Source organism: Phocoena sinus, chromosome 10 (genome assembly GCF_008692025.1).
Source record: "Phocoena sinus isolate mPhoSin1 chromosome 10, mPhoSin1.pri, whole genome shotgun sequence".
Lineage (NCBI taxonomy): Eukaryota > Metazoa > Chordata > Mammalia > Artiodactyla > Phocoenidae > Phocoena > Phocoena sinus.
This window is the reverse complement of record NC_045772.1, coordinates 73,474,607-73,618,785: the sequence shown is the minus strand read 5'-3', so window position 1 is coordinate 73,618,785 and position 144,179 is coordinate 73,474,607. Positions and strand designations below refer to the sequence as shown.

The 144,179-nt window shown below is 35.0% G+C and overlaps 1 protein-coding gene across 2 annotated transcripts; it reads right to left on the bottom strand.

Moving 5' to 3' along the window:
- Nucleotides 1-40,214: 40,214 nt before the first annotated feature.
- Nucleotides 40,215-117,954, bottom strand: ABCD2 (ATP binding cassette subfamily D member 2). Of its 2 annotated transcripts, none has more exons than XM_032646251.1 (10): nt 116,781-117,954; nt 115,098-115,278; nt 101,934-102,055; nt 99,034-99,202; nt 98,207-98,301; nt 94,582-94,727; nt 69,598-69,743; nt 59,471-59,555; nt 51,313-51,438; nt 40,215-40,636 (listed from the first exon to the last, which is right to left on the bottom strand). In XM_032646251.1, the coding sequence occupies exons 1-10, from the start codon at nt 117,714-117,716 to the stop codon at nt 40,417-40,419; spliced, it is 2,226 nt and encodes a 741-aa protein (XP_032502142.1). In that variant the 5' UTR covers nt 117,717-117,954; the 3' UTR covers nt 40,215-40,416. The 2 variants fall into 2 exon arrangements, with proteins under 2 accessions (XP_032502142.1, XP_032502143.1); XM_032646252.1 differs by having other exon boundaries at nt 101,934-102,049.
- Nucleotides 117,955-144,179: the final 26,225 nt, after the last annotated feature.

The following is a 144,179-nucleotide window of genomic DNA, read 5'->3' as shown; positions in this document are numbered from 1 at the left end:
TTTGAGTTTTGAGAACACTTATTTTATTTAGTTTGATTTCTGTAGTCAAAAAGAAAAGGAAAAGAGAGCAACATTAAGGAATTACCTGCCCAAATATACAGGTATTAACTGCTGGAGTTGGATCTTTAGTTTCAATGCTCTATTGACTAAATGATGTTCATGACTTCAAGTCCAATATTTGCATTGTAAAAAGTTTATATGAACATGGTTTGTATGTAGTAAAGAAATACTAGCTTATCAACTTTGGGTGTTGATTCTAAAATTAAGTATGATAGTTCCTTTACAGAGGTTTTACTAATTGGGTCAAGGAGCTAACTTACTGAATCCTCAACTAGGAGATAACTTCGTATCACAATTCATAGTGTTTCATAATATCCTCTGTGTCCACATAGAAATTTCACTGGCTTCAACAATTCTTTCTCAACAGGTAGTTAGAAAAAGAAAGCTACCATATTAAGCACACAGATATATTGCAGAGATTCTTGTATGAGGAATAAAATTCTAAAATTAAAAGGGTAATAATAAAATTCTCATTGAATTAATTACATAGAATGAGACTCAGATCCAATAATAATTACATAGTGTTTTAATAACACTCTATAATCACTAACTAGATAATTCAAACATCTTCCCTACAAAGTAGTGTGAATATTGTCTTTGTGGTTTAGAATTATCATTTCTGATTAAATGTTTTTATAAAAATCATGCCACTTCATTGTATTTATAGCTTGTTTCTTCTCACTAATTTAAAGAACTTAACTTAGACATTAATTAAGCCATCTGTCATGATTCTGTAGCCATGTGTTAATTTTCTGATAGGTATGGAGGGGAATAAAGGAGAGGCATAGATTTACACTATAGGATATGTATACATATACAAATGTGTGTGTGTACACCTATGCTAGATTGTGAAAACACACATATACACACATATACATACCCTGTGTAATTCATAAAGTCTCTCAGAATGTACTACTAACCATTTTAAATGGAAATCATTGGGAGCTGAAAGGGTGGCATGAAAAAATATTTGTAGAAATGAACTAAAGAAGAGGTAGCAACTTTCTTAACCTGAATTAGATACAACAGCAAATCATTTTTGGTTTTGTTCTATTGTTAGCATACTCCTTTAGCTCCAGCAAACTTTTCTGATAATGATATCTAACCAAAGAAGGCAGCATATATTTTAAGAGCACTGGTTTTGGAGTTCAAAGACCTGGTAACGTTAGGGAAACACCTTGACCATCATTTTCCTCATATGTAAAATGAAACTAATTATCTAATTAGTGATTATAGAGCATTAGGTGAAATGGTATGAAGTAAATCAAAACTGAAAGGGACACAAAATCATGCTTATGACAGTTGATTAGAAAATAGTAAGCAATCACTGCAATTCCCTTGGATTTTTAATGGAGCATATATTTCAACTAAACTTGAATGTAATTTAACTGTAATATTGTTTAAGTCTATAGTAGAAATGTGCATTTTCTAGATTCAGGACACAAATTCTTTTCCTTAATTAAAAAAAAATTATGCCTTGTTTAAAATCTCCAACAATACAGTGCAAAACACACTATTGAGTGCTTGTCTGTTCCCACAGAATATCCTCTCAGAGAATTTAACTTCTGTCTTCAATTTTCAGAATGGGTGGAGAAAATTTAACTTTATATGACATTTCCTTTCCTTTTATTTTTCAAATTATGAGAGATTTCAAACTTACGAAAAGTAATAATAGTAGCAAATAGTGGCACCAGGTTTGGTTCTCAAGCATTTTACATGTATTGAGTCATTAGATTTTCACAGTAACACTTTGAGGCAAATACATCAATTCTCTTCATTTTACAAGTGAAAAAAGTGAGGTTTGATGTAAGGTAACTAATAAACAGCAGAACTGGGATGTGAATGCAGGTCACTTGACTCTGCAGTCTGGGTCTTAACCATGTCACAATACTATCTACTTTGTAAAAAGGGAAAGTAAGCCTCAAAATATGATAAATGTTAAATTTTGCCATGTTTTCTCCAGATTACTTTCTTCTTTGGGTGGCAGTAAGAAGATGATAAACAGAACAGAGGTAGTTGACCCCCATCTTGTGCCCCTTTCCAAATTCAGTGTCCTCCACAGAGCATTTCTACAGAGGCAACATTAGTCAGGAAACTAGTAGTTTCTTCATCAGTGGCACAGTGTGTCTTTGAAAATTTAAGCCTGAAAATGCCATAAGTATATTAGAAAATTTGGTTTAAAAAGTTTAATTACTAGTTAGATGTTAAAAAAATCATTCAGGTGTTTTACAAGTTTTGGTGGACAATTTGTTCTTCATTAGAAACATTTACCTTCCATTATACTAGAAGAAAATAGAAAGAACTGTATAAAATTCAGAACCAATTCAGCCTGATTTTATCACAATTCAGTCATTATAATAAACTCCTTATACAACATTCTTCTTTCCAAAGTATGCATTCTTTATGGGTTTTACTGTGGTACTCAATAGCAAGACTTTTATTATCAGTGTTTCTGCATAATTTAGATAGTGAATTTAAGAGTTAAGATTTAAGAATTTCCACAGGGAGAAACTAAGATGGTGGGGTAAAAGGATATGGAGGTCACCTCCTCCCATGAACACACCAAAAATACATCTGCATGTGGAACAATTCTCGTTGAAAACTAACTGGAAACTGGCAGAAGGACTCTTATACAACAAAGGCTGAAAGAAAGATACACATGTAATTGGAATGAGAAGACCTGTGCCCCTGGAAGGAGACTCAGAGTAATAGGTAGATTGCATGAGTGAACACCTGCTCTGGAGAGTGAAAGGGCTGAGCCACAGACTGGGCATCCCAGTCCTGAGGCCCTATGCATAGTAGACAAACCCCTTTGGCTGGTTGGAGAACTTCTGGAACAGATAGAAATGTTGGAGAATCAGGGACTCCACTAGAGAGGAGTGTGCAGGTGCTGGATGCCTTCAAGCAAGGCAGAGAGGGATCTGCCCTAGAAGCTGCTAGGTTTCCCAAGAAACTGCTTCACGATGCTCCCCAGCCCGAGGTGAGTGAATGCCCAGACCCCACTCGCTCCATGCCACAGTGCAACACTGGATCTAGGGTGACTGGGACCTGGGAAAAGACATGACCTTGGGACACAGAGGTAACCTGGTCCTCAGGCACAGCCCAAGTGGGGCAGCAGTGGTGTTGGCATTTACTCAAGTGGTACACTAGAAGCAGCCCAGACTTCTGATGATGAAAAGCTGAAAACTTTCCTGCTAAATTCAGGAACAAGACAAGGATGCCCACTCTCACCACTTCTATTTGACAAAGTATTGGAAGTACTAGCCACAGCAGTCAGACAAGAAAAAGAAATGAAATGTATCCAAATTGGAAGAGAAGAATCAAAACTGTCACTATTTGCACTACACTACACACTACACAGTGAACCCTAGAGTCTCTACACAAAAACTACTAGAACTAATAAATGATTTCAACAAGGTAGCAGGATACGAGTAACATACAGAAATCAGTTGTGTTTCTATACATTAATAATGAGATATCAGAAAGAGAAAGTAAAAAAAAAAAACCCAATCCAGTTTCATCAGAAGAAAGAAAGAAAGAAAGAAGGAAAGAAACCTAGGAATTAACTGAACCAAGAAAGTGAAAGACCTATACTCTGAAAACTATAAAACATTGATGAATGAAATTGAAGATAATACAAAGAAATGGAAAGATAACCTGTGCTCTGGGATTGAAAGGATTAATATTGTTAAAATGGCAATACTACCTAAAGCAATCTACAAATTTAACAAGATTCCTATCGAAATACCCATTATATTTTTCACAGAATTAGAACAAACAATCCTAAAATTCATTCCAAGACCCCCGTTGATTTCCCAAGTGATTTTGTGAAAAAATTAGAGGTTATCACTCTCCCAGACTTTACACTACATAGCAACAGTAAACAGAACAGCAAGGTACTGGCTCAATAACAGACATATAAATCAATAGAACAAAATAGAGAGCCCTGAAATAAACCCATGCTCCTGTGGTAAATTAATCTATGACAGAGGAGGGAAGAATATACAGTGGAGAAAAGAGAGTCTCTTCAATAAGTGGTGCTGGGAAAACTGGAAAGCTATGTGTAAAACAATGAGATTTGAATATTCCCTCACATTAAATACAAAAATAAACTCAAAATGGTTTAAAGACCAAATGTAAGACATGAAAATATTAAACTCCTAGAAGAGAACACAGGGAGAACTATATTTGAAACAAATAGTAGCAAAGGACAAAATGACAAAGATAAACTATGGAATGGGAGAAAAGATTTGCAAATGATGTGACTGACAAGGGTTAATATCCAGAATATGCAAATAGCTCATACAATTCAGTATCAAAGAGGAAACAATACAATAAAAAAATGGGCAGAAGATTTGACTAAACTCTTTTGCAAAGAAGGCATACAGATGGCCAACAGGCACATGAAATGATGTTCATTGCTAATTTTTAGAGAAATACAAATCAAAACCACAATGAAATGTCACCTCACACCTGTCAGAATGACTATTATCCAAAAGACCACAATAACAAATGTTGCAGAGGATGTAGATAAAAGGGAACACTTGTACACTGTTTGTGAGAATGTAAATTTGTGCAGCCACTATGGAAAACAGTATGGAGATTCCTCCAAAAGCTAAAGATAGAATTATCATATGATTCAGCAATTCTTCTCATGGATATATATCTGAAGAAGGCAAAAACACTAATTCAAAAAGATACATACACCACAATTTTCATATCTGCACTGTTTACAATAACCAAGACATGGGAGCAAACCAAGTGCTCATCAACAGAGGAATGGATAGAGAAAATGTGGTGTTTATATACTATGAAATACTACTCAGCCATAAAAAAAGAATGAAATACTACCATTTGCAACAATGTCAATGGATGTAGAGAATATTTTGCTTAGTCAGATAAGTCAGACAGAGAAAGACAAATACTGTGTGTTTTGACTTATATGTGGAATCTAAAAAATAATACAAATGAATGTTATGAAAAACAGAAACAGACACACAGATATAGAAAACAAACTTATGGTTACCAAAGGGGATAAGGGGATAAGGAAGGGGGGGAGGGACAAATTAGGGGTATGAGATCAACAGATACAAACTACTCTGTATAAGTAGTATAGATAAGTAATAAGGATATATTGTATAGCACAGGGAATTATAGCCATTATCTTGTAATAACTTGTGATGGAGTATAATCTGACAAAATACTGAATCACTATACTGTACACCTAAAACTAATATACTATTATAAATCAACTATACTTCAAAAAAATAAATAAAACATAATAAAATACACAAAGAGAATTTAATATCTCATATTTTTATATAGCAAACTGTTTTCCTACATTAGGAAAAATTCATATTTTTCTTACTGCCCAGCTCCTCCTTTAGAATAGGATTTTTATGATTTGTTGAGGTCTAATTGTCCATTTTTCTTTGTGCTTTCAAAAGTCTTGGCAATGTATTTTTAGCACTTTGGAAAGTTAAGGCAAAGTTTTATCTGGCTATTTAATGGTTAGTATAATATCTACAATCCAGTGATTTCTGAATGTGAGCTAAAGATTTCCCTTTTTGGCAAGATATATTCAAGCTCCATTTAAAGCACATATTTAAGTCATTTAACAAACATCTAACAAGCTCCAGTTCCAGGCATTCCATTCTAGTGGGAGATTTTATATTTTATTGGATTTGTCATCTCTGTCTTAAGTGTCCATAAAAATGCATTATTTTCATACATTAAAATGAAGCTACTGACCTTGTTTAGGAGAGTGTGCTCATGAAATGGCATTTGAATACCAAGGATGTGCTTGCCTGAGCTATCAGTACTCTTTAATCTGTTATAAATCAGTTTTTCTCTCATGAAAAATGCTTCATTTAGGGATCCAACAAAAAGGTAATGAAGTCAGATAAATTTATCAGCCACTATTAAAGCTCCAACTCAGGTCTTTAATATTTTAAAACAGATGTCCTGTTATCTTATTAAGAAAGCAATCTAATTTCTATACATTTTGATATGAAATAAAAACAAAATAAAAGACCTTCTACTTATATATTCCTTTCTTGAGGTCTTAGAATAATTAAGATATTTTATAGAAAGATTCTTGTATAATTACTACTGTCAAATTAGTATTTTATATCAAATGTGAGACTGACAAAGATGCGCATTTTAAAATGGGTTGTTCAGTCTAGCCACAGTACATACTTTTACAACAATGTGAGTAAATATGATTATTTTATACTAAATGTAATGCATGCTGAAATAAAGAATGATAATAAAAGCCAATGCTTTGGGACACTATAATGAACTGAATGCTTTGGTCTCATCTAAAATTCATATGTTGAAATTACAACCCACCCCACACCCCCCAGTGTGATGGTATTAGGAAGTGAGGCCTCTGGGAGGTGATTAGGTCATAAGGGAAAGGGAACAGTACCATTATAAAAGAGTTCTCAGAGAACTCCCTTGTCCCTTATGCCATGTGAGGGCACAGAAAGAAGACAGCTGTCTATGAAATGAAAAGTGAGTTCTCACCAGACACCGAATCTGGGGGGAACTAAACCTTGAACTTCTCAGCCTAGAGAATTGTCAGAAACAAATTTCCATTGTTTCTAAGCCACTCAGTCTATGATATTTTTGTTATAGCAGCCCAAACAGAATAAGACAGGATTTACAGTAAAATTAAACAAATAAATTGACTTAAACTATTGCTCTACTCAATAGCATTTATGAGGATATGTGTGACCTGATGCAGTTATATAAATCTTTTGTTTCAACTAGTGAGGAAAACACTCCACAAATTAATCTAAATATTAATTTATGTCAAAAGTAATTTTTAAGTATGAAGCTATTATAGTAAATATTAATGTGACTATCAGTGAAGAATATAACAATTTTCTGGATAATGAATGCAAACCACTTTGAGGTGAATTGGTTATTAGTCTTTTCTTTTAGGTCAATAGAAGTCACAAAATTATTTAGCATATCTCATACAACTTTGCCTATAGAAGCCTAATTAAAAATTATTTTTTTCAATTCTAATATTTTTAGGTATAGTTGATTTAAATATTATTTACAATATTATATTAGTTTCAGGTGTTTTATAGTGATTCCAAATTTTTATTTATTATACTCCATCATAAGTTATCACAAGATAATGGCTATAATTTCCTGTGCTATGCAATATATCCATGTTGCTTATCTGTTTCTTTTTTTTTTTTTTTTTGCGGTGTGTGGGCCTCTCACTGTTGTGGCCTCTCCCTTTGCGGAGCACAGGCTCCAGATGCGCAGGCTCAGCGGCCATGGCTCACAGGCCCAGCCGCTCTGCGGCATGTGGGATCTTCCCGGACTGGGGCACGAACCCATGTCCCTGCATCGGCAGGCGGACTCTCAACCACTGCGCCACCAGGGAAGGCCACTTATCTGTTTTATACATAGTAGTTTGTACCCCTATCTTGCCTGTCTCCGTTTTCCTCTCCCCAATGGTAACCATTAGTTTTTTTTTTTCTCTATATCTGTGAGTATTTCTGTTTTGTTATATTCATTCATTTGTTTTATTTTTTAGATTCCACATCTAAGTGATAATATACAGTATTTGTCACTCTATGTCTGACATTCCACTAAGCATAATACCTTGTGTGTCCATCCATGTTGTTGCAAATAGCAAAATTTCATTCCTTTTTATAGCTAATAGCCCATTGTTATATATACCAGATCTTTTTATCCATTCAGCTCTTAATGAACACTTAGTTTGCGTCCATATATCTTGTTTATTATAAATAATTCTGCTATGAACATTGGGGTGCATGTATCTTTTCGAATTAGTGTTTTCATTTTCTTCAGATGTATTATATATGGTGGTACTAATTTATAATACCACCAACAGTGCACTTGTTCCTTTCTCTCTACATTTTTGCCAACACTTTTTATTTGTTGTATTTTTGATAATAGCCATTCTGACAGGTGTGAGGTAACATCTCACTGTGATTTTGATTTGCATTCCCCTGATGATTAGTGATGCTGAGCATCATTACACATGTCTGTTGGCCATCACTATGTATTCTTTGGAAAAATGTCTATTCAGATTCTCAGCCCTTTTTTTTTTTTTTCCGGTATGCGGGCCTCTCACCGCTGTGGCCTCTCCCGTTGCAGAGCACAGGCTCCGGATGCGCAGGCTCAGCAGCCATGGCCCACGGGACCAGCCACTCCGCGGCACGTGGGATCCTCCCAGACTGGGGCACAAACCCCTGCCTCCTGCACCGGCAGGCGGACCCTCAACCACTGCACCACCAGGGAAGCCCTCAGCCCGTTTTTAAATCAAGTTTTCTTTTTAGGTTTTTTTTGATGTTGAGTTGTATGAGTTCTTTGTATATTTTGGATTTTAATCCCTTATCAGATAAATCATTTGAAAATATCTTCTCCCATTCAGTAGGCAGCCTTTTCATTCCATTTGTGGTTTCTTTCACTGTGCAAAAGCTATTTTTTTAATGAAGTTCCATTTGTTTATTTTTGCTTTTTTTACGTTGCCTGAGAAAACATATCCAAAAAAATATTGCTAAGACCGATGTCAAAGGCTGTACTGCTTATGTTTTCTTCTAGGAGTTTTATAGTATCTGGTCTTACATTTAAGTCTTTAATCCATTTTGAGGTGGCTTTTGTTGTTGTTTTTATATATTGTGTGAGAAAGTAGTCCAGTTTGATTCTTTTGCATTTAACTTTCCAGTTTTTCCAAAACCATTTATTAAAGAAGCTGTCTTTTCCCCATTGTATAGCCTTGCCTCTTCTGTCACAGATTAACTGTCTGTATAAGCATGGCTATATTCTCTTTCTGTTCCATTGATCTATGTGTCTGTTTTCATGCCAGTTCCATACTGCTATGATTATTTTAGCTTTGTAATATACTTTAAAATCAGAGAGCATGATATCTCTAGCTTTTTTCTTCTTTCTCAAAATTGCTTTGGCTCTGGGGTCTTTTGTGGTACCATACAAATTTTAGGATTATTTGTTCTAGTTCTGTAAAAATGCCATTTTTTTTCGGTAGAGATTTCATTGAATCTGTAGATTGCTTTGGGTAGTATGGTTATTTTAACAATATTAATTCTCCTAATCCATGACCATGGTATGCCTTTCCATTTGTTTGTGTCATCTTTGATTTCTTTCCTCAAAGTTTTATGCTTTGCAGAGTTAAACTCTTTAATATCCTTTGTTAGGTTTGTCCTTAGGTATTATTCTTTTTGATGCAGTTGTAAATGGGATTGTTTTCTTAATTTCTTAAATAGTTTGTTAGTAGTATATAGAAGTGCAACAGATTTCTGTATATTAATTTTGTATCCTGAATTGTCCTTGATTTCATTTATAGGTTCTAATAGCTTTTTGGTAGCAACTTTATGGTTTTTATATATAGTATCATGTCATCTGCAACAATGACACTTCCTTTTTCCTTTCTAATTTGGATACCTTTAATTTCTTTTTCTTGTTTGATTGCTGTGGCTTAGACTTCCAATAATACGTAGAATAAAAGTGGCAAGAGTGGGCACCCTTGTTCCTGATCTTAGAGGAAATGCTTATAGCTTTTCAACATTAAGTATGATTTTGGCTGCAGGTTGGTCATATATAGTCTTTATAATATTGAGGTATATTCTTTCTCTACCCACTTTGTAGAGAGGTTTTCTCATAAATGGGTGTTGAATTTTTAAAAAAACTTTCTCTGCATCTATTGTGATGGTCATATTAGTTTTATGCATCAAGTTGTTAAAGTGGGGTATCACACTGTTTCATTTGTAGGTATTAAACCATCCTGTATCCCCAGGATAAATCCCATGGCGTATGATTCTTTTAACCTACCGTTTAACTGGTTTGCTAATATTTTGTTGAGGATTTTTCCATCTATGCTCATCAGTGTTATTGGCCTGTAATTTTCTTTTTTTAAATTGTCATTGTCTGGTTTTGGTATTAGGGTGATTCTGCCTTGTAGGATGAGTTTAGAAGCATTATTTCCTCTTCAATTTTTTGAAATAGTTTGAGAAGAATAGTGTTTCTTCTTTAAATGTTTAGTAAAATTCACTTGTGAAGTTGTCTCATCCTGGACTTTTCTTTGTTGGGACTTTTTTTTTTTACTGACTCAATTTCATTACTAGTAATTGGTCTGTTCATATTTTCTATTTCTTCCTCATTCGGTCTTGGGAGATGATACATTTCTAGGAATTTTTCCATTTCTTCCATGTTGTCCATTTTATTGGTGTATAACTCTTCATAGTAATCTTTTATGATCCTTTGTATTTCAATGATGTCAGTTTCATTTCTGATTTTATTAATTTGTACCCTTTCCTTTTTTCTTCATGAATATGGTTAAAAGTTTACCAATTTTGTTTATCTTTCCAAAGAACTACATCTTAGTTTCATTGATGTTTTCTATTTTTAGTCTCTATTTTATTTATACTTGCTTTGATATTCATTATTTCTTTCCTTCTACTAACTTTGGGTTTGTTTGTTCTTTTTATAATTCATTTAGCTGTAAAGTTTAGATTGTTTATTTAAGATTTTGTATTGTTTCCTGAGGTAGTTTTGCATTGCTATGACCTTCCCTGTTAGAACTGCTTTTGCTGTATGCCATAGATTTTGGAACATTGTGTTTCAATTTTCATGTCTCCAAGTATTTTTTTATTTCCTCTTTTGTTTCTTCATTGACCATTGGTTGTGTAGAAGAATGTTGAGTAGCCTCCAAGTGTTTCTGTTTTTTACAGATTTTTTTTTCATGTGGGTAATTTCTAGTCTCATACTTTGTGGTTGGAAAAGATGCCTGATATGATTTCAATCTTCTTAAATGTATTGAGACTTCTTTTGTGTCCTAGTGTGAGATCGATGCTGAAGAATATTCCATGTGTATTTGAAAAGAATGTGTATTCTGCTGTTTTGGGTGAAATATTTTGTATGTATCTATTAATTCCATCTGGCCAAATGTGTCATTTAAGGCCAATATTTCCTTATTGATTTTCTGTCTGAAAAATCTGTCCATTGATGTAACTGAGGTTTTAAAGTGCCCTACTATTATTGTATTACTGTAAATCTTTCTCATTATGTTTGTTAATATTTGTTTTATTTATTTAGGTGTGCCCATGTTGGATGCATACATATTTATAATTGTTATGTCTTTCTGTTGGGTCAATCTCTTTATCATTATGTAATGCCCTTCTTTGTCTCTAGGTAGTCTGTTTTAAAGTTTGTTTTATCTGATATAAGTATTGCTACTCCAGTTTTCTTTTCATTTCCATTTGCATTCGATATATTTTTCTGTCTCCTCATTTTCAGCTTACGTGTGTCTTTAGGTCAGTCTCTTGTAGGTAGCATATATATTGTTCTTTTTTTTCTTAAATCCATTCAGCCAGGCTACATCTTTTGATTGGAGCATTTAATCCATTTACATTTAAATTAATTATTGATGGGTATGTACTATGGCCATTTTTTGGTTTTCTGGTTTTTTTTTTTTTTGCGTTACGTGGACCTCTCACTGTTGTGGCCTCTCCCATTGCAGAGCACAGGCTCCATACACGCAGGCTCAGCAGCCATGGCTCACAGGCCTAGCCACTCCACGGCATGTGGGATCTTCCATGACTGGGGCACGAACCCGTGTCCACTGCATTGGCAGGCAGACTCTCAACCACTGCGCCACCAGGGAAGCCCTGTAGTTATTTTTTTATCCTTTCTTCTATTTTTCTTTTGCTTTCTTGTGATTTGATTATTATTCTTTATTGTTATGTTTGTTATATATTTTAAATTGATGATCTCATTTTGAACACATTCAAGCCACTCTACATTTTTGCATCTTTGTTTTGTGTATCCCTTAACTACTTATTGTGAATATAGTTGCTTGCTTTTTAACTCTCCCACTAGTTTTATAAGTGGTTGATCTGCTACCTTAACTATATGTTTTTCTTTATCAATGAGATTTTTTCCTTTCATAATTTTTATGTTTGTAATTGTGGTCTTTTTTAGACTGCTTAGAGGAATTCCTTTAACATTTCTTTTAAAGCTTGTTTACTGGTGCTAAACTCTTCTACATTTTGCTTGTCTGTGAAAAAAATTTTTCCCCTTCAAATCTGAATGATAAACATGCCCGGTAGAGTATTCTTCGTCGTAGTGTTTTTTCCTTTCATTACTTTGAATATTATGCCACTTCCTTCTGGTCTGCAGAGTTTCACCTGAAAAGTTAGCTGATGTTCTTATGAGCATTCTTTGGGCTTCTTTAAAAATTCTTTTTCCCTTGCTGCCTTTAAGATTTTCTTTTTCTTTTTAGTTTTTGCTATTTTTATTGTAATGTGTCTTGATGTGGACCTCTTTTTGTTCATCTAGTTTAGTACTCTCTCTGTTTCCTAGATTTGGCTTGGACCCTTTGCTTCTTGGGGAGATCCTCTGCAATTTGTGATTCTTCTTCTGTTTGTGCACTGCCTACCCAGGGGTGTGGGTCTTGACTCTAGTGTGTCTTCACCCCACATACCTGTCTCATTGTGGTTCTTGTCTATATCTTTAGTTGTAGAAAATCTTTTCTTCTAGTCTCAGGTTACTCTTATAGCTAGTTGCTCTGTAAGTAGCCATAATTTGGGATTTTTTGTTTTTGTTTTGGGGATTTTTTTGGGGGGGTAAATAGTTGTAATTTTGGTGTGTCCATGGGAGGGACAGAGTTCAGTGTCTTCCTACTCCACCATATTGACCACCTCCTCTCTCCATGTATGGTTTTAACTAGCATTTACTTACTACACATTAGGGAATAATCTGAAGATAAATTGTACATTAGTCCATAACTTCAAGATGTTGACAATCTAGAGGCTAAATTTATGGAAAAACAAGCAGTTATTGATTAACTCCTTTTTCATCTGGAGAAACAATGGTAACTAGGATAGGCATAGTCCCTTTCCTCATGGACTTTACATTCTATTGAAAGATTCAGGCAGTAAATGTATATGTAAATAAAGAAAATAATTACATCTTGTGATAATTGCTGAAAGGGAAATGAATAGTATGTTGTTAAAGAAATAAAAAGGGAGATATTTTAGATGTAGTCAAGGCATGGTGTTGTGTCCTGTGCGACATGGACCCAAATATGAAAAAGGGATAGCTCTGATCTCCAAGAGTTTACTGTCTACTGAAAGGCATACATTAAATATACAATAAACTACATGTGACATAATCAAATAAAACCATAAAAGAGATAAAATTATTTATCTCTTTTGAAAAATCACTAAATAATTCTAAATCACTAAATAATTCTGATTGTAGTTAATCAGGAAAAGAATTTATAGACAAAATAATGCTGAGTTGGGTTTTGAAGGATGACTATGCTTCCGCTGATAGAATAATGAGTAAAAAAAAAAGGTTTGACAAAAAGCAGAGAAGGGTGAAATACACTCCAAATCTAGGAGTTGGTGACCAGTTAAATATGATAGAAGCAAAGGGAGTGAAGGTATGTGGAGAGATAAAAAAGAGATGACATAGTAAATGGAACTTAAACCATATTAGAACGAACAGCAATTTTTATATATCTAATTAAGGAAAGAAGAAACAACTCTACCCAATTGTGAGGAGAAGAAAATTTAGTATACTTGTTGATGCTTTACTCTATGTGAATATGTTCCTTGTGAAGATTAAGAACCTCCTTAAAGTGTACAATTTATCTAGATTGTCCAGGGCACTGTGAGTCCTAACTAATCCCTTTTCAAGGAACAGAAGGAATATAAATTTTCTTAGTAATACATTCTTTAGGCAGAGTAGGAAATAGAAGAGGGCATTTATAATTAAGAGTAATATTGTTACACAAAATCTGTGCATTTTATAGTGTTTTGAAAATTATTCTTAGAGTGGTGAAGTTCTTTGTGAAAATTATAACATTTCAGCCATTGTATGGAAAAAATATTGAAGGGGTTATTGTATTCATGCTTAACTAGACTTTCCTAAAAGACAGAAAAGGAAGAGCAGTTTATTCTGTGGGGTTCAAGCATGACAGGAAGATCAACATGAGGAAGCTTTGCAAGAGTTGAATACTGCCAATTGTATTTTTAAATACTACCTAATTCATGCAGGAATTTTGAAATCTGGGCTCCATTAATGGGCATCAAGGGTCAGTAGAACCGCTTAAATCATAAAACAATGTATTTACATCTGCATTCCTCTTTTTAATCAGTTTATTAAGGGGGGGTGGAAAGACTCATTCACTAGAGGGCAGACAGCAGAAGCAAGAAGAACTACAATCCTGCAGCCTGTGGAACAAAAAACACATTCACAGAAAGACAGACAAGATAAAAAGGCAGAGGGCTATATACCAGATGAAGGAACAAGACAAAACCCGTGAAAAACAACAAAATGAAGTGGAGATAGACAACCTTCCAGAAAAAGAATTCAGAATAATGATAGTGAGGATGATCCAGGACTTCAGAAAAAGAATGGAGGCAAAGATTGAGAAGACGCAAGAAATGTTTAACAAAGACGTAGAAGAATTAAAGAACAAACAAACAGAGATGAACAATACAATAACTGAAATGAAAACTACACTAGAAGGAAACAATAGCAGAATAACTGAAGCAGAAGAACAGATAAGTGACCTGGAAGACAGAATGGTGGAATTCACTGCTGTGGAAAAAAATAAAGAAAAAAGAATGAAAGAAATGAAGACAGGCTAAGACACCTCTGGGACAACATCAAATGCAACAACATTTGATTTATAGGGGTTCCAGAAGGAGAAGAGAGAAAGGACCAGAGAAAATATTTGAAGAGATTAGAGTCGAAAAGTTCCCTAACATGGGAAAGGAAACAGCCACCCAAGTCCAGGAAGCGCAGCAACTCCCATACAGGATAAACCCAAGGAGAAACACACCATTGGAAAAAAGTAAAGCTGTCACTGTTTGCAGATGACATGATACTATACATAGAGAATCCTAAAGATGCCACCAGAAAACTACTAGAGCTAACCAATGAATTTGGTAATGTTGCAGGATACAAAATTAATGCACAGAAATCTCTTGCATTCCTATACACTAATGATGAAAAATTTGAAAGACAAATTATGGAAACACTCCCATTTACCATTGCAACAAAAAGAATAAAATACCTAGGAATAAACCTACCTAGGGAAACAAACGACCTGTATGCAGAAAACTATAAGACACTGATGAAAGAAATTAAAGATGATACCAACAGATGGAGAGATATACCATGTTTTTGGACTGGAAGAATAAATATTGTGAAAGTGACTATACTACCCAAAGCAGTCTACAGATTCAATGCAAACCCTATCAAATTACCAATGATATTTTTATGGAACTAGAACAAATCATCTTAAAATTTGTTTGGAGGCACAAAAGACCCTGAATAGCTAACGCAGTCTTGAGTGAAAGAAACGGAGCTGGAGGAATCAGATTCCCTGACTTCAGACTATACTACAAAGCTACAATAATCAAGACAATATGGTACTGGCACAAAAACAGAAAAATAGATCAACTGAACAAGATAGAGAGCCCAGAAATAAACCCACACACCTATGGTCAACTAATATATGACAAAGAGGCAAAGATATACAATGGAGAAAAGACAGTCTCTTCAATAAGTGGTGCTGGGAAAACTGGACAGCTACATGTAAAAGAATGAAATTAGGACATTCCCTAACACCATACACAAAAATAAACTCAAAATAGCTTAGAGACCTTAATGTAAGACTGGACACTATAAAACTCTTAGAGGAAAACATAGGAAGAACACTCTTTGACATAAATCACAGCAACATCTTTTTTGATCCACCTCCTAGAGTAATAGAAATAAAAACAAAAATAAACAAATGGGACCTAATGAAACTACAAAGCTTTTGCACAGCAAAGGAAACTGTATATAAGACAAAAAGACAATCCTCAGAATGGGAGAAAATATTCGCAAATGAATCAGTGGACAAAGGATTAACTCCAAAATATATAAACAGCTTATGCAGCGCAATATTAAAGAAACACACAACCCAATCCAAAAATGGGCAGAAGACCTAAATAGACATTTCTCCAAAGAAGACATATAGATGACCAAGAAGCACACGAAAAGCTGCTCAACATCAATAATTATTAGAGAAATGCAAATCAAAACTACAATGAAGCATCACCTCACTCCTGTTAGAGTGGGCATCATTAGAAAATCTACAAACAACAAATGCTGGAGAGGGTGTGAAAAAAGGGAACCCTCTTGCACTGTTGGTGGGAATGTAAATTGATACAGCCATTATGGAGAACAGTATGGAGGTTCCTTAAAAAACTAAAAATAGAATTACCATATGATCCAACAATCCCACTACTGTGCATATACCCAGAGAAAACCATAATTCATAAAGACACATGCACTCCAATATTCATTGCAGCACTATTTACAATAGCTAGGTCATGGAAGCAACTTAAATGCCCATTGACAGACGAATGGATAAAGAAGTAGTGGTACATATATACCATGGAATATTACTCAACCATAAAAAGGAATGAAATTGAGTCATTTTTTGAGCGTGGATGGATCTGGAGACTGTCATACAGAGTGAAGTAAGTCAGAAAGAGAAAAACAAATATCATATATTAACGCCTGTATGTGGAACCTAGAAAAATGGTACAGATGAACTGGTTTGCAAGGCAGAAGTTGAGACACAGATGTAGGGAACAAACGTGTGGACACCCAGGGGGGAATACCATGGTGGTGTGGGGATGGTGGTGTTGAATTGAGTGGTGATTTGATTGACATGTATACTCTGATGTTTATAAAATTGATGTCTAATAAGAACCTGCAGTATAAAAATACAAGGAAACAAAACAAAAAAAAACCAACTTATACTTACTTTCTTTGATTATTTGTATGTAAATATGCTAATATTAAATGTTTCAGTCATTACATGAAATTTCTAAAAATCTTATACGTTCTGGTATAATGTTATAAGTCATAATTCTAGTTATTACTTTAAAATGTATATCTCAGAAATAACTAAATTTCCTTGTCAATTGTATTAGTATGAACTTTCATCAAATCCTCAACCATGGTCATTTTTAAGTCTTTGGTCATTTACAGACAGTTCTGTGTGTACTCTGATGCTTTTGCAAAAATGTTCCTATAAAATGGTTTCATCTTCAAGTAATTTATGGAAAAGACTCTGACGCGTACAGGTTTCTGGTAAATGATTATACTGCTGAACTGAATGAATAAGCATTTTCAGAGCTCTAATGGAAAACTAATGAATTCATAAAAGTGCTAACAAAAGATCAAGATGAAAAAATATTAATTGCATGGGACTGAGTGAACTGATGGGGATGATTAGAATTTTTGTGACTTTCTGTTTGAATAAAAAAAGAAAATCCCACAAGGACTCAGAGGGAAAAAATATACAAATCAATTTTCACTGCAAAGTAGAGGAGCTGTTACAGTGGAGGATTACTGGACTGAATGTCAATATTATGACATAGTATGAGTGTGTTTCATGTTTGGTAATTGCAATCATTGTTGCTTTTGTTGTGGTCATCCTTCTACAATGCTTGGTGTCAGTTTATTTGTCTCTGTGTGTGTGAAAAAAAAATCTTGTATCCTACAGATTTGCTGAATTAACAACAAAAAAAAGGGAGGTGGTGTTTCCTAACAATGTCCATTGTTAGTATGTTGGATGGGATAATCTTTGTGTGGAATAGTTCCAAGTTTTGAAGGACATATACCATTCTCCTAGAAGCCTGTCACATATATCAGTAGTGAACCCTTAGTATTTGTGACAACCCGAAACAATCCCAATATTTCTAAACACTCCCTACAGCTCCTCATATTGAAAATCATGGATATTATATTATCCCAACGAAGATATTATATTATCCCAACGAAGAGTAAGAAGCATTGCTTTCCAAAGCTTTGATTGCTTCATTTTTTGAAGAGCAGAGCGTTCTTGCTTATGAGATGATCTTTTTACAGAAAACAAAGAGATGGGATTGGAAGTCTCAATTAGGTGGATTAACAGCTATTGTGGGAGTATCTGAGAAAGGGAAGGAGAATAGCTGAAAGAATGTGGTATTCTGAATAATATATCTAAGTTTAGTTTAGAAGTTCAAGTAGTTCCAGATGATGACAAGTTCATCTGTAGCCACGGAAGTGGATGGCTTATGCAGGTGGAGGTGAATATCATTAGAGATGAAGATGCCAAGGAAAAAAATGGCCATGTTTTTGGGTGATTAATTCACATGTACATTGAAAAGATTCAGAATGATGGCAGGACTTGGGACAAAGAAGAAACTATGTGAGGTAATAGAGATTTAAAAAGGGACATGTGAAAAGATATTTGTCACCTCCAGTAGTCAGGAAGAAGCAAATTAGAAAATAATAGGGTATTATTTTTCACCAGTTTGGTAAACATTAAAAGATTGATAATGTTCTGTACTGGGAGCTGAGCAGGCAAACAGGTATTCTTATGTATCCCTGAAGGGAGTGCTACTATCTTTTTGATTAGACATTTGAAAATATCTATTAATTCTCCCAGTCCATTTTTGAGAAGTTATTCTGCAGGAACTTAGTTACAAATCTGCTTTTTTAGTTACAATTAACATAAAATATTATATTATTTTCAGGTGTACAACGTAATGAATCAATATATTTATGCACTATGAAATGATCACTGCAATAAAGTTCTGTTACCATCTACCACCATACAAAGTTGTTACAGGTTATTGACTATATTACCTGTGTGTACATTACATCCTCATGAATTATTTATTTTTATAGCTGGAAATTTGTATGCCTTAATCCTCTTTACCTATTTCATCCATCCTCCCATCACTCTCCCCTCTGGCAACCACCAGTTTATTCTCTGTATCTATGAGTCTCTTTTCCATTTTGTTCTGTTTATTCATTTGTTTTTTAGACTTCATATATAAGTGAAATCATACAATGTTTTTCTCTTATTTCACTTAGCATAATACCCTCCAGATCCATCCATGTTGCCTCAAGTGCAAGATTTTATTATTTTTTATGGCTGAATAATATTCCACTGTGGTATGTGTGTGTGTGTGTGTGTGTGTGTGTATATATAGCTATCACATCTTTCTTATCCATTTATCTATTGATGGATACTTAGGTTGCTTCAATATCTTGGCTATCATAAATAATGCTGCAGTGAATATAGTGATGTATGTATATTTCCAAATTAGTGGGGGTTTTGTTTTGTTTTCTTCAGGTAAATTCCCCAAAGTGGAATTGCTGGATCATATGATAATACATCTTTAGTCTTTTTGAGGAATCTCCATACTGTTTCCATAGTGGTTGCACCAATTTACAATCCCACTAACACTCACAAGGATTTCCTTTTCTCTACATCCTCTTTAGCACTTGTTTTATGTCTTTGTGATAGTAGCCATCCTGACAGTTGTGGGATGGTGTCTCATTGTGGTTTTGATTTGCATTTTCCTGATGACTAGTGATGTTGAGCACATTTCCATGGGCTTGTTGACCATCTATATGTATTCTTTGGTGACTATTCAGATCCTTATCCCATTTTTCCTTGGTTTTTTTTTTTTTTTTTTTGATGTTGAGCCATATGTATTTATTTATATATTTTGGATATCATCCTCCTATCAGATATATCATTTGCAAATATCTTTCTCCATTCTATAGGTTGCCTTTTCATTTTGTTGGTAGTTTCCTCTGACGTGCAAAAGGTTTTTAGTTTGATGTAGCCCTTTTAGTTTACTTTTGCTTTTTGTTGACCTTGCCCCAGGAGACAAATTTTTTTAAATGTTGCCAAGATTGATGTCAAAGATGTTACTGCCTATATTTTCTTCTAGTTTTACGGTTTCATTTAAATCTCTCATCCATTTTTGAGTTTATGTTTTATATGATGTGAGAAAGTGGTCCAGTTTTATTGTTTGCATGTAGCTGTCCAGTTTTTTCAACAACATGTATTGAACAGACTGTCTTTTCCTCATGGTGTATGCTTGCCTCCCTTGATGTAGATTAATTGACCATATGAGCATAAGTTTATTTCTGGGCTTTCTATTCTGTTCCATTGGTTTATGTGTCTGTGTTTGTGTCAATACCATACTGTTTTGATGACTGTAGCTTTGTAGTATAATTTGAAGTCAGGGAGTGTGATACCTCCAGCTCTGTTCTTCTTTCTCAAGATTGCTTTGGATATTCGAGGTCTTTTGTTGTTCCATTACATATTTTAGGCTTGTTTGTTCTAGTTCTGTGAAAAATATCATGGGCATTTTGATAGGAGTTACACTGAATCTGTAGTTTGCTTTGGGTAGTATGGGCTTTTTAACAGTATTAATTCTTCCAACCCAAGAACACAGGCTATTGTTCCATTTATTTGTGTCATCTTCAACTTCCTTCTTATAGTTTTCAGAGTACAGGTCTTTCACCTCCTTGGTTAAATTTATTTCTAGGTATTGTATTCTTTCTGATGCATTATAAATGATATTTTCCTCTTGATTTCTTTCTGATAGTTTGCTATAAGTGTGTAGAAATGCAACAGATTTCTGTAAATTAAATTTATATCCTGCAACTTCACCAAATTCATTTATTAGTTCTAAGAGCTTTTCGGTTGGGTACAAATCTTCTTATAGCAGTGTTAAAAAATTGGTAACAAAATATTTATCAATAGTGGGACAGTGCATTGACAGTATAGAATAATATGCTCCTACTAAAATGAACATTAGAAATAAGTGATTTAAGAGCAAATATCTATAATAAGTAAGAATTTTTTGCAGTTACAGAATTATATGTGGAGTAAGCAATAAAAAGGAAATAAATCTTGTATATATTGGTATGAAAGTAGAGAAAGGTTTGGAGATTACCCACCAATTTGATCACATGGGATATATAATGGGATAAGGATTAAATGGAAAAGATAGAAATTATGAATGCTTTCCTTATACACTTTGATTTTTTTGACTTGTCAGTACTACATTTACTTTTAAAAATAAAATTAACATAATAAATAAAACATTTTCTTCAAAGGAAATTAAAATCTTATAAAAGGATAAAAGAAGTATACAGGGCTTCCCTGGTGGTGCAGTGGTTGAGAGTCCACCTGCTGTTGCAGGGGACATGGGTTCCTGCCCCAGTCTGGGAAGATCCCATATGCCGCGGAGTGGCTGAGCCTGTGAGCCATGGCTGCTGAGCCTGTGCATCCGGAGCCTGTGCTCCGCAACAGGAGAGGCCACAACAGTGAGAGGCCTGCATACTGCAAAAAAAAAAAAAAGTTAAAATACAGTATTGTGTTAAATAATAATAATAATAAGAAGAAGTATACAAATAGCATCAAGAAGCAGAACAATTGATGGGCCTTGAAAGATCAATAAATGATCTATTGAGGGCATAGTCTAAGGAAAGACGTCCATGAATTTTTTCTCATTCCTAATAGCTTTAAACAAAAAATAAACATGGGCTTCCCTGGTGGTGCAGTGGTTGAGAGTCTGCCTGCCGATGCAGGGGACACGGGTTCGTTCCCTGGTCTGGGAAGAACCCACGTGCCATGGAGCAGCTGGGCCCGTGAGCCATGGCCACTGATCCTGTGCGTCCAGAGCCTGTGCTCCACAACGGGAGAGGCCACAGCAGTGAGAGGCCCACGTACCGCAAAATAAATAAATAAATAAACATATTCAAAATTCTAAGTTAGATAGTCAAGTAGGCAATATACAAGTGCGATCTACCTTACAGGAATTTTTTTTCTTTATATGTGTTAGGAGTTCCTTCAAACATTAAGAAAAAAATGCTTCAGAAAGCAATAAGCTCTAGATTTTGACAAGCAGTATTTAGAATTTAACAGGCACTCCTTGGTACATGTTTCATTGCCTGAGACATACCCTTAAAACTATTCACTATGTCTAGATATTGCCTAGAACCAGTGTATTGTTTTACTACATACAGCCCATCCCTAGCCTTTGTTTATAGGTACAGTATTTTCATGACAGTATTACATGTCATGAAAATGATAAAGAAAAATAAGAAATAACAGGCATATGTGAGAGATGAAGGCTATTATCTCTCTTAACCCAAGGTCATGAAGAATTCCTGCATATGAATACTATGTTTTTTTTGTTTTTTTTTTTTTGCGGTACGCGGGCCTCTCACCGTTGTGGCCTCTCCCGTTGCGGAGCACAGGCTCCGGACGCACAGGCTCAGTGGCCATGGCTCAGGGGCCCTAGCCATTACCGCGGCATGTGGGATCTTCCCAGACCGGGGCACGAACCCGTGTCCCCATCATCGGCAGGCGAACTCTCAACCACTGCACCACCAGGGAAGCCCACAAACTACTTCTTTAGCCTAAATTGTCATGGTGTTGCTGGGTTGTTGGTTTTTTTTTTTTTTTTTCCTTCATCTATTTAAACTAATGCATCATGTTTGGAGCTACGAACCTGGATGTCATCAATGAACTCCACCCCTCATTTCCAGTTCCACAAGAACCATAAGTAGGTGGATAGGTGTGTTTTAGGGTGGTAGCCCTGTCACATCCATCTATCATATCCTTGCTCATCCAGTTGTTGAGACAACAGGAAATTGCAACCCTATAAGGAATAAAGGAAAACATCCACTTAATCGTCAATGTTTCCAACTTCACTGGATATTAAGGGAATCAAATTCCAATTCTACAGCTTCTAATTGTATGATTTGAACACGTTGTTTTATCCTCTAAGCTTCAACTTCTTTGCCTATGAAATAGTGATTGTATCCTCTTTGCAGAGCTTTTGTGAACATTAAGTGAGAAAATACATGTTAAGTTCCTGGTGCAATGTCTGCTAGAAAATATTGACTCATCTCCTCATCTACCTATTTTACCTACCTGACTTCTTATCTAAGTTTTCTCTCACTCTCTAGTTCACTTACTTTTTGTTCTTCCTGACCCTTTTCCTTCTCTAAATGCATATTCTTTCTCTGGAACAATTGTGATTCTTTTTCTCCCTTAATATTGCACTCCTTTAAAATTTTAGCCACTAGAGGGATATATAATAAGATATAATTCCACTCATCCTGATCACACTAGGATCAGAGGATAAAATCAAAGAATCAAAGAAGAATCAAATAACTACAGAATATTGAAGAGATATTAGAAAACATCTAATAAAACACATAATATTAAATATGAAAGAATTAGGTATTTAAACAAATATGAACAGGTAAATGTTATATTTTTTAAATCATTCCCTCTACAATATATGTAGTTAAAAAAATAAATTTTATTTTTCCTTGAAATTTTCCTCTAAACCATTTTCTGAAAAAAAAAAAAAGACAAAAGACAAATGTGAGGGCAGAAAGCTTTTAGCAGCAAAGCCAGTTTGCAGGTTGTTCAATTCAAATAATTTAAAATCCAAAATACATCCATACATTCAATTACAAATGTATAATTTCTATTGCACAGCAAAGGAAACCATAAAAAAAAACAAAAGACAACACTAAAAATTGGAGAAAATATTTGCAAATGAAGCAACTGACAAGGGATTAATCTCCAAAACATACAAACAGCTCATGCAGCTCAACATCAAAAAACCAAATAACCCAATCAAAAAATTGGTGGAAGATCTAAATATACATTTCTCCAAAGAAGACATATAGATGGCCAAAAAGCACATGAAAATATGCTCAACATCATTAATTATTAGAGAAATGCAAATCAAAACTACAATGAGGTATCACCTCACACTTGTCAGAATGGCCATCGTCAAAAAATCTACAAACAATAAATGCTGAAGAGGGTGTGGAGAAAACAGAACCCTCCTACACTGTTTGTGGGAATGTAAATTGATGCAGACACAATGGAGAACAGTATGGAGGTTCCTTAAAAAAGTAAAAATAGAACTACCATATGACCCAGCGATCCCACTCCTGGGTATATACCCAGAGAAAACCATAATTCAAAAATATACATGCACCCCGATGTTCATTGCAGCACTATTTACAATAGCCAGGACATGGAAGCAACCTAAGTGTCCATCAACAGAGGAATGGATAAAGAAGATGTGGTACATATATACAATGGAATATTACTCAGCAATAAAAAGAACAAAATAATATCATTTGCAGCAACATGGATGGACCTAGAAATTTTCATACTAAGTGAAATAAGCCAGACAGAGAAAAACAAATATCACATGATATCGCTTACATGTGGAATCTGAAAAGAGGGTACAAATGAACTTATTTACAAAACAGAAGTAGAATCACAGATGTAGAAAACAAACTTATGGTTATCAGGGGATAAGGGGGGAGAGGGATAAATTGGGAGATTGGGACTGACATATACACACTACTCTATAAAAAATAGATAACTAATAAGAACCTGCTGTATAGCACAAGGGTAATGGCCTAAGTGGGAAAAGAATCTAAAAAAAAAAGAGTGGGTATATATGTGTATATATATATTATATATATATATATATATAATATATATATGTATATAATATCAAATACCCTATATGATTAAAAGTATCAACTAAAAATGTAAACAATAAAGAAATGAAAAATTCATGTAAAATATCCAATCCAGAAGTTACACTTTATAGTTATTCACCTACTTTTCACACATACAGCAGTGTCTTATTTCTGTGATGCTACTTTGTATTTCTGTTTGTTATTTTTTCATTATTCTCTTATTTAAAAAAATGTTGCTCTGATAATTTGAGGACAATCTAGGCCTCACATAGTTTTACCACAGGAATGCTGCTGGTAGTGCGAGTCCTGTCTGTACCTTACAGCTCACTGGAAAGGACCCAATAGTTGGAGGCTCCAAGATTGACATTCCATCAAGATGGAAGTATTCAAATATATTCTCGTACTTAAGTTATATTTTAAGAAAAGGCACTTATATATTTGTCCATATAATTCTGTGTATAATTGGCTATATTTAACTAACATTTTAAACAGTAGTTATAAAATGACAATAAGTACACACCTATCAATAATTGTTTTAAATGAAAATGAACTAAATTCTTCAGTCAAAAGACATAGAATGGATGAGTGAATTAAAAAAAAAAAAGACCCATCTATATGCTGTCTACAAGACACTTGCTTAAGATGTAAGGACACACACACGTTGAAAGTGAAGGGATGGAAAAGGGTGTCTCACACAAATGGAAACCAAAAGAAAGTTGGGGTAGCTATACTTACATCAGACAAAATAGACGTTAAAATAAAAGGCTTAAAGGGGGACAAAGATTGGCATTATGTAATGATAAAGGGGTCATGACAAGAAGATATAACATTTGTACATATTTATGCACCCAATATAAGAACACCTATATAAATAAAGCAAATATTAGCACATTTAAATGGAGAAATTGGCAGCAAAACAATAATAGTAGGGGACTTTAATCCCCCACTTACATCAATGGATAGATCATCCAGGTAGAAAATCAATAAGAAAACTGTGGCATTAAATGAGTTTTACACCAAGGAACTTAATATATATGTACAGAAAACCCTATCCAAAACCAGCAGAATACATTCTTGTCAAATGCACATGGAACATTCTCCAGGATAAATCATATGTTAAGCCACAAAACACAATAAATTTGAGAATGTTGAAGTAATATCAAGCACTTTTCCCAATCATAATGGTATGAAACAAGAAATCAATCACAAGAAAAAAAAAATTTAAATCACAAATATGTTAAGACAGGGCTTCCCTGGTGGCGCAGTGGTTGAGAGTCCACCTGCCGATTCAGGGGACACGGGTTCGTGCCCCGGTCTGGGAAGACCCCACATGCTGTGGAGCGGCTGGACCTGTGAGCCATGGTCACTGAGACTGCGCGTCCGGAGCCTGTGCTCCGCAATGGGAGAGGCCACAACAGTGAGAGGCCTGCGTACCGAAACAAACAAACAAACAAACAAACAAACAAATATGTTAAGATAAACACCATGTTACTGAACAACCAGTGGTCAATGAAGAAATCAAAGAGGAAATTTTAAAATTCTTTAATACAATGAAAATGAAAATAAAACATACCAAAAATCTGTGGGGATGCAGCAAAACCTGTTCTAAGAGGCAAGTTCATACTGATACAGGCCTAGCTCAAGAAGCAAGAAAAATCTCAAGCAATCTAACTTTACATGTAAAGGACCTAGAAAAAGAAAAATAACTGAAGCACAAATTTAGTAGAAGGAAAGAAATAATAAAGGTCCAAGCATAAATAAATAAATGAGAGACTAATAAGACAATAGGGAAAAATCAGTGAAACCAAGAACTTGTTCATTGAAAAAATAAACAAAATTATCAATCCTGGGGCTTCCCTGGTGGCTCAGTGGTTGAGAGTCCGCCTGCCGATGCAGGGGACACGGGTTTGTGCCCTGGTCCGGGAAGATCCCACATGCCGCAGAGCAGCTGGGCCTGTGATTCACGGCTGCTGAGCCTGTGCGTCTGGAGCCTGTGCTCTGCAATGGGAGAGGCCACAGCAGTGAGAGGCCTACGTACTGCAAAAAAAAAAAAAAAAAAAAAAATCAATCCTTTAGCTACACTCACTAAGAAAAAAGGCAGGGCCTTTTTTTAAGAAATTAGAAATGAAAGATGAGAAGTTATAACCGGCACCACAGAAATAAAAGAATCATAAGAGACTGCTATGAAAAAGTATACACCAACAGATTAGACAACCTTCTAAAATGGATAAATTTCTAGAAACATATAATCTTGCAATATTTCATCAGGAAGAAATAGAAAGTCGGAATCGCCCTATTACTTGTTAGGAGATTAAAGCAGTAATCAAAATCCTACCAACAAACAAATGTCCAGGACCAGATGCCTTTAAATGGTGAATTCTACCAAACAATCAAAAGATTTAATACTTCTCAAACTCTTCTAAAAAATTGAAGAGGAAACACTTTTGAACTCATTTTATGAGGCCAGCTTTACCCTAATATCAAAACCAGGCAAGAACACTACAAAAAAAAATGAAAATTACAAACCACTATCACTGATGAACATGGATGCAAGAATCCTCAACTAACTATTAGCACACTGAATCCAACAATACATTAAAATAATCATACATCACGATCAAGTGGGATTTTTTCCAGTGATCATTCATCACCTGCAAATCAATCAATGTGATACATATTAACAAACTGAAGAATAAAAATCATATTATCAGTTCAATAGATGCAGAAAAATATTTTGGCAAAATTCAACACCCATTTGCGATAAAAATTCTCCACAATGTTGGCATAGAGTGAACATAACTCTACATCATAAAGGCCAAATATGACAAGTCTATAGCTAACATCATACTCAATAGTGAAAAACTGGAAGGATTTCCTCTAAGATTAGGAAGAAGACAAGGATGTCCACTTTTACAACTTTCACTCCACGTAGTATTGGAAGTCCTGGCCACAGCAATCAAACAAGAAAAAGAAATAAAAACATGCAAATTAGAAAGTAAGAAGTAAAACTGTCACTGTTTGCAGTTGACATTATATTACATATAAAAAACCTTAAAGACCCCACCAAGAAAAACTTATAACAACTGAACAAACTCAGTAAAGTTTCAGGGTGCAAAATCAATATACAAAAATTTGTTCCACTCTATACACCAACAGCAAACTATCAGAAAGAGAATTAAGAGAACAATCCCATTTATAATTGCATCAAAACATTAACCAATAATTTTAACAAAGGAGGTAAAAGACCTGTACACTAAAATTTATAAGACATTGATGAAAGGAATTGAAGAAGACAAAAATAAATGGAAAGCTATTCTGTGTTTATGGATTGGAAGAATTGGTATCATTAAAATAGCCATACTTCTCAAAGAAATCTGCAGATTCAACGCAACCCCTATCAAAATTCCAGTGTCCTTTTTCACAGAACTATTAAAAAACACTCCTAAAATTTGTATGAAACCACAAAAGACTCCGAATAGCCAAAGTAGTCTTGAGGCAGAACAAAGATGGAGGCATTATACTTCTTGATTTTATGACTTTACAAAGCTATAGTCATCAAACTGTATGGTATTGATATAAAAACAGATATATAGACCAATGGAATAAAATAGAGAGCCCAGAAAGAAACCCACGGATATATAGTCAATTAATTTATGAAAAAGGAGTGCAGATTGTGTAATGGGGAAAGGATAGTCTCTTTACTAAATGGTGTTGGTAAAACTGGACAGCCACATATGAAGAATAAAATTAGACTACTGTCTTACACCATACACAAAAGATCACTCTAAATTGATTAAGGACTTGAATATAAAACCTGAAACCATAAAAGTCCTAGAGAATACATGGGTGGTAAGCACCTTGACGTCAATCTTGGCAATGTTTTTTGGGGGATCTGACTCCAAAAGTAAAGGCAACAAAAGCAAAAGTAAATAGTAGGATTACATCAAACTAAAAAGTTTCTGCACAGGAAATAAAACCATCAACAAAATTAAAAGGCAGAATGGGAGAAAATATTTTTGCACTTAGATATCTGAGAAGAGGTTAATATCCAAAATATATTTTAAAATTTATACAATTCAACAATGAAAAAACAATCCAATTTAAAAAGGGGCAGAGGAATAAACATATTTCTAAAGAAAGCATACAGTTGGCCATCAGGCACATGAAAAGATGCTCAATGTCACTAATCATTAGGGAAATGCAAATCAATACCACAATGAAATATCAACTCACATTTGTCAGAATTGCCATTGTCAAGTAGATAAGAAATAGTAAGTAATGGCAAGGACGTAGAGAAAGGGAATCCTTGTGCCCTGTTGCGGTGCAGCCATTATGGAAAACATTATGGAGTTTCTTCAAAAAGTTAAAAATAGAACTACCACATGATCCAGCAATTTCACTTCCGGGTATATATCTAAAGAAAACAAAAACAGGAATTCAAAAGGATATGAGCACCCCTTTGTTCATTGCAGTATTGTTTACAATAGTTAGGATATGGAAACAACCTAAGTGTCCATCAATTGATGTATGGATAAAGAAGATGTGAAAGACCCTGTGACAAGAAGGTATGTTTCCCATTTCAGGGAATGAAAGAAGAACTTGGAGCAAAGAAGGCATTGTTCAAGAAGAGGCTCTGGAAGGAGAGAATCCAGGTTATGCAGGGTTTTATAGGCCAAATTAAGATTTTAGTTTTTCCCAAGAGTTATTGAAAGTCATTGAGAGAAGAACAATAGGATTAGAGTTGCATTAGAAAAATCACTGTGACTATTGTGACTAGAGTGGATGGGCCCAAGAGAAATGTGTGCCTATGTGTAGCATGAGACATGTAGAAAAATGTTCATAGCAGTTTGCTGTTCTTAACGGCCCTAAAGTAGAAACAGACCAAATGTTCATCAAGAGTAGAACGAATAAATAAATTATCACTTACATATACAATGGATTTCTATGTAAAATGGGAATGAACAGACTAAGACTGAACACTACTACATGGATGAACTTCAAGCACATAATGTTAGATAAAAGCCAGACACAGAAAGACACATACAGTTTCATTCTATTTACATAAAATTAAAAGCAGGCAAGACTAATGTGTGGTGTTAGAAGTTAGGATAGTAGTTATACTACGAGTGGTGAAGGAGGGAATAGTTATTAGAAGGAGTATTAGGTGGGCTTCAGTGCTGGCAATGCCCTATTTGTTAGGTGGTGGTTAAACAGGTGTTGGATTTGTGACAATGTATTTCCCCGTATATTCACACTTTGTGCAGTTTTCAGTATATGTACAATATCACACTGAAAAACATATTTAAACTTTTTAAAAGAATAGATTGAATTTTAAGAGTTATTGAATGGATACTATGAGATTGGTTGGGAAGCAATGGCAGTAATCCAAGTGAAAGAAATCATTTCTCCTTGAACCTTGCTAATGTGAAGATGGAAAGGAGACTTATTTGAGAGTTATTTTTTAGGCCGCAAAATGAACAGAATTTGGTGCTAAATTAGATAGGGACTGTGAGGAATGAGGAAGTAACAAGGAGTATTCCTTGGAGCAACTGATTGAGGAAACAAAAGAAGCAGTCCTCTGTTTGTGAGAAGGGACAAGGGGTAGAACAAATGAGCTGTGAGAAAAGGAGAACGTGGTAGGGTTGCATTTGTTCAGAGAGCAGAGAGTTGTGGAGAGTGAGAGAGTGAATGAACTAAAGAAATATGATAGGATTGCAGAGTGGTACTGAATCATCATAACTTTCTAGTGAACATTTTACTGTGAAGAGTGACTTGCTCCATCAACACTCAGATGTTCCTGTCTAGGCATGAAGAGAACCAGTGATTAAGATCACACATGATTGGAGTTTTGCTGGATGGGTGTGATCAATATAGTTTTCAGGTAATATGATAAGTCAAAATAGATCAGTAAGAGGTTGGGGTACATTCCAACTTTCCATCCTCATTATAATGAAAGAGGATTTTCAATGAGCATCTATTCAGGTGTTCCCTGGGAATCTGGAAATTGACTTGAGAAGGTAACAGAGATGAGGGAAGCCAGTGTGATGAAGGTCATAGGTCTCCAGAATTACTATTCCTCTCCTCTCTAAACATACCTTCCATTGTCACTACAACCACAGTCACATATTGCCGTTTTTCTTTCTTATCTTTCTCTTTATTTTTCTTTTTCTACAAGTCCCTTTCTCCTCCTCATGTCCTCTTCCCTTTAGGGGATTGTATGGAAGAAATAAAAGAAGTGGATCTGCCAAAATTGTCTTGGGACACTGGCAGACTTGGGACTGGAGAAACTAAATTGAGAGGAAGATTAGTGCTTTAACTTTTTGGACACATCAGTTTATACATAATTTTAGGCTTTAGTAACCAGTGGACCCATTGCAAAGACCCAATGCAAAGTCTATACAATTTAAGTGATATGCCAACTAGCATTTGGACACTAGGCAAAAGAAAGAATTTTTACCTTTTTTTGTGTGCCTATCTCCCTTTTTCTTCTGCTAATAGCTAATTTATTCATTCAGTTATTCAGTCGTTTATTCCACAAACATATTGAGTAACTACTGATGTATAGTAATATATCAGACACTAAGCTAGTTGTCTTCTAACAAGTCAGACCTGGGGGGGGTCTCTTAATCCAAAAAGACCACCCCTCTGTTCTAAATTAGCCCTGTCTTTTCCATGACTCAATCAAAAGCAACCATTCCCTGAGGGATGTTGATTAGATTTTTATTTAGATAACTCATACCAGTATATGCATAAATGGTAATAACTATAAGCATATGCCAGGCTCTCTCCTGAGCACTCTATAAGTATGAATACATTCAATCTTCACAACATACTATGAGGTAAGTAGTATTACTATCTCTACTTTAAAAATGAGAAACCCAAGGGATGGAGAGATTAAGTAACATGGTCATCAAGGAGGTGGCAGAGGCAGGACTCAACAAAACAGTCTTTCTCCAAAGTCTGTTTTCCTAATGTTATTGCTCAGGTTCAGCTGCTCGCCACTTGAAAGCCAATACTCAAGAGATGAAAGGGAAAAGGAAAAAACTACTTTTTTTCAGGAGACCAGCAACCTGGGGAGAATGTGGATTCATGTCCAAAAACCAGCTCCGAATATTCTGCTCAGCCATGAAAGTTTTTAAAGGGAAAATCATCTGAGGAGGGGGGGGGTCAGAGTCATTGTTATCTTCCACTGTGTGCAGATTTTCTTCTGATTATTTGGTGGTGAGGTAACCAGGGCAGTGTTCCAGGACCCTTGTTCTCAGTCTCAAGTTACCATCCTCCACGTGGTTGGGGGTCTTTTCTCCTTCAGAAGAATTCAAAGGTATTCTGTTATATATATTCCTTGAGGAAGAACCAGGACCCTGCCCCATGGCTGCATTACTGTTTATTGACTGCTCCTCTTTGTTTCTGCATTCCCTCTCTTCTCTGATAAGCAGCTGTTTGAATCTTCCCTCTGGAACTCAGGGAAGGTCAAGGAGGCTGAACGAAGCTTATTTCCTACACAAAAGAAACAGGGGACACAGAAAGAATTTATACCTGGGAGGACCCCACAGGGTCCTGCTGCATTTCACAAATCACTGCCCAACATAGCCTACACCTGAGGCTTGTTGTGAGGAGAGAAGAAGTGCTGCATTCTAATAGACTCTGTTATGGGTCGGAATTAAATTGCTTTAGCCTTTGAATTCACCCTTTTGTTCTTACCATCAGGAGTCTAGTGGTCCTTAGGGTGAAGTTGTTCAGTTGCTATTGAATTTTATGTAAACATTAAAGAAAGCAAAAGTCTATTCATGTCTCTAGTTTGGAGAAAGACCTCTTTATGGTCATTGGGATTGATAATAATGAGGGTATAGGATCTACGAATTCCTGGGCCTATTCTACCTGACATGAGGGGTGTTGACACCTACCCAGAGAAGTAGAAAGAGGAAGGATATACACTTGTGGGATCTCAGAAAGAAAGAAAACATGCAGCTAGGTGATCCAATTAGACAGTTAATGTGATATCTAATTTCTACTTAATCAGCAAATTATGGGGAACTTTTATAATCAGCATCCTGTTGGGAAGACTGAGACCAGTGTATTACTTCTTAACTTATTCTAGAGAAAAGGAAAGAAGGTGGATGAAGCAAATATATGAAATCCCAATATGCTCAAGTTTTTTCAGCAGAAAAGAAAAAAAAATACACATTATAGTTTTACCTAGCAGTATGGGTTTAGTTTATGAGGATATGAAGGAGAGAATGCACTTCTTTTTATATTTCTTCCTCAGTGATTTCACTCATTCTCATTAATATTCTTTCATTCATTCATTTTTGTTCTTTTGCACTATTTTTATTCATTTGTTTACTCATCCATTTATGCACCTATTGAACAAATACTTTTTAAATGTCCTCCAACTGCTATGTATTGTTCTAGGTGCTATAAATATTGCCATAAATAATACAAGCAAATTCCTGGTCCACAGAGTTCACAGTCTACGGAGGGCCAAGGTAGTAGACAGAGAGAAACAACTAAGAAATTAATGAATAAGATAAATGGAGAAATAAGTTTCATAAATAAACCTGATGTGATAGAGAGGAACTTTTTGGGGGGTTATTTTAGATTATGTGACAAATGAATAAAATTGAATAAAAGGTAGCATGTGATAAATGTGATGACAGGATTTTAAATAAAGTGCTCTGTAAGCATTAAAAAAGAAAGAGTTTTGTATAACTGGAAAGAATTTAAGACATCCTTAAAGCTAGATAGAGTTTTGGTAGATGAAGTTCGTGGAATAAAGACATTCCTGATTTGAGAAAGAAAATGAATAAGGGAGGAAATAAAAGGGAACACCTGCCATGTACAGCCAAAGGAATGAGGTGCAGAAGGATGGATGAGGGGTAAGGCGAGACAGCTTTTGGAAGCAAAAGAAACAGACTGCAGTCCTAAACATCATGAAACAAGTTTTAATTAAAAAATTCTTCAGGCAAAGGACTTGAATAGACATTTCTCCAAAGAGGATATACAAATGACCAAGAAGCATGTGAAAAAATGCTCAACATTACTAATAATCAGAGAGATGCAAATCAAAACCACAACGACACATAACCTCACATCTGTTAGAATGACTATCATCAAATAGACAAGTGATAACCAACAAGTGTTGGTTAGGATGTGGAGAAAGGGAATCCCTGTGTATTGTTGGAGGGAATGTAAATGGGTACAGCCACCATGGAAAATAGAATGGAGGTTTCTCAAAAATTAAAAACAGAACTACCATATGAACCAACAATTTAATTCCTGGGTATATATCCGAAATAATTGAAAGCAGGGTCTTGAAATATTTGCACACCCATGTTCATAGCAGCACTATACACAATATCCAAGAGGAATAAGCAACCTATTCTTTCAACGGATGAAAACATAAAAGAAAGGTGATAATACATACAATAGAATATTATTCAGCCTTCAAAAGGAAGGAAATCTTTTCACAAGCCACAATATGGATTAAACTTGAGGACGTTATGCTAAATGAAATGAGCCAGTTGAAAAAAGACAAATTCTGTATGATTCTACTTAGATGATGTATCTAACATTGGCAAATTCATGAAAGTAGAATGATGGTTACCACAGGCTGGGAGGAGGGGGAAAGAGGAGTTATTGATAAAGTTTCAGATTTATAAGGTAAAAAAATCCTAGAAATCTGTTTCACAACAATGTGAATGTAGTTATCTCTACTGAAAAACACACTTGAAAATGGTTAAGATGGTAAAGTTTATGTTTTTTATCACAATAAAAAAATTATTCAGTTTCTTTAGTTCTCAAGATCGTTATGCTGCTTTTGTATTAAACTATTAAACTTCTAAGGGGTGTGTGTGTGTGTGTGTGTGTTTGTGTGTGTGTGTGTGTGTGTGTTAGGTTGCAGGAAAATATATGTATCTGTTTGGATCTACATTAACCTCATTTATCTAAACCCCACTTACATGGATCTTGGAAACTTTTCCCATATTGAGCAACAAGCTGTCCTAAACAAGGGGAGTTTGATTATTGTTTCAACCGTTTTTATTACTCTTGAATTATCAATACCTGTGTTGCAAAAGTTCCCATTACATTAGTTTCCCAATAAAATGTCATCTGATTATAGGACTTCTTTTGCCTCACCCTTTGTGAGTTCTGACATGTTTCTAGCGTAAACTTGTCTAACTTTATACATCTGCATAATGTCTAGACCCAATATTTTTAAGTATTAAGTTTAACATATTCAATATGTAAAAATTAAATAATATATTTGATATATAAAGTTGTCTCCTCTTTTATACAGATCAAGCTGTAATTAAATGATAGAGCCAAGAGAATATCATTCAGTGTTTAATATTTCATTGCCTCATTGATGCCTTATCTATTTTATAGGCACTAAATTACATAAAAATACATAAGGTGAATACTTAATCACCATATCACCTACATTAGAACACAAGTACAGAGATAAATCATATAGTTTTAAATATGCTTAACTCTGGAACCCTTGTCTATTTACTTTTATAATTATTGGGGATTTTTTGGTTGTTTTTGTTTTGCTTTGTGTTTTGCTTTTTAGAACTTTTCTGCTATAGTTATCTTCATTTTGTGTTAACACGAGAGAGATGCTTTTCATTGTACAATACTGGCTCACTTTACATGATTTGAACTTGAGAAGCTCATATTTCTCAGGTTTCAAGACAACATGCTAAATGTATGGGAGCACCTACTGGTGAAGGATGATATAGTCCTACAGACTGGTTTTATTGGACCTTGTAATTTAGACCAAGTTGGAGGGCATGAGGCTTATGAAGCCCTTAAGTGTATAATCAAGGGAATTCTGCTGCCAAAAAATGCTTATTGCTTAAATATTGCAAGAGAGTGGTCTTAGGCAGGAAATATAAGAACTGAGAAGACACTATAAAACAAATATACCATTTAGATGGGACCACAATATCTAACAGGAATAAAATTGTTTAGTATTGAGGTACTAAAATGTTTCATGAGGGCTGAGAAAAGGTTTGTCTCCTTCACTTCTGAATGCCTAGCATGGTAACTGGTACCTTGAATGTGTCAATAAATATTTACTGAATTAATAAATGTTAACCGATTTGGAATTTCTTCCTCAAAATATCTGAAAATTTGCCTTCTGTTCTCCTTCTCCCATAGGACCATATCCATCGTTTATAATAAAAACAAGGAAAAATATAATTTGTGTGACAAATTTCCTTTTTAGATGAAAAAAAAAGCTTCTTTTTGGTTAACCAGAAACCCTGAGACAGTTAAAAAATATACTACAACTTTAGAGTTAAAAACTGTAATAATGAAAAATGACCTAAACGAATTAAAAGGAAGGTGATGGGGAGTTGCAAAGGCTTTGTAATCAAATATTTCTAGGTTCAAATTTCAGCTCTATAGCTTAGTAGCTGCATTAGGTTGGATGAATTGCTTAACTTCTCTGTTCTCACTTTCCTTTTTTATTAGAGTTTTGTGAAGATTTAATGAGTCAATGTATATGCAATGCTTTGTGCCTACTTGGTAAATAATAAATAGCAGCTATTGAATTTTTCTCCGAATGAAGGTACTCATTTTCCTAATTTTCAGGGGACCATTAAGCTTCTTGGGAGAGGGACCATATTTTATTCATTTCTAGAACATAGCACAGTGTCTGGTATAAGTTGGTACTTAATAAATAAATGTGTTGAATTAATAAAGAAAATAAATATTTAAACAACTATTTGGTGACTACTGTGCACAGTACTTGACAAAATTGTGCATCACACAACTTGTAACTGAGGTGTATGTAGACACCCAACAGAATCATTTAAAATATAGAAATAGGATATTTTCTATCACTGGAATAATCTGCAATTGCTTTAATTAATCAAGTTTTTTTCATGATGATTTAGGAATTCACAAGTAATGCTGAGCTCAAATAACTGCATACTGGATGGAGACTATATTATAATGTATTCACACCATAACCACATTGTAGCTTAGCCACATAGTGATTTTTACCATTAAGGGCATTTTACTCATTTGCTTTCATTAATACAACTACTACTCAACCCCTGCTTATAAGTATAGATAATTGGTTTTGAAATTTTCACAATAAAAACTGTAAAGCCGTTTTGTACTTGGTAATCAGGAAAGGCACCAGCAATGAAGAAGGGATGCTTTTAATAAAAATATTTTATACATCCACCTGAAAGTTCTCATGTGGCAAACATTACAACTCTTAATCATACCTAAATGTAAATCATCAGACCTGTAAATACTCTGGGTTATGTGAAAGTACTTTACACTTCTAAATGAAAATAATTTTGCCCATAAAGTAGTTATATCAAAGACATCTCTTTTAATCGATGGTTTAATAACCATTACCATTTTATGCATATCTCAGAAGTGTGTAACATTCTCTGGATCAGTGTTCCAATGTGTAACAAATTTTTCTAAGCTTATGGAATCAAAAGACTATTCCAAACAGGTTTTAATAAGCTAAAACTACTGCCAAATATGAAATTATATTTGGAAGCAAAGTCTCAAAAAAAACCTAACATGTTCATTTATACCTTTACTGGAAGAACAAAATTTGACACAAAAATTAAATTACTATCAAGGGAAAACCATTCCCATTGGAAACAAATGTAAACTCGGGTTGAATTTCAAGATATATCATTCTCCTTGAGATTAATGGAGAAAGATTTTTACACATTATCTTGTCGACGAGAATGCACAGTATTTTAGACTCATGCTTGGCATAACATTACATGAAATGTAACACAACATTTTCATAGAATGCAACTTATTTTCCAAGTTTATAAGTTAACCAAAAAAAGCACTTAAAAATCAAGCTCTATAAACTTACAGCTCTTTTTGACCAAAACAAAACAAAACAAACAGAAGTCAAAATAATTGGGGAAAATAGATAACATAGTAAAACTTGTTTGAAAATTGAAATATTCTCTCTTTTTCCTTTCCTCATCTATATTCAAAGATGGCTACTTCATTTCTCAATCTTGTCACATTTTCCACAAAATATAACTATAAGGATAGTAAAATATGGTATACTCATTGGACCATTTTGTAAACAGTTAAATGAAACATAAATACAAGTTCAAATTAAAGATTTTTTTCCCCTGCAAGTTAGAGGATATTGGTCATGGAAGAAAATTCAGAAAAAAAAAAAACAGGCACAAAAAAGCGCATGCAAAACACGTTTCTCTCGGGCTTCCCTGGTGGCGCAGTGGTTGAGTCTGCTAGCCGATGCAGGGGACATGGGTTCGTGCCCTGGTCTGGGAAGATCCCACATGCCGTGGAGCGGCTGGGCCCGTGAGCCATGGCCGCTGAGCCTGCGCGTCCGGAGCCTGTGCTCCGCAATTGGAGAGGCCGCAATAGTGAGAGGCCCGCGTACCGCAAAAAAAAAAAACAAAAAAAAGAAACATGTTTCTCTTAGAACTTTAACATTTAAACTGCAGTGTGTATCGCTTTTAATACAGAATTTTAAACATCCTTGAATCTGTACATTATAAATAATGAGTTCTTTACTTCAGCCAGTTGGTAGGGTATACTAAATAAGGGCTAATTAAAAATCTAATATTTGTTTTGGCATTCTTTTCAAAGTTTCAAAACACAATATATTGGTTCCTAAAAGCTTTATTTTTCAAATTAAGAAAATTAAGGCATAAAAATTATGTACATGTTTCAAATGAGGACTTTTCATTTTCTTCTTATACCTTTAAAAATTAACTTAAGCTATTTGCCCCAGAATTTTCCCTACAGCCGTATAAACTGAATAACTGCTAATATAGAACTTAGATTAATGAATAATTTTTATCAAGTTTAAGTTTTCGTTCCATGCTTTTTTTTAAACCTTTGATGTCTGCCTCACTTTTCTAATAGGAAGTAGTAGTAACTGACAAATGAATAAATGAACAGCTAATGATACTAACAGAAAAACTTAGATGTACTGGTTTTGATTTTATATTACATTCCTTCACATAAGGTGGTTACATTTATTGATAATAAAAATGTCTTAGCATGGAAGAATTGAAAATATGAAAATGTCATGATTCTATTACATGTTCTATTACAAGCATCATGAATGACATACAGGTACTCTACCAGCTGAAAAAGTCTGAGAATCACTGACTTAGCATCTATTATGGCTGTGTCTAAATATGCAAATAAAATCCTAAACCACTAATAACAGCATTTCCATTTTCTCTGGCCTATAAACATGGTGGCATACACAGTAGGAGATTAAAATGGTAGTCCTGGCTCTCATACTTCCAACTCCAAGGCAATCAAATATATAAGATTTATTTCATATGACTATTCCATACAGATTCTTTCTCATTATGTTCAATAAATATTAAATTGATTTATAACACAATTCCCCTTCTGAATGGTGACTGTAGGGGCACATTAATATTGCGTATGAGTGCATAGGTGCTGAAAGATTTGCTAACTTTCCTGCCCTATTTTATTATTATTATTTTTTTGCGGTACGCGGGCCTCTCACTGTTGTGGCCTCTCCTGTTTTGGAGCACAGGCTCCGGACGCGCAGGCCCAGCGGCCATGGCTCACGGGCCCAGCCGCTCTGCGGCATGTGGGATCCTCCCAGACCGGGGCACGAACCCGTGTCCCCTGCATCGGCAGAAGGACTCCCAACCACTGCGCCACCAGGGAAGCCCTCCTGACCTATTTTAAACCACAGATCAATAACCTTTCCATTTTGTACTTAAATTTCCATACCTTGTAAACAATAATCAAATAACAATAACACTAACATTACTAAATTTATTCTCTTTTCAACATCTCATCTAACTTTTATTGCTATTATAGCCCAGTTGAATTTCAAGGATAATACTGAAAATAGCACTGAACCAGGGAAACAGGGGAAATTCATTTGACCCCTGGATCTGCCCCTAAATAAACTGCATGATTAGGGCAAATCTGAGTGTCAATTTTCTCAAAAGCAAACTAGGAAAAAAAATATTTGCCTCAAAAGTTTGCCACAGGATTAAAATTAATTGATGTAAGTGAGGATTGTAAATTATAAAGTACTATTCCAATGTATGTTATTACTACTATGATTTTGAAAACCCCTCTATTCTATTATAGCACTGCTATTTTCAAAATGTGGTGGACTCCTCCTTTGGGGACAAAAACAAGCTAAGTATTTCTGGACAGAATTTGCAATATATAATCCTTCCAAGTAAAGTAACAGGCTGAGACAAACATTGTTTGGATACTTCTTTTCTGTATTGGCAATTCTCTTTTTAAAATGAAAGTTTATTAACAAATATGTAAGATTCTCATTAAAATGAATTTATGTGCCCATGAGATGCTCAAAATCTAAAATTAAAAATAGGATATTTTATACATATAAAAGAAGTATAGCCATGCTTCTTTCTTTCAACCACTGCCATTAAAAGAATTTCTTTCGTATTGAAATTATTTATCAAACTGTTAGAGGTTTTGTACACAGGTTTAGTTGACCACTAGCAATAAAGGAACATGAATTCTAGCTGTTAAATCTAAAAACCATAAATGGATAGAAATGTTACTCAAACTTCTAACTTTATCACCTTGTTTCAACCCAAACACTGCTCTTAAATTATCCATTCTCAAGATATGTCCCATGTTTGTTAAGAATTTCAGACACAACACATACACATTAGCAAATCTAGTATTCATTATGAAGTTACCTAGAAAATCCTGTTTTACATGTGAATTAGGCTTTCACTAGGAATTAGTATAAGCCATAATGACTAATCTTACATAATGCATTCGTTTATTTTCTTCTGAAAAGTCAGATCTTATATTTCCTTGATGCTAAAATCTTATAAAACATTTCTTGCTGTCTTTTTTTCCTCTGTGCTTAGCTTAACACAATGCATGCCCTATAAGTGTCTCTGAGCCTTTAACTAAAAATTAACTTTTAAAATATGTCAAAATAAATTAGGATGTCTCATCTTCATTTTTTATTGTTTTCAGCACCGAGTCTTCTCCCAAAATTTTACATAGTTCATTGAGTCTCTGCTGCATTTTGGGAATTCCAGCTAGCTGAGATTCTAGCTTTTGTTTTTCTTCACTTAGTGTTAAACGAATAGCAGTGTCCAATTGTTCAAAGCGCCAACCTCCTTCACCATCAAACTGTAATAAATGAGTGTGGTATTTCCTGCATAATCAAAATGAAATAATATTATTAGCAATAATTACAAAAAGTCATTTTAGTTATAGATTTATCATTCTAATTGATATCCAAAGGCAAATTTTAAGTAAGGTGCCTATTTTACATTTGATTTTCAAGAATCCCTCAAGAGGTAAAATATTGTGAATTTTTCTACTCCAAAAGTCATTAGTCTAGCCTCTAGGAAGTTCTATTGCTTGTATTAAATTTATTTTATATTGTGAATATACATGAATTGCAAAGGAAGACATACTGTTGCATTTATTTATATTCATAGCCCAGTATGAATAAATATCAAAGCATACTTAGAATGGGAATAAGGAAAGGAAGCAGAGGGAAGAAAGTAAAAATTTAAAAGGCTATTAAAAAAATAACTAAGAAAAATAAAGGAAATACAATACCAATTCATTAGTACACTATCCTTTGGGAATGAGTTAGTCAACATAAGTAAAAATTTCTCAAAAATTAAAGTTTTAAAACATTAAAAAAAATGAACTGATAGAAATCTTCAGCTATCAATACTTCCATGCTTTCATATAATTTAATCTCTTTTCTCATGGCTCAAGTTCATAATTAGGAACTTCAGAGAGGTATAGAGATGACTTTATTGATGAGACAGAAGGCAGTTCACCTTCTCCTAAATGAAGGCTAAGGTCACCAATCTCTGGGAATTGTGGGGTGTGTGTAAAAAGGGTAATCTGGCAGAGCTGTCCTTGCACGGCTGAGCCACTGCATTTTGTCACTATGCTGAAGAGGCACATGTTCTTATGTGTCCTCAGTTGTTTCTCTTACAGTTTTTCTCACTTCTTGCCCTCTTTTAAGCTCTCATCAGTCATTATTTACTACGATCAGTGGGGGTATATCAAATAGCTTTTACCTCCATTTTTAAACTGAGATATGATTCATATACCATAAATTCACCCTTTTAAAATGTAAAATTCAATGATTTTTGGTGTATTTACAAGCTCATGCAACCATCAGCACTATCCAATTCCAGAATATTTTCTTCACCCCAAAAAGAAACCTCATACACATTAGCAGTCCCTCCCAATTTCTCTTCCTGCTCATCCCCTGCCAACCACCAATCTCCTTTATGTCTCTATGGATTTTTCTGTTCTGGACATTTCATATATATGGACTCATACAAAATGTGGCTTTTTGTGACTGACTTCTTCCACCCAACAAAATGATTTCAAAGTTCATCTAGTTGTAGTGTTAGTACTTCATTCATTTTTATGGCTGAATAATATTCCATTGTATACACATTTTATCCATTCACCAATTGACAGAAATTTGGGTTTCATCCCATTTTGTTTGGGTGGTTTCAACATGCTGTAAGATGGGGAAGCTAAACTAAGTTAAACTATGTCTAAAAGAGTAAATATCACTCTCAAGCTGAAGGCTGAAGTTCATATGTTTGATAACATATGACAGAGATTAATCTTTTCCATATGCCTTTGAGTAACTATCTTTAGGGTTTTAAGTTTTCCAAAAATTTGACCTCACAGTGGGTGGGACCTGACAAAAATTAAATTGAAAACAATGTATTCCTAAATCAAGGGAAAAAATTTAAATGTGACAAAAGTGCTCTTAAAATATGAGAGCTAAAACAAAAGTAATGGAAAAACAAAAGAAGGATGGTGATATAAGAGAAATAATAGTAAAAAAATCATTTTGTTTATTACATTCTCAACTTCTCTTGGGCTTTCCTAACCTTTGATCTACAACCAGGAGCAATTTTAGAACACAGTAGTTCAGATCTTGAGCAACTTCCATCTTCAATTTATATTGGAGGTTTGGCTCATCACTCTGGTCCTACAACATTATTTGGTTTTTACATGGGGGAAGAAACTGTATAGGTGTTTCATGACCTGATATTCAAAGGTGTGTTCTATATTATGGGCTAAAATAATATTTCAGAGTTTATCTTAGTCAGAGGAATTTAAAAGAAACTACTATTTTAACAGAGCCTCATTGGAAATAATCTGCAGACATTCTACACAAATAAGATAAACCACTGGATAGTGATAATTATAAAATTGTAATTCTATTCAAGAATCAGATAATTTAATAAGCTTCTATAATTTTTGACCTCTTCTGATACTGGTATTGATTTTCATCTTTACAATCAACAATTACCCATTTGTTGTTATGGAGGAAAATATAATATATATTTTTCCTCTTCTGAAATCTTTTCAGGTAAAATAAGAATTTCATGTAGGAAGAAAGGATAATCAGAAATAATAGATTTCTACAACCTAAAATGACTAAACTAGTTCATAAAGCAGAACTAATGTACTTTTCAGTTTACAGCAAAATATACTATGGGTAGCTGCAATTAAAAACAAGTTTTTCTTGTTACAAAGTATAAAATTAGATTTTATTATTTGTTTAAAAAATTGTCCACGACCTACCTATTTGAATGGACAAAGTCCAGAATACTGACAACACCAAATGTAAAGCTGTGGACCAATAGGAACTCTCTTTCATTGCTGGTGGTAATGAAAAATGATAGAGCTACTTTGGAAGAGAGTTTTGCAGTTTCTTACAAAACTAAACATACTCTTAACAGTATGATCCAGTAACTGAACGCCTTGATATTTACCCAAAGGACTTGAGAGAACTCATGTCCACACAAAAACCTGCATATGAATGTTTATAACAGCTTTATTTATAATTGCTAAAACTTGGAGGCAACCAAATGTCCTTCAGTGGGTGAATGGATAAACAAACTGTGACATCAAAACAGTGGAATATCATTCAGCACTAAAAAGAAATGAGCTAGCAAGCCATGAATAGACATGGAGGAAAATTAAATGACTATCATCACCAAGTTAAAGAAACCAATTTGGAAAGGCCACATACTGTATGGTTCCAGGTATATGACATTCTGGAAAAGGAAAAACTGTGGAAACATTAAAGATGAGTGGTTTCTAGGTGTTGTGGAGGGAGGGATAAATAAGCAGAGCACAGAGGATTTTTAGAGCAGTGAAAATATTCTATATAATACTATAATGATAGATACATGTAATTATAAATTTGTCCAAACCCACAGACTGCATAACACTAAGTGAACCCTAATGTAAATTATGGACTTTGGATGATAATGATGTGTCAGTATAGGTTCATCAATTGTAACAATTATACCACTCTGGTGGGGGATGTTGATAATGGGGGAGGTTATGCATGTTTGGGCAGAGTATAAGGCATATTTCTGTTCCTTTCAATTTTTTTGTGAACCTAAAACTAAAAAAAGTCTTAAAAACAACAATACCACCACCAACAACAAAAACCTCTTTGCTCTTAAATTAAGAAAAAAATGGCTGAATATGCTTCCAATGTCTCTTTAGGCTACTTGAATAGGAACTAAATGACAGGAAGGCATAATAAACCCATTGATAAAAGTCAGAAAAACACCAAGACTAAGAGCCAGAAAGGACTCAAGAGTTCATCTGGCCTGGTTCCACAGGCATATGTCATGACTGTCTTAAACCAGTTCCTGTTGGTTTTATGCAAGGGGAAATCAGAGCAATCACACTCATTGACATGGACTCTACCTCATCCTGGACTAGATCCAGACTGCCTCTGGGGAGACTGGCAAATCAGGGTCCTATCACTCCAGATGCTAATTAATTCTTTAACAACAGAGAGACAAACTACAAAATTCCGTAGAAAGGGTCACTTCATGAAATCCTCTATTTTCAGGTAAACTATCTGAGGAAAGAAAAATATGAATGTTTAAATAAAGTGTGAAATAGATTATTATCTTCTCTATAGAAGTAGAATTCAGTCAAAGAAGTTTGAACAATTAAAGCCTGATCTGCATGGAATGCTCAGCTTACTCACAATTTTAAAGTAAACATTTCTATAAGGTAAAGGGTCTGGAAAGGTTTCAAAGACCCAAAGGCTTTAACTCAAATAAAGCTTGCTACTTAGTCTAGGTTTGAAGTCGTGTATATAATAACAGATTTGGCATAAATGTGATCAGCCACATGCCAAAGAATGCTCTAGTCAGAGAGAGAGGAAGAATCCTTCCTGTCCCTTGGGAAATAGGAGGCCAAAGCATATAGAGTCCATTATATAGTTACTAACTTGTCAAAGGAAAAGATTTTGATTTATGAAATAGAAATGCAAATGTAGAGAGTAGAACTCAGTGTGAATGAAAAAGTGTTTTTATGATTTATGCATGAGATACATTTTGAGTTCCTTAAATACGTAGAGCAATATAGTAGAGTATAGGGAGTATGATCATAATAAATTACTTTTCTCATTTTTCTAGCTCTCAGTTTCTTCATCTGTATAATGGGAATAATTAGACTACCTGTACTCTATAGTGTTGTTATTAGGCTTAAATAAAATGAGCCTGGAATAGAATAGGTGCTGAATCGGCATTAGCAACTATTATTATGATGATGAATCAATAAAAAAGTAGGGGAATGATAAAAATGGTATCATAATTTTTTAAATAGGAAAAATACCATTAGGTTTTTTTTTCTCCTGCCCATTTTTGGATTGGGTTGTTTGTTTTTTTAATATTGAGCTGCATGAGCTGTTTATATATTTGGAGATTAATCCTTTGTCCATTGATTCGTTTGCAAATTTTTTCTCCCATTTTCAGGGTTGTCTTTTTGTCTTGTTTGTAGTTTCCTTTGGTTTACAAAAACTTTTACGTTTCATTAGGTCCCATTTGTTAATTTTTCTTTTTATTTCCATTACTCTAAGAGGTGGATCAAAAAAGATCTTGCTGTGATTTATGTCAAACAGTGTTCTTCCTATGTTTTCCTCTAAGAGTTTTACAGTGTCTGGTCTTACATTTAGGTCTCTAATCCATTTTGAGTTTATTTTTGTGTATGGTGTTAGGGAGTGTTCTAATTTCATTCTTTTACATGTAGCTGTCCAGTTTTCCCAGCACCACTTATTAAAGAGACAGTCTTTTCTCCATTGTATATCCCTGCCTCCTTTGCCATAGATTAGTTGACCATAGGTGGGTGGGTTTATCTCTGGGCTTTCTATCCTGTTCTATTGATCTATATTTCTGTTTTTCTGCCAGTACCATATTGTCTTGATTACTGTAGCTTTGAGGTATAACCTGAAGTCAGTGAGTCTGATTCCTACAGCTCTGTTTTTGACCCTCAAGACCGTTCTGGCCATTGTTAATTTGATAGGGATTGCATTGAATCTGTAGATTGCTATGGGTAGTAGAGTCATTTTCACAATATTGATACTTCCACTCCAAGAACATGGTATATCTCTCCATCTGTTTGTATAATCTTTAATTTCTTTACTCAGTGTCTTATAGTTTTCTGCATACAGGTCTTTTGTCTCCCTAGGTAGGTTTTTTTTTTTTTTTTTTTTTTTTTTTTTTTTTTTTTTTTTTTTTTTTTTAGCTTTTTTTTTTTTTTTTTTTTTTTTTTTGGACTTGAGAGAGCTTTTTAATGGAGCTTTTTTTTTTTTTTTTTTAATTAATTAATTTATTTTTGCTGGGTTGGGTCTTCGTTTCTGTGCGAGGGCTTTCTTTAGTCGTGGCAAGCGGGGGGCCACTCTTCATCACGGTGCGCAGGCCTCTCACTATCGCGGCCTTTCTTGTTGCGGAGCACAGGCTCCAGACGCGCAGGCTCAGTAGGTGTGGCTCACGGGCCCAGCCGCTCCGCGGCATGTGGGATCTTCCCGGACCGGGGCACGAACCCGTGTCCCCTGCATCGGCAGGCGGACTCTCAACCACTGCGCCACCAGGGAAGCCCCCTAGGTAGGTTTATTCTTAGGTCTTTTATTCTTTTTGTTACAATGGTAAATGGGAGTGTTTCCTTAATTTCTCTTTCAGATTTTTCATCATTAGTGTATAGGAATGCAAGAGATTTCTGTGCATTAATTTTGTATCCTGCTACTTTACCAAATTCATTGATTAGCTCTAGTAATTTTCTGATGGCATCTTTAGGATTCTCTATGTATAGTATCATGTCATCTGCAAACAGTGACAGTTTTACTTCTTCTTTTCCAATTTTTATTCCTTTTATTTCTTTTTCTTCTCTGATTGCTGTGGCTAGGACTTCCAAAACTATTTTGAAAAGTACTGGTGAGAGTGGACATCCTTGTCTTGTTCCTGATCTTAGAGGAAATGTTTTCAATTTTTCACCATTGAGAATGATGTTTGCTGTGGGTTTGTCATATATGGCCTTTATTATGTTGAGGTAGGTTCCCTCTATGTCCACCTTCTGGAGAGTTTTTATCATAAATGGGTGTTGAATTTTGTCAAAAACTTTTTCTGCATCTATTGAGATAATTATATTGTTTTTCTTCTTCAATTAGTTAATATGGTGTATCACATTGATTGATTTGCGTATATTGAAGAATCCTTGCATCCCTGGGATAAATCCCACTTGCTCATGGTGTATGATACTTTTAATGTGCTGTTGGATTCCGTTTGCTAGTATTTTTTTTTTTTTTAACATCTTTATTGGGGTATAATTGCTTTACAATGGTGTGTTAGTTTCTGCTTTATAACAAAGTGAATCAGCTATACATATACATATGCTCCCATGTGTCTTCCCTCTTGCATCTCCTTCCCTCCCACTCTCCCCATCCCACCCCTCCAGGCTGTCCCAAAGCCCCGAGCTAATATCCCTGTGCCTTGCGGCTGCTTCCCCCTAGCTATCTACCTTACTACGTTTGTTAGTGTGTATATGTCCATGACTCTCTCTCGCCCTGTCAAAATTCACCCTTCCCCCTCCCCATATCCTCAAGTCCGTTCTCCAGTAGGTCTGCGCCTCTATTCCTGTCTTATCCCTAGGTTCTTCATGACATTTTTTTCCCTTAAATTCCATATATATGTGTTAGCATACAGTATTTGTCTTTTTCTTTCTGACTTACTTCACTCTGTATGACAGACTCTAGGTCTATCCATCTCATTACAAATAACTCAATTTCATTTCTTTTTAAGGCTGAGTAATATTCCATTGTGTATATGTGACACATCTTCTTTATCCATTCGTCCGATGATGGGCGCTTAGGTTCTTTCCATCTCTGGGCTATTGTAAATAGAGCTGCAATGAACATTTTGGTACATGACTCTTTTTGAATTTTGGTTTTCTCAGGGTATATGCCCAGTAGTGGGATTGCTGGGTCATATGGTAATTCTATTTGTAGTTTTTTAAGGAACCTCCATACTGTTCTCCATAGTGGCTGAACCAATTCACATTCCCACCCGTTTGCTAGTATTTTGTTGAGGATTTTTGCATCTACATTCATCAGTGATATTGGTCTGTAATTTTCTTTTTTTGTAGTATCTTTATCTGGATTTAGTATCAGGGTGATGGTGGCCTCATAGAATGAGATTGGGAGTGTTCCTTCCTCTCAATTTTTTGGAAGAGTTTGAGAAGGATGGGTGTTAGCTCTTCTCTAAATGTTTGATAGAATTCACCTGTGACACCACCTGGTACTGGGCTTTTGTTTTTTGGAAGATTTTTAATCACAGTCTTAATTTCAGTGCTTGTGATCGGTCTGTTCATATTTTCTATTTCTTCCTTGTTCAGTCTTGGAAGGTTATACCTTTCTAAGGATTTGTCCATTTCTTCCAGGTTGCCCATTTTATTGGCATAGAGTTTCTTGTAGTAGTCTCTTGGGATGCTTTGTATTTCTGCAGTGTCAGTTGTAACTTCTTTTTCATTTCTAATTTTATTGATTTGAGTCCTCTCCCTCTTTTTCTTGATGAGTCTGGCTAATGGTTTATCAATTTTGTTTATCTTCTCAAAGAACTAGTTTTTAGTTTTATTGATTTTTGCTACTGTCTTCTTTGTTTCTATTTCATTTATTTCTGCTGTGATATTTATGATTTCTTTCCTTCTGCTAACTTTGGGGGTTTTTTTGTTCTTCTTTCTCTAGTTGCTTTAGGTGTAAGGTTAGGTTGTTTATTTGAGATGTTTGTTGTTTCTTGAGGTAGGATTGTATTGCTATAAACTTCCCTCTTAGAACTGCTTTTGCTGCATCCCATAGGTTTTGGATCATCATGTTTTCATTGTCATTTCACTCTAGGTATTTTATGATTTCCTCTTTGATTTCTTCAGTGATCTCTTGGTTATTTAGTAACATATTGTTTAGCCTCCATGTGTTTGTGTTTTTTACTTTTTTTCCCTGTAATTGATTTCTAATCTCATACAATTGTGGTCAGAAAAGATGCGTGATATGATTTCAATTTTCTTAAATTCACTGAGGCTTGATTTGTGACCCAAGATGTGATCTATTCTGGAGAATGTGCCATGTGCACTTGAGAAGAAAGTGTAATCTGCTGTTTTTGGTTGGAATGTCCTATAAATATCAATTAAATCTATCTGGTGTATTGTGTCATATAAAGCTTCTGTTTCCTTATTTATTTTCATTTTGGATGATCTATTCATTAGTGTAAGTGAGGTGTTAAAGTCCCTCAGTATTATTGTGTTACTGTCCATTTCCTCTTTTAGAGCTGTTAGCATTTGCCTTATGTATTGAGGTGCTCCTATGTTGGGTGCATATATATTTATAATTGTTATATCTTCTTCTTGGATTGACCCCTTGATAATTATGTAGTGTCCTTCCTTGTGTCTTGTAACGTTCTTTATTTTAAAGTCTATTTTATCTGATATGAGTATAGTTAGTCCAGCTTTCTTTTGATTTCCATTTGCATGGAATATCTTTTTCCATCCCCTCACTTTCAGTCTGTACATGTCCCTCAGTCTGAAGTGGGTCTCTTGTAGACAGCATATATATGGGTCTTGTTTTTGTATCCATTCAGCGAGCCTGTGTCTTTTGGTTGGAGCATTTAATCCATTAATGTTTAAGGTAATTATTGATATATAAGTTCCTATTACCATTTTCTTAATTGTTTTTGGTTGTTTTTGTAGGTCCTTTTCTTCTCTTGTGTTTCCCACTTAGAGAATTTCCTTTAGCATTTGTTGTAGAGCTGGTTTGGTGGTGTTGAATTCTCTTAGCTTTTGCTTGTCTGTAAAGCTTTTGATTTCTCCATCGAATCTGAATAAGATCCTTGCTGGGTAGAGTAATCTTGGTTGTAGGTTATTCCCTTTCATCACTTTAAATATGTCATGCCACTCCCTTCTGGCTTGTAGAGTTTCTGTTGAGAAATCAGCTGTTAAACTTATGGGAATTCCCCTGTATGTTATTTGTCGTTTTTCCCTTGCTGCTTTCAATACTTTTTCTTTGTCTTTAATTTTTGCCAATTTGATTACTATGTGTCTTGGAGTGTTTCTCATTGGGTTTATCCTGTATGGGACTCTCTCTACTTCCTGGACTTGGGTGGCCCTTTCCTTTCCCATGTTATAGAAGTTTTCGACTATAATCTCTTCAAATATTTTCTTGGGTCCTTTCACTCTCTCTTCTCCTACTGGGACCCCTATAATGCGAATATATTTGCATTTAATGTTGTCCCAGAGGTCTCTTAGGCTGTCTTCATTTCTTTTCATTCTTTTTTCTTTATTCTGTTCTGCAGCAGTGAATTCCACCATTCTGTCTTCCAGGTCACTTATCTGTTCTTCTGCCTCAGTTATTCTGCTATTGATTCCTTCTAGTGTATTTTTCATTTCAGTTATTGTACTGTTCATCTCTGTTTGTTTGTTCTTTAATTCTTCTAGGTCTTTGTTAAACATTTCTTGCATCTTCTCGATCTTTGCCTCCATTATTTTTCCGAGGTCCTGGATCATCTTCACTATCATTATTCTGAATTCTTTTTCTGTAAGGTTGCCTATCTCCACTTTATTTAGTTGTTTTTCTGGGGTTTTATCTTGTTCCTTCATCTGGTACATAGCTCTCTGCTTTTTCATCTTGTCTATCTGTCCGTGAACAGACAGGCTGCAGGATTGTAGTTCTTCTTGCTTCTGCTGTCTGCCCTCTGGTGGATGAGGCTATCTAAGAGGCTTGTGCAAGTTTTCTGATGGGAGGGCCCATTAGGTTTTATGAAATATTATTTATAAAACATTTTTGTTCATTTTTCCTTAAAACAAAGCAAAAACAACCATGCTTTATTTTCCTGTGCTTTCTCCAACTTAATCATTTGGAGGGATATCAAGTTGTGGTATTTCTTTTTCCTGGATATTTAAAAAAGAACTAAAAAGATGATGTAAATTATATAATATATTCTTTCCCAGTGTATGCTATGGAATAATGACTGTTTCAGTTTTAAAAAATCAGTGGATTTTTCTACTTCCTTTCAGAATTATTGGAATGTGATGATAATTTTCAAAAAATTCATTGTTTTAATGTTAGGTTTGGGGTACCTTTTGTTCTTCCATTACTTTTATTTTAACTCTCATATTTTAATAGCAGTATTTTCACATTTCAGTTTTTCCCTTGACATAGAAATACATTGTTTTCAATTCAATTTTGGTAAGGTCCCACCCATTGGGCAGTCAAATTTTTGGAAATCTTAAAAGCCTAAAGATAGTTACTCGGAAGTATACAGAAAAGATCACTAATCTCTGTCATATGTTATCAAATACATGAACTTCATCCTTTAGCTTGAGATTGATTTTACTCTTTTAGACATAGTTTAACGTTAAGAGAAATACAGGCAGAAAATAACTGAAATGTCTTATGCTCTATAGTAAAAACTTTGGCAAAGTTATTCTTTCAGAAATATAAAGAAAAATCATCTCTCATAAATGAGCATTGGAAACACTTACCAAAGAGAAGGCCTGTGTGTTATAGAAAGTAAGGAAATTCCAGCCCCTTTTGCAGCCTGAAATATCTTTCCTTCAACATCAATGCTGACAGCGCTGGTGCATTCATCCAGCAATGCATATTTTGGTCTTAAAAATAAGCACAAATACATTAAAATTTTTCATTTTGAATTATAAATCTTTCTTTGGGCAATATGAGCTGCAAGGTTAACAATTTTAAAGGAGCAAAAGAGAAAAATGACAATATTAATGGTGATAAATAATAAAGCAAAAAAGAAGTCATTACCCCTCTTCAGACTAGAATTTCATATTTTCTTAGATTTTACTTTTTAAATTAATTTTTATTGGAGTATAGTTGCTTTACAATGTTGTGTTAGTTTCTACTGTACAGCAAAGTCAATCAGCCATATGTATACATATATCCCCTCTTTTTTGGAACTCCTTCCCATTTAGGTCACTACAGAGCAATGAGCAGTTTCTTGAGCTATACAGTAGGTTCTCATTAGTTATCTATTTTATTATCAATAATGGATATATGTCAATCCCAATCTCCCAATTTATTCCATCCCCCTTTTCCCCCTTGGTGTCCATATATTTGTTCTCTACATCTCTTCTTAGATTTTAAAATAGATTTTTTGATACCTGCTTATAATACAATATGCTTTATTGCAGATGGGTGAATCGTGACTATGAGGCAGAGGAAAAATGAGACAGCTTACTGAATGCACTTTCCTGCAGCACGCAGGTTCATTCTTGGTGACAAGGTTCTGACTAATTAACACAGAAAATACATTACACATAGTAGCTAACTATCAAACAGGTCACAATCCTGTTGGCAAACATTTATTGAGAAGATAATTTTATCAACAATGTGAGTACCTAATCACAATTAATGGAATTTCATTGATCGAAGACCCTACGAAAGTAAGTATGCTTAATCTGACAAATTTAGAGTAGGCATTTAACCTAGTAACTTTGAGACCATTTTCTTAAGGAAAAAAATCAGTAAATATTTTTCTGATTATACTCAACAATTTTTTTTCTTAGCTCAATTTTTACTCTGGAAATGATTGTTTACTACTATCAGAGGCACCTATCATTTGCCACCATTTCCTCCTGATAACTCTCTCCCTTTCATTTTCACCCCTCAGCTCTTTATCTTTTTTCCCTTTCTCTGTTTTCTTTCAAGCCTGTCTGGGCTTATTTGGTACACAGTAGCATGACTTAGTTTTGTTAATGGGACCAAAGATCAACTCATGCCTGTCATTTATTGTTTATTTCAGGGTTGAAAATCAGTACAAAGTATTTACCAGGACAACTTCCTCTGAAGAAATTCTGATATTTTAGAATAAATGCCAGTGAAAGTCCAGGACCAGATGGCTTCACGGGAGAATTCTACCAAGCATACAAAGAAGAACTTACACTGATCCATCCCAAACTCTTCCAAAAAGTTGAAGAGGAGAGGACACTCCCAAAGACATTCTAACGAAACCACCATCACTGTGATACCAAAAGCAGACAAAGACACCACCAAAAAAACAAATTACAGGCCAACAACTTTGGTGAATATAGACACAAAAATTCTCAAAAAATTAGCAAGCCAAATCCAACAACACATTAAAAAGTTCATACACCACAACCACGTGGGATTCATCCCAAGTTCACAAGGATGGTTCAACATAAGCAAATCAATCAATGAAATACACCACATCAGCAAAAGAAAAGATAAAACCACATGATCATCTTGAAAAATGCAGAAAAAGCATTTGACAAAATTCAACATCCATTCATGATAAAATCACCACCACTATTATTCAACATAGTTTTGGAAGTCCCAGCCACAGCAATCAGAGAAGAGAAAGAAATAAAAGGAATAAAAATTGGAAAAGAAGAAGTAAAACTGTCACTGTTTGCAGATGACATGATACTATACATAGAGAATCCTAAAGCTGATACCAGAAAACTAGGAGTAATCAGTGAATTTGGTAAAATAGCAGGATACAAATGAATGCACAGAAATCTCTTGCATTCCTATACACTAATGATGAAAAATCTGAAAGAGAAATTAAGGAAACACTCCCATTTACCACTGTAACAAAAAGAATAAAAGACCTAAGAATAAACCTACCTAGGGAGACAAAAGACCTGTATGCAGAAAACTATAAGACACTGAGTAAAGAAATTAAAGATGATACAAACAGATGGAGAGATATACCGTGTTCTTGAAGTGGAAGAATCAATATTGTGAAAATGACTATACTACCTAAAGCAATCTACAGATTCAAGGCAATCCCTATCGAACTACCAATGGCATTTTTCACAGAACTAGAACAAAAAATTTCACAATTTGTATGGAAACACAAAAGACACCAAATAGCCAAAGCAATCTTGAGAAAGAAAAACGAAGCTGGAGGAATCAGGCTCCCTGACTTCAGACTATATTACAAAGCTACAGTAATCAAAACAGTATGGTACTGGCACAAAACTAGAACTATAGATCAATGGAACAGGATAGAAAGGCCAGAGATAAACCCATGCACATACGGTCAGCTTATCTTTGATAAAGGAGGCAAGAATATAAAATGGAGAAAAGACAGCCTCTTCAATAAGTGGTGCTGGGAAAACTGGAAAGCCAAATGTAAAAGAATGAAATTAGAACACTCCCTAACACCATACACAAAAATAAAATCAAAATGGATTAAAGACCTAAATGTAAGGCCAGACACTATAAAACTCTGAGAGGAAAACATAGGCAGAACACTCTATGCCATAAATCACAGCAAGATCCTTTTTGACTCACCACCTAGAGAAATGGAAAAAAAAAACAAAAATAAACAAATGGGACCTAATTAAACTTAAAAGCTGTTGCATAGAAAAGGAAACCATAAACATGACAAAAAGACAGCCCTCAGAATGGGAGAAAATATTTGCAAATGAAGCAACTGACAAAGTATTAATCTCCAAAATATACAAGCAGCTAATATAGCTCAATATCGAAAAAAAAAAACAACCCCATCCACAAATGGGCAGAAGACCTAAATAGACATTTCTCCAGAGAAGATATAAAGATTGCCAACAAACATATGAAAGAATGCTCACCATCACTAATCATTAGGGAAATGCAAAATCAAAATTACAATGATGTATCACCTTACACCAGTCAGAATGGTCATCATCAAAAAATCTACAAACAGTAAGTGCTGGAGAGGGTGTGTAGAAAAGGGAACCCTCTTGCACTGTTGGTGGGAATATAAATTGATACAGCCACTATGGAGAACAGTATGGAGTTCCTTAAAAAACTAAAAATAGAACTACCATACTACCCAGCAATCCTACTACTGGGCATACACCATGAGAAATCCATAATTCAAAAAGAGTCATGTACCACAATGTTCATTGCAGCACTATTTAGAATAGCCAAGACATGGAAGCAATCTAAGTGTCCATTGACAGATGAATGGTTAAAGAAGATGGGCACATATATACAATGGAATATTAGCCATAAAAAGAAATGAAATTGAGTTATATGTAGCAAGGTGGATGGACCTAGAGTCTGTCATACAGAGTGAAGTAGGTCAGAAAGAGAAAAACAAGTACCGTATGCTAACACATATATGGAATCTGAAAAAAAAAAAACGGTTCTGAGAAACCTAAGGGCAGGACAGGAATAAAGATGCCGATGTAGAGAATGGACTTGAGGACACAGGGACAGGGAAGGGTAGGCTGGGATGAAGTGCAAGAGTGGTATGGACATACATACACTACCAACTGTAAAATATATAGGTAGTGGGAAGCAGCTGCATAGCACAGGGAGATCAGCTCAGTGCTTTGTGTCCACCTAGAGGGGTGGGATAGGGAAGGTGGAAGGAGACGCAAGAGGGAGGGGATATCGGGATATATGTATACATATAACTGATTCACTTTGTTATACAGCAGAAACTAGCACAACATTGTAAAGAATTATACTCCAATAAAGTTGTTAAAAAAAAGGAAAAAGTACCCCCAAAAAATAAAAATAGTAATCCTTTAAAAAAAATTAAAATCCTCTCAAAAAGAGTATACAACTTTGATACTTAATACTCCTTGCAAAAGTTCTCCATTTTAGCTAGCTCAAGTGTTCCACATTACAACTCAAATCTTGTTATTAACCCTTTGAGAATGAGGGGAGGCACTTTCTCATTATTATACTTTTCCTTCACTCGATTTTTTAAAAATTTTACTTAAAAAATTTATTTATTTTATTTATCTATTTTTGGGTGCATTGGGTCTTTGTTGCTATGTGTGGGCTTTCTCATTGCGGTGGCTTCTCTTGTTGTGGAGCATGGGCTCTAGGCGTGCAGGATTCAGTAGTTGTGGCAGGTGGGCTCAGTAGCTGTGGCTTGCAGGCTCTAGAGGGCAGGCTCAGTAGTTGTAGTGCACGGGCTCAGTTGCTCCACTTCATGTGGGATCTTCCCACACCAGGGCTCAAACCCGTGTCCCCTGCATTGGCAGGTGGATTCTTAACCACTGTGCCACCAGGGAAGTCCTATTTTTACTTTTTATTGAACTATAGTTGATTTACTATGTTGTGTTGATCATTGCTGTACAGCAAAGTGATTCAGATACACACACACACACACAAACTTTTTTTTTCCCCCTCAGCCACGCTGTGTGGCATGTGGGATCTTAGTTCCTTGACCAGGGATCGAACCCGTACCCCCTGCATTGGAAGCATGGAGGCTTAACCACTGGACTGCCAGGGAAGTCCCTATACATTTTTTTTTTTTTTTTTTGCGGTACGCGGGCCTCTCACTGTTGTGGCCTCTCCCGTTGCAGAGCACAGGATCCAGACGTGCAGGCCCAGCAGCCATGGTTCACGGGCCCAGCCGCTCCATGGCATGTGGGATCTTCCCGGACCAGGGCACGAACCCACATCCCCTGCATTGGCAGGCGGATTCTTAACCACTGCACCACCAGGGAAGCCCCTATACATTCTTTTTTGATATTCTTTTTCATTATGGTTTATCACAGGATATTGAATATAGTTCTCTGTGCTATATAGTAGGACCTTGTTGTTTATCCATTCTATATATAAAGCTTACATCTGCTAATCCCAACTTCTTACTCCATCCCTCCCCCAGCCCCTCCCCCTTGGCAACTACCAGTTTGTTCTTTCTGTCTGTGAGTCTGTTTCCATTTCATAGAGGAGTTAATTTGTGTGATATTTTAGATTTCACATATAAATGACATCATATGGTATTTGTCTTTCTCTTTCTGACTTACTTCCCTTAGTATGATAATCTCTAGTTGCATCCATGTTGCTGCAAATGGCATTATTTCATTCTTTTTTATGCCTGAGTAGTATTCCACTGTATATATGTACCACATCTTCTTTATCCATTCATCTGTTGATGGACATTTAGGTTGTTTCCATGTCTTGGCTATTGTGTATAGTGCTGCTATCAACACAGGGGTTCATGTATCTTTTTGAATTATAGTTTTGTCCAGATATATGCCCAGGAGTGGGATTGCTGAATCATATGGTAATTCTATCTTTAGTTTTCTGAGGAAGCTCCATACTGTTTTCCACAGTGGCTGCACCAACTTACATTCTCACCAAAAGTGCAGGTCCTTCACTGGATTTAGCATTTCTATTTCATTTTATTTTTTTCTCAATAAATTCTGCTTTTCAACTTACTTATCTCCCCTCATCTTTCTGTGGAGCACTAAATTCTTTCCACTGTTATAACTTTATTTTTATTCAGTATCACATTATATCCAAAATATTTTAGATACAAAAGTTTCAAGTACTTATTTTAAGTTATAGGTACTTAAAATCTATTTAGATTAGCATCTTTTATTAATGCCTGTTGTTTTTTCTTACAGAGCTTATCTTATTAACACACTGACACAGTGAGAAATTTATGGTCATACCTTACATTCCATCATATTATATTTCACCAAGTATGCTGGGGATCATATTAGTGAGTATTTATAGATGAGGCTCAAACAGATTCAGGGTAACAGCTAGTCATAAACGTCACACTGTAAAGTTTACTCTTGAATCTCACCAAATCATCTCAAAATGGTCATTCCAAAATGCACTTCACTAAAAATTCTGAGTTCACAAATTTTGGTTCATACTTCTTTAGCTTGCCATATTCTTGAACTAACTGTGTCATTATTACAAATACCATGTTATTACACAATATTTTTTCATTAATAAAATCCAGGTATAACACAAAAATAATGCATATTTGTATGATTTAATTTATATGAAGTTGTAGAACAGGAGAAGTAATTTATGAGGATAGAAATCAGAACAGAAATTGTCTATTGAGAGATTTGACTGGAAAGGGGCATGAGAGACTTTCTATGGTGATGGAAACATTCTTTATGTTAATTGGGTAGCAACCAACTTTTGTATACCAAAATAGAGAAAAAACTATACCCAAATTTTATGTGTTACAGGTAGTGAGACAACAGATTTTTTCTTATTTTTACTTATCATATTTTCTACTTTTATAAAATAAACATATAATTATATTTAATAAAGTTGTTTAAATTATTTTTTTAATGATAAATATTTTATGTTGTATTCTTACCAAAAAGGCTGAACCTAAATATAATCAAGCTTTTAGCTCTAATTTCCAGTTTACAAGACAAATAGGAGATTGAGGAAAGAGGTAAAGGGATCTCATGAGGAAGGAATCAGATCAATCTAGAAAGGACAACATTCTTACAGGACAACTGACCCAGTTTCTTTAACAAGTCAATGGCATAAAAGATGGGGGAAGGGGACAGAGGCAGGGAGAAGAGACTCTTTAAATTAAAAAATAATTAAAAGATATATAACAACAAAATTCAGTATATAAAATTTGCTTGGATCTTGGTTTGAACAGACCAAGTATAAAAAGATATTTTTGAGACAATCAGGGAAAATGAATATGAACCAGGTATTAAATGATTTTAAATGATTATTATCAAATTTTTAGTTATGATTATGATATATTATGTAAGAAAATAACCTAATATTTCAGAGATTGATGCCAAAGTACTTAATGAAAAAATTCCATGATTTTGGATTTGCTTTAAAATGCTTCATAAATAAAAAGTAGATAAATCAAGTGCTGTATTAAATCAGTGTGATGAGAATATGGGGTTCATCTTACAATTTTCTCTTCTTTGATGAAGTTGTAATGGTTTTTCCATAATAAAAGATTTTTAAAAAATTGGTAGCCAACTTGTTGCTAAGTGTTTAATGAGGCTTACTTGATAATTTTTTTGTGTGTGGTTTTTATCAGCTTTTAAATGTTCCCTATGAAGATATTATTGTTTCCACTGCAGCTTCTTCAAGAGTATGGCATATGCCCCAGCTTATGGTCTATTCAGGCATTCATGTACATAACTCTTGGGCTTTTTTGCTCAAGATATAAGTATTAAAAGTGAGTAACAACTCAGGTTTTCATTGCCAGAGGCCTAATGTAAAAAAAAAAGGGGGGGGGGGAATTTATTTTTCACAGAAGAATAGGACAAAAAAGAGGAATAAATCAGAATAGCTTTAATACTTCTTTTCAATGTCTTATGTTTGGTATCTTGAATTCAAAAGGCTATGAAAAAAAAAAAACAAAAAAACCCCAAAAGGCTATGAAGCTGGTTGCAAATAGAAAAGTTTTATCAAGAGAAATTTTTTCCTGCACCTCTTTATTTCTGAGTCCATGAAGACTTAGGCTGGCTGGTTCCTTTTCCCATTGGATATGCCTCTGATTTTCAAGGAGGAGAGCACTACTAAGTTTTATAGGCTACTGAGTGGTTAGAAAGTTAATTTAGTTTGAATTTAATAGAGAAGTATTACTGAATGTCTACCTCCTGTGTTCACAACAGTATAACAGTGGTTATGTATTCTTCACATTTTAAAATTAGTAATAATCCTACTTTCAAACTTAGGACATATAAAAATTTCATTTTGTCATCTAACATTACTCAACAAAAAATTTTTTTTAAATACTTGGAGATTTCTGTCACATTAAAAAAATAACCTAGGAAATTAAAAAACTGTAAATTCTAAGCACTAGTTTTTCAGAAAAATATTTTCAGACTAAAGATGAGGGCACGGAATCCTATCCAAACATTTTTTGGTTACAACAATGGAATAGTCATTACTTGAATATAATATACTTACCTATGATAAAACATGCGAGCCATGCCCATTCTTTGCTTTTCCCCTCCTGACAGGACATCTTTCCAGTCCATAACAGCATCCCATCCTTTAAAATATATATAAGTATATATTTTATAAAGCATCTTTTAACTAAAGAGAGCATCTTTTACAGTTTTTATCTAGACAAGTGATTCCTGGAAAGTTTAAGTTATTAACACAAAGAACCTGATATTTCTCAGAAATGCTTGGATAAGCTAGAGAGCCTTATTTTTAAGCATTTTAATTTAGATTTGATATTTTTTACTAGTAATAATTACTTACATTGACAAAACGTCTTCTAAGAATTCCAAATACTGACACTTTGAAAATGTGTTTGTTTCTGAATATCTCCAAAGAGTTGATAGACTTATTTTGGAGGGTGGTGGGAGAAAAGATCAACAGATTTGCATAGGCTTACTGCAAAGTCTACAAAGGGTATGACAGGAGCTAACTTAAATGGTTTCCATCTGACTGGCACTGTATATGAGTTTTCTCATTATATATTTCACAACCTTATTAGGTAGCTATTATTAGTTTTATTTTATAGGTCGATAAGCTGAAATTCATGGAGAAGTTGATATATCAAATTTTACACAGCTATATATTAGAGCTAGGATTTATATGCAGGTCTATTTATATGCAGGAGTTTCTGTTGGCTATTTATTCAAAAAGCAAGCCTTCTATTTTTTAAAAAAATAGGTTAGATCAATACATACTGATATAGAAATGTACCTAGAATATTTTTTATATGGAAAACCGAATTGCAGAATTGTGTGTGTGTTTGTATACAGTTGACCCTTGAACAACACAGATTGAACTGTGAAATACTTATACAGGTATTTTTTTCAATAGTAAATACTACAGTACTATACAATTTGCAGTTGGTTTAATCCACAAATGCAGAATGGCAGATATGGAGGAAACTTGGTTAGAGACAGCCTACTATAAGTTATATGCAGATTTTTCGATTACCTGCTAAAACTTTTGAGTTTAGTGGAACAAAGGACATGATTTATATAAATATGTAAAATTAAAGTTTCCTTTGACTCAAATACTTTTCTCTTTTGCCTTCTCAGTTGGCAGGGGGAAAATTTTTTAAGCCCAGAACACTTATCTACTGTATAGCAATCTGAATCTATTTTTCAAATCCTCACTTATGTTTCATAAATGCTATACAATGAAGTCATAGAGAAAATTTTCTTTCTACGATTTTCACTAGAAGAACACATATACATATATAAATTATGATTGCATTTCTGTAAATAAATACACAACCTCTCTGGGAATAGAATTATGAGACTTTTACTTTCTAAGCTATACATTTTTATAATATTTGAAAATTTTATTATTTTAAAATTATTTTTATGGTCTTTCTTAATTTTGTAATAAGAAAAAAATGTTACTTAGAAACAAAACCATGGGGCCTATTAGGAAGACAACCATAGCAAGTATTTTTCTGAAGTGGGAATATCATAAAATGGAGCAGACTAGGCAAAGCCTGATTTTCAAAGAGGAAAATGACTGTCAAAACTTCACACACACACACACACACACACACACACACATGACATTTCCAAATCCCAGAGTATTCAAGGCTTAATTTTTCCATTTGGGAAAAATCCAGGCTCTTTGCTTTCTTTATTCTTCCTCAGCTGAATTTTCATCTTTAATAAAATTTCTAAATAAACTTGGTCAAAGGGAAAGAAAATAAGAAGTAGAGTTTCATTGTTTCTTGTGCCCTGGATTGAAAATAAGACTTTCCTTGTTTCCCAATGATACTCCCCAGTAGGGACCAATGTTCATTCTTGAGCAAACTTCCAGGAATTTTCTATCTATTTAAAACCATAATTTTATATTAGGAAAAAAAATCTCTAAATGCCATGTGGTTCAAAGTTCTTGCTTCTAGTGAAAACTGTTGAAATAAAATTTTCTCTATGACTTAACTTTATAGCATTTATGAAACATAAGTGAGGATTTGACAAATAGGTTCAGATTGCTACACAGTGGAGAAAAATTCTGGGCTTAAAAAAATTTCCCCCCTCAACTGAGAATGCACAAGACAAAAGTATTTGGGTCAAAGGAAGCTTTAATTTTATGTATTTTAAATAAATCATGTCCTTTGTTCCACTAAACCCAAAAGTTTTAGTAGGCAATGTTTCATGATCAGAGAACATATAAATCAAAACTCTAAGTCATAATATCATCTTTGATGTTGAAATGGTGAGAATAAGTCAGCTAAGAAGTGAACAGTATTCCTGCTTCCTAAAGATGAACAAACTGCTTTAGTTCACGTCTATTCGTTAACACTTCTACTCCTTTCTATTTTGTAATATCTTTGATGGAAAAAAACATAGTTTTAAAATCCATCTTTTACTAAAGCAAAGAATATCTCTAAGCAAAGTGTTAGCTAATCTTACTAGAACTTCAGCAGGCTTCTTCCAGAGTAAGTGATGTCCTTGCAAATTTAAATGCTTTCCTGCTTTACTTTAAAACACGTTTCATCTTTTAAGGACTAGGCAAGTAAAGTGGGTTTACTTAGCATTTGTTTTTTTATGTGTAAGGATATAGCGAGTCTTTTTAGCATCTAAGAACCTAAGATAGCATAGCGCAGTGGCATAGCCTAATATAGAATATTGACTTTCACGTCTCATCGGTGTTTGAATCCCTGTGCCACCACTTGCTGAGGGCCCTGGGGAAACTACTAAACTTCTGAATTTCATCTGTAAAAGGGAGTTGGTAAAACCCACACCATGAGACAGTCACAAATATTAAACAGGATGACACTGTAAATTGCTTAATATGTTATATTCTGCAGAGTAAGTACTCAATAAACCATAACAATTACTATTACATTATTAAGGTTGGAAAATTCTTAAAAACAGTTCCAGAATTTCTTTTGACTTCTAAAAGGATAGAATATCTCATGTTTACTATAAATTTCTATTCAGATTGTTCGATTTCAAACTTACCCAAAATAACTTACCCAAAATTAACAGGTAGTTGTTATTCAGCCACAGTGTTTTAAAACTGGGGAAAAGTTGACCATATGAAACAAAAAGACAACCTGCTTTCCATATTTACAGCACTTATGAATTATGATATTATAAACACAATAAAATAAATAGAATAATGCCTCTTTTGCCTAACTTATTTGCTTATTGTAAGGATCAATAAAATAATACATGTGAACTTTCTATATAAAATATCAAGTACCATCACACAAAGAAAAAATATCATGGTATCAATATCAACTAGTTCTATTACCTTTAGCAACTGATTCTTGCACATTTACTATGTGCCACTGTTCTAAATACTTTACATACAGTCTAACTTAATCTTCACAGAATCTTTATAAGGTAGATATTTATCCCCACTTTACAGGTGAGGATACAGAGAACAGAGCTATTTAAGATTTTTTTTCAACATTGTTATTAGAGTATAATTGCTTTACAATGTGTTAGTTTCTGCTGTATAAGAAAGTGAATCAGCTATACGTATACATGCATCTCCATATCTCCTCCCTCTTGCGTCTCCCTCCCAGCCTCCCAATCCCACCCCTCTAGGTGGACAAAAAGCAGTGAGCTGATCTCACTGGGCTATGTGGCTACTTCCCACTAGCTATCTATTTTACATTTGGTAGTGTATATATGTCCCTGCTACTCTCTAACTTCATTCCCAGCTTACTCTTCCCCCTCCCTGTGGCCTCAAGTCCATTCTCTACGTCTGTGTCTTTATTCCTGTCTGGCCCCTAGGTTCTTCAGAACCAATTTTTTTTTTTTTTTTTTTGGATTCCATATATATGTGTTAGCATTCGGTATTTGTTTTTCTCTTTCTGACTTACTTCACTATGTATGACAGTTTCTAGGTCTATCCACCTCACTACAAATAACTGTTTCGTTTCTTTTTATGGCTGAGTAATATTCCATTGTATATATGTGCCACATCTTAATCCATTCATCTGTCAATGGACACTTAGGTTGCTTCCCTGTCCTGGCTGTTGTAAATAGTGATGCAATGAACATTGTGGTACATGACTCTTTTTAAATTATGGCTTTCTCAGGGTGTATGCCCAGTAGTGGGATTGCTGGGTCATATGGTAGTTCTATTTGTAGATTTTAAAGGAACTTGCACACTGTTCTCCATAGTGGCTGTAACAAGTTACATTCCCACCAACAGTGCAAGAGGGTTCCCTTTTCTCCACACCCTCTCCAGCATTTACTGTTTATAGGTATTTTGATGATGGCCATTCTGACCAGTGTGAGGTGACACCTCATTGTGGTTCTGATTTGCATTTCTCTAATGATTAGTGATGTTGAGCATCTATTCATGTGTTTGTTGGTAAACTGTATGTCTTCTTTGGAGAAATGTCTATTTGGGTATTCTGTCCATTTTTGGATTGGGTTGTTTATTTTTGATATTTACTGCATGAGCTGCTTATATATTTTGGAGATTAACCCTTTGTCACTTGCTTCATTTGCAAATATTTTCCCCCATTCTGAGGGTTGTCTTATCGTCATGTTCATGGTTTCCTTTGTTGTACAAAAGCTTTTATGTTTCATTAGGTTGCATTTGTTTATTTTTGTTTTTATTTCCATTTCTCTAGGAGGTAGGTCAAAAAAACCTTGCTGTGATTTATGTCATAGAGTGTTCTGCCTATGTTTTCCTCTCAGAGTTTCATAGTGTCTGGCCTTACATTTAGGTCTTTAATCCATTTTTTTTTAATCCATTTTGATTGTATTTTTGTGTATGGTGTTAGGAGAGTTCTAAATTCATTCTTTTACAGGTAACTGTCCAGCATTCCCAGCACCACTTATGGAAGAGGCTGTCTTTTCTCCATTAGATATTCTTGCCTCCTTTATCAAAGATAAGGTGACCATATGAGTGTGGGTTTATCTCTGGGCTTTCTATCCTGTTCCATTAATCTATATTTCTATTTTTCTGCCAGCACCATACTGTATTGATTACTGTAGCTCTGTAGTATAGTCTGAAACCAGGGAGCCTGATTCCTCCAGCTCCATTTTTCTTTCTCAAGATTGCTTTGGCTTTTAGGGATCTTTTATGTTTCCATAAAATTGTGAATTTTTTTATTCTAGTTCTGTAGAAAATGCCGTTGGTAATTTGATACGGATTGCAATGGATCTGTAGATTGCTTTGGGTAGTATAGTCATTTTCACAATGTTGACTCTTCCAAACCAAGAACATGGTGTATCTCTCCGCCTGTTTGTATCATCTTTAACTTCTTTCCTTAGTGTCTTATAATTTTCTGCATACAGGTCTTTTGTCTCCTTAGGTAGGTTTATTCCTAGGTATTTTATTCTTTTTGTTGCAATGGTAAATGGGAGTGTTTCCTTAATTTCTCTTTCAGATTTTTCATCATTAGTGTATAGGAATGCAAGAGATTTCTGTGCATTAATTTTGTATCCTGGTACTTTACCAAATTCATTGATTAGCTCTAGTAGTTTTCTGGTAGCATCTTTAGGATTCTCTCTATATAGTATCATGTCATCTGCAAACAGTGACAGCTTTACTTCTTTTCCAATTTGGATTCCTTTTATTTCTTTTTCTTCTCTGATTGCTGTAGCTAAAACTTCTAAAACTATTCTGAATAATAGTGATGAGAGTGGGCAACCTTGTCTTGTTCCTGATCTTAGTGCAAATGGTTTCAGTTTTTCACCATTGAGAACAATGTTGGCTGTGGGTCTGTCATATATGGCCTTTATTATGTTGAGGTAAGTTCCCTCTATGTCTACTTTCTGAGGGTTTTTATCATAAATGGGTGTTGAATTTTGTCAAAAGCTTTTTCTGCATCTATTGAGATGACCATATGGTTTCTCTCCTTCAATTTGTTAATATGGTGTATCACATTGATTAATTGCATATATTGAAGAATCCTTGCCTTCCTGGGATAAACCCCACTTGATCATGGTGTATGATCCTTTTAATGTGCTGTAGGATTCTATTTGCTAGTATTTTGCTGAGAATTTTGCATCTATGTTCATCAGTGATATCGGCCTGTAGTTTTCTTTCTTTGTGACATCTTTGTCTGGTTTTGGTATCAGGGTGATGGTGCCCTCCTAGAATGAGTTTCGGAGTGTTCCTCCCTCTGCTATATTCTGGAAAAGTTTGAGAAGGATGGGTGTTAGCTCTTTCGTAAATGTTTGATAGAATTCACCTGTAAAGCCATCTGGTCCTGGCCTTTTGTTTGTTGGAAAATTTTTTTTAATTTTATTTTATTTATTTTTTTATACAGCAGGTTCTTATCATTTTTCTATTTTATACATATTAATGTATATATGTCAATCCCAATCTCCCAATTCATCACATCATCCCTACCCACCACTTTCTCCCCGTGGTGTCCATATATGTTGGAAGATATTTAATCACAATTTCAATTTCAGTGCTTGTGATTGGTCTGTTTATATTTTCTATTTCTTTCTAGCTCAGTCTTGAAAGGTTGTGCTTTTCTAAGAATTTGTCCATTACTTTCAGGTTGTCCATTTTATTGGCATATAGTTGCTGGTAGTAATCTCTCCTGATTCTTTGTATTTCTGCAGTGTCAGTCGTTACTTCTCTTTTTTCATTTCCAATTCTGTTGACCTGAGTCTTATCCCTGTTTTTCTTGACGAGTCTGGCTAATGGTTTATCAGTTTTGTTTATCTTCCTCAAGAAACAGCTGTTAGTTTTATTGATCTTTGCTACTGTTTCCTTCATTTCCTTTTCATTTATTTCTGATCTGATGTGTATGATTTTTTTCCTTCTGCTGACTTGGGGTTTTTTTGTTCTTCTTTCTCTAATTTCTTTAGGTGTAAGGTTAGGTTGTTTATTTGAGATGTTTCTTGTTTCTTGAGGTAGGATTGTATTGCTATAAACTTCCCTCTTAGAACTGCTTTTGCTGCAGCCCATAGCTTTTGGGCCATCGTGTTTTCATTGTCATTTGTTTCTCAGTATTTTTTGATTTCCTCTTTGATTTCTTCAGTGATCTCTTGGTTATTTAGTAGTGCATTGTTTCGCCTCCATATGTTTGTATTTTTGACAGTTTTTTTTCCTGTAACTGATATCTAGTCTCATAGCATTGTGGTCCGAAAAAATATTTGCTATGATTTCAATTTTCTTAAATTTACAAAGGCTTGATTTGTGACCCAAGATATGATCTATCCTGGAGAATGTTCCATAGCACTTGAGAAGAAAGTGTATTCTGTTGTTTGAGGTGGAATCCTATAAATATCAATTAAGTCCATTTTCTTTAATGTGTTCTTTAAAGCTTATGTTTCCTTATTTATTTGCATTTTGGATGATCTGTCCAAAGGTGAAAGTGGGGTGTCAAAGTCCCCTACTAGTATTGTGTTACTGTCAATTTCCCCCTTTATCGCTGTTAGCATTTGCCTATATATTGTGGTGCTCCTATGTTGGGTACATTAATATTTACAATCGTTGTATTCTTCTTGGATTGATCCCTTGATCATTATGTAGTGTCCTTCTTTGTCTCGTGTTTATTTTAAAGTCTTTCTTGTCTGTTACGAGAGTTGCTACTCCAGCTTTCTTTCGATTTCCATTTGCATGGAATGTCTCTTTCCATCCCCTTAGTGTCAGTCTGTATGTGTCCCTAGGTCTCAAGTGGGTCTGTTGTACATAGCATATATACGGGTTTTGTTTCTGTTTCCATTCAACCTATCTATGTCTTTTGATTGGAGGATTTAATCCATTTACAGTTAAGGTAGTTATCGATATGTATGTTCCTATTACCATTTTGTTAATTGTTTTGGGTTGGTTTTTGTAGGTCTTTTCCTTCTTTTGTGTTTCCTGCCTAGAAAATTTCCTTTAGCATTTGTTGTATAGCTGGTTTGGTGGTGCTGAATTCTCTTAGCTTTTGCTTGTCTGTAAAGCTTTTAATTCCTCTGTTGAATCTGAATGAGATCCATGCTGGGTAAAGTAATCTTGGTTGTAAGTTTTTCCCTTTCATCACTTTAAATATGTCCTGCCACTGCCTTCTGGCTTGCAGAGTTTATGCTGAAAGATCAGCTGTTAACCTTTATGGGGATTCCCTTGTAATCTGTTGCTTTTCCCTTGCTGCTTTTAATATTTTTTATTTAATTTTTGATAGTTTGATTAATATGTATCTTGGCATGTTTCTCATTGGATTTATCCTGTATGGGACTCTCTGCACTTCCTGGACTTGATTGACAATTTCCTTTCCCATATTAGGGAAGTTTTCAACTATAATCTCTTCAAATATTTTCTGTCTCTTTTTCTCTTCTTCTTCTGGGACCCCTATAATTAGAATGTTGGTGTGTTTAACATTGTCCCAGAGGTCTCTGATACTGTCCTCAATTCTTTTCATTCTTTTTCTTTATTCTGGTCAGCAGTCATTAGTTGCACTATTTTATATTCCAGGTCACTTATCCGTTATTCTGCCTCAGTTATTCTGCTATTGATTCCTTCTAGAGAATTTTTTATTTCATTTATTGTGTTGTTCATCATTGTTTGTTCGCTCTTTAGTTCTTCTAGGTCCTTGTTAAACGTTTCTTGTATTTTCTCCATTCTATTTCCAAGATTTTGGATCATCTTTACTGTCATTACTCTGAATTCTTTTTTAGGTACACTCCATATTTCCTCTTCATTTGTTTGTTCTGGTGGGTTTTTTACCTTGCTCCTTCATCTGCTGCATATTTCTCTGTCTTCTCATTTTGCTTAACTTACTGTGTTTGGGGTCTCCTTTTCACAGGCTGCTGGTTCAGAGTTCCCATTGCTTTTTATTGTCTGCCCCCAGTGGCTAAGGTTGGTTCAGTGGGTTGTGTAGGCTTCCTGGTGGAGGGGACTGGTGCCTGTGTTCTGGTGGATGAGGTTGCATCTTGTCTTTCTGGTGGGCAGGCCTGCGTCCAGTGGTGTGCTTTAGGGTGCCTGTGAACTTATGATTTTAGGCAGCCTCTCTGCTAATGGGTGGGATTATGTTCCTGTCTTGCTAGTTATTTGGCATGTGGTGTCCAGCACTGGAGCTTGCTGGTCCTTGAGTAGAGTTGGGTATTAGTGTTTATATGGAGATCTCTGGGAGCGCTTTCACTGACTGATATTACATGGGACTGGGAGGTCCCTGGTGGTCCAATGTCCTGAACTCGGCTCTCCCACCTCAGAGGCTCAGGCCTGACACCCAAGCGGCACACTGAGACCCTGTCAGCCACACAGCTAGGTATGTGGGGAGTTTCTTGCCTTTTTGGAAGTCTGAGGTCTTCTGCCAGCGTTCAGTAGGTGTTCTGTAGGAGTTGTTCCACATGTAGATGTATTTTTGATGTATTTGTGGGGAAGAAGGTGACCTCCATGTCTTACTCCTCCGCCACCTTGAAGGTCCCCCAGCTATTTAAGACTTGATTCTAGAACTCTGACTTTGAAGCTTACATTCTTAATTACTGTAGTATGCTGCTTCTTTTGATAATGTAAATGGGCTAAAACATAAAACCCATGCAAAATTTAACCTAGAATTCTAGCTTGCTACTTCATTAGTTTTTCTAGTCTATCAAATTATATTTTTATCAAGTTATTTGAAAGTAATCCTGTGTTTTTGAAAGTAATTCTTTTTTGAGCTAATATGTATAACTGTTATTCCTACTCTTTCAAAAGTATGTTTTATGTTGAAATACTACAGTACAGAAGTTTCTATATTTTATCTAATTCTCTGTGTGTTGCTTTAGAGAAAAAAAAATGTATTGGTAAGACTGTGGTTCTGAAAATAAATAAGTTTGTGATACCTACTTCTCAAATTATTACATTTAATATAAGCTGAGAGCTTGACAGGAGAATAGCTCTGTCATGAACTTTACATACATTTAGATTGACTATGGCCTCAGGGACACATGTACATTAAAATATGACCAAAAAAAAAAAAAAAACTGTTTTCAAATGCTAGCAGCAGACTTAGTAAAAAGCTTAGTATGCTGCATGAAATATAACATAAGCAGAAAAGAGCATGTCAAGAATGGAAAAGCAACAAAAGCTGTAAACTCCATCTTTACTTGTGTGCTTATGTTCCAACAACAGCATACTTTCAAATTAAAGCCAAGTTTTCTTTTTAAAAATTAATTTAAATACATGAAAAAAACACAAATTATAGACTTTACCTCCTTCTCTTTGAACTATATGATAGAGGTGAACATTATGTAGAATACAATCTAGATCGTGGTCTGTATAGCCTTTATCATGCATGTCATCCACTGAATCTGGATAAATGACTTGATCCCGAAGACTTCCAAGAGACATGTACGGCCTGTAAAACACCAAGAACACAAGAATCTTAGTACAAAATCAGTTTAGTTTACTCAATGTTACATCCTGGTGGTCTGAAAACTCCAGAGCAGACTTTAAATACCATATTTCTAGGATTATATTTATTACTTGGTGATGAGTATTTCTCTCTCAGGTGTGGCAGGATAAAACACTGTTATATTCATGTAAAAACATATAGAGACATAGCCACACGAAAAGTTTCTACAAGAAATAGTTGGATGTTTTCAGCATAGAAATACATACTTGTTCTGTTGTATTTTATAAATGTTGCTTCTGTATTTCATCTAAAACTATTTGCGTTAAACATAAAATTTGAGGTTTTGACCCAGCAATGTGAACAAACAAAACTGAAAAAGTATCATTCAAAATAAGAGAAATGCAAATTAAAACTATACTGAGTTTCTTACTTATCACATTGGCAGAAGTTCAAAAGTTTGACAACTCACTCAATTGGCAAGTCTATGGAGACACAAGGTATTTTCATACAATGTGAAAATGCAAAATGGTACAACCCTTTGGAGAGGATTCTACAAACCAATATATCATGTGGTCTTTGACCCACTTCTAGGAATTTATTTTAAAGATATACTTCCAAAAATACACCACCATCAACAAAAAACTGTGTAAAGTTATCCATTACAGCATTCTTTGTTATTGCAAAATATTGAGAACAACCTAAATGTGCATACAAAGGAGACTGACTGAATAAACTATAGAACCTGCACTATGCAGCTATAAAACAGGATGTGGAAGATCTCTATGAATTGATATAGGGTGATTTACATAATATATTGTTAAGTTGAAAAGCAAAGTGCAAAGTAGATATATAGTTGGGTTTCTCAACAGTGGTATTATGGAGTTATTAAATCAGATAATTCTTTGTCACTGAGGCATATCCTGTGTATTATAGGATGTTTAGTGGAACACTTGATCTCTACGCACCAGATGCTACTAGCATCCACTGCAGCAGTGGCAAAAAAAAAAAAGTCTCCAAATATTATTTTGTCCCTTTAGGGGACAAAACCATCCCCATTTGATAGAACCACTAATATGTAGTATACCACTTCTATGTAAAATGAAAGCAAAATAAACATCTGTCTGCTTATATTTACAAAAGGAAAGAGTAAACCAGAAACTAATGAAATCAGTTACCTATAGGAGATGGGAGGAACAAGGCAGAATAGATAAGGGAGGGAAAAGACCTCATTAAGAATACTTTCTATATAGTTTTTACTCTTAGAATCATGTTAAAGTGCTATTTTTTAAAAAATTTAACCAGTAAAATGAAGGAAGAAACCCTAAAATTGAATACAAACAGAAACAAATGAACTGAAAAGTATATCAAATGAATAACATAACCACATAAAACGGGGAGGAGGGACTGATCCAAGTAACTTTCAAATTTGGTTACATAATTTCAGTTGAAAACCAAAAGAACCACAAAGAAATCTTAAAACTAATTGTTCATGTTTCTTGTTGCTATAGGCTAGCAATTCTGAAACTATGTTGTAGGATTGATCAAATAAGTAAACATTTTAATAACGTTAGGAGGTAAGGTTCTCGCTGTGGAAAAAGGAAGATACAAATATGAAATGTGGGAAGGTGAGAAAAATATTCTTTAACATTTAATTTGAATTAGAATATCGGCATGAATTCATAATTTTTTGAACAAAAATCTATTTCCTCGTTCTGTGTACATTTGCTGCATCCTGATACTACCCTTTGAGAAGGTCACAACAGCATCTAGGAAGTATACAGGGTTGAATTGTGGACCTCAAAGATATGTCCAAGTCCTAACCCCTATTATTTGTGAATGTGACCTTATTTAGGAAAAGAAAAGGTGTTTGCAGATGTAATTAAGTTAAGGATCTTGAGATAAGATTATCCTGGATTAACCAGATGGGTCTTAAATCCAATAAATACCTTTAAAGAAGAGGAAAAACACAGGGAGGAAAGTCATGTGAAGACAGAGGCAGAGATTGGAGTTATGCTGTCACAAGCCTGGCACCACTGGAAGCTGGAAGAGGTAAGAAAAAATTCTCCCCTTGAGCTTCCAGAAGGAGGGTGGCCCTGCCAACACCTTGATTTTGGACTCCTGGCCTCTATATCTGTGAGAAAATAAACTTCTGTTGCTTCAGACCAGCAAGTTTTTGGCTTCAGTAGATCTTGAAAACTAATGCAGGTAGCATTATTGCAAAAAAATGTGTAAACTGTATTGTTTCATTAGGAAGCTATCAGATAAACCCAAATTGTGGGACTTTATGAATATACAACAACAACAACAGTCCTGCACTCATTACGAATATCAATGTCATAAAAAACAAAGAAAGGCTAAGGAATTCTTTCACATTAATAGAAACTAGAGCAACATGGCAACTAAAATACAATGTATGATGATGGACTGAGAAAAACAAGTTATTATAAAAAACAGTATAATGACAATTGGCAAAATTTGAACGTGGAAAGTTGTTGGAGGAGGTAATCAAGAGGACTTCACTGCCAGTTGACCTGTGAGCTGGATCCAGGCAATCTGACGCTCCAACCCTCTTCCCTGACCTTGGAATGTATGCTCAACCCACAGTTCCCACAGCTGCCAACTATTTTCAAGGACACAGACTTGAGGGAGCAATGTGGTGTTGAGACCCTATGGATGGTATACACGACCGAACCCCATGAAGGCCTCTATATAAACTTTTAAGATTCTGGTGGAGATTCTCCACTTCTGGTAGAAGCGGAGAGGCTCATCTTGAGGCTGCCCATGACAAGCCTCAAATGTAAATTCCCTTGCTTATTAAACCTGCCATCCACCAATCTGGAGTGGTCTGCCTCTTTCTTCTGTCTCTTCTTGCCCACTGTGTACAAGGGCCGGTTTGAGAACCAACAAAAGTATGTTCAGATAATATTATATCAGTGTTAATTTTCATAAATTTGATCATCATACTATGTCTATATTAGAGACTATTCTTGCTCTCTGAAAATACTGTTCCTCATTGAGCAACATGGGTTTGAACTGCATGGGTCCACTTATACATGGTTTTTTTAAAATAGGAAATATTATAGTACTTTACAATCTGTGGTTGGTTGAATCTGCAGATGTGGAACAGTAGATATAAAGGGCCGACTATAAATTATACATAAAGGGCCGACTATAAATTATACATGGATTTTCAACTGTGCTGGGGTCAGTGCCTCTAACCTCTGCATTGCTCAAGCGTCAACTGTACACCCTAAAGAAGTTAGGGGTGAAGATTTATTTATAGCAACTTAAAAAAAATGTGTGTGTGTGTGTGTGTGTGTGTGTGTACAGAGAGAGAGAATTAAAGGTTTTAAATACAAACTGTGTTTGTAGATCAATTCTCTACCTATTTTCCCATAACATGTAAATGATTTAGTTGAAGGATAGATAGCACAAAAATTTATTTTATAACAGGTTTAACTAATATTTGAAAATCAAAATATTTATATTTCAATTATACATATATGCATTCATGTAATAAGATTTTCAATGGGGTCTTTGCAAATATAAGGAATCTCTAGTCATATTTTTTAAATTGAGGTATAATTCACATTATAAAATTCACCCTTTTAAAGTGTAAAATTCAATGATTTTCAGTATATTTACAAGCTCATGTAAATATCACCAGTATCTAATTCCAGAACATTTTCTTCACCCCGAAAAGAAACTCCATACCTAAGAGCAGGCACTCCTAGTTCTTCCCTCCTCCCAACAGCTGGCAATCACTAATCTACTTTCTGTATCTGTGGATTTGCCTATTCTGGAAATTTCACATATTTTCATATGTATGGAATCACACAATATGTGGTCTTCTTTCTGTCAGCATAATATCTTCAGGTTCACCCATGTTGTAGCATGTAGCAGTATTTCATTCCTTTTAATATCTGAATTAAATTCCATTGTATGGATACACCATATTTTGTTAATCTGGATATTTCAGTTGTTTCCACTATTTGGCTATTATGAATAGTGGGCATACACCTAGTAGTGGGGCATATGGTAACTCTGTTTAACTTTTCGAGGAACTGACCAATTGTTTTCCCAAGTGGCTGCACCATTTCTAGTCACTTTTCTTCTACCATATTCCGTATGTCTTCTCCTGCTCTCTGATTTTTTCCCCTCTCCAGTCTAACCATATATTTTTTAAAAACAGAATTAGGACAAAAAGTTATTTGTTTATTTCCATCACTTTAAGCATTTATATAATGTGATATTATCTTAAATTAATATCTGGTAATAATAACAGTAGCATAAAATAGATACTGACCATCAGGGCCAGTGAACAATTTTTTAGTTGGTATCCTGAGACTACTAAGAAGAAATACAAGGAAATATTAGGAGTCAGTACTTTAGCTAACTTACAAAGTGATGCCAGTTCCAACTTAATGTAAATCAGAAGTATAGACACCCTTAGCATAAACCCCAAATATAATTCAATCCACAGAACAGCCATGACACAATACATAACTGAGACTGCAATGATTAAAATACATCTGAACATTCATTTCAATGGTGTTTCTACAGGATTCTACCATAAGACTTGATTAACTGGAAATATTTGATAAAATTATATTTTATATCTACATTTCGGGGAAGACAGTATAGAGTCATGGTTGTGATAATAGGCTTTGGGGAGATGGTTCTGGACTGGAATCCCAATCTCACCATTTACTAGCAATGTGACCCAAATTCTGAGCTATAGTTACGTCATTTGTAAAGTAACTCACTTTATTGCATTTGTTGTGAGGGTTAAATGAAGCAGTAGTAGAAGTTTTTATAAAGCAATGTAGAGCACTTAGTACAGTACTACAGGCACATAGTAGGCATTCAATAAACCATTATGGAGACAAAAGAGTTCATTTCAACTTAGTTATCTACCTATGTGAAAGGGCAATATCTTAAAAAAGAGCATAAGTTTGTTTTCTATGTCCGTGTCTCTTTGTATTTTGTAAATAAGTTCATTTGAAAACAAACTTATGGTTACCAAAGGGGGAAGGGGAAAGTGAGGGATAAATTAGGAGTTTGGGATTAGCAGATACAAGCTACTATATATAGATAAACAGTAAGGTCCTACCATACAGTACAGGGAGCTATATTCAACATCTTGTAATAATCTATACTGGAAAAGAATATGCCACACACCTACAGTCAATTTATCTTTTTTTTTTGCGGTACGCGGGCCTCTCACTGTTGCGGCCTCTCCCATCGCGGAGCACAGGCTCCGGACGCGCAGGCTCAGCGGCCATGGCTCACGGGCCCAGCCGCTCCATGACATGTGGGACCCTCCCGGACCGGGCCACGAACCCATGTCCCCTGCATCGCCAGGCGGACTCTCAACCACTGTGCCACCAGGGAAGCCCAGTCAATTTATCTTTGATGAAGGAGGCAAGAATATACAATGGGAAAAGGACAGTCTTTCAGCAAGTCGTATTGGGAAAGTTGGACAGCCACATGTAAATTAATGAAGTTAGGACACACCCTCTCACTGTACAAAAAAATAAAATCAAAATGGTTTAAAATCAAAATGGTTTAAAGACAATAAAACTCCTAAAAAGGAACATAGGCAAAACATTCTCTGACATAAATTGTACCAATGTTTTCTTAGGTCAGTCTCCCAAGGCAATAAAAATAAAAACAAGAATAAACAAATGGGACCTAATCAAACTTACAAGCTTTTGCATAGCAAAGAAAACAATAAACAAAATGAAAAGACAACCAACAGAATGGCAGAAAATATTTGCAAATGATGTGACTGACAAGGGCTTAATTTCCAAAATATACAAACAGCTCATTGAACTCAAATACAAAACCAAACAAACCCTATCCAGAAATGGCCAGAAGACCTAAATAGACATTTCTCCAAAGAAGACATACAGATGGCCAATAGGCACATGAAAAGATGCTCAAAGTCACTAATTATTAGAGAAATGCAAATCAAAACTACAATGGGGTACCCCCTCACACCAATCAGAATAGCCATCATTAAAATGTCTACAAATAACAAGTGCTGAAGAGGATGTGGAGAAAAGGGAACCCTCCTACGCTGTTGGTGAGAATGTAATTTGGTGCAGCCACTGTGGAAAACAGTATGGATGTTCCTTAAAAAACTAAAAATAGAATTACCATATGACCCAGCAATCCCACTACTGGGCATATACCCAGAGAAAACCATAATTCAAAAAGACACATGCACCCCAATATTCATTGCAGCACTATTTACAATAGCCAGGTCATGGAAGCAACGTAAATGCCCGTCGACAGATGAATGGATAAAGAAGATGTGGTACATATATACAATGGAATATTACTCAGCCATAAAAAGGAACAAAATTGGGTCAATAGAGACGTGGATGGATCTAGAGACTGTCATATAGAGTGAAGTAAATCAGAAAGAGAGAAACAAATATCGTATATTAACACATATATGTGGAACCTAGAAAAATGCTACAGATGAACCGGTTTGCAGGGCAGAAATAGAGACGCAGATTTAGAGAACAAACGTATGGACACCAATGGGGGAAAGTGGCATGGGGGGGCGTGGTGGTGGTGGTGGTGGTGGTGTGATGAATTGGGAGATTGAGATTGACATATATAGAGGCTTACGGGAAGATGGTGGAAGGGTAAGACGCGGAGATCACCTTCCCCCCCACAGATACACCAGAAATACATCTACACGTGGAACAACTCCTACAGAACACCTACTGAATGCTGGCAGAAGACCTCAGACCTCCCAAAAGGCAAGAAACCCCCCACGTACCTGGGTAGGGCAAAAGAGAAAAGAATAAACAGAGACAAAAGGATAGGGACGGGACCTGCACCAGTGGGAGGCAGCTGTGAAGGAGGAAATGTTTCCACACACTAGGAAGCCCCTTCGCGGGCGGAGACTGCAGGTGGCAGAGGGGGGAAGCTTCGGAGCCGCGGAGGACAGCACAGCAATGGGTGCGGAGGGCAAAGCGGAGACATGCCCGCAGAGAGGATCGGTGCCGACCGACACTCACCAGCCCGAGAGGCTTGTCTGCACACCCGCCGGGGTGGGCGGGCAGGGCTGGGAGTTGAGGCTCAGGCTTCAGTCGGAGCGCCGGGAGAGGACTGGGATTGGCGGCGTGAACACAGCCTGCAGGGGTTAGTGCACCACGGCTAGCCGGGAGGGAGTCCGGGGAAAAGTCTGGACCTGCCGAAGAGGCAAGAGACTTTTTCTTCCCTCTTTGTTTCCTGGTGCGCGAGGAGAGGGGATTAAGAGCGCTGCTTAAAGGAGCTCCAGAGACGGGCGTGAGCTGCGGCTAAAAGCGCAGACCCCAGAGCCGGGCATGAGATGCTAAGGCTGCTGCTGCCGCCACCAAGAAGCCTGTGTGTGAGCACAGGTTACTATCCACACCCCCCTTCCGGGGAGCCTGTCCAACCTGCCACTGCCGGGGTCCCAGGTTCCAGGAACAACTTCCCCAGGAGAACGCACGGCGCGCCTCAGGCTGGTGCAACGTCACACCGGCCTCTGCCGCCACAGGCTCGCCCCGCACCCCGTGCCCCTCCCTCCCCCACCCCCGGCCTGAGTGAGCCAGAGCCCCCGAATCAGCGGCTCCCTTAACCCCGTCCTGTCTGAGCGAAGAACAGACGCCCTCCGGCGACCTACACGCAGAGGCGGGGCCAAATCCAAAGCTGAGCCCCTGGGAGCTGTGAGAACAAAGAACAGAAAGGGAAATCTCTCCCAGCATCCTCAGAAGCAGCGGAGTCAATCTCCACAGTCAACTTGATGTCTGTGCAATACAGGAATAGACAACAAATCATCCCAAATTGAGGAGGTGGACTTTGAGAGCAAGATTTATGCTGTATAGCTTTGCTTCCACCATTTGTCCTAGGGTTCTATCCGTCCGTTTTTGTTTTTTAAAAAAATTTTTTTTTCTTAATAATTATTTTTTTATTTTAATAACTTTATTATATTTTATCTTATTTTATTTTACTTTATCTTTTTTCCTTCCTTCCCTCCTTCCTTCCTTCCTTCCTCCCTCCCTCCTTTCTTTCTACTTATACTAATTATTTCTTTCTACTTTTTCTCCCTTTTATTCTGAGCCGTGTCGATGAAAGCTCTTGGTGCTGCAGCCAGGAGTCAGTGCTGTGCCTCTGAGGTGGGATAGCCAACTTCAGGACACTGGTCCACAAGAGACCTCCCAGCTCCACAAAATATCAAATGGCGAAAATCTCCCAGAGATCTCCATCTCAACACCAGCACCCAGCTTCATTCAACGACCAGCAAGCTATAGTGCTGGACATCCTATGCCAAACAACTAGCAAGACAGGAACACAACCCCACCCATTAGCAGAGAGGCTGCCTAAAATCATAATAAGTCCACAGACACCCCAAAACACACCACCAGCCGTGGACCTGCCCACCAGAAAGACAAGATCCAGCCTCATCCACCAGAACACAGGCACTAGTCCCCTCCACCAGGAAGCCTACACAACCCACTGAACCAACCTTAGCCACTGGGGACAGACACCAAAAACAATGGGAACTATGAGCCTGCAGCCTGCAAAAAGGAGACCCCAAACACAGTAAGATAAGCAAAATGAGAAGACAGAAAAACACACAGCAGATGAAGGAGCAAGATAAAAACGCACCAGACCTAACAAATGAAGAGGAAATAGGCAGTCTACCTGAAAAAGAATTCAGAATGATAGTAAAGATGATCCAAAATCTTGGAAATAGAATGGACAAAATGCAAGAAACATTTAACAAGGACCTAAAAGGACTAAAGATGGAACAAACAATGATGAACAACACAATAAATGAAATTAAAAATACTCTAGATGGGATCAATAGCAGAATAACTGGGCAGAAGAACAGATAAGTGACCTGGAAGATGAAATAGTGGAGATTGACATATATAAATTAATATGAATAAAATGGATAACTAATAAGAAACTCCTATATAAAAAAATAAAATAAAATTCAAAAATTCAAAAAAAAAGAAAAAGATACATGAACCCCTATGTTCATAGCAGCACTATTCACAATACCCAAGACTTGGAAACACCCTAAATGTCCATTGCAAGATGAATGGATAAAGATGTGGTGTATTTATTCCATGGAATACTACTCAGCCATAAAAAAATAATGAAATAATGCCATTTGCAGCAACATGGATGCAACTAGAGATTATCATACTAAGTGAAGTAAGTCAGAAAGAGAAAGACAAATACCATATGATGTCATTTATATGTGGAATCTAAAATATGACACAAATGAACCCCTGTATGAAATGGAAACAGACTCACAGACATAAAGAACAGGCTGGTGGTTGCCAAGGGGGAGGGGTTTGGGGAAGGGATGGAGTGGGAGGTTGGGATTAGCAGATGTAAGCTTTTACATATAGAATGGATAAACAACAAGGTCCTACTGTATAGCACAGAGAACTATATTCAATATCTTATGAAAAACCATAATGGGAAAGAATATAAGAAGAATGTATAGATATGTATGAATGTGTGTGTGTGTATATATATATATATATATATATATATATATACACATATATATATCTGAATCACTTCGATGTACAGCAGTAATTAACATTGTAGATCAACTATAGGTCAATTTAAAAAAGAATATGAAAAAGAATATATATGTAACTCAATCACTTTGCTATACACCAGAAACTAACATAACATTGTAAATCAACTATACTTCAATTTAAAAAAACAAAGAAAAAAGAAGATACAAAAGAATTTCTATTTAGCCAGCTAAAAGACATGTGGTTTTATTCCCATAGTAAATTTGGATTATTCTCAGCATGATTAATAAATAATAAATACATAATTACCTAGATTTTAGAGAGTATATTCTGTTAAACACTTAAGTATCTCGTTTACCTAGAAATATTTCTTTTAGTAACTGGAGCACCATTTAGTTCACTGCAGCAATTTATGGGACCTCAAAGGAACTTAGTTCACTGCAGCAATTTATGGGACCTCAAAGGTATCAATATGCATAAGGCTGCCAAATGTTTTCTTTGTAAAAGGAATTTGAAGAAGCAAAACTTTGTAACTTCTAATTGGGAGATTGGAATTGACACATATACACTATTGATACTATGTATAAAATATACAACTAATGAGAACATACTGTATAGCACAGGGAATTCTATTTAATCCACTGTGGTGACCTAAATGGGAAGAAGATCCAAAAAAGAGGGGATATGTGCATATGTATAGCTGATTCATTTTGCTGTACAGTAGAAACTAACACAACATTGTAAAGCAACTATACTCCAATAAAAATTAATTTAAAAAACTTTGTAACTTCGGGACTTCCCTGGTGGTGCAGTGGTTAAGAACCCGCCTGCCAATGAAGGGGACATGGGTTCCAGCCCTGGTCCGGGAAGATCCCACATGCCGCGGAGCAACTAAGCCCGTGTGCCACAACTACTGAGCCTGCGCTCTACAAACCGCGTGACACAACTAATGAAGCCCGCGCACCTAGAGCTGGTGCTCCGCAACAAGAGAAGCCACCGCACTGAGAAGCCTGCGCACCGCAACGAAGAGTAGCCCCGCTTGCCCCAACTAGAGAAAGCCCACACACAGTAGCGAAGACCCAACGCAGCCAAAAATAAATAAATAACTAAGTAAATAAACAAATAAAATTTATTTTTAAAACTTTGTAACTTCTTTAAAAGATTCATTTAATATTATTTATGACTTCTGAAATCTGTCAATTCTCTTTGATGAACAGATATGAAAATTTATCTCATAAAAACTCTTAATTATAATTGAGTTTTGCTTTGCAATGTTTAATTTCTTATTGTGTTTATAAGCCTAATAATATGTTGAATATGCATTCTCAGAATCTAAAAAAGTAAAAACAGAACTAAAAAGAAGACACTCTTAGCTACTAAGTTTTAAAAAATTCAATCAGGATGAGATTTAAATTAAATGTCTACATAATTTGTTATTTGATTTACTGTTACTCAAAATGATTTAATAGAATATGAAAATTGCTATTTTGAAAATTTATGTGAATGGAATATTGGTGAAATTATACAAAAATATTTCATAAAAGTATATATTCATTAAGGACCCAAAAAATATTGCTTTATTAAAGTTCCATTTTTTTCTCAATTGTTTTATGATCATGTGAAATGGTAAAAATAACACATTCTATATGTGTTTATTGAGGTACATAGCAACTAAGGATACTCTAATAATAGATTTTATTAATATAATTATTTAAAAATACTACTATAAAGTTACAACTGAATTCTCTGGAAAGGCTACATCAAGGAAATTTGGGTTGATGTTCAATCTATTTGAAAGCACAAAAAAATGAAGGACTCTATATCCCATGTTTATACGATTAGTTTGCATGTGATCCTTTTTCCTGCTCATAGGCCTGGAATTTAACATTTTAAGTTAGCTCAAGTTTCTCTAGTGCTACCAGTTATACATAATTGATAAGGACTCAAAGTACTCTTTACTAAACTTTCCTTTCTAGATATATAGACCTATTCAGATTATCTTCTAAATATTTCAGGTAGATCAATTACCACGACACTTGCTCTGGCCCATCAGAAAGTATAAACGTAGTCCAAACAAAAGAAATAGATTGCTTACAATTAGTAGATATCAAAAAGAAACATTATCTAGTTTCAATTTACTTTCTCTAAGTAAAATCCAGAATTACCTCTATTTGTTGTGGAAAAGATATTGGAATAAAGCTACAGGTATCATACTATAATTTAGATTATCATTATTTGAGCAATTATCAAAATTTCCTTTGTAATCTGAAATTACTTTGAATGCATCTATATTTAAAACTGTTAATTATAATAGTAAAATTAAAGTAAAATTATTAGAGATCAAATCCACTCCCAGGGATTATGGCTTTTTACAGTTATATTACAATGTCTCAGGGTACTTCTATAATTTGTATTATACTGCCTACTTTTCTATATTAAATATCTGACAATATATGATTCTTGGCAAAATGTATTGACATTTATTAGGGTTTATACTATTCTCTCTTTTTCTCTTTAGGGACAAAGTAGGAAGAAGACAGCACTGAGAAATGTGAGCTCTGTACTTGAAGTCTTTGGAATGATCACCAAAAATGCTGAATATTTCATAGTCATCTAGAATTTAATTGTGAACAATATTGATAAAAATGTTACAGCAATACTCATGTATTTAAGGCATGAGATGTGTTAAGTTTAAGAATAAGGTACAGCTAAGTACTGCTGTGTTACTATAGTAATAAGTTAGCAATTTGAAAGCCATAAAATCTAGCTATTAATAATTCATATAAATGTACATTCTGGAAACAATCATGTCATCAGAATTTTTTCATGAACAGCAACAACTAGATTTGAGTCCTCAATGCGTAAGTCACTCATAATAGTTTTAAAATAAATATGTAGCAAAAAAGAAGAAATTCCCAGCTGAAAAGATATACTTACCATTACTGAAATTACATTTCTAAGATAAGATATTTCTAGGTACCAAAGGAGATATGTACACAGCCTTTTAAGAGCAGGGACTGTGTTTATTTCCAAGTAGTAATAAAAATACTGTTAGTGTAATAATCAAAGTACTCCCAAACTGGGAAGACTGCAAACTTTTTAAAAGTCAACTTTGTTGTATTTATCATTATATTAGATTACTGTATGAAATTCCTCATATTTGACCTTTTGACCTACAAAAATTGCAATTCCATTTGGTTTAACCTAATAATTGACTCATAAAATAATGAAAACTTTTATATGCAAAGGAAGATTTTTCCATTATCATTTTTATAAATTAGCCTATAAAAGAGTTAAATATTTTAAAAATGTATCCTTAACGTTTTTCCAAGTGATAAATAGAAATTAAAGCAAAAAAAAAAAGCTACGGGAAATCATTTTTATATTTATAGATCTCTAAAAGAGATTTTTAAAAACTGAATTGTACCAATTATTACACAGGAGGTACTAAAATGTATAGTTTATCATTCTGAGCCAAGTGTCCAAAGATATTTATGCAAAGTTTACTTGATTTGAATCTAATAGTCAGAAAGCAAAGGAACAGAAGTGAATTAGCTATAGCAATACTACTGAGCCTTATTCATGGCTAAAATAATTTCTTTTAAAAAAGATATGTTGGGCTTCCCTAGTGGCGCAGTGGTTGAGAGTCCGCCTGCCGATGCAGGCGACGCGGGTTCATGCTCCGGTCCAGGAAGATCTCACATGCCGCGGAGCGGCTGGGCCCGTGAGCCATGGCCGTTGAGCCTGTGCGTCTGGAGCCTGTGCTCCAAAACGGGAGAGGCCACAACAGTGAGAGGCCCGCGTACCACATACACACACAAAAAAAACATATATGCTAAGTGACAAATATTTATTGCCATCACAAAGAAGATTCTGTGACATATCTAGTGCAAGCAAGAAAATAAATAGTTTGCTTCCTAATTAGTATAAGAAGTCAGACCAATTTGGCAGTAGAAACCAAATCAGTGGAGATGTTCATTCACTCATTTATTAAATCATTCATCATTCATTGCACAGTTACAGTATGCCAATAGGTATACTACAGACTTAGTAGAATACCCCCAGTGCTGTACAGAGTGCTGTACAGAGACATGCCCTTTCTAGCTTATATTCTGCAAAGATTTATTCAACAGTGACTCAAAAAGGGCAAAATCTGTTCCAGTGACAACTCCCTCTCCTCAAGTCCAGATTTGTCTAATTTGGGGGCAACAAGATCAGTGTATGTATAACCTTTTAGGTATGGGGCTCCATGAGTATGCCTGGATTAAGCCATATTACATTTTTCCTTTACTACAGTGCCCTTTCAGACCAACATTCCACTCAGGCTAGCCTGCATCTTACTTAAGTTAATACACTCCTTGTCCTTCAGAGGCTCTCCCTATCTCGTTTTGGCACCTAGAGATTCATCAAAAAGAATCAAAAAGTCTGAAAGCTAGAGACTCAATAGAAAACAGTCATCAAGATATCTAAAGTAGCGCGACCCCATATTCTTATGTACGTCCTTTTCCAGATCACACCCTCATTTTTTAATCTGAGATCTTAGGCAAAAAGAAGAAAAGTAAGGATCACACCAAAAATTCTTTACTATGAGGGCACCCTCTCTTCCACGGAGAAAGGAGGCAAATTAGGTCTTCTAACCTCCTTTCTGGTCTCATGTGCTTTCTGGTTCCTTAATAGTCATTATCTAGTTTTAAATGTGTGGATTAAACAATGATGTTGTATAACATAGTTCTCTTGTCCCTCCAGAGAGGAAATCCTGGATTTGGAAGGCATTCATAAAGAAACAATTCAAAAGAAAGTTCATATTTTAAAATATCTACAGAACTTATTTGACACAGGACATCTTAGCATGCAGTACAGTTGTGGCAATGCTGCTGTTACTAGTGTTATTTAAGTATTCTGTCCATTCTGCTGAACTTTCTAATACAAAACACAGTCTTTGTTGCAAAAGATAATCTCTTCTTTTGACAACTTAAAGGGTAAATAATAATTTTTTATGCCATAATGCATCATGTAAATTAAGATTTGCTTATTTTACATTTCTGCAAGAAGTCTGATTTAAAACTATGGGTATATTTTATATTTTATAGAGAAATAGATTTTAGAAGAATAGGAAAGAACAGAGAACATATTCTAATTTGAAAGTGATTTTAACATAGTTTAATTTAAACGAATTTCACTTTTACACAAGAATATAGCTTCTTTCACATTAACATAAATGAATGACAGCCAAGTATCTGTGCTAAACTTTATGCTAAAATTGGCTTGGATTGCCCTTATACCCCAAGAATTATAAGGACCTCTGTTTCCAAACAATAGCTTGATATTAGTACAGATTCAGCATACCAAGCAAACAACCTTAACTGGTGATACTCACTTTCAAGGGCAGGCAGGAGAGTAGTAATTTTTCAGAAACATGTACCCTGCTGCTAGCAATAAGCAAGACAAAGTGACTTTAGAGTCAGACACACCAAAGTTCAAGTGCTGGCTCCAAAATTTATCAGTGGAATGACTTCAACCTCTCCAAGTTTTCTCATCTATAAAATAGGGATACTAACACCAACCTTATGAGTTGTCATACAGAAAAATCAGAAACATGTAATATATGTAAGCAGTGACTAATATATAGTAATTGCTTGTGTTAGTAGTAATAGACCAGAGATGCTCAGCCCTTGCTCAAGATGCCCTAGGATCCACCAATTATCTCAAGAGGTCATAAGATTGTCAAAATAAAAATCAATATTAATTCACCTTATTTAAAAAATACATAACCTATATTATTAAAGGGATGTGTGGAAATGCCATCAAAGAAAACAATGGATTACATGTTGGCACTTCTAAAAGATGAGATTTCATGTCATAAACTCTTCTAAGAGAAACAGTTGAAGAATATAGAAATTTTTGGAAGTGAATGCAAACTATAAAAGAATGATAGTTCGTTATTCCCCATATATTTGGGACAGTGTTAGAGAATCTTTTTATTTTATTAATTAAGACTGTCTGAGAAAATATCTTAAGGTCAAACAGTAGGGCTTTTTTTTTTCTACCTGAGGTAGATGTTTTTAATAAGATTATTTTATTAACCTGCAATAAGAGGCAGTGAATACAGAGGATTTGTATCCAAAGATTTGGTGAACTCTGACCCTGGCTTTAAACTGCTGTGCAACTCTAAGTACTAAAGTTTATAATCCCTTTGAACTCAAATTTAATCATTTAAAATAATCTATTTAGCATGACATGCAGAGAGTGATCAATAGGTACTGTTCATATGTTAAAAGATAGAAGTAATGTTATCTATATTTAATTCTCTGTACAATCTAATTAGTCATGCTATTATTCCTGTGTACAACCAAATTTAGGATTTTAATGTTGTATTTAATTTAAAACTCTGATTCATAACTACCTTATCTATTAAGCAGCATTTACATTTAGTCTAGAAGATTAACATGATACTTGAATATAATACCTTGTGAATGAAGTAGTTAGTAAATAAATACTGAGCTGATAATATGTTATTTATAATTTCAGAATATCTTCTGACCAAAAAAAAAAAAAAATGAGTGTTGTAGAAACAAGTTACTGTCATCTTTTGCTATGTTTTTCAAGAAGCACTAGTAGACTAAAATTTAACCTGTTAAGACTATGTCATTTATTCAAAAAGAGGAGACGAGCTTCTTAGGTGGATACTAGGGAAAGGGCAGACCCCCAAAGCACTAGAGAACTTTAAAAAGTAATTCAAAGAAATTCAGCTGAAAGAACATCTTAGGAATGATTAAGGACCTAGGGGATGGATGCTATTATCTTCAGTATGTACCAATGACATAATATTAATAATAAATAATTGCTTTCCTTAGCTTGGTGTATTAGAAGGAGGGTGAATAGAACAGCCCTGCTTAGAAGGAAGTATCCAAAAAACAAAACCAGAAGACTCATGCTTACTTGAATCTGTGGCATTTCTGCTCTACTTAGACATTTGAGAAACATCCAATTTATGACAATTGTTAAAATTCTAACTTTCAAAACCCAGGTCAAGTGACACGCTGTTCTACAATATTTGTTCTCATTTTGAATATTTCTATAGCATTTCCTGTCTTTCTTGAGGCATTTGTTCTGGGTTTTATAGGACATAGTTGCATGTTTTTGTTTATAACCAAATTAGACACAAACACACATTGAGAGTGACTGTGTCTTTACTCACTATCCTCTAAAGCATCTTCTAGCAGGGCATTAATAAACATTGATTTAAAAAAAAAGAGTAGAGCATTGACAAAGAATAAAGTACAGTAATTTTCCCAAGATATGAAATAAAATATCCCTACTATTCCACCCCCATTTTTTCTTTTCTTTTCTTTTTCTCTTTCTTTTAAAAAATGTTTAGTCAAATTTAATTCAATCCTTATAATCCTTTCACTTTCTTAACCTTTTACTTCTCATATTTCAAAGTCAAGTATGGGCAGAAATGTGTACAAATTATCTTTTCATGCAAATTTGTGGGACGTCTGAGTCTATTTTAGATCTGTTGGCCTTAGTGTAAGTATTTGGGCATAAAGTTTACAGTAGTAAGGAGATCATGGTTAAAATTTCTGTCCCTAGATATTTCTACCAAGAAAGGATAGTGACAGCAGGAGCGTTGGGAACAGAATTACATGGTGGGTTGTTGCCAAACTGGAGACTGTTGCTGGGGAGAAATATGTGATGTATACAACTGATACCCTGGAGAGTTTTTTTAAAAAGTAGTACAAAGGAACCCAAGATTTTGCTGCCTTTTGTCAGTAAACACCTATTATCTTCTGTCTTGCTTCCTGCCCTCCCTTCCATCCTCCATCCCTTTCTTCTTTCCTTCCTTCTTCCCTCCTTCTCTTCCTCTCCTTCACGCTCTGTTTCCCCAACCCCCACCAAATGTTTCAATTTCTCATTTTGGTAAGTGTTAGCATACAATAGTATTTTGTTAGCAAGTGAACTAAACAAATTAAAGATTGGGCTTCAGGGATTCCCTGGCGGTCCAGTGGTTAAGAATCCATCTTGCAATGTGGGGGACGCCAGTTTGATCCCTGGTCTGGGAATTAAGATCCCACGAGCCGCGGGACAACTAAGTCCACAAGCTGCAACTACTGAGCTCATGCACTCTGTAGCCCATGCACAGCAACAAAGAGCCTGCGCGCCACAACTAAGACCAGATGCAGCCCAAAAAAGAAAAAAAAAAAGATTGGGCTTCAGAGTCTTTAATGGCTGAAGACAGAGATGTACTAGGGAATTACTAAATGACTAATGAGCCATAAATTTGTGGATTAGTGAGAGCTAGAGCAGATCATAAATCAACCTTTAAGTGGTTAAGACAAAGTGCACCAAGAACTGACAAAAGAAATTCAGGATCTGTATTCAAGTGTAAGAATTTTCCTGAGGGTCAGATGGCTAATACAGTAGGGAACAATAAGTTTCAACTATCAGTTTAAAGAGTATAGTCACATTGCTCAGGAAATTCAGTCTCAAACAGCCTAAGATTGCCAAATCTGAGCAAAACTAAGAATTTTACCATCTACCATCCCAAATAACTTTTAATTTGTATCCTTGAACCAAGGCCAAGATTTTTTTTTATCTGGTTCTCATTATTAACATTGCTGAAGTATCAGAAGATATTAACTAGGAAAATATTGAGGTGATTTTACAATTTCTCAGGAATTCAGGTTTCCCAACTTGAAACTGAGCCATAGCAACTCTTCAAATTCTCTGCAAATTTCATTAAAAAAATAAGCAGTCCCAATATACTTAATCAGAACATTTTTTCCCTCAGTTTACTTTTTCTTCTCTACACTACATGACATTATTAGAAATCCACTTTAACAAAACCCACTCCTTTTTACCCATAAAAATAACAACTAATTTACATTTGATCATTGCATAAGAGACTGACCCTCTACCAAGAAGTCTTTCAATCATGAAAAGTGAAAACAGGGGGATTATTATAAAGGTCTGTTTGTGACTTATGAAGTTTATTCTGTAGGTACATAAGACTCAATTCTATATTTAATTTACAGTTTTTTTTTCTGCCAAACTAGTACTTAACCTATATTCTATTGCTATAAATTAATGCAATAAGATACTAGATAATATTCATTAATAAGAATATCCTAAAAAGAAAAGTTTAAGATTACCTACTGACAAATATTTTGAAATAGGTTGTAGCAGCTTTCTTTCTTTTTTTAAAAAACTTTTAATTTTATATTGGAGTATAGCCAATCAACAATGTTGTGATAGTTTCAGGTGCACAGCAAAGCGACTCAGCCATACATATACATGTATCTATTCTCCCCCAAACTCCACTCCCGTCTATGTAGCAGCTTTCTTTTAAATCATAAAGACACATAAGATTATTTTCAAACTTTTCTGAAAAACTCAATAGCTTTTAGAATACTAGGTGTAAATACTATATTTAGGCTCTCCTAGTTTACATATACATTTAAATAAATTTTATGCTCTTTTGCAAGATATTGGTCCTATAGGATTTTAAACAAATACAAATTTTCATGTTTCTAGAAGCTTTATAATCAAGATAAAATGACTTTTAACATTAATTATTAAAAAAATTTAAGCCTTAAAAATAGACTTTCATTCTCATTTTTCTTAACTAAGTTGTAGTTGACCTTTTGCCTAGGCAACAGTAAATTTCATAATTAAGAAAAAGTTTCCTAGTGATTTATGTTTGTTGCAAAATAACATAGGTCTCCTGAGGACAAAGACTAGAATTTTTGCACTTTTTTTTCCACTTTTAAAAACTGTGGTAAAATATATGTAAAATAAAATTTACCATATTAACCATTTTTAAGTGTACAGCTCAGTGATATTTTTTCCAGGTTTACTGAGATAAAATTGACATATAACATGGTGTAAGTTCAAGTTATAAACATGTTGATTTGATATACTTACATACAGCAAAATAATTATCACCATATTGTTACCTGACACTTCTATTACTCACATAATTACCACTTTTTTTGTGTGGTGAGAACATTGGTCTACTCTCTTAACAACTACCAGTATATAATGTGTTATTAACTCTGATCACAATGGTGTGTATTAAATTCCCTGAGTTTATTCAACTTCTTACTGTAAGTTTGTACTCTGGACCAACATCTCCCCATTCCCCCCACTCTCTAGCTCCTGGTAACCACCATTCTACTCTGTTTCTACAAGTTCAGCTTTTTTAGATTCCACATACAGGTGATATCAATACAGTATTTATCTTTCTTTGTCAGACATTTCACTTATGTTGTCACAAATGTCAGGATTTCCTTTTTCATGGCTTAAGAATATTCCATTGTATATACATACATATCACATCTCTTTCTATTCATCTGTTGACAGACATTTAGGTTGTTTTCATATTTTGGCTATTGTGAATCATGCCTCAATGAACATGGGAGTTTAGATCATACAGTAGTTCTATTTTTAATTTTTTGAGGAAACTCCATACTGCTTTCCATAGTGGCTCCATCAACTTACATTCTCACTAGGAGTTCATAGGCGTTCCCTTTTCTCTACATCCTTGCCAATACCTGTTATTTCTTATCTTTTGAGATTAGCCACTCAGACAGGTGATACCTCATTGTGGTCTGACTTGCATTTCCCTGATGATTAGTGACGTTGAGCACCTCTTCATGTACCTGTTGGACAATCTGTATATTTTCTTTGGAAAAATGTCTATTAAGATCCTCTGCCCATTTTTAAACTGTACTGTTTTTTTTTTCCTATTGAGTTGTATGAGCTCCTTATATATTGTGGATATTGACCTCTTATCAGATATAAGACTTGCAAATATTTCCTCCCATTCCATTGGTTGGCTTTTCATTTTGTTGATGGTTTCCTTCACTGTGTAGAAGATTTTTAGTTTGATGTAGTTCCACCTACTGATTTTTGCTTTTATTGTTTGTGCTTTTGGTGTCATATCCAAAAAATCATTGCCCAGACTAATGTCAAGGAGTTTTTCCTATGTCTTAAGAGTTTTAAGGTTTCTGGTCTTACATTTAAGTCTTTAATCCATTTCAAGTTCAGTTTTGTGAGTGGTGTAAGACAGAGGAAGTCCAATTTCATTTTTCTGCATGTGGTTATCCAATTTTGTCAATACCATTTATTGAAGAGATTATCCTTGAGTAGTCTTGACTCTCTTGGCAAATATTAATTGACCATATGCAGGCATTTATTTGTGGGCCCTCTATTCTCTTCCATTGGTTTATGTCTATTTTTATACTAGTACCATACTGTTTTGATGACTATAGCTTTGTAACAGAGTTTGAAAACAAGAAGTGTGATGCCTCCAACCATGTTCTTCTTTTTCATGATTGCTTTGACTATTCAGGGTCTTTTGTACTTCCACAAAAATTTTAGGATTGTTTTTTCTATTTCTGTGGAAAATGCCATTGAATTTTGATAAATATTGCATTGAATCTATAGATGGCTTAGTGCAGTATGGATATTTTAATAATATTAATTATTTCAATCCATGAATATGGGCTATCTTTCCAATTGTTTGTGTCTTCTTTGGTTTCTTTCCTCAAAGTCTTTCTTTCCTCAAAGTCTTATAGTTTTCAGTGTATAGGTCTTTCACTTCCTTGGTTAAATTTATTCCTAAGTACTTTATTGTTTTTGATGCTATTGTAAATGGAACAGTTTTTCTTTATTTCTTTTCAGATAGTTTGTTGTTAGTGTATAGAAACACAATTGATTTCTGTATGTTGATTTTGTATCCTTCAACTTGACTGAATTCATTGATTTTTTTCTAAATGTTTTTGGTTAAGTCTTTAGGATTTTCTACATGAAAGATCATATTATCTGCAAAGACAATTTTACTTCTTCCCTTCTGGTTTGAATACCTTTATTTCTTTGTCTTGTCTGATTGCTCTATCTAAGATTTCCAGTACTTTGTTGAATGAGAATGGTCAGAGTGGGCACCCTTGTCTTGTTCCTGATCTTAGAGGGAGAGCTTTCATTCTTTCACCATTGAATGCGATATTAACTCTGAGTTTGTCAAATGTGGCCATTATTATGTTGAAGTATGTTCCTTCTAGATCCAGTTTGTTGAGAGTTAATATTATGAAAGGATATTGCATTTTGTCAAATGCTTTTTCTGCATCTATCGAGATGATCATATATTTGTTTTTCATTCTATTAATGTGGTGTATCATATTTATTGATTTGCAATGTTAAACCATCTTTGCATCCCAGGGATAGGCTAAAGGCTCATCAATATTATCTTTACAAATAATCAGTTCTTAGTTTTATCAATCTTTTCTATTGGTCTTCTGGTTTCTATTTCATTTATTTCTGCTCTTCTCTTTATTATTTCCTTCCTTCTGCAAACTTTGGACTTTATTTGTTCTTCTTTTTCTAGTTCCTTTGAGATGTAAAGTTAGTTACTTGAGCTCTCTTTTTTTCTTAACTTATTGCTATAAATATCCCTTTTAGAACTGCTGTTGCCGCATCAGATAGGTTTTCATATACTGTATTTCCATTTTCATTTCTTTCAAGATAGTTTAATTTCTTTTTTGATTTCTTCTTTGATCCACTGGTTGCTCAAGAGTGTGTTGTTTAATTTCCACTATTTGTAAAAATTTCAGCTTTCCTCCTGTTATTGATTGCAAGTTTCATGTTGTTATAATGGGAAAAATACTTGGTATGATTTCAATCTTCTTAAATTTGCTAAGACTTATTTTGTGTCCTATCATATAATATTCCTAGAGAATGTTCCGGGCATGATTGAGAAGAAGTGTATTCTGCTGCCATAGGATGGAATGTCTGTATATGTCTACTAAATCCATTTGGTCTAAATATTGGTTCAAGTCCAATATTTCCCTGTTGATTTTCTGTCTGGATGATCTACCCACTGTTGAAAGTGGGGCACTGAAGTCCCTAACTATTAATTTATTGCTGTCTATCTCCCTTCAGATCTGTTAGTATTTGCTTAATATATTAAGGTGCTCTGATGTTGAGTGTACATATATTACAACTGTTATATCTTCTTGATGAATTGACCCCATTTTTATTATATAATGACCTTCTTTGTCTCTTTTTAGCAATTTTGGCTTAAAATCTAATTTTTCTGATATAAGTATAATTATCCCTGCTCTCTTTTGGTTTCCATTTAGATGGAATAACTTTTTCCATCCCTTCACTTTCAGTCTATGTGTGTCTTTAAAGCTGAAGTGAGTGTCTTATAATGTCTTATAATGCAAATAAGTTGGGTCTTTTTTTTCATCCATCCAGCCATTCTATGTCTTTTGATTGGAGAAGTCAATATATTTACATTTAGACTAGTTATTGACAGGTAAGGATTTACTAATGCCATCTTATTGTTTTCTGGTTGTTTTGTCTCTTGTTCCTTTCTTCCTCTCATGTAGCCTTCCTTTGTGAATTGGTGATTTTCTGTAGTGGTATGCTCTGATTTCCTTCTCTTTATCTATTGTGAATCTACTGTAGGTTTTTGCTTTCTGGTTCCTATGAGGCGTATATACAACATCTTGCAAGTTTTACTCTCCCCCTTTTATGTTTTTAATGTCATAATTTTCCTCTTTTTATATTGTGTATTCATTAATAAATTGTACTAGTTATAGTTATTTTAATACTCTTGTCCTTTAACCTTTATACTAAGAGTTAGATGCTTAACACACCACCATAATACAGTATTAGAGTATTATGAATTTGACTATATATTTACATTTACCAGGGTTGTATATTTTCATATGTTTTCCTGTTACTAATTAGCAGCCTTTCATTTCAATTTGAAGAACTCCTTTCAGCATTTCTTGTAAGGCATGTCTAATGAACATGAATTCCCTCAGCTTTTATTTGTCTGGGAAAATATTTCTCCTTCATTTCTGAAGGCTAACTTTGCTGATAATGCACTTTCTTAAGTCTGAGAAATGTCTTTTATTGCTCAGGGTATAACTATACTTAAGAACTGTATCTATATTATAAATGAAATCTAAAATAGTGAAAAATATAAAATTTATATATACAATTTTATGTGCATTAAAAGAGTAGATTCTATGATGTAACAGAATATTTTCCTCATGACTCTATGCTTTAAAACCTAAATAAGAAATTAAAATCGGTCTACTTAATGCATTAATGTATGAAACTTAAACTTTGGCAGTATTATTTAGTTTTCAGATCCAGAACATTTCCCAAAAGTATTCTAAAGCACAGACAGAAAGAGATGATGATTCTGCTGTCTGTTATCTATTTTGTGTTAAATATAAGTATTCATAGCACTGCTCACATCCAATATTTTTTTACTGCCAATACAGTTCTTCATCCTTCTACACTTCAGATAGCTTCCTACTACTCTGATAGGTCTTACTTTAAAGAAAAAACCTCACAAAGCCTCATCTGCATAATTACAACATATGATCTAAAAATTAGTCCATTGGGCAGGACTGTACAAACACTTTCTAACAAAGGAAGAAGAGGAAGGGAGATGTGATAGCATCATACTTGATGTAACTTTTATATTTGCTCTTGTAATATAATTTCAGCATAGGTGCTCTACTACGTTCCACAGAATAGTCCTCTAACACGGTAGGAGTACTTTTGTGATGTCGACCTAACCCAGGGTGATGACAGATGGAAAAATTACTGGGTCAGATGAATTTAATTTTATTTAAATTTAATTTTCTCTCACCCACAATGAATATTCCAAATTTTCAAGTATAACTTTCTCTTTAGACATCTGTAAATTGTTATGAAGGAAGATAGTTTAAAACTTCAGAAGAAAAATGTTCCTTTTAAATATTTCTATGCTTACTTTTACACTCGTTATTAGAGTAAAATATTTTTAATTAAGGTAGTTTCAAATCATTAATTAATTATATAACAGAATTGTGATAAAGATTATTTCACAGAGGCTCTTAAAATATAATTGAACAATTTTAGAACATATGAACATATGCAGCTTGATGGAAAGACTAGTATACTATCCAAGAACTATTAATTTTTTTGTGAGAAGAGATAATCTGACATCTAAGGCAATATACTTACTCTTTGGACTAGCCTGCTACTCCTTTAGACTAACATCTATAGTCTTTGAGTGTTCATTACAATGATGTGAAAATGAAAAGAATTGTTATTATCCTGGAAACTATTATAATCAAAGCAGTAATAAAACTTTTAGGATAATTTTTATTTCCTTAATTGCATCTCTCAATAAAAACATGCTTAAAGATTACCTACAGAAGAGCTTAAGGAATCAAGATATTCAAAAGCAAAAGGAAATTGTTCATTGTGATATAAGAAACTTTACCTACCTTTGTGGAATATAGAACATATGTTGTGGGGGTGGTTTATATAGGATTCCTTCATACACAGGCCAGAGCCCACTTAAAATTCTGAAGAGAGAACTTTTCCCACAACCATTGGGACCAGTTATCAAAAGATGCATTCCTTCTTCTACCTAACGTAAGAAATAAAATTAGAAATTACAATATGTAAAAATGGTTTCATTTGGCAGCATTTAAAAGGGATTTGTTTTTAAACTTTCAAACACATGATAACCTAGGATGGGCAAGGAATCAAAGAAAAATATATCGGGACCGAGACCATCAAATCTGGCTTTTGACTATGCTCTGACGCTAAAAGCATCATAAAATAATCCAATTCCAAAGAAATGGATCTTCTTCAAAGGAGCACTGACTTCCCAAAATTTTCATTGAGGTCTTGCCATCACATACTACACAAATACATAGGAACATAACCACGTGGAAATAAGAAATTGGAAAAATTTAATTAAAATTAAAATAGATTGAATTTATTTTATTTATATTAATATTTGATTAAATTTACTTCAATTAAGATACAACTTTGTTGTATTTGTAAGTTGGAGTTCTACAAGTCAGTTGGGTTGTTTAATTCAGTAGTCTGAAATGTTACAGAAATTACAAAAGCCCATAATGAGAGACATAAAATGATTCTAATTTTGGTTTATTCACAGATGGAGAAAATACGTTTATGAAATTAAGACAGAGACAAGCAAGAAGACTGTAATTTAGTCTCATGTCTAGGGATGAATTAAGCTATTTATTGGTTGTTGATTGGATGATTCTCTTAGAATCTTTCAGCTTATTTATCATTTAAACAGTTAAATTTCATGACTTCTTATTTCATCCAATAGGATCAGGAAGTTGTCAATGTACTATCTTAAAGGTATTGTAAGGGTCAAGAAAAAGGAACATTATTTAAAACTCTGATTTACTTCTAAGAACAAATGATATTTTATAATCAGTGACTAAATAATGAATATAGTATGAAAGTACGAGAGGCAGAAATTTACAGTATGCCTGTATATGTAGCTTTGTACCGTATAGATACATGTATCTAAGGTCCATGGTGTAGAATACATTATGTTGAAAACTCAAAGGTGAAAGAGCATTATATTACTTGTATTATGTCAGTATAAGGAACCATATCCATGTATATCCATTACTTATTTGCCGTGTATAACATAAGCTAAAATCTTTTTGCTGAAAGAAGGTGGTAGGGAGAGGAAGGGGGGAAGGGAGGAAGGGAAGGAAAAAAAGGTTGATATGAAGGTTAGATAAAAGAACTAAGAATGTATGTAATAAATATATGTAAAGCAAAAATGGTTCAGATTTATATTCCAAGTAATTAGTCATTTCCTCGGCAAACATTGATTGAATACCTAAATGTGCTTGACATTCTTCTAGGCACAGAAGATACAGTGCTGCTCAAGACAAAGTCCCTGTTTTTATGGAGCTTACATTTCAATGGCAAAGATGGCAATAAACACATGAACAAAAAATTAACTAGTCGTAAATGCTATTATGATAGCAAAAAAGGAAGATGTGTTAGGGAAAGATGGTGGCATTGTGAGGTTGGCAGGGGAAGGGGGCTTCTTTTGATTAGGTGGTCAGGAAAGTCCTCTTTGAGGAGATATCATTTTGCCTTAGCCTGGTGACAAGAAGCAACAAGTAAGATCTGGTGGAAGAGCATTCCAGGCAATAAAGATAGCTACCACAAGGACATAAGACAGGAGCAAGCTTGAGTCTATAAAATCTGACCACAGATATTTTTTCTCCCTAATTGTAGGCAAACTGAAATGCCATTTTAATAGAATAAAGTTAAAAAAAAACCTGGGAAGAACCCAGAAAGGGTTTTGTGATTTGCTCTGCTCTTTCAGTAGAGAGAGGATTAAGAAAGTTTAATTTTGTAGAAGCATAAACACTTTTCAAATGATTTTTTAAAGGTATGTGCCATGGAAAAGGTATATAAATAAAATATTTAATAGGGTCATTCTCTACAAGGAATTCTCAGAAATTTAACACATTTTGAGTCATAATAGAAGACTTTTCTACATTCATATTATTTTTTAGCATAAGTTCTCTGATGTTTAGTAAACAGTGAGTGTGAGGCAAAAGAATTCCCACATTTACTGAAATCTTCTTCTCCAAATGGTTTTTTAATTCCAGAAGGCTAACATAAGAATGAGAATGTTTTCCTCTAGAAACCTGTTTATTTATCAATCCATGCAGAGGAAACAAAATTTTGTATTATACTTTGGGGACCTGAGACTTTAAATAAAACTCCCTGTCTGACTCAGAAATAAATAATTATCATAAAAGTACACTATATTAACATATACCTTTGTAGAACCTCAAAATTTATGACACTTTCACTAGATTAAGTATTTTAAAATTCATTTTACATAAAAATATACTGAGCTCTGAATTTTTTCACAGAAAGAGTGTTATGTGTCCACAATAATGTATTTAATTAGTAGGTGGCAGAATTCAAGACTCTTCCTCTATTTAATAAATGGAGCAACAAGAATTGATATTATGAAACCTAACCTGATGAAAAACCTCTATACAAAATCATACATTAAAAATTGCTAAAGTATTAGCAAATAGTTAAATATCCCATGTAGGCCTCTTCAAAGGCTTTATTTTAAATCTACTTAAGATTATGCTGCATCATTAGCACCTTATTGCTACTCTATAGGTCCATTAATGGAAAAATAGAGCCCAACCAAATTGTAGTTAAAACACAATTTCTCTTACGTTTATTAACACAGAATTTCTCCCTGTTCAGTACTTCTCATCCTCTTCCAGCAGGCTTATGCATTTTCAAATGTATCTTTAATAATTAAACCTAGACTAAGGTCCATATTAAAATCATTAAATGCACATATAGGGTCATGTTTCTAATTCTGTTATCAAGTCCAATCATGTCACTGTTTGAACTAAGCACAGATAACTCCATTATACTTATCAGCAAATTATTTTGTACTTGAATTCCAAAATGTGTGTTTGAATTTTACAATACTTTAAATCAGGGTCTCAGATTTATTAGCTATTTTTGCACCTTAGTTTTTGTAATCAAGACAGAGTATTAAATAACAAATAACTATTATTCTCAACAGAATTAAAAGCTAAATTCCAATTCATGAATCTTCTGATCATTTTTTCCTAATAGAAGATGTAATTATTGAAAATATAAATTAAATTTAGAGAATATAAACTTGCTGATGACTTCTCTCATATTTTAGTAAATATATAACAATATAGGCTTGTATTTTTTGAGTAACTCCTATAAGGAAAAAAAATAAAATGTATTTCCAGATATTAATTTCTGAAGAAATTTCCTATTGTTCCCAAAAGTTACTTTGTACAGGCTCTCAGTGTACTCTAATTTTGATTTTCAACCAGGCCATAAAGCGGTAGAAATCAAATTTTTCCTTCTCTCTGCTTTCTGAGGAAGTAACTGCTTCTGTAATTGAGCCTCTATGCATACCTTTCTCGATTTCCCCTCCTTTCCATATGCTCCTCCAAGTATTTAATATAAAGTACATGAATTCTGAGTTGTTTTGTATTATTGTGTTGGCAACAATCAGAAGATTCTTGAATATCATCTTACTTTGAACTTTAGCTTGGAAGCCACCACTTCTCCCGTTGGTGTAATTATGGGAACATTTTCACAAATAATTCCATGATCCACATCAATAACTTTTCCTATAAGTTAAGGAAGAGTTTAAGTTTCAAAAGCTATCATGTGTTATTGCTAATTAAATAACTTAAAGTATAATGTAGCATAACAGATAAATTCACTATAAAGATAATTCACATTAATGAATCATAGAAATAAATGTAAATATAGATATCTATATCTAAAGAAAGTCTAATGTAAATTTGCACATTTTGACATATCTAATTGGGAAATCTTTCTCAGAAATATTATTTTACTGTAATATGATGTTAATATCATAATGAGAGCAAAGCTAAACTCTATCTTGTATAACCCAGCCACACTGTTTATAACTACTTATTTCTCTCAATTAAACTTTCCTATAGAAAAAAACACAGTTGCAAAAAAGGAAATTAAGACATAGAAAACTATAATTTTTAAAACTATAATAACCAAACCAAATGACAGAATGATGGAGAACAGTATGACATTAGCTCTAATTCTGTCATTTGAATTTTAAATGCAAACAATTCATTTTGCCATGTGTGCAGTTTCTAAAAATAATTCTAGACATTTTGTCCTAAATAAAAGTAGCATAATCTTTTTTATGGTAACATTAGTCACTACTCCTCAAAATGCAGCACTAACTTTAGGAATAACTGTTTAAATAACTAAGTGTTGGTTCCTTACATCTGTTCAAAGCTATCTTCTAAAAAACTTTGGTTCTGTTGATAAACATTTAAATATAGAAAAAATATAAAAACATTTGAGTTTAATACCTTTGATTTCCAATGTCTCACTGAGGGGTAATTCTACGTTAACTCCACCCTTGCTATGGTTTTCAGACTCTTGCAAGACAGCAGTTCTCTTATAAATGCCTCTTTTTACTTCATCAAAGACCCAAAACATGTTGTATACTCGAGCAGTATAGCCTGCTAATTCAGTTATCTAAAACCAACATAGGGAGATAAAACAGTATATTCAAGACAGACTTTTAAACAAATATGCAATCATATAAGCTTCTTGATTTAATGTTAAAGATCCTATTTTATTATACTTGAAAAGTAGATAGTACATCTGATAACTAAAACCAGTAACACTAAAAAACTTACCAAGAAAGCAGCATGGCAAGTTGACAGCTTAAGTTTGATTGGAATTTAAAAACACATAAAAATTATTCATTCAAGTCAGGGTTCAAAGTGAAATGTAAAGACTTCAGAATATTAGTGAGACTTAAAAATCTTTCAATCAATTTTCTGATTTAGCCCCTGTTTGCAAGAAAATTTGATTTCCAGAAATTAGAAGTTTTGTGAAAAGCTTAAATCCATTCAGTGAAATTATGATTTTTTATTTTGATATCTTTTTTCAATTAAAAATAGAAGATTTTAAATAGAAGAAAAATGCGTATTTTTCTTATTATGAAATGACATTTCTGAGTCAAACTGATTGTCAAAATTCCTAAGTTTAGCCAGAGAAAATACCCCTGCTAGTGGATACCAATATTGGGCGTGAGCTCAGTGAAAAGCTTTAAATCCTTTTCAGTCCAAATCCCACAAAATTCAGCTTCTTTTCAAGCCAAACATAATTTATATGCCCAAAGAAAAATATTAAATATGACTTTTTTTCTAGATGAGATAAATCTCTGCTTTAGTTCAAAAGGCTCAATAGAGTGGTATATTGCTCCTATTCTGCCAGTTGTCCAATTTAGGTTGAATCTCTACTGCTTTTCTATTAAAAGAACACCTTGTTATCAACATGACTCATCTGAAAGGTGACTCATGGCCTGTCAAGACCATCTTTCTCAGTGAAAAGGAAGCAACAAAAACCATTCCCTTACAGAACTGTTTAGTAGGAAATTGGTATCAATAGCAAGACATGTCACTAATAAATGTCTCTTAAACAATAAACTATGGACTAATACATTACCAACATTGTGTAAGATTTTTGTGTGTGCAAAACTTAAACAGTGAATGAGCAGGTATTATTGTTAAAAGCCTTCTACCACATGTCTCTACTGTGTGAGAGGTCTATAATTAGATTAGTATTTCATTTCTATATATTAATGTTATAGCTATTATATAGGGTAGTTTCTAAACTGTTATCTAGAAGAATCTCTTGAGTTCCCAAGTAGAGGAAATCAGAACTAAGGATTAACAAAATATGGATCCAAAAGAAACCTAAGTAAATATAGTTGCATTAAAAAAATCTGAAACAAATGTGGAGGTCAATTAAAGAAAGGCAGGGGGCATTGAGTTAGTAGACCAGGATGCAGGGATGAATGGGCAAAGAGTGTCAAACAAAAAAAAAGAAATGAGAATGTGACTGTGGACAAATTACTTTGGGATATAAGACAAGGGGGTTTGTCTAAAAAGAAACCTTGTTCTCTCTAGAACTAGTGGAGAATCCATGATGCTTTCATGTGCTTTCACAGGAGTAAATAAGATTCTTTAGAAGTAAAAGTTCTATTATTCAATGCACATACATGCAAAATGAATTGAATGTGAGATATATAAAAATTTTGATTTCTCATTTAACTTTAATAATAAGTAATTTATTAGCTGAAAAAGCTACCCCCAAAACTGTGTCTCCGGATTATCAAAATTACTATTTGAAAAAAACGTTTTAATTGAGTTGTCTTGCTTTGTGGCCCTAAACAACTGGTTTTACCTTTTTAAAAAAAACCCAATTCAACAAATCAGTTGTTAAATGAGATTGAAAAGTTTTGTCAGCAAATCACAAACTTTGCAACTATCTTATATAATTTATTCAAGGATAATTTAATAGGTAGCTAAATTTATAATGATGCTCTGGCAATTTATATTGATACAAAAGCCACAAGAGTAATTAATAGTGAGAATGACTGTCCATGGGAATATTATTTAATATCTGAATTGAATAAAGTGATTTTTAATCTTAACTCTGTGCTATCTGTAGGTTTTATTACCATTCTCTCAGCAAATATTTACTGACCATATACAATATTCCAAGCATTAAAATAGATATTAGGAATGTAAAGATGAATAAGATAGTTCCTGCTTTCCACTCAGCGTCTTATGCAAAAGACAGATAATTATAATGTGGTAAATAAAGCACCAGATGTACTATGAACACAGAGGAGGAAGACCCAGACTCTGCAGAGAAGTCAGAAAGAAAGTAGAATCACAAAAGGGTTTTTTATACGTGGTTGGTAAGGATTGACTTGTCCTGAAGTATAAGTAAAAGTTTGCAAGGTGTATAAGTAATATTACTGGCTAACACTTATTAAAGTGCTTACTATCACAACAACTCTACAAAGTCATCACTATCATTATCCCCATTTTACAGATGAAGAAACAGACACAAACAGGTCAAGTTCATATAATTTGTAAATACTGCAGCAAGAATTTAGATTTAGGCACTCTGGCTCCAAAATCCATACCAAAGGACCTTTTAGTAAAATTTAAGAGCAAATATGTCATACTATAGACATAAAAGGAGTTGACAATTGAGAGTATAAAAACTGAAAGGTATTAGCAGCAATAGACTTGGGAGTTGTTGTCCTTTATCTTGATTATACTCTTAGCAATTTTTGGTAGAGAAAAGATGTTTCCAAAATAATAAACATATATGGTAATTTACATTTTTGCTTGATTTCCATATATCTTATTTTAATCAAATTGATAACAAGAAATGCAAGTACCTCTTTGTATGAAGACATAATCCTTTCAATAGCATCAGCTCCAGAGGCCAATAAATTTCGAGCAGTGGTAAACGCTTCTGTCCGCTCACTAACCATAGCTTGCTTTCGATCATCCTCTAGATCTAAAAGCAAATTACAAAACTGTGGAATTTTTTAAGTAACTAAATGTTTTTGTTTTGTACTATGAGACTGTGGCTAAAACAACCGCATGAAAATTTTTCATTAGTATCAGCAATTTCCTAGGAATTAATGAATTATTTAAAAAATAGTGTTTGTACCAGATTTTATTTAAATCTTCCTTTGTCATTATTTTTCTAGAAGGAGAGTTAGAAGAATTAAATCTATAGGAATTAAGACTATTTTCATTTAGCATTCTTTCAACCCTTACCAAAGTCAACGTCCTGCCCTTATTAGAGCTAGGTAATAAAATACTACTGATTCAGTCAATAAAATACCATTAACTAGAATCTAAGCAAATATTTCAAGTGTGATTTCTTTAATAGAAATGCAAAGTAGCTGACCCTCATAATCTAGCTCTGTCTACCTGTTTCAACTTTCACCCTACAGTTTAGCAACACCCCAACCATGCAATATTCTGCTTACTCTCTGGTATTTGCATATATAATATTTTCTGACTTTAATATACTTTCTTTTTTGCCAAGCTCTTTCTTAAAGAGTTAACTCTTTAGTACAGGTTTCCCTGGAAACCCTTGTCTGGTTTTCCAGTGGACTATAAGTTCTTTAAGGGGCAAGACTATTTTATTCCTAGTACTCACCAGAGTGTCTAGAACACAATACTCCTTAATGTGTATTGAATGGATGGATGGATAGATAGATAAATATCCTAAATTACTGTCAATGCATAATTATGGTTAAAAGCCAGAAGTCAGACTAGGTTAGAACCCAGACTCTACTACTTATTGGCAAGTAGTAAGGTTAGTAGAGCAAGCCACTAATCTTCTTCATGCTACTTTCTCATGTGTAAATGAGGGAATTAATAGTACTATCTCAAACAATTCTATCTCAGAGGGTTGTTGTGAGATTTAAAGGGGAAATGTAAACAAAGTGCTAGCCTAATCCATAGTTTATAATAATTAATCTTAAATGTTAGGTGTTATTACTTTCTCTACGTGTTATTGTTATTATTGTTATTATTATCTACTCCATTTAGTATTATTCTTAAAAATTATTCTCTCCAGGTCATTACTTTAATCTTGGCATCAGTTTGATTCTCTATCCAGCCTTTCTATGGACTATCACCAAAATTCTAAATTGAAAGCTGTAAATTAATGAAGAAATTAGAATAATATAAATAGCCATGAGCCCACTATGCTATTTATTTTGCTTGGATTTATCTCAGTGAAAAGGGTTTTTTTTTTTCTCCATGACATGCAAATATTTAACATGTGCCCTGCTATAACTACTGGATACTTTCACCTTTACTTGCTCATAGACAGCTCAGCTGAGTTTGAAAGAGATCCATGCATAATATAAGGTAAAATTCACTCAGCAGATATTTACTGAACAGCAGGATTTACAAGAAATTAGGCAAGGTGTTACAGGATATGCAAGGATTAAATGTAATTTTCAGATTCTTTCCTTAGGAAGCTTACAGTTTGATAGGAGAAAGAAGACAAGTTCCCAAATAACAATGCAGGGCAGCCTATGAGGAGAGATAATATGACACATTTGAAGGATGCAAAAATAATTTCTCTGCAAGAGACAAGAAATGCTTCATGGAGGAGTAGACTGGGAGTGAGGCTTTGAAGACTGCATACAATTTTAAAAGATCACAAGTACAGCATAAGCAATGTCTCAAAGAAGGGAAATTTCAAGCAATGCCAATTGAATAATAACCTGGTCAAGTTACAGTATGGGTTGGTGTTAAGCACTGATTTTACTTGCGTATCAGAAAAAACATGAGTTCATGGGGACCTCCCAGCTCTAGAGTTAAGTACTGCTCTAGAAAACTATCTTTAGTTCCCTTGAAGTTAGTCTGTTTCCTTGAAGAATGAAAAAAGAAAGGCTTTGAGTGTTAGTATAAGTGATGAGAGAAAGACGTGAATGGCTAAAATGGCTGGGAACAGAATGTAGATATTCTTAAACACATTTAAATGTGGGATAAAATTTAGATAGCCACAAAAAATTAACAAAGGATTCTTGCAAGCTACCAAAATAGTAACTGCTGTATCAGTTAAAGTGCTAAGAATAGTTTTGGCTCAGAGAATCTGGCTGATGATCTAAAATAATTATGGGATTTTATGAATTTGGGTTAAAAGTAGTTTGAATAATAGCTTTCACTGATAGCCTCTGTTAAGAAGAAATAAAACTGATCAGAAGAAAAGAACTACAATACTGCAGCTTGTGAAACAAAAAACACACTCACAGAAAGACAGACAAAATGAAAAGGCAGACAACTATGTACCAGATGAAGGAACAAGATAAAACGCCAGAAAAACAATTAAATGAAGTGGAGATAGGCAACGTACCAGAAAAAGAATTCAGAATAATGACAGTGAAGATGATCCAGGACCTCGTAAAAAGAATGGAGGCAAAGATTGAGAAGAAATGTTAAACAAAGACCTAGAAGATTTAAAGAACAAACACCTAGAAGAATTAAAGAACAAACAAACAGAGATGAATAGTACAATAACTGAAATGAAAAATACACTAGAAGGAATCAATAGCAGAATAACTGAGGCAGAAGAACAGATAAGTGACCTGGAAGACAGAATGGTGGAATTCACCGCCATGGAACAGAATAAAGAAAAAAGAATGAAAAGAAATGAAGACAGCCTAAGAGACCTCTGGGATAGCATTAAACGCAACAACATTCGCATTACAGGGGTCCGAGAAGGAGAAGAGAGAGAGAAAGGACCCGAGAAAATATTTGAAGAGATTATAGTTGAAAACTTCCCTAACATGGGAAAGGAAATAGCCACCTGAGTCCAGGAAGCACAGAGAGTCTCAGTCAGGATAAACCCAAGGAGAAACATGCTGAACACATAGTCACCAAATTGAAAAAAATTAAAGACAACGAACAATTATTAAAAGCAACAAGGGAAAAATGACAACTAACATACAAGGGAACTCCCATAAGGTTAACAGCTGATTTCTCAGCAGAAACTCTACAAGCCAGAGGGAGTAGTATGATATATTTAAAGTAATGAAAGGGAAGAACCTACGACCAAGACTACTATACCCGACAAGGATCTCATTCAGATTTAACGGAGAAAGCAAAAGCTTCACAGACAAGCAAAAGCTAAGAGAATTCAGCACCACCAAACCAGCTCTACAACAAATGATAAAGGAATTTCTCTAAGCAGAAAACACAAGAGGAGAAAAGGACCTACAAAAACAAACCCAATATAATTAAGAAAATGGTAATAGGAACATACATATCGATAATTACCTTAAATGAGAATGGATTAAAAGTTCCAACCAAAGGACACAGGATCACTGAATGGATACAAAAACAAGACCCATATATATGCTGTCTACAAGAGACCCACTTCAGACCTAGGGTGACATACAGATGGAAAGTGAGGGGATGGAAAAAGATATCCCATGCAAATAGTAATCAAAAGAAAGTTTGAGTACCTATGCTCATATCAGATAAAATAGACTTTAAATTAAAGAGTGTTACAAGAGAAAAGGAAGGACACTACATGATGATCAAGTGATCAATCCAAAAAGAAGATAAAACAATTATAAATATAAATGCACCCAAAATAGGAGCACCTCAATACATAAGGCAAATGCTAATGGCTATAAGAGAGGAAATCAACAGTAACACAATAATAGTGGGGGACTTTAACACCTTACTTACACCAATGGACAGATCATCCATACAGAAAATTGATAAGGAAACAGAAGCTTTAAATGACACAACAGACCAGATAGCTTTAATTGATATTTATGACATTCCATCCGAAAACAGCAGATTACACTTTCTTCTCAAGTGCACACAGAACATTCTCAAGGATAGATCACACTTTGGGTCACAAATCAAGCCTTGGTAAATCTAAGAAATTTGAAATCATATCAAGCATCTTTTCTGACCACAATGCTATGAGATTAGAAATGAATTACAGGGAAAAAATCATAAAAAAACACAAACACAAGGAGGTAAAACAATATGTTACTAAATGATCAAGAGATCACTGAAGAAATCAAAGAGGAAATCAAAAACTACCTAGAGACAAAATACAATGGAAATACAATGATCCAAAACCTATGGGATGCAGCAAAAGCAGTTCTAAGAGGGAAGTTTGTAGCTATACAAGCCTACCTTGGGAAACAAGAAAAATCTCAAATCAACAATCAGCTTTACACCTAAAGGAACTACAGAAAGAACAAACAAAACCCAAAGTTAGGAGAAGGAAAGAAATCATAAAGATCAGATCAGAAATAAAAGAAATAGAAACAAAGAAAACAATAGCAAAGATCAATAAAACTAAAAGCTGGTTCTTTGAGAAGATAAACACACTTGATAAATCTTTAGCCAGACTCATCAAGAAAAAGACTGAGAGGACTCAAATCAATAAAATTAGAAATGAAAAAGGAGAAATTACAATGGACACCACAGAAATACAAAGCATCATAAGAGACTACTACAAGCAACCCTATGCCAATAAAATGGACAAGATGGAAGAAATGGACAAGTTCCTAGAAAGGTATAACCTTCCAAGACTGAACCAGGAAGGAATAGAAAATATGAACAGACCAATCACAAGTAATGAAACTGAAACTATGATTACAAATCTTCCAACAAACGAAAGTCCAGGACCAGATGGCTTCAAATGTGAATTCTATCAAACATTTAGAGAAGTGCTAACAGCCATCCTTCTCAAACTCTTCCAAAAATTACAGAGGAAGGAGCACTCCCAAACTCATTCTATGAGGCTACCATCACCCTGATACCAAAACCAGACAGAGATACTTCAAAAAAAGAAAATTACAGACCAATATCACTGATGAATATAGATGCAAAAATCCTCAAAAAAATACTAGCAAACAGAATATAAAAACAGATTAAAAGGATCATACACCATAATCAAGTGAGATTTATCCCAGGAATGCAAGGATTCTTAAATATACACAAATCAATCAATGTGATACACCATATTAACAAACTGAAGAATAAAACCAGTATGATCATCTCAATAGATGCAGAAAAAGCTTTTGACATAATTCAACACCAATTTATGATAAAAACTCTCTAGAAACTGGGCATAGAAGGAATCTACCTCAACATAATAAAGGCTGTATGTGACAAACCCACAGCAAACATCATTCTCAATGGTGAAAAACTGAAAGCATTTCCACTAAGATCTGGAAAAAGACAAGGATGTCCACCATTATTCAACATAGTTTTGGAAGTCCTAGCCACAGCAATCAGAGAAGAAAAAGAAATACAAATTGGAAAAGAAGAAGTAAAACTGTAACTGTTTGCAGATGACATGATATTATACATACAGAATCCTAAAGATGCCACCAGAAAACTACTAGAGCTTATCAATGAATTTGGTAAAGTAGCAGGATACAAAATTACCACACAGAAATCTCTTGCATTCCTATACACTAACAATGAAAGATCAGAAAGAGAAATTAAGGAAACAATCCCATTCACCATTGCAACAAAAAGAATAAAATACCTAGGAATAAACCTACCTAAGGAGGTAAAGACCTGTACTCAGAAAACTATAAGACACTGATGAAACAAATCAAACTGGACATATATACACTACCAAATGTAAAATAGCTAGTGGGAAGCAGCCGCATAGCACAGGGAGATCAGTTCCGTGCTTTGTGACCACCTAGAGGGGTGGGATAAGGAGGGTGGGAGGTAGACACAAGAGGGAGGAGATATGGGGATATAAGTATATGTATAGCTGATTCACTTTGTTATAAAGCAGAAACTAACACACCATTGTAAAGCAATTATACTCTAATAAAGGTGTTAAAAAAAAAAGATGACACAAACAGATGGAGAGATATATCATGTTCTTGGATTGGAAGAATCAATATTGTGAAAATGACTATACTACCCAAAGCAACCTACAGATTCAATGCAATCCCTATCAAATTACCAGTGGCATTTTTCACAGAACTAGAACAAAAAATTTCACAATTTGTATGGAAATTCAAAAGATCCCTAAGAGTGAAAGCAATCTTCAGAAAGAAAAACAGAGCTGGAGGAATCACGCTCCAACATCAGACTATACTACAAAGCTACAGTAATCAAGACAGTATGGTACTGGCACAAAAACAGAAATATAGATCAATGGAACAGGATAGAAAGCCCAGAGATAAAACCACTCACCTATGGTCAACTAATCTATGACAAAGGAGGCAAGGATATACAATGGAGAAAAGACTGTCTCTTTAATAAATGGTCCTGGAAAACTGGACAGCTACATGTAAAAGAATGAAACTAGAACACTTTCTAACACCATACACAAAAATAAACTCAAAATGGATTAAAGCCGTAAATGTAAGACCGGACACTCTGAAACTCTTAGAGGAAAACATAGGAAGAACACTCTTTGACATAAATTGCACAAGATCTTTTTTGACCCACCTCGTAGAGTAATGGATAAAAACCAAAAATAAACAAATGAGACCTACTGAAACTTAAAAGCTTTTGCACAGCAAAGGAAACTATAAAAAAGACAACCCTCAGAATAGGAGAATACATTTGCAAACAAATCAATGGACAAAGGATTAATCTCCAAATTATACTAACAGCTGATGCAGCTCAATATTAAAAAAAGAAACAACCCAATCAAAAAGTGGGCAGAAGACCTAAATAGACATTTCTCTAAACAAGACATACAGATGGCCAAGAGACACATGAAAAGCTGCTCAACATCACTAATTAGAGAAATGCAAATCAAAACTACAATGAGGTATCACCACACACTGGTTAGAATGGCCATCATCAAAAAATCTACAAACAATAAATGCTGGAGAGGGTGTGGAAAAAAGAGAACCCTCTTGCACTGTTGGTGGGAATGTAAATTGATACAGCCACTATGGATAACAGTATGGAGGTTCCTTAAAAAACTAAAAATAGAACTACCATACGATCCAGCAATCCCACTACTGGGCATATACCCAGAAAAAAACATAATTCAAAAAGACACATGCACCCCAGTGTTCATTGCAGCACTATTTACAATAGCCAGGTCATGGAAGCAACCTAAATGCCCATTGATAGATGAATGGATAAAGAAGATGTGGTACACATATACAATGGAATATTACTCAGTCACACAAAGGAATGAAAATGGGTCATTTGTAGAGATATGGATGGACCTAGAGACTGTCATACACAGTGAAGCAAGTCAAAAAAAGAGAAACAAATATCATATATTAATGCATGTATGTGGAATCTAGAAAAATGGTACAGACGAACCAGTTTGCAAGGCAGAAATAGAGACACAGGTGTAGAGAACAAACGTATGGGCAACATGGGGGGAAAGCCCAGGGGTTGTGGTGGGATGAATTGGGAGATTGGGATTGACATATATACACTAATATGTATAAAACAGATAACTAATAAGAACCTACTGTATAAAAATAAATAAATAAAATAAAATTCAAAAAAGAAATAACACTAGCACAGATGGACTGGTGTTTGGTATGGCATGGTAATTTCTTTGTTGCTTTGGCAGACTATTATCTACTGGGTTTTCTCCATGCTTTCAAAATTACAAATTTGTAACAAAATTACAAATAGCTCTGGAAAGACTTCATTTGACTTATTCTACTGGTTTTTCTTTGGCAGGTAGTTTGAGAGCAGTGCAAGAGTATTTTGTCATGTACACATTAGCAAATAACTTCTATGACAAGGCCAGATTCCTTAGTGTCAGAGATATAAATTCATGACCTAAAGCACTCGCCTATTTTGTATCTTAGGTAAACATATTTCATTTTCCTCACCAAATATTTAGAATATTTTTTCAAAAGTTCCACATTTAAGGATTTAATAGTTAACATATCTGCTCATTTTACTGCTACTTTTCATCACTGCTAATAATAAGTATGTACTGAAACATAGTCACATCTGTTGCTATTTCACTGAAAAGATGAGAAAGAATTTTATAACTCAGCTTTAAGTCTATTAATTTTTTTTTAAGTCTATTAATTTTTAAAAGTTAAAAAAGTAGGCTATTCTTTTGTACTTTTATCCTTTGCTTTTATAATCTGAGTTTATTTCATTTACATTTTACCTTTGTCATCTTGACAAATCTCAGCAAAAACTATAGCCTTACCCTACTTCATACCATATATAAATATCAACTCTAAATAGATTGATGATATCAATGTGAAATGAAAAACCAATAAATTTCTAAAAGATAAAATTGGAGAGTACCTTTATGACCTTGGGTTAGACAAATGTTTCTTAAACAGGACATAAAACCAGTTAACCACAAAGAAAATGATTGATAAATTGAACTATATTAAAATGATAACTTCTCTTGGACACTGTTAGGAGACTGAAAAAGGAAGAATCAAGTGGGAAAAGATATTTCAGATTTTGTGTGTGTGTGTCTGACAAAAGACATATTACAGAATACATAACAGCTTTCACAAATCAATAAAAAAACAGATAAGCTAATTTAAAATTAATTTTAAAAATTATCAGCACTTCATAAGAACAGCTATCCAAATGGCCAATAAATGAATAAAAAGTGCTTAATCTTATTAGTCATCAAAGAAGTTAAAACTAAGACCACAGTAAAGTACCACTATACACTCACCATATGCCTAAGCTGAAAAATGCCTAAACAAAAAAGACTGATGTCAAATATTGACAAAGATGTGGAGCGACTAGAATGCTCATGCATACTATACGATACTATTTATAGAAGATTCAAAAACCAGCAAATATTAATGAATGGTCAGTAAAATAATTATCTTTGCTGTGGCATGGCAAGGGCAGGAGTAAGTGGAGTTGGGGTGGGGGGCTAATGATGAGGATAGGACTGGGAAGAGGTATGGAGGCTTCTGGGATGAAGGTAAGGTTCTATTTATTCTGAGTCGTGGTTATGTGTATGTCTTAACTTTGTGACAATTGGTTGAGTGGTACACTAATGATTGTGTCTTGTTGACATATGTGTTATACTTTAAAATCATAACTACATATATGCATAGCTACTTACAGCTAAAAGTATGTCTTTGATATATATTGATAATTACTGTTATTGGTCGACAGGAGAGTAATCATATCTAAACTGACCTATAATATAACATTTTATTCGAATAATTTGACATTGGAATATGAGACATACTAATGCAGCAGGAGCTATGGATAGAATCTTGTTGCAGGTACATTTTGAGAATACAAACATCACCCATGTTACTAGGGTGATGTAGAATATAGTTCTATTCCTAAGAACAGTATCTCTCAGTTGCTACTTCTGATGTGCCACCTCACACTAGCAGATTACCAACACTGGCAGTGCCAGTGGCTTAGCTGCTCTCTTCCCTACTCGTTAGGTGTCTGTAATAAGGTCTGGCAGGAGAGACCTATAAGTAGCTTTCCTTGGCCTTGCCCAGAACTGCTCTTGATATAAAGAGAAGAAAAGTGGAAGTGGCCTATAACATTAGACAACTGAGATTATAGCTCCCAAGTAACTATTTTCTTCACATAATTTCAGTCTTTCTCTTAATATGAAGCAAATAAAGGGGCAATGTCCTCTATACAGATAATAGAGATGATACAAAATCAACTATTTCAATGCCTTTTTCAACCGTTTGCTCCCATGATTACTTGGTCTCAAATAAGTTAAGTCTCTTATAGAATAAGTTCCAATATAGCTAATATAGAGGCAGCATAGTGAAGGGGAAAAAAGCAATGCACAAGGAACTACATAATGTCTTCTATCCTTAGTGCTTCCACTAACCATTTGTGTGATCTTAGGCATGCCTGGGGCTCCAGACTAGATCACCTGTAAGCTCCGCTTCTGACATGAAAATGACATGATACCATATGCAGTTTTGTAATGTGAAGTTCAATATAAACATAATCCTGTCCTTACCACAAGATTTTACTTAAAGTTGTAGCTAGATGGTGTAACCAATCTACTCCAGAACTGTTTTTCTTTTCTCCTCTCAAACAATTTATGTAGGCTATTCCTCCTATTTGCATCTTTACCTCCAACTTCCTAATCACTTTCAAATGCCTTGCTCTTTTAACAATGATCAGGCCAGCAAACATCTATTGAGCATTTCCTATGATGCAGGCATTGCTCTAAATTTTACACATGGAATCTTCCTTAATCTTCATAGCAACCCTGCTATAATTTCCCCCATCTTGGAAATGGGGAAATTGAAGCACAAAAAGGTTAAATGATTTGTCCAAAGTCACAGTCCAATAAGCAAAAGAGCCAGCATTTGAACCCAGGCAATCTGATACCAGAGCCCGCATAGTAAGAATGTAATAAATAGTAACCGTTGCTTCCACCTAAATTCTTACTATTTGCCATGGACTGTTTCAAGGCACATGAAATACATTATTTATAATTTCATAACAATTCTGTAAAATATATATTATTATTCTTATAGTTAAGAAAGGAAAACCGAGGCATATAAAGTTTCTGTAACTTAAGGATGGATAACTACTAAATAGCAGAGTCAAGATTTGAACAGTGGCCTGTTTCTTCCTTTACTCTTCTCTTTCTTTCCTCTTTTCTGCTTTTTCTCCCTTTCCTCTTTGCCATCCCTCTTATTCATCCATTTTTTTCCATCTATTTTTTCATTAAAATATGTACTATCATGTGCTTAATTTATCTCTAATGTAAGAGACAGCTCAGGGCATAAGTATAAATTAAGATTGAAGACTAGATTAGGATAGATAGTATTTAATTCCAAGACCTAAAGCCTCAAAGATAATATCATTATCTAAAAAAAAACTTAATTATTTTGTCTGAGTAAAATGATAACTTAGTGTTTTCATGTGGTATGTCATCATAAGTCAAATATATTTCATAAATACATACATATGAACATTATAAGCATACACACAGTAACCTTAGAAATTATAGAAGATATCAAGACACACTCTCTTAATATTATCATATGAATTCATTTTATTCTTCTATGAAATTCTTACATTGCTTTTCTTTTTATAAAATTTTCTTTTGAAAAGAAGCTTTAAGAATTATTTTGTTTCACTTGCATCAATGTGATTATTATCACAATTTCAATCTAAAATTTTAATGCTATTTCTTTAATTTACTATTGTATATTCAAGATTTGTAGGATTTATTTTAAAATATCTTATTACATCACCTACAGAAGATTGTTAGATTGTTTGCATACATTGTTTACTTCTTACTGGTCTCTGTGGGGTTAATTTGTCACCATTAATAGCTGCATTTTCTCTGTTCTATGTTGAATACTCCAGAGTTTTCTAATAAGACCAGTTCTTCCAAAGGCTAACAGAACAACACCATAATTTTGTCACTGGGGTAGTTTCTAATATACATTATACATGAAACTTTTAAAATATTCATACACTGATGGATAGATATTCACTATGAATATCTGACAATTTTGTTAAATTTCTTAGTAAAACTAATCTTAAGACCATACATTTTTGTCTTTTTTTCTCTAATACTCTTTTGAAAAAGCAATTTATTTTATTTCATTATGAAAGGATTAAATCTAAAAATACTAACAATGCCTTTTTCAATAGAAGCTTTTAAAAATGATTAAAATGAATTTTGAAAACATTAAACAGATAAAATTCAGTTTTCCTAGTGGTCTAAATACACTATTAGACACTTGAGTTGCACAGTACATTTGGTATATGTATAGCACTTACCACAAGGGATTGACAAATCCTACTTCACCAAAATGAACAATTTTAGGTTAAGAATGACTCAAATTTGACAGGTGTTTTTATGAGAATTGGTAAAGCATTAAAGCACTGTTTTAAAATATTAAAGCATATGTAATTTTTTACTTGTTTTTATTGGATGACTTCAAACAAATAACTATTAATACTTAGTTCTACACCAAAAATAACTGTAAAATAGTGTGAATTGTTACATTTTTCTTAGTGTTGCCTTTTGTTTTCTAGGCAATAATTGTCACCATGTCAATATTCTTGATACATGCTCTTGATACATTATCCTACTAAATCCTCACCACCCCACTCTGAAGTAGCCTTTCTGATTCTCATTTTACAGATGAGGAAACTGAAGTTTAGACAGTTTAATTAACATGACTAAAAGGACACAGACAGAAAGAGGGAAAGCAAAGACTTGAGCAAAGCTCTGTCTCACCACAAAGTCCATGTTTTTGTCTAGCTCTTTCAACACTAAGACCAGTTTTGGTCAAGTGGTTTTTAAAGAGGAGAGGGAATATTTTACTTTGGAAAAAGAGAGGAAAATGCTGCTTCTTTAATTAATCCCCTTTTGTCCTGCCAATTAAGACCCAAACTCCCATCTCAAGTATTATGTAACATTTTAATATTGTCCTCCTTGTCTTTATCTTTCTTAGTTGTTCCAAAGGATGAAAAATGTTGATTAAAAAAAAACACTGGGACAGTGGTAGGATAGAATTAGACCCCTGAAACTTGACAAACCCTATCCTCACAATACCACCAAATAGGAGGTTTTCTATATTACCTACAAGTAGAGGAGACCTTGTTCCATGGCATGAAGCTCTCCCTGAAACAGTATTATTAGTTGTCTTATGTAGTCAACCAACTATTCAAATCACAAATCAGGGCAGATCTAGTTATAGAATATTTATAGACTAAATGCATGCTATGTGCAGAACTGAAATTTACAACACATGGGGAGACTTTCTATTATGCTCCTTTTGAAGGTATTAATTTGTGTTGAGTTGAACTGTAAACTAGAGAATCATTCTATACTAGGAAGTATAATTAAAATTGCTCAAGATCATCTCCCAAAAACACTACATCAGAGGTTTCTGAAATATCACAGAACTGGAAAGGTCTTTTGAGTCACTTCTTTCATATTGCTGGTCTTATTACTGGATGTTGCAAAGTCTGCCATTGTTTCTGACCATTAAGGACTATAGAATGATGACTACACAATTCACTGACATAACTCCAGCAGTGACACCTTAAAGAGAAATAATCAGAAACATATATTTGCTATTAAGCATAAATGCCATTACCACCATCTGCAAAGCCAGTTGCAGTGATAATAGGTAGAGCCACCATAATTAGTCCACTGCTGCTCCAAACATACTTCATCAAGAACTGCTCTATCATAATGTACCACAAACGTTTGGATAAAATGAGGTTCATCTGATTTGCTAAAGCTTTGTAACTTTTCTGGAGTTGCTTCATTTCTACCTATGGAGAGAAAAAGAGATAAGAATTAACCTAGTATGAACTATAAAAATAAATAACATATGTTTGAGGACTTTCTTTAAAGATAATTACGTATTATTTTGTTTTACTTATTATACTATTATCTGTGATTCTAACAACCAATAAATACAGATTAATGTCAGAATTAGTCATTACTTAGTTGTAATCACACCTGTATTATTTTTTAAATGTCGATATTCAGTAAATATAATGTTAAATATAAATATATACAAGTGATTTATACTTATGTTTTCAAATTTATATGTATAAGATGTTAAAATTAAATGATATTCCATAAGACATGAATAAACAGTTAGAACCTTATCCTTTTTGATTATAGCAAAAATATCTGAAAATAAACACATGACATGTATATGTGTAATTAGACTCCACTTTTGAATTAACTCAATTTACTGGGTTTTGTTTTAAATGCAAGAAGCCTACAACATGCTATAATTTATATCACTGAGCTCAGTGATTCAAGAATGACATAAATATGATTACTACAACATATAAGCCAATTTTCAAGTGGGAATAGAAGTCTTAAATTTGCTTTAAATTTTGTTCTTCAGATTGGTACTACTATAAAATTTCTTTTTTTGTTGTTATTGATGATGTTTCAAAATTAAATAATTCTGCTTTTTAATTATAATACCATTTCAACTTTAGAATAACTTACTATTTCATTTGCCAAGTCATTTGTATTAAGATTTCAGATGCAACACCTTAAAAAGTCTTTAATGTACTGCAAGTTTATGTAATCAGGTTAACTATTTAAGGGACCTGCTTAATGTTGAAAATCTTTAATATTTAAAAATAACATTCTGGAGCTCCTTTTTTCCTCTTCATCTCTAATCTTAGCTTTTCCCTCTAAGCTAGACAAAATTTCATTTCACTACCTTTTTTAATTTGTGTCAAAACATGGTACTGAACATTAAGAGTAATGGAAATGCCATTTGTAAGCCACTCTCCTGCACTTCTTAGAAATGAGGAACTCCATCATGGACCAGGCATGCAAAACTGTCACACCTGTCTTTCATATGAAAGCACTTTTTTTTCTCTTGATAAACAAACAAACAATACCATCCGAAATTTTCCATCTCAGTGGAAGTATGTTTACTTAGTTTCTAAACATATATTTTCTTCAATGTTCTAGGATCATCTACTTAGGATTTCAGTTTTAAGAAAATGCTTTAGAGATAATTCTGAGCATATTTGGATAACAGACTAAGTAGACTTTTTTAGAATGCTGAAAATGTCATTTTCATGAAACTTTAGAAAAGTTTGCACTCTACATATAATTCTTTAACAGCTTGTGATTAAAAAGGGTAATGAAGCATATATTTTAATACAGGTTTGAATGTCATAAGAATCTAAAACCCTAAAGAAGTGGGTCCATCAACAGTACAACAGATGGTATCTAGCACTGCAGTGGCAGCTTGAACAGTCTCACATTTCACCCGTCACCTTAATTTCTTTCTTACCTTATGTCCTCTGTAGAAGGCAATTTCTTCAACATTGGCTATAATTCTGGAGTGCACATACCGCAAATAGCCTTTCCTATGAGCTTCTTCAGCCACCAATTTACCAAATTTGGGAGAGCAGGCTTTTAACACTTTAGCAGTGGCATATACCACAAGCCCTGCTAAAAGGGTGGGCCCAATTGGGCTTGCTCCTCTGGATGTAGCAGTCTTGATGAGCGTATAGGAAGTCAGGATTACATCTAAAATAGGTTTGGTCAGATTGGAATACAAGTGAGCCACAGATTGAGAGAACATCATAATATCCTCAGTAAGAGACTGGTCAGGGTTTGCCAGCCTCCCATCCATATTGATCACCTTATAATAAGTCTGATTTGTAAAATAGGTTTCATAGGCATGGTCGACTAGGCGGGTTCTGAAGGCCAAGGCCAATTTGCCCTCTAGGTACCTTATTGCACTGTTGACAAAGGTGGCAGGGATGGCAATCATAAGCCACTTGATTAATTTGATGATGAAAGTCCGAGGCTTCTTTTCCACAATGCTTTTCACGATTTTTCCATCCAAACCAGCTACATAGATAGATAGAAAGGTTCTTGAGATTAGAGCTACCGAGTGGAGGCAGAGCCATCCTGTCTCAGTGGTCACAAGTTTAGGGAAGAGAATTTTCCGAAGTTCTAGTAGCTGTTTGAAAAAATCTGCATTCACTCCAGGCGAAGGTTTTTTACAAGTGGCCTCGGTGCAATGCAGTATTTCTCTATTCTCTGCAGCCGGGTAAGCTTCTTTTTTCTTCCAGTGGCCAGATTGCTTTAAACGCTTGCCAATGATGGGACAGAGGGTTTTCAGAGCATATGCTGCAGCCACCACGCAGGCAGCCCTTTTAGCAGTCCTCGATCTGGTCCATTTCACTCGATCAGCTGCTGCATTTAGCATATGTATCATTTTCCCAGTTACTCAAACCGGCTTCAGAAAGAATTGGTTTTAAAAGATCATGCTCCCCGGGAATCCCAAGCAAATGTTTCAGAAAGTTCTATAGCGTTCCATACTCTGCAGCGTTTCTCCTCTTCTGTTTTTATTTTTTAAGATTTTATTCTGTGACATGCAGCACAGCTCAGACTCCACTGCGTCTAGTGGGGATGATTCCCTCAGAAGCTCAAGCTGCACCAAGCAGCCCCAAGCTCCTCCCTCTCAGGCCCCTCATTGGCTGTAGGGGCGACGGGACCCCTGGAATCCTCGCCGCTTTCCTTTGAACCTTGAAAATGAAGAGAGAGCAAAACGAATTACATCCTTAAACAGTTCAGAGAGTTAAATGTCTATTTTTGGAGAGGTCGAATCAGGGCAGCTGCTGGCGACAAAACCTGCCCTAGCGACTGAGCATGCTCAGCGTCACTTAGAAACCCACAGAAGTTTCAGAAAATACATCACTTCTCTAAGGTTTCAGCAGATACCACAGAGGAAGAGCAAAAAGAAAGGGAGATTTCTAAGAGCTTAAAAACGAATGAGGGAGGAGGAACTGGGGAGATGAGGGAAGAGAGACAAGAGGATCAACATATAATGAAAAGAGTATGGAATGAATCTGAAAGGGAGAGAGATGAAAGTGACAAATGGGAGGGGCACTGGAAAAAAACAAAGTATCAAGTACTTGGATCTGTTTTTCTGCACTCCTCCCTCCCCCATTAAATTTTTTTTTCCGTCTCTGTAATTTCACATGAAGTCCCAGAACCTATCAGACAAGTCGAGCCTATTTTTTGGTAAATAAATAGGAGATAAGTCTTCTGTATAATAGAAAATAATTCTTTGCTATGCGTCCATTCCAAAGTTTACTTGTCCTTATAATGAAAATCTTCCAGCCCCATAACTGCTATTTTTAGCAATACAGATCTGATGCATTGGTGATTATTTACAAGGTGACTATTAAATAAATGAGAGCAGTGTTTCACTTCTACCACCCCCTTGTGTCCTTTAGAGTTGTTACTTAGAGGTATGTTACTTTATAATCAAAAGTTAACCATTTGGGAATCAAACAGGAGTTAGATGGTCGAAATAGCTTCTCCAGGATCTTACCTCATTTTGCAAGAGTTTTTGTCTTTTGTAAGCTTTTGCTTTGTTTAGGTTTACAGATAATCTACTGGCTACTTCCCATTTCCATTTTGATAAAAATCAAAAGTGTTTAAAAAAATTCTCTACATTCTTAATGGAGAACTTAGCTGCTAAACAGTCAAGCAAAATTTTTATATTTTTTAAAAATGTAAAAGGCATGTTTTTAAGCAAAGATGAGTGATTCTCAAAAGTGCAAAAACATTTTTGTTTCTCCACTGCCCCCGTTCCCCCACATACACACACATTTCTAGTCAGTTGGAAGCCTGGGAAGATATGCATTAAACTAGAACAGAGGTTGGCAAATTACAACCCAACCAGTGGGCCACATTTGTCCCACCACCTATTTTTATATAGCCCATGAGCTAGGAATAGTTTTTATATTTAAAAAATGGCTGAAAATATATCAAAAGAAGAATAATATTTTGTGACATGTGAAAATTATATGAAATTTTTATACCAGGGTCCATAAATGAAGTATTATTGGAACATAGCCATACCCACTTATTTACTTATTGTTTTTCAAGCCACACCCATTTATTTACTTCTTGGCTTTCAAGTCACAGTGGCAGAACTGGGTAGATGAAATAGAGCCCAGAGTATTCATTATCTGGCCCTCTAGAGAAGTTTGCCAAACCCTGTGCTAGAATATAAAACTTGCCTCAGTGTTGTGATCTTCATTATTCAGTTTATGGTGAATAAAGAACTATCCTCACTTTTATTAGTAACCGTATTCTTAAACTTTCCAAACTCCTCCTTTTCCAGGTACCTATATGAGTTCCAAGAATCATCACAGATCTCTTTTCATTTGTTTGCATTCAATTCAGCAGATTTACTAATACATGAGTAGCAAATTCATGCAAGACTCTTTGATAGCTGGCCATATTAGCACAGTAATCTATCATTCCATTAAGACTTTCTAAGTCTGTACATAGAGATCATAGTGTCATAGTGATTATTTTCAAAAAAATTTTTGTTCCTAATCTCATGCTTTTCATGTGTCAAAATAAGGCTGCCTTACATTTATAACTTTTAATTCTTTATGTCACATCTCCTGACTATGACAGGACATGTGGAGGGTCAGGATAAACTTAACTGGGGGTGATAGGAGGATGTTCAGCTGGCAGAACATGATACACAGAGGGATGCATGGGTCAGAAAGCAGCTGGCAGTCAAGGGAAGTGGCCTGCATCACTGGCATAGGACAACAAGATCAGGGGAGGAGCAGGGCAGTGGGAAATCTAGAAGCAAAGAAAATTAGAGACCTAAATATGCAGGCCTAAATATGTAGGCAGGTCAGTTTACCAACTGGTAATGAAGCTGGGGTACAGGAAAAAGCTTTTAAAGCCTGGAGTGAAAGCCTTGTTAGACTGAGGAACTGGGTATAAAGAAAATGATCAAGAAGAGAAATTTGGTTGCCAGAAATGTGGTACAAGGAAGGTTGAAGTCCAGTTACTAGAACTAGGGAAAAGGTCAATATAAGATTTAACTTGTTGTTAAGCCACTAAAGTACAGGCCTAACTATCACCACTTAAATTCCACTCCCACCCTTTATCCCACCCTGCCCCCAAAGGCCAGGATTGATTTGAGCATCTGAGACTAGGCTCAAGCCTTCAGGAAAGGCAGAGATGATAGAAAACCAGGTAGGTAATTCCATTTGGAAATATATGCCATTTAAATAAGAAACTACGAATGTCAAAGTACTTCTTTCATTTTTTATACTGGCATGATGCAATTAAAGCAGCGATAATGTTAATTTAATTTGAGTTCCAAACTAGAGAAAAGGGAGGTGGAAAAAAAAATCACTGCTTACTATAGTAAACATAGTTCAGTCTAATTTCCACTCAAGCTTGTCAAGTTTACATGTTTTTATATGGGGAAGTATTAAAATTTTCTTAAGAGGGGAGAAATAATCTTAGACAAAGATATTGAAGGTAAATAAAAATTAAAAATAGGGCTTCCCTGGTGGCGCAGTGGTTGAGAGTCCGCCTGCCGATGCAGGTGACACAGGTTCGTGCCCCGGTCCGGGAAGATCCCACATGCCACAGAGCGCCTGGGCCCGTGAGCCATGGCTGCTGAGCCTGCGCATCCGGAGCCTGTGCTCCGCAACGGGAGAGGCCGCAACAGTGAGAGGCCCGCGTACCGCAAAAAAAAAAAAAATAATAATAATAATAATAAAATTAAGCAATAATTATTAAATTACTCTGTTCTCAAGTGAGATACTCTCAATGTCCGTGTCAAAGTGGATACTACCAATGTCGATGGAAGAGCAGGATTAAATACATTTTATATATGTTAGAGAACATATACACATATTTACATATATTAGGAAAACTATATGATTTATAAACTGTAAAATGTAAGTAATTTTTTATAATAAAGAGATCTACATATACAGGTATGTAAATAAAAATATATATCATGTAGATAATATATGCTTATGTGTTTAGATAGTAAATCATCAGAAAGTAAATAATTTTTAGTAATAAAGATAAATTAAGGTTTAAGAATTTTGGATGGATTTCCTTTTCAACAAATGCTAAATATTTTATCAGTGCTGTATTTCTTTCTTGAACAGTTTCCTGACCCAAGAGGTTACCTAACTGCCCTCTGGCCCTAAAACAGCTCAGTCTTTGACTCTTATTATCTATCAGTCATGCTAGCCTTATTCATGTGAGGCATAACATTGATGATATCTTAAGTCAACATTTCAGCTGTTACAAATAACTACCTAATAACTAGTCATTTTTTAGTAGTTCACTGAATTTTTGTTATAAAAATCAGTATTTATATGATTACACAAGATGTATATCCTGGGATATAATCCTATTTTAGGTACTATTTCCTAAGGACAACAGAAAACATATTATATTTGAAATTATGCGATATTCCCCAGGTTAAAATGTGGAAAACAATCATGACAATTGGGGAAAAAAAAGTATTTTGTGCATTTGTTTGGGATAAGAGATTCCTAGTTTCTAACCAAAATATCATAGAACACTTTGTAAGATAAATTTTTATAAGGATATACAAACATAACACAGATATGAACAGCAAAACCCAATTTTTGTTTTGAGGTTTTTTTCAGTAAGGAGTTTAGAGTCTTTGGGCCTTTACAGCTAAATTAAGTTTTGATGAAGTTCTCTCAAAAAATAACAAAATATACAGAATAATCAATTACTATGGTGCAATGTTTCTAACAGACAACTGTTTACTGAATATTAAAACTACAAGTGAAAGATTTTAAAGGATTTGGAGAAAGAGTGGTAAGTGGGAAAGGAAATATTATCTTTAGGATTATGGATCTATAACTTTGTCCTCTCTTTTTCTCCACCAAGTCTGGTCTTTGACCTGAAAGAAAAGTCTGAAACCAATACAGAACTAAATAAAATTATGGTGCAGGTGGTTTGAAACACTAACCCTGTGGCCACAATCCAATATTTCATTTACTTAGGTTTCCCTTGCCTGAGCTGTTAAATCTGTGTTCTTCCTCCTTGAGGCGGGCTGACTGCTTTCCCAGAGCTTCGCTTGCGGCTCTGTCAGGATACGTTCTCCGCAGAAACCGCAGAGGCTGTCGGGAGGCCCGGAAGCAGCCTACCCGAGGCCACAGAGGCTGTTGGGAGGCTGCGCCATACTCCCTGGAGCCGAGAAGGGGCCGTCTGAGGCTTAAGAACGTGTCGCTTATCCCAAGACGAAGAAGTCAGAGCAACAGCCTGTCGCGACCCCGGTGTCTTCTTGCTCCAAAGTTCTGAGGAGATGAATTGGGTCGGGGGGTCCCGGTGAGTTGTGATACTGGAGCCTGAGACTGTAGCATTTGAGTCCCATTCCCATAATGACGCCTCTTCCGTTAGCCCTGGTGGGGAGTGCAGAGACTTAGCTGGAAGGAACTTGTCAGGAGTGCGTCTTTCAATCGTTATCTGAGATGGGAGATCCTAGCACCAAGTTTCTATTCCTAAACCAGAAGCAATCCAGCTTTTCCCCGCTGTGTTTCCAAAGGCTTCACGGGTGGGGCTACTTTCCATGCGGTTCTCTGCTCACCTAGTGTCCCGCGTCCTCCTCTAATGAGGCCTCTGAGCACCTAAGTCCTTTTCTGCCTTCTTCCCGCCCTGCCCCTCTTTCTTGGGAGCGGTTTCTTTTAGGTCAATATATAATCTTTGCATGAATTTGCAAAGTATTATGGAAGAGGACATTCCTTGCGGCCCTTAAATATATTGATTGGGGGGCACTATCAACCATAAAAATCCAATATAGTTTGTTTTAAAGTGAGATAAAATAAATAGTTTTTACTTTAATAACTTACAGAGAATTTACAATGTACTTTGTATTTAGGAGTAATCACATAAAACATAATGGGTTGACAATTTAGTTTTATATAACCTATTCATTGCTATTGACCTTGAAGTCCACTAGGATGGAAATCATGTGGGTCTATAATTTCATTTGATCAAATTCCTTGATGAAAAAAATTGTTTTGATTGAAACGCTAAGCCATTAAATACAATATTTTTCACAAGTAGACCCAGGAGAGTGGTATATGGTTAGAATATAACACATTTAAATTCTAACAAATTTATAAGAGGAAAGACAGTTTTTGTATTCACCAAATATTGTAACTGTGCCCAATAATTTTAGCAGTCATATTTATCCTGTTGAAGAATATGTTAGCATTTTATTTTAGAAATTTATCTTGATTATTCCTGGCTAGTGTTCTACCATCAAACTTCCACTTTGGAGAAAAGTGAAAATTCATTTACAGGCTTCACAAGATTTAGTTGATATATGATTATAATTTCATACAATTTGATTATAATATTTTCTAAAATGTGAATATTAAATGAGATATGAAGTCATTTTACAAATCTTAAGCATTTAATGTGTTACTTTTTTTTTTTTTTTTTTTTGCGGTACGCGGGCTTCTCACTGTTGTGGCCTCTCCCGTTGTGGAGCACAGGCTCCAGACACGCAGACTCAGTGGCCATGGCTCACGGGCCCAGCCGCTCCGTGGCATGTGGGATCCTCCCGGACCGGGGTGCGAATCCGTGTCCCCTGCATCGGCAGGCGGACTCTCAACCACTGCGCCACCAGGGAAGCCCGAGTGTGTTACATTTTAAGCATGAAAATGTAAAAGTGCTATTCTTATTCTGTTATATATCTCAAACTTCTGGTTATTCAGGGAGTAATATTTTAGTTGCTATTGGGAGGATGTAAAAGCAGTAAACTACAGGAAACGTGTAGTCAAAGACTGTGTTTCTCAAAGTGAGGTAGTGAGGAGGTATTAGGTACCAGGGGGCTTAAGAAACCACAGAAGAAACATGACAGAAGAAACATGACACATCTCCTTGGAGCATCAGATCTCCTCGGAGATCAGAGAAAAATATATTTTAAATTTTAAACTAACATGGATACATTATAGAGCAAAATACAAAACTCCTGTGAAATTTTAAGGTACAATATGTAATTTAAAATAAATTTTCTTGTGCATGGTGGGGGTGCAGGGAGGTGAAGGGGCTCCTTAGGGTCAAACTGCAGATTTGTAATGAAAAGATGAGTACCTCCACTTTCTACTATAACAGTTGACAAGATTAGTTGATCATGGCATCTGATCATGAGACCCTAAAGGGCCTCAGAATCCCAGACAATGCTTAGTAATCACTAGCAGCTTATTGGAGCTACTATAGAATAGAAATTTTAATTCTTATCCCAGACCATCCTGGAGTACTTGTTTCTTCCCCTCTGATGTTAGGATGGTTTTGTGGTTGAAAATTTTGGGAACTGTTAGGAATTTAAAATATAGACAAGTGAAATAACTGGAGAACATTTACAGAGTCCCCTCAGAACAACTGCTCCCTTATAACATTCAACATTAAGTATTCAACAAGTATATTTTTACATGCCTACATGTTTAGGACATTGTTAAGCTGTATGGGGGTGTTAAGCTGTAAGGGCTCAGAAGTGAAAAGATATAATTTTGGCCCACAAAAAGAATATATGGTAGAATGGTGAGATTAGAATTAGGTAAATGACTATAATACTAGATACATAGCACTTAATATATAACAAGCACTGTTCTAAGTGCTTTTTGTATATTAGCTCATTTACTCTTAACAAGAACCCTATGAGGTACGTACAGATGTTATCCCCATTTTACTGATGGGGAAACCATTAACGTTAAGTGACTCACCCAAGGTCACCTAGCTAATCAGTGACAGAGTTAGGATTAGAGAACAATGTGCTTAACCACTACACAGTGCTATGTAGAAACATGTGTATTGTAAAAGTGGCCTGTGGATAAATAAAGGGCTGCGGATATTTAGAGAATTGAGAAACAGGAAATTATGTTAAGCCTTGAAGGATAGCAGAACAAACACCACAGAGAAGCAATGAAATACAGGTTCTTAAAAGTTGAAAAGGATATGAGATAAATAATTGATCAAGTTGGAGACCTAATCTTTAGCAAGAGTTCTTAGAAGAGATGGATTGGGAGGGGAGGTATTAAAGAACTTGAAAGGATTATTTTGCAGTGTGTGTGTGTGTGTCTGTGTGTGTGTGTGTGTGGGGTCTGCATAAGGACAGGAAAACACTTAAGGGACTATACATTTTTGTCGAGGGAATGAATGAAGCAGGCTATAGCAAGTTTATGTTTTGGTCATAACTTGATTGTATACATTAAACTGAGGGAGAGTATTCTTGTATATTATAGGAATCTGATATATGTTAAGTGTAATTACAGAATCATCTAATAGGAGCATCTTTATAGTTGCAAAGGTCTTTACAGTTTTTCTTGGCATTTGACTTTTTGCTGCTCTTCAGTTAGGGACTCTACCAGTTATATATAAAATGTCTTCTTTTGTGAGGTAATGGGCTAAGCTTCCCTTATTTTCCTTTTTAAATTACTTAACTTGGTTTGCCTTTAGTGTTATGGTTTGTGGACATCTTTGCAAGATGTCATAACATTTCATTTCAAACAAAGTCTCATTTAGGGTAAAGATATTTGATCTAAGCTGAAACTAATTTTTACATCTCTGATAGCAGTTCCCAATCTACTGTCCCTGAAACTTGCTAATCAGTGATAATGTCAGGTTTTTCAATTTAAGGACTGTTCTAAAATTATATTCCTCTTACTTTTTTTTTCTCTTTTTTTGATTTTAAAGTACCTCTCCCCCTTTAAGTCCTCTCTTGACAAAATTAAAATATCAGTAATTTGTCAGTCTTATGAATTAAAAAAAATTATTTTTATTTGGGAATCATTGACCTAGAACTCTCATTTTTGTTTTATACTTTTTACAAGTCACTGCTGAGACCCTGTATTTTCCTAGTCAGGTTAAGGTATAAATTTGAGAGAGGTCAGATATAAGCAACTGATTTTTTTTAATTTGGAAAAGTTTCTCTTTTATTTTCCTTATTTATTGATTGGTGACTTGTTTCACCAAATTCATAGCCACCTCAGAAATGAGGGTGGTAGGATAGAGGAGAGGAAGTAGAATATAAAGATGTAACCAGTCTTTGGGCCAGAATATGCTATTCAGAATGAGATCACCTTTTTATAACTTAGATTGAAGAATGTGACCAGTGTCATAAGAAAAACACAGATTAAAATCTTGTTTAAATTTAGGTGAGGTAGAGGTTTGCCTTTGTAAATGTAGGCCTAAAATGTTCACCTGTTCAAAACATTTGTTGAATGCTATGCACCAGGTGCTGTGCCAGGTTGGGGTACAAAATAACCGAAATTTAGTCTCTTTCTGATAGATTTATAGTTTATCGGGGGGAGGGGGAATATGACATGCTATTAAGCTTGAAAATGTTTAAGGTCAGAGGCCAAAATATGTGGTTTAAAAAATAGATACTGTGAATAATAGTAGAACATAGGGTAGTTTTAGATAGGGCTTGGCAAATCAGAAACAAGGATGAAAGAAAGTTCAGTTGGAGAAAGACAAAGAAGAAAATAAACATTATATTACTAATTGGAGATAAGATTATATATTTAAATATTTTACAGTGTGTGTGGTATTTGCTTGACAGGTTGAAAGACAGACTGAGAAGTTGAAATTTGATCTGTTATTGAAGACTCATTCAAATTCAGAAGTAACGCAATGAAAGTGGTATTTTATGACTCTTTGTGATGTTAGTGGTGTGTAGGTTGGAATATAGCAGACTCCAGGATAGGAATACTAGTTAGGATTCTGCTTGGGGGGGAAAAAAACAGCTAATACTATTTTTTCATTTTCTGATATCACTGTATATTCTCCAAATCAAATCAATACCAGTGCTAACTCCTTTTTAGGTACTGTGGGCTATGTGAATTTGGGTTAATGATTAAACCTCTGTACAGGGGCAGATCCAGGTTGTAAGGAGCCCTCTTTATGGAAAAAGAATACAAAATTGTGACTACAAAATTATGTACAGGGCTTGGAAAGGGCATGCATATTCAGGTGAAGTGCCCTGAAGCTTAAGCTTTACAATAAATTGTCTTCATAATAAATTAACCTCTGTCTCTATACATCTCTTTCTTCATCTGTTAAATGGGGATAATACTTAAATGTACAGTGGACATCATCTCAGTTGCTTGGGACAGTCATGGTTTATGCCTGTGGTCCTAGTGGCATGCCCAGTTCAGGTTTGTTCCTGGAGGTTTTTTATTTTGTTTTTATTTTTAATTGAAGTATAGTTAATTTACAATGTTGTGTTAGTTTCTGGTATACAGCAAAGTGATGATTCAGTTACACACATATATACACACACGCACATATTCTTTTTCATATTCTTTTCCATTGTGGTTTATTATAGGATATTGAATATAGTTCCCTGTGCTATACAGTAGGACCTTGCTGTTTATTTTATCAGCACTTGCTGATAAAATTAAGTGTGCTGGGACATGAGCAGCTTGGGGCAACTAACTTGCTGCATTGGGTGGGAAGTATTTAATGCTGCTATCCTTGCTGGCCGCTTGTTGTACCAGCTAGTTGTACCAGTGCATGCTAAGGTCAGAGAGATTTGACCAGCCACCATGGCTGGGGTTGGGAAATTTTATATTAGGTGTCAGTGAAATATCTATAAGGAATTGGGGCCTTTCAGTCCTGTGATAGAACATACAAAGAGTAGTAGGACTGTTGCTGCTGTAGTGGTTTTGCCAACAATTATTTTCTTTTTTATATTTTTTGGTAATGCTTTTGTAATCTTTTTTGCAGCCTGGAGCTCAAATAAAGAAGAATAAATACTTAATGATAAATTAAGTTCTGATATTTTGTTTTTCAGTCAAGTTGATGTGAATCTGTAACTTGTGTACAAGATGTGTGCCAACATTTATCATCTCTCATGGTTATGTCGTTGACCACATGACAATCTGAAGCCACAAACCTACTGAAAAGCATCAGGATTTACTTTCAGATATAGTAGTTATTTTAAGGCGATTATAGCTGCAGACAGTAATTTGACACATGGAACTGAAGAACATTAAAGGTAAAATTACTTCTGCAATAATAATATGAATACAAATTTGATGGATCATAGCATCATGGGTAAAACAGGGTTCTTACTAAATTATGTACCTGTGTAACCAAGATATACCTGGAATTGGTTGTGGTTTACATATATTTCATAGTTGCATCCAAAGAGTCTTTATATTTTACCAAACAGAAGCTGTACTTGTCACAGTTTCAAACAATTTTATATATGCACAGTTAATGTAACTGAATTACAGTGTTTTTGAGACAATACTAATATTGAATACAAAAAGAATACTTTGGCATGTCATTAAAAGCTTTTTCTCTTTGCTGCCTTTCCTTAATTGAATTTCATGAACGTTTGAGTCCTTTAAGAATTACTTTATAAATCAGTCTGTTTGTCCTACATTGTTTTTGAACATTTTTATAAGCAAGTCCTCTAAATTTTGATGACATTTTGTTCAAACAGTTGGAAATTTTTATTCAAAGTAGTGCCTAAATGGAGGGAAAAAACTTCAACTTTTGAAGGTTTTAGTGAATTATAATTATTGAAAATAATGTTTTTAAAACTTAATTGTGAAATACACACCTGTGTTGGGGTATCATTCACATTCTAAAATCTCTTCCACTCTGTGACTCAAGAGATGGCGGCTCATGTTTATCATTACAGCCTGTAACTGTGAAACATTGTTTTCTGTGTGAAAATACTATAAGAATTCAGTCTCTTAAGAACTTACTTTTAATTAGCCTCTGTATTCTGAGTATTAGATGGATTTCTGCCTATTGATTTGCCAAATTTTTTTCACAATACTTTACCTTTTGTAATTCATACATCTAAAAACTTTTTTCTTGTATTACAAGAGAAGAATTTATTTAAAGCTATAATATTCTAAAATATATCATTACTATTCTTAACGCATCAGGTAGACCTGCTTTAGTTTTGTGGAAAGCCAATGTAAGTACTTTTTCTAGGCTAGTTACTGCCCTGAATCTTAATAAGTCTGCTAGCTAACAGTGCTAGATTATGATGTTTTAGGTTAATATTAATTTCGGTGTAACACGAACCATAAAATATTATTTTTCATTTTTAGTTATTGCTCTATTTTATTTACATTTTCCTCTTTTAATTATACGTAAGGTGTTATAAAATTTTAACAATCTAGAACAGTTTCTCTTGCATGATATCATGCCACGGAAAAAAATAAGCAGCAAACTAAAAAGCAAAACAAAATAAAAGAAACAAAAAAGAACAATTTAAGACTAACTGACAATTAAGGCATAAGACACCCACAGTTTTTAATCCCTAATGTAGTTTCAATATATCCTGCATATTCCATGTAAAATGTACTTCAGTATTCTTTTTGATATTACTTTGACAACCTTATTACTTTTGTCTTTTTTTTTTTTTTAAAGGAAGTATTTCTTTAACATTTCCTTTAAAGCTTTTCCTATTAGAAAGAATAGCAAGGGGCAGAATGCCTTGATACATTTCTGTAGTCAGCATGGTTCACTTTTTTTTTTTTAACATCTTTATTGGGGTATAATTGCTTTACAATGGTATGTTAGTTTCCGCTGTATAACAAAGTGAATCAGCTATACATATACATATATTCCCATATCTCCTCTCTCTTGCCTCTCCCTCCCACCCTCCCTATCCCACCCCTCCCTGTGCTATGCAGCTGCTTCCCACTAGCTATCTGTTTTACATGGTAGTGTATATATGTCCATGCCACTCTCTCACTTCATCCCATCTTACCCTTTCCTTCCCCATGTACTCAAGTCCATTCTCTGTGTCTGCATCTTTATTCCTGTCCTGCGCCTAGGTTCTCCAGAACATTTTTTTTTCTTACATTCTATACATATGTGTCAGCATGTGGTATTTGTTTTTCTCTTTCTGACTTCACTCTGTATGACAGTCTCTAGGTCCATCCAGCTCACTACAAATAACTCATTTTTGTTTCTTTTTATGGCTGAGTAATATTCCATTGTATACATGTGCTACATCTTCTTTATCCATTCATCTGTTGATGGACACTTAGGTTGCTTCCATGTCCTAGCTATTGAAAATAGAGCTACAATGAATATTGAGGTACATGACACTTTTTGAATTATGGTTCTCTTAGAGTGTATGCCCAGTAGTGGGATTGCTGGGTTGTATGGTAGTTCTATTTGTAGTTTTTTAAGGAACCTCCATACTGTTCTCCATAGTGGCTGTATCAATTTACATTCCCACCAACAGTGCAAGAGGGTTCCATTTTCTCCACACTCTCTCCAGCATTTGTTGTTTGTGGATTTTTTGTTGATGGCCATTCTGACTGGTGTGAGGTGATACCTCATTGCAGTTTTGATTTGTATTTCTCTAATGATTAGTGATGTTGAACATCCTTTCATGTGTTTGTTGGCAATCTGTATATCTTCTTTGGAGAAATGTCTGTTTAGGTCTTCTGCCCATTTTTGGATTGGGTTGTTTCTTTTTTTAATATTGAGCTGCATGAGCTGATTGTAAATTTAGGAGATTAATCCTTTGTCAGTTGCTTCATTTGCGAATATTTTCTCCCATTCTGAGGGTTGTCTTTTCATCTTATGGTTTCCTTTGCTGTGCAAAAGCTTTTAAGTTTCATTAGGTTCCATTTGTTTATTTTTGTTTTTATTTCCATTTCTCTAGGAGGTGGGTCAAAAAGGATCTTGCTGTGATTGATTTATGTCATAGAGTGTTCTGCCTATGTTTTCCTCTAAGAGTTTTATAGTGTCTGGCCTTACATTTAGGTCTTTAATCCATTTTGAGTTTATTTCTGTGTATCGTGTTAGGGAGTGTTCTAATTTCATTCTTTTACATGTAGCTGTCCAGTTTTCCCAGCACCACTTATTGAAGAGGCTGTCTTTTCTCCATTGTATATTCTTGCCTCCTTTATCAAAGATAAGGTGACCATATGTGCGTGTGTTCATCTCTGGACTTTCTATCCTATTCCATTGATCTGTATTTCTGTTTTTGTGCCAGTACCATACTGTCTTGATTACTGTAGCTTTGTAGTATTGTCTGAAGTCAGGGAGTATGATTTTTCCAGCTCTGTTTTTCTTTCTCAAGATTGCTTTCGCTATTGGGGATCTTTTGTGTTTCCATACAAATTGTGAAATTTTTTTGTTCTAGTTCTTTGAAAAATGCCATTGATAGTTAGAGATGGATTGCACTGAATCTGTAGATTGCTTTGGATAGTATAGTCATTTTCACAATGTTGATTCTTCCAATCCAAGAACATGGTATATCTCTCCATCTTTTGTATCATCTTTAATTATTTTCATTAGTGTCATAGTTTTCTGCATACAGGTTTTTTGTCTCCTTAGGTAGGTTTATTCCTAGGTATTTTATTCTTTTTGTTGCAATGGTAAATGGGAGTGTTTCCTTAATTTCTCTTTCAGATTTTTCATCATGAGTGTATAGGAATGTGAGAGATTTCTGTGGATTAATTTTGTATCCTGCTACTTTACCAAATTCACTGATTAGTCCTAGTAGTTTTCTGGTAGCATCATTAGGATTCTCTGTGTAGAGTATCATGTCATCTGAAAACAGTGACAGTTTTACTTCTTTTCTGATTTGGATTCCTTTTATTTCTTTTTCTTCTCTGACTGCTGTGGCTAACACTTCCAAAACTATGTTGAATAATAGTGGTGAGAGTGTGCAACCTTGTCTTGTTCCTGATCTTAGTGGAAATGGTTTCAGTTTTTCACCATTGAGAATGATGTTGGCTGTGGGTTTGTCATATATGGCCTTTATTATATTGAGGTAAGTTCCCTTATGCCTACATTCTGGAGGGTTTTTATCATAAATGGGTGTTGAATTTTGTCGAAAGCTTTATCTGCATCTATTGAGATGATCATACGGTTTTTCTGCTTCAATTTGTTAATATTGTGTATCACATTGATTGATTGCATATATTGAAGAATCCTTTCATTCCTGGGATAAACCCCACTTGATCATGGTCTATGATCCTTTTAATGTGCTGTTGGATTCTGTTTGCTAGTATTTTGTCGAGGATTTTTGCATCTATGTTTATCAGTGATACTGTAGTTTTCTTTTTATGTGACATCTTTTTCTGGTTTTGGTATCAGGGTGAGGTGGCCTCATAGAATGAGTTTGGGAGTGTTCCTCCCTCTGCTGTATTTTGAAAGAGTTTTGAGATGGATCTGTGTTAGCTCTTTTGTAAATGTTTGATAGAATTTGCCTGTGAATCCGTCTGGTCCTGGGCTTTTGTTCATTGGAAGATCTTTAATCACTGTTTCAATTATGTTACTTGTGGTTGGTCTGTTTATATTTTGTATTTTTCCTGGTTCAGGCTGTGCTTTTCTAAGAATTTCTCCATTTTTTCCAGGTTGTCCATTTTACTGGCATATAGTTGCTTATAGTAATCTCTCATGATCCTTTGTATTTCTGCAGTGTCAGTTGTTACTTCTCCTTTTTGATTTCCAATTCTGTTGATTTGAGTCTTATCCCTTTTTTTCTTGATGAGTCTGGCTATGGTTTATCAATTTTGTTTACCTTCTCCAAGAACCAGCTTTCAGTTTTATTTATTGATCTTTGCTATTGTTTCCATCATTTCTTTTTCATTTATTTCTAATCTGATTTTTATGATTTGTTTCCTTCTGCTAACTTTGGGGTTTTTTTGTTCTTCTTTCTCTAATTGCTTTAGGTGTAAGGTTAGGTTGTTTATTTGAGATGTTTCTTGTTTCTTGAGGTAGGATTGTATTGCTATAAACCTTTCTCTTAGAACTGCTTTTGCTGCATCCCATAGGTTTTGGGCCATTGTGTTTTCATTGTCATTTGTTTCTAGGTATTTTTTGATTTCCTCTTTGATTTCTTTGGTGAACTCTTGTTTATTTAGTAGTGTATTGTTTAGCCTCCATGTGTATGTATATTTTACTGTTTTTTTCCTGTAATTGATATCTGCTCTCATAGTGTTGTGGTCGGAAAAGATACTTGATACGATTTCAATTTTCTTAAATTTACCAAGGTTAGATTTGTCACCCAGGATATGATCTATCCTGGAGAAAGTTCCATGAGCCCTTGAGAAGAAAGTGTATTCTGTTGGTTTTGGATGGAATGTCCTGTAAATATCAATTAAGTCCATCTTGTTTAATCTCTCATTTAAAGCTTTTGTTTACTTATTTATTTTCATTTTGGATGATCTGTCCATAGGTGAAAGTGGGGTGTCAAAGTCCCCTACTATTATTGTGTTACTGTTGATTTCCCATTTTATGGCTGTTAGCATTTGCCTTATGTATTGAGATGCTCCTATATTGGGTGCATAAATATTTACAATTGTTATATCTTCTTCTTGGATTGATCCCTTGATCATTATGTAGTGTCCTTCTTTGTCTCTTGTAATAGTCTTTTTTTTTTAATTTTATTTTTTTTAAATCTATATTGGAATATAATTGCTTTACAATGGTGTGTTAGTTTCTGCTTTATAACGTAGTGAATCAGCTCTCTATATACATATATCCCCATATCTCCTCCGTCTTATGTTTCCCTCCCACCCTCCCCATCCCATCTCTTTTTATTTTAAAGTCTATTTTGTCTGATATGGGAATTGCTACTCCAGCTTTCTTTTGATTTCCATTTGCATGGAATATATCTTTCCATCCTCTCACTTTCAGTCTGTATGTGTCCCTAGGTCTGAAGTGGGTCTGTTGTACACAGCATACATATGGGGTTGGTTTTTGTATTCATTCTACCAGTCTGTGTCTTTTGGTTGGAGCATTTAATACATTTACATTTAAGGTAGTTACTGATAGGTATGTTCCTATTACCATTTTCTTAATTGTTTTGGGTTTGTTCTTATAGGTCTTTTCCTCCTCTTGTGTTTCCTTTCTAGAGAAGCTCCTTTAGCATTTGTTGTAAAGCTGATTTGGTGGTGCTGAATTCTCTTAGCTTTTGCTTGTCTGTAAAGCTTTTAATTTCTCCTTTGAATCTGAATGAGATCCTTGCTGGGTAGAATAATGTTGGTTGTAGGTTTTCCTCTTTCATCACTTTAAATATGTCCTTCCACTCCCTTCTGGCTTGCAGAGTTTCTGCTGAAAGATCAGCTGTTAGCCTTATGGGGATTCCCTTGTATATTATTTGTTGCTTTTCCCCTACTGCTTTTAATATTTTTTCTTTGTTTTAATTTTTGATAGTTTGTTTAAAATATGTCTTGGCATGTTTCTCCTTGGATTTATCCTGTTGGGACTCTCTGCACTTCCTGACTTGATTGACAATTTCCTTTTCCATATTAGGGAAGTTTTCAACTATAATCTCTTCAAATATTTTCTCAGTCCCTTTTTTTTCTCTTCTTCTGGGACCCCTATAATTTGAATGTTGGTGTGTTTAATGTTGTCCCAGAGGTCTCTGAGACTGTCCTCAATTCTTTTCATTCTTTTTTCTTTATTCTGCTCTGCAGTAGTTATTTCTACTATTTTATCTTCTAGATCACTTATACATTCCTCTGCCTCAGTTATTCTGCTATTGATTTCTTCTAGAGAATTTTTGATTTCATTTATTGTGTTGTTCATCATTGTTTGTGTGCTCTTTAGTTCTTCTCGGTCCTTGTTAAACATGTCTTGTATTTTCTCCATTCTATTTCCAGGATTTTGGATCATCTTTACTATATGACTCTGAATTCTTTTTCAGGTAGACTGCCTATTTCCTCTTCATTTGTTTGTTCTGGTGGGTTATTACCTTGCTTTTTCATCTGCTGTGTATTTCTCTGTTTTCTCATTTTGCTTAACTTACTGTGCTTGGGGTCTCCTTTTCACAGGCTGAAGGTTCATAGTTCCCGTTATTTTTGGTGTCTGCCTCCAGTGGGTAAGGTTTTTTCATTGTGTTGTGTAGGCTTCCTGGTGGAGGGTCTGGTGCCTGTGTTCTGGGAGATGAGGCTGGATCTTGTCTCTCTGGTGGGCAGGACCACATCCGGTGGTGTGTTATGGGGTGTTTGTGAACGTACTATGATTTTAGGCAGCCTCTCTGCTACTGGGTGGGGTTGTGTTCCTGTCTTCCTAGTTGTTTGACATAGGGTGTCCAGCACTGTAGCTTGCTGGTCATTGAGTGGAGCTGGGTCTTAGCATTGAGATGGAGATCTCTGGGATAGCTTTCGCCATTTGATATTATGTGGGGCTGGGAGGTCTCTGGTGGACCAATGTCCTGAACTTGGGTCTCCCACCTCAGAGGCTCAGGCCTGACACCCGGCCGGAGCACCAAGACCCTGTCAGCCACACAGCTCAGAAGAAAAAGGAGAAAAAAAAAAAAGAAAGAAAAAAATAAATAAAATAACATAATTTAAAAATATATGTTATTGAAGATTAAAAGAAATAGAAAAGTAATTAAAAAAAGAAAGAAAAAAGAAGAGAGCAACTGAACCAAAAAACAAATCCACCAATGATAACAAGCGCTAAAAACTATACTAAAAAACAAAACAAAACGGATAGACAGAGCCCTAGGACAAATGGTAAAAGCAAAGCTATACAGACAAAATCACACAAAGAAGCATACACATACACACTCACAAAAAGAGGAAAAGGAAAAAATATATAGACATTTATATATATAAGAAAAAAAGGAAGCGAACAACCAAATCAATAAACGAATCTACCAATGATAAGCTCTAAATACTAAATTAAGATAAATATAAAACCAGAAACAAATTAGATGCAGAAAGCAAACCCCAAGTCTACAGTTGCTCCCAAAGTTCACCACCTCAGTTTTGGGATGATTCGTTATGTATTCAGGTATTCCGCAGATGCAGGGTACATCATGTTGATTGTGGAGATTTAATCCACTGCTACTGAGGCTGCTGGGAGAAATTTCCCTTTCTCTTCTTTGTTCTCACAGCTCTTGGGGTTCAGGTTTGGTATTGGCTCTGCCTCTGTGTGTAGGTTGCCTGAGGGCATCTGTTCCCTGCCCAGACAGGTTGGGGTTAAAGTAGCAGCTGATTAGGGGGCTCTGGCTCATTCAAGCTGGGGAAAGGGTGGGGTACGGAATGCGGGGTGAGCCTGCAGCAGGCAGAGGCTGTCGTAATGTTGCAACAGCCTGAGGTGCACTGTGTGTTCTCCCGAGGATGTTGTCCCTGGATAACAGGAGCCTGGCAGTGGCGGGCCGCACAGGTTCCCAGGAGGGGAGGTCTGGATAGTGACCTGTGCTTGCACACAGGCTTCTTGGTGGCTACAGCAGTACCGTTAGTGTTTCATGCCTATCCCTGGTGTCTGCGCTGATAACCGTGTCTCACGCCTGTCTCGGGAGCTTGTTTAGGCGGTGCTCTGAATCCCCCCTCCTTGCGCACCCTGAAACAATGGTCTCTTGCCTCTTAGGCAGGTCCAGATTTTTTCCCGGGCTCCCTCCTGGCTAGCTGTGGTGCACTAGCCCCCTTCAGGCTGTGTTCACGCAGCCAACCCCAGTCCTTTCCCTGGGATCTGACTTCTGAAGCCCGAGCCTCATCTCCCAGCCCCCACCCGCCCTGGCAGGTGAGCAGACAAGCCTCTCAGGTTGGTGAGTGCTGGTTGGCACCGATCCTCTGTGCGGGAATCTCTGCACTCTGCCCTCTGCACTCCTGTTGCTGCGCTCTCCTCTCTGGCTCCAAAGCTTCCCCCCGCCCACTCCCCCTCTGTCTCCACCAGTGAAGGGGCTTTCTAGTGTGTGGAAACTTTTCCTCCTTCACAGCTCCCTCCCAGAGGTGTAGGTCCCGTACCTATTCTTTTGTTTCTGTTTTTTCTTTTGCCCTGCCCAGGTACGTGGGGAGTCTCTTGCCTTTTGAGAAGTCTGAGGTCTTCTGCCAGCATTCAGTAGATGTTCTGTAGGAGTTATTCCACATGTAGATGTATTTCTGATGTATTTGTGGGGAGGAAGCTGATCTCCATGTCTCACTCCTCTGCCATCTTGAAGGTCCCTCCCAGCATGGTTTTATTTCTTTCTGTATCTGTCTCTCTGCACCTCCCTCACTCTCTCCCTTACTATTTTCCCTTTTTTCCCCTACCTTCCCTCAATTAACCTTTTTTACACCTCTCTGTTTTACTTTATTCTTTTTGCTTAACAAAAAATAATGTAACAAATATCTATATTCTTTCTTCATATAATTGATAACTTGTAGTGTTTTATGAAGAGGTTATGACCTACTGATTTTCTTTTTAGTACGTAGCTATAATGGCAACTAATAGTGTTCATTCAGACTTTTATTGAAAGAGATGGTTGTGGTATGTGACTTTAAAAATCCATTTTCTAGAATGAAATAATAATTGTTAAAAGGATGAGCCTCATTCCCATTTCCCCACTCCCAATTCTCTGGTAGTTAAAATTTCAAGGCAATATTAGAAAAACTCTTAAAGTTATTTTTTATAAAGTACATATAAATTTCATGAAGAAACTGGCTTTTGAATGGGGTCTTGAAGGTACTGAAAGTTCTGAATAAAAAAATGTGGTGGAAGAAGTATCTATATATGAAGAAGAGTAGCATATATTTTATTTTTTTAAACATCTTTACTGGAGTATAATTACTTTACAGTGTGTTAATTTCTGCTGTATAACAAAGTGAATCAGCTATATGTATACATATATCCCCATATCCCCTCCCTCTTGCTTCTCCCTCCTACCCTCTCTATCCCACCCCTCTAGGTGGTCACAAAGCACCAAGCTGATCTCCCTGTGCTATGCAGCTGCTTCCCACTAGCTATCTGTTTTACATTTGGTAGTGTATATATGTCAGTGCTACTCTCTCACTTCGTCCCAGCTTACCCTTCCCCACCGAGTCCTCAAGTCCATTCTATGCATCTGTGTCTTTATTCTGTCTTGTCCCTAGGTTCTTCAGAGCCATTTTTTTTTTAGATTCCATATATATGTGTTAGCATATGGCATTTGTTTTTCCCTTTCTGACTTAGAGAAGCATATATCTTAATTTGGTTGGGTGTTGGAATACATGAAGTGGAAGAATGGAAAACAAGGTTGAAATCTAAGTGATGGACAGGCTATGGAAGTCCTGTCCCTAAGTAATAATCAGTGCTGCATTTTATTGTGCTTACCATTATAGTAAAATATATTGGAGAATATTTGCATAAAATCCAGGAGACTTCAAAATATAAATCTGGTAGTTAGGTATATATTTAATATTGCAGTAGACAAAGTAGCTAATGACTTCTGGGGATTCATATTTTATATATGGCAAGGTGTTTTAATTATGTGGACTTTTCCTTTTTTGTTAGACATGAAATTCCACATAGTTTCCTACATTATATAGGGGTATTGTTCTCCCATTGTTACTATCTTTATTTTTCTCTAGCTTTATTGAGTTAATAATTGACAAATAAAAAATATAAGATATTTAAAGTGTATAACATGATGATTTCATATATGTGTACATTGTGAAAGTAATCCCCTCATCAAGTTAATAACTATATCCATCACCTCACAGAATTTATTTTTGAATTTTATTATATTTATTTTTTATACAGCAGGTTATTAGTTATCTATTTTGTACATGTTAGTGTGTATATGTCAATTGTCAATCCCAATCGCCCAATTCATCCCACTACCACCAACCCCCCCCCACCTTCCCCCCTTGGTATCCATATGTTTGTTCTCTACATCTGTGTATCTATTTCTGCCCTGCACACTGGTTCATCTGTACCATTTTTCTATGTTCCACATATATGCATTAATATACGATATTTGTTTTTTATATTTTTGCCTTAATTCACTCTTTATGACAGTCTCTAGATCCATCCACGCCTCTACAAATGACCCAATTTGATTCCTTATTATGGTTGAATAATATTCCATTGTATATATGTACCACATCTTCTTTATCCATTCATCTGTCAGTGGGCATTTAGGTTATTTCCATGACCTGGCTATTGTAAATAGTGCTGCAGTGAACGTTCGGTGCATGTGTCTTTCTGAATTATGGTTTTTATTGGGTATATGCCCAGTAGTGGTATTGCTGGGTCATATGGTAGTTCTATTTTTAGTTTTCTAAGGAAACTCCATACTGTTCTCAATAGTGGCTGTATCAACTTATATTCCCACCAACAGTGCAAGAGGGTTCCCTTTTCTCCACACCCTCTCCAGCATTTGTTGTTTATAGATTTTCTGATGATGCCCATTCTAACTGGTGTGATGTGATTCCTCATTGTAGTTTTGATTTGCATTTCTTTAATAATTAGTGATGTTGAGCAGCTTTTCATGTGCCAGTTGGCCATCTGTATGTCTTCTTTGGAAAAATATCTGTTTAGGTCTTCTTCCCATTTTTTGATTGGGTTGTTTCTTTTTTTAATATTGAGCTACATGAGCTATTTATATATTTTGGAGATTAATTCTTTGTCTGTTGCTTCATTTGCAAATATTTTCTCCCATTCTGAGGGTTGTCTTATCGTCATGTTTATGGTTTCCTTTGCTGTGCAAAAGCTTTTAAGTTTTATTAGGTCCCATTTGTTTATTTTTGTTTTTATTTCCATTACTCTAGGAGGTGGATCAAAAAAGATATTGCTGTAATTTTTGTTAAAGAGTGTTCTTCCTATGTTTTCCTCTAAGAGTTTTATACTGGCGGGTCTTTCATTTAGGTCTTTAATCCATTTTGAGTTTATTTTTGTGTATGGTGTTAGGGAGTGTTCTAATTTCATTCTCTTACATGTAGCTGTCCAGTTTTCCCAGCACCACTTACTTAAGAGGCTGTCTTTTCTCCATTGCATATCCTTGCCTCCTTTGTCATAGATTAGTTGACCATAGGTGTGTGGGTTTATCTCTGGGCTTTCTATCCTGTTCCATTGATCTATATTTCTTCTTTTGTGCCAGTACAATATTGGCCTGATTACTGTAGCTTTGTAGCATAGTCTGATCAGGGAGTCTGATTCCTCCAGCTCTGTTTTTTTTACCTCAAGACTTCATTGGCTATTTGGGTCTTTTGTGTCTCCATACAGATTTTAAGATTTTTTGTTCCAGTTCTGTAAAAAATGCCACTGGTAATTTGATAGGGATTGCATTGAATTTGTAGATTGCTTTGGGTAGTATAGTCATTTTCACAATATTGATTCTTCCAATCCAAGAACATGGTATATCTCTCCATCTGTTTGTGTCATCTTTGGTTTCTTTCATTAGTGTCTTACAGTTTTCTGAATACAGGTCTTTTACCTCCTTAGGTAGGTTTATTCCTAGGTATTTTAATCTTTTTGTTGCAATGGTAAATGGGATTGTTTCCTTAATTTCTCTTTCTGATCTTTCATTGTTAGTGTATAGGAATTCAAATGTTTTCTCTGCATTAATTTTGTACCCTGCAAATTTACCAAATTCATTGATTAGCTCTAGAAGTTTTCTGGTGACATCTTTGGGATTCTCTATGTATAGAATCATGTCATGTACAAACAGTGACAGTTTTACTTCTTTTCCAATTTGTATTCCTTTTATTTCTTTTCTTCTCTGATTGCCATGGCTAAGACTTCCAAAACTATGTTGAATAATAGTGGACATCCTTGGGCTTCCCTGGTGGCGCAGTGGTTGAGAGTCCGCCTGCCAATGCAGGGGGCACGGGTTCGTGCCCCGGTCCGGGAAGATCCCACATGCCGCGGAGCGGCTGGGCCCATGAGCCATGGCCGCTGAGCCTGCGCGTCCGGAGCCTGTGCTCGCCAACGGGAGAGGCCACAACAGTAAGAGGCCCACGTACCACACACACACACACACACACACACACACACACACACAATACTGGACATCCTTGTCTTGTTCCAGATCTTAGTGGAAATGCTTTCAGGTTTTCACCTTTTTTTTTTTTTTTTTGCAGTATGCGTGCCTCTCACTGTTGTGGTCTCTCCCGTTGTGGAGCACAGGCTCCTGATGCGCAGGCTCAGCAGCCATGGCTCATGGGCCTAGCTGTTCCGTGGCATGTGGGATCTTCCCAGACCGGGGCACGAACCCATGTCCCCTGCATCGGCAGGCAGACTCTCAACCACTGCGCCACCAGGGAACCCCCAGTTTTTCACCTTTGAGAATGATGTTTGCTGTTGGTTTGTGGTATATGACCTTTATTATGTTGAGGTAGGTTCCCTCTCTGCCCACTTTCTGTAGAGTTTTTATCATAAATGGGTGTTGAATTATGTCAGAAGCTTTTTCTGCATCTATTGAGATGATCATACTGGTTTTATTCTTCAATTTGTTAATATGGTGTATCACATTGATTGATTTGCATATATTTAAGAGTCCTTGCATCCCTGTGATAAATCCCACTTGATCATGGTGTATGATCCTTTTAATGAGCTGTTGTATTGTTTGCTAGTATTTTGTTGCAGGTTTTTGCATCTATATACATCAGTGATATTGGTCTGTAATTTTCTTTTTTTGTAGTATCTCTGTCTGGTTTTGGTGTCAGGGTGATGGTGACCTCATAGAATGAGTTTGGGAGTATTCCTTCCTCTGCAATTTTTGGAAGCGTTTGAGAAGCATGGGTGCTAGCTATTCTCTAAAAGTTTGATAGAATTCACATTTGAAGCCACCTGGTCCTGGACTTTTGTTTGTTGGAAGATTTGTAATCACAGTTTCAATTCCATTACTTGTGATTGGTCTGTTCACATTTTCTATTTCTTCCTCATTCAGTCTTGGAAGGTTATACCTTTCTAAGAACTTGTCCATTTCTTCCAGGTTGTCCATTTTATTGGCATAGAGTTGCTTGTAGCAGTCTCTTATGATGCTTTGTATTTCTTTGATGTCCATTGTAACTTCTTTTTCATTTCTAATTTTATTGATTTGAGTCCTCTCAGTCTTTTTCTTGATGAGTCTGGCTAAAGGTTTATCAAGTTTATCTTCTCAAAGAACCAACTTTTAGTTTTATTGATGTTTGCTTTTGTTTACTTTCTTTCTATTTCATTTATTTCTGATCTGATATTTACTATTTCTTTCCTTCTACTAACTTTGGGTTTTGTTTGTTCTTTCTCTAGTTCCTTTAGGTGTAAGGTTAGATTGTTTACTTGAGATTTTTCTTGTTTCTTGAGGTAATCTTCTATTACTATAAACTTCCCTCTTAGGACTGCTTTTGCTGCATCCCATAGGTTTTGGATCGTCATATTTCTGTTGTAATTTGTCTCTAGGTATTTTCTGATGTCCTTTTTGATTTCTTCAGTGATCTCTTGGTTATTTAGTAATGTGTTGTTTAGCCTCCATGTGTTTGTGTTTTTTACAGTTTTTTCCCTGTAATTGATTTCTAATCTCATAGCGTTGTGGTCAGAAAAGATGCTTGATATGATTTCAATTTTCTTAAATTTACTGAGGCTTGATTTGTGACCCAAGATGTGATCTATTCTGGAGAATGTTCTGTGCGCACTTGAGAAGAAAGTGTAATCAGCTGTTTTTGGATGGAATGTCCTATAAATATCAATTAAATCTATCTAGTGTATTGTGTCATTTAAAGCTTCTGTTTCCTTATTTGTTTTCATTTTGGATGATCTGTCCATTGGTGTAAGGAAGGTGTTAAAGTCCCCTACTATTATTGTGTTACTGTCGATTTCCTCTTTTATAGCTCTTAGCATTTGCCTTATGTATTGAGGTGCTCCTATGTTGGGTACATATATGTTTATAATTGTTTTATCTTCTTCTTGGATTGATCCCTTGATCATTATGTAGTGTCCTTCCTTGTCTCTTGTAACATTCTTTATTTTAAAGTCTATTTTATCTGATATGAGTATTGCTACTCCAGATTTCTTTTGATTTCCGTTTGCATGGAATATCTTTTTCCATCCCCTCACTTTCAGTCTGTATGTGTCCCTAGGTCTGAAGTGGATCTCTTGTATACAGCATATATATGGGTCTTGTTTTTGTATCCATTCAGTGAGCCTGTGTCTTTTGGTTGGAGTATTTAATCCATTCATGTTTAAGGTAATTATTGATATGTATGTTCCTATGACCATTTTCTTAATTTTGGGGGGTTTGTTTTTGTAGGTCCTTTTCTTCTCTTGTGTTTCCCGCTTATAGAAGTTCCTTTTGCATTTGTTTTAGAGCTGGTTTGATGTTGCTAAATTCTCTTAGCTTTTGCTTGTCTGTAAAACTTTTAATTTCTCCTTTGAATCTGAATGAGATCCTTGCTGGGTAGAATAATGTTGGTTGTAGTTTTTTCCCTTTCATCACTTTAAATGTATCATGCCACTCCCTTCTGACTTGTAGAGTTTCTGCTGAGAAATCAGCTGTTAACCTTATGGGAGTTCCCTTGTATGTTATTTGTCCTTTTTCCCTTGCTCCTTTCAATAATTTTTCTTTGTCTTTAATTTTTGTCAATTTGATTACTATGTGTCTCAGCATGTTTTTCCTGGGTTTATCCTGCCTGGGACTCTCTGCACTTCCTGGACTTGGTTGGCTATTTCCTTTCCCGTGTTCGGAAAGTTTTCGACTATAATCTTTTCAAATATTTTCTCGGGTCCTTTCTCTCTCTCTTCTCTTTCTGGGACCTCTATAATGTGAATGTTGTTATGTTTAATGTTGTCCCAGAGGTCTCCTAGGCTGTCTTCATTTCTTTTCATTCTTTTTTTTTTTTATTCTGTTCCTCAGCAGTGAATTCCACCATTCTGTCTTCCATGTCACTTATCTGTTCTTCTGCCTCAGTTATTCTGCTATTGATTCCTTCTACTGTATTTTTCAGTTCAATTATTGTATTCATTTCTGTTTGTTAATTCTTTAATTCTTCTATGTGTTTGTTCTTTAATTCTTCTAGGTCTTTGTTAAACATTTATTGCATCTTCTCAATCTTTGCCTCCATACTTTTTTTTCTTTTTTGCGGTACGTGGGGCTCTCACTGTTGTGGCCTCTCCCGTTGTGGAGCACAGGCTCCGGATGCGCAGGCTCAGCAGCCATGGCTCATGGGCCCAGCTGCTCTGCAGC

Bases quoted from the DNA above. Each gene is read 5' to 3' on its own strand.
- ABCD2 (XM_032646251.1), bottom strand. From the start codon at position 117,716: ATGATACATATGCTAAATGCAGCAGCTGATCGAGTGAAATGGACCAGA. The intron at 115,279-116,780 runs GTAAGAAAGAAA...TTCTCTCCATAG, and splicing joins CCTTCTACAGAGGACATAAG to GTAGAAATGAAGCAACTCCA. The intron at 99,203-101,933 runs GTACTTGCATTT...TGTTGGTTTTAG, and splicing joins TTATGTCTTCATACAAAGAG to ATAACTGAATTAGCAGGCTA.